This window comes from Miniopterus schreibersii, assembly GCF_964146895.1.
Source record: "Miniopterus schreibersii genome assembly, chromosome: 5".
NCBI lineage: Eukaryota > Metazoa > Chordata > Mammalia > Chiroptera > Miniopteridae > Miniopterus > Miniopterus schreibersii.
Genome location: NC_138106.1, coordinates 86,096,597 through 86,240,775, shown reverse-complemented (window position 1 = coordinate 86,240,775; position 144,179 = coordinate 86,096,597). Strand labels below are relative to the sequence as shown.

At 41.9% G+C, this 144,179-nt stretch overlaps 1 protein-coding gene, 1 long non-coding RNA gene and 1 pseudogene across 4 annotated transcripts; 1 reads left to right on the top strand and 2 right to left on the bottom strand.

Annotated features, from left to right (window-relative positions):
* Positions 1–30,967: 30,967 nt before the first annotated feature.
* On the bottom strand, positions 30,968–71,896 carry PLSCR4 (phospholipid scramblase 4). 2 transcript variants are annotated; one of them, XM_081139042.1, is made up of 10 exons: positions 71,803–71,853; positions 71,664–71,749; positions 55,651–55,682; positions 51,518–51,628; positions 42,457–42,692; positions 39,456–39,498; positions 38,181–38,407; positions 35,510–35,671; positions 34,035–34,193; positions 30,968–33,191 (listed from the first exon to the last, which is right to left on the bottom strand). In XM_081139042.1, exons 3-10 carry the CDS (start codon positions 55,655–55,657, stop codon positions 33,147–33,149), a joined length of 990 nt encoding a protein of 329 aa, XP_080995168.1. In that variant the 5' UTR covers positions 55,658–55,682; positions 71,664–71,749; positions 71,803–71,853; the 3' UTR covers positions 30,968–33,146. The 2 variants fall into 2 exon arrangements, with proteins under 2 accessions (XP_080995168.1, XP_080995169.1); XM_081139043.1 differs by having other exon boundaries at positions 71,696–71,896.
* On the bottom strand, positions 53,376–54,906 carry LOC308557661 (sentrin-specific protease 2 pseudogene; annotated as a pseudogene). The gene has a single exon. The product of its transcript is annotated as a sentrin-specific protease 2 pseudogene (transcript).
* Positions 71,897–71,953: 57 nt separating the features above from the next.
* On the top strand, positions 71,954–90,489 carry LOC308558021. The gene is made up of 3 exons (XR_013998928.1): positions 71,954–72,082; positions 88,901–89,087; positions 89,618–90,489. It is a non-coding gene; the product is annotated as an uncharacterized lncRNA (long non-coding RNA).
* Positions 90,490–144,179: the final 53,690 nt, after the last annotated feature.

Genomic DNA, 144,179 nt, shown 5'->3' with positions numbered 1-144,179 from the left:
AAAGCTAAAACAGGGAGTATAAAATAATAGAAAATCCTAAAGCTTTAGCCTGAGTGAAATGGATGTTATTCAGATATATGCCATAATAAGTACTAGTACTATTTTGAATTCAACATTCTTAAAATCTGGAAAATAAATTCTGTGACATACACTGAAGGGAATATGTTTACAATTTAACCAAAAGGAAGGAGAACTTACTTTAAAGGGTGTGCCAGTAGAGAAAAGCAGGGCATTGCCAGCCAGCCATGGCATGTCCAGTCTGCGTGCAGCACACAGAATTATAAGTGGTGTCTTCTTGAGAGCATTTTCCATTACAGGTTTCCAAAATGGATGGTTTGCAACAGATATAATTTTCTGTACTATAGAGACATCACAATGCACAGAGCCTCTCCGTGCTTTTTGAAGCTAGCCATAATGATCATGTAGCCCACTTGCTGACTGCTTGCAGGGCTCTTTGTATCAGGTGGGAAACGTTCAGTGAACTTCCTGCAGGCATCGTGTTTTGCAGAGTCCCTGACATCATAAGACCACTCTGGTATCTGAAGGTAGCCATTTGGTGACTGCTCTCTAATTTCTTTAACTTCAATCACAGTGTTTTTCTTAATTACTGCTCCGGTGTTACTTTGCTAATGTGTGGCCTTCTTATTTTTTCCCCAGTTAATATGATTCTTAAAAATCACAATTAGAGATAATTAACACTAATTTTAGCCAAAAGTAAAAACACTATTTAGGTGCAAAAGATTATTACTATTTTAAAAAAAACAAAAAGTGTTAGGTCCAGACAGTAAAAGGCAAATAATTATTTAAAAAACAAGCTTTTAAACAAGAATTGCTCTTTTTCCCTTAAAATTTTAAAAATCTCTCAAAATGAGAAATATTATCAAATCAACTACTTTTGTCATTATAAGACTCTGTAGAGAATTTTATAAAAATTTATTTAAGGCAAAAAGATATACCTGGAAACAAGATCTCAACAGAGTGAGATAAATGCTCTGGATAAAAACAGTTATGTAGTTTCTTTTATGTGTTTGAAATTAAGGAGGGAATATAAGGAAGATTACGTGGAAGTGGGAGAAAGCAAGGAAGGACTGGATTACAGGATAGTTAATAAGATTATGTGCTCTCTTGAGGGTGGGTACTGTTTATTTCAAAAGTGTGTTAACCTTGATGCATAGAAACAATGAACAGGGTTTGCTTAAAAACTTTTCACTAGCCCTGCCCGTGTGGCTCAGTGGCTGAGCATCATCCATGCACCAAGAGGTCACTGGTTCGATTCCCAGCCTGGGCACATGCCCGGGTTTTGGGCTCAGTTCCCAGTAGAGGGCGTACAGGAAGCAGCCGATCAATGTTTCTCTGTCATCAATGTTTCTGTCTCTCTCTCCCTCTCCCTTCCTCTGTCTAAAAATCAATAAAAAAACATATATTTAAAAAAACCAAAAACAATAAAAACCCTTTCACTAAGTAAGTTGTATGCCTCGGGTGTGACTACCCACCCTGACCTGCCCAGTTAGGAATTTATTACCAAGTCAGCCTGTGGGATTACTTCCCTTAGAACCTCTTTTTTCCTTCATACCTCCCTTTGAATTCTTTAGGTTTTCAATAATTATAATTTTTTAAATTATGTTTGTATTGGTTTTAGAGAGAGAGGAAAGAAGAGGGAGAGAGAGCTAGAAACATCGTTGAGAGAAACATGGATCGGCTGCCTCCTGCACGGCCCCTACTGCGGATCGAGCCCACAGCCCGGGCATGTGCCCTGAACAGGTACCAAACCAGCAAGCTCTTGGTGCCACACTGGCCAGGCTCAATAATTATAATTTATTGCCTAAATCAAAGCAAAGATTACTAGTATTCACATAGCAATATTGCCCCAAATCAATTACAAAAGTAGAAAATCCCTTTTTCTCTTTATACCCCATGGTTTCCGTAAAGTGGGTGCACAGTGTTCACTCACTGTCAGCACATGGTCGATGTGTAAGTACCAAGTTCCAGATACTGTCTTGTCTTCAAGATTCCAAGACAGCCCAGCTCAGCAGCGGAGCATCGACCTAGGATCCAGGAGATCGCTGTTTGATTCCCGCTCAGGGCACAGGCCCGGGCTGCGGGCTCGATCCCCAGTCGGGGGCGAGCAGGAGGCAGCGGATCAGTGACTCTCATCATTGATGTTTCTCTCTCTCCCTCTCCCTTCCTCTCTCTGAAATCAATAAAGACATTCAAAAAAAAAGATTCTAAGATAAATGAGACACTTCTCTCACTTTGAATACCTCCATGGGTGTTTAAATCATTGTTCTAAAAAATAAACTAAACTCCACATATTTCTTTAGACTACAATGTATCTAAATAAAAATTTGTTAAAGAAAAATAAATGTTGGATACTAGATTAATTTGGATATATCTTAACATCCCAAATAAAACAACCTGAATTATCCTCTCAAGATAATGTATTTTGTCACTTATTGTTTTATAAGGATAAGGTATCTTTGATTTTGACACATACTTAAATAATAGGAATATGAACTATTATGTGCTTTCACGTCTCTTATTTTGTTTTTGTCTATGTCAATTCTCATTATCAGTCTTTCTGGAAAGTCCAGTGCAGTCCAAGGAAATATGTTTTTTTAATCCTTACCCCAAGATATGTTTATTGATTTTGGAGAAAGGAAGAGGGATTGAGAGAGAGAGACAGAGAGAGAAAAAGAGAGAGAGAGAGAGAGGGAGAGGGAGGGAGGGAGAGAGAAACATGGATGTGAGAGAGAAACATTGATCTGTGCCCCAACCGGGGACCAGACCTGAAACCTAGGCATCTGCCCTAACAGGGAATCACACCTGGGACCTTTCCGTTTACGGGACAACACTCCAACCAAACTGAGTTACACCAGCCAGGGCAGGAAATAATTTCGATACTTCAGTTGCCTTAAAAAAAATGGCCAAAATATGCCTTTATTTTTATTTTAAAAATAAAACAATGAAAGGTAAGTTATTAGGGTTTAATGTGGTCCTTACCTTTGACAAATAAGGCATGTCACCTAACTTTCATATGCTCTAAATTCTCTCTCCGTCACAAAATTGATTTCCATTTTTAAAGTATACTCTGAAGATAATTCAGCAATGGCAATATAGCATTATGTTTGTTTCAAATCTTTGACTCAGGCCAACCTGGGTTCCAGTCCTAAATCTACCTCTTAATATCTGTGAGTCCTTCGCTTGGTTTCTTAACCTCTTGAACTGGCTGAGATTCTAAGAAATTTACTGTTGCCCATCTGAAGGTGTCTAGAAGCAGGAGGCCCCAGACTTGGGGTGTTAGGAGCCTGGCTCTATTTCTTTCTGATGCTCTTGACTTTCCCTACTCTGCAGAGTTCTTGGATAGGTACTAACAAGTGTGCAGTAGTCCTGCGCATTATATTAACACGAAGATATCCAGGGAGAAAAAACGGAACTTCCTTTTTGCATATCTTTGCCCAGAAGCTGCTTGAAAACCCTCGAAAGTCGTCCCCTTATGTCATTGGCCAGATTAGGTGACACGGTCAATCCTAAACCAATAAAAGGTCAGAGAAAGGGCTTGGCAATCACAGTTAGTGGTCTGACCCTTTCCCTGGAGCCCTGCATAGAGTCAGCTTTCTTTGAGTCACATGGCAGGGAGGGAGTCTGTTTTAGAAAGTAAACAAAATTGAGATTCTGCCCTGACCAGGTAGGCCGGTGGGTTAGAGCGTCGTCCGGATATGCCAAGGTTGCGGGTATGATCCCTGGGAGGGCACATGCAAGACCCAACCAATTCACAGACCGCAGTGCAGCGAAGGCCTGCGCGGGGGCAGGAGTGAGGTGAAGAGGGTCAGTGGAGGAAACAAGGGGGATATCTGTAATACTTTCAACTATAAGGATACATTAAAAAAAATAGAAATAAATAAAAGAATCAACCAATGAATTCATAAATAAGTGGAACTGTTGTAGGCTGTGGGAACCGCACCAGGTGTTACATGGGTGGGGCCAGACTGGACCTGAGTTCCGCAACCTTGGTACTTGGGTTCTGGCTAGGAAAGAATTCAGAGCCAAGACTCCAACTATAAAAGAAAACTTATTTGGTAAGTCAGAGAGGTAGAAAAAAGTAATTCCTAGAAGAAATAGGCTTAGGAAACAAGTTATAGAGCTTGGGAATGAGGAATCTAAAGGTATTGCACCTGGGGGATGGGGAAGAGAAAGGTGCGAGGGGAAGGGGGGGCTCTTCAGGAGGGAGACCGCACTGGATCCTCTACCCTAAGAGTTTTAAGGGTGGAGATTCTAGGGGAGGTCCCAGGGGAAGATCCAATAGAATATTCAGCAGTCTTCCAGGTGTGTCCTGTCAGGGTTGTGGTCCCCACTAATTGATTGGTGTGCACCAGGGCAAGGGGTCATTATTCAATGCAGCTAGCCCTGAGGTCAGCCATGGGTCACTGGTCTGGTTTTGCTGCTTTTCTGGGCCTGCCGCTGAAATACAACTGAGGCCTAGATGTTACCTCTAGGGGGGAAAGGTCATGACCAGCAACATGCTAGCAGAGGAAAGGTCACCTTTGGGATGAGGTCCCACCCTGCAGTTGTCCTTTGCTAGGCACCTGGGACTTTCTACCTTTTGTACCTGGCCCATCGCCCTTGCCCCCTCCTGTCTGTCTAACTGATTACCACAGAACAGCAAAAAATTGATGTTTTGTGGGGGTTTTTTCTCTCTCTCTACCTTCCTCTCTTTCTAAGATCAATTTTTCAAAAAGTTGACATTCCATTAGGAAGTGAGTAAATATGCCTTTACTCACTTTCATTGCCTTTCTTCTATGATTCCTGCTTTTCCTGGAATTAATAAGTAGTTTTTAAAAGTTAATTGTCATGTTTTCATTGTGGTATCCTGTGTCATATTCATGTGATATGGGACTCTGAGTCCACGCCCCTCTGTTCCATATTCTGCAGAGAATAAATCGCCATGCTATTGGGAGGGAGGCAAGGGGGAGATCAAGAGAGGGGTAGTTTTCTGGCCATGCCAGGTGAGGCAGGGGATCTGAGGCCTGCATACTTCCTATTCAGACCTTAAATAACTCCTTTTGTTTTAGCCCTACCACTTAAACTTTCATTCCAAAGTATTTGGTAGCTCCAAATTATGAACCTTTCTCTACCAAGAATTTTTTATTTCTTCGTGTAATCCCTGTCTGCAGGCATGCAGGGTTTAGCTTCCTCTAACCTGCTAAGAGAGTTAACAAGGCTCTATCTGCTTTATGTGTTCCCATAATTTACTGATACTATCTACTCCCATCTTATTTCACCTTTTAGGTTTACCTATTTGGATTCTAACCCTTCACCTACATTTTAGCAGGATCTCTGGACAAAGTACACATGCATAAATGCTTGCATTTAATCTGCTAAGTTTAACTAGATACCTGTTTCTTGACTGCATTAAGCTTGCGGTTCCCTATCAATAAAATGAGAATGTTAATAGTACCTATCTCATGGTATAGTTGATGGGTTAAAGGAGTGAAGCATTAAAATTGCTAGTATAGCCCGGCCGGGCGTGGCTCAGCGGTTGAGCGTCGACCTAGGATCCAGGCGATCAGGGTTCGATCCCTGGTCAGGGCACATGCCTGGGTTGCGGGCTGCAGCCGATCAATGGTTCTCTCATCATTGATGTTTCTACCTCTCTCTCTTCCTCTCTCTGAAATCAATAAAGATATATTTTTTAAAAAAATTGCTAGTATATTGCCTAAGAAACATAAAGTAAGCACCAACTTTTTTTTTTTTTAATATATCTTTATTGATTTCAGAGAGAGGGAGAGGGAGAGAGAGAGGTAGAAACATCAATGATGAGAGAGTCATTGATTGAGCCCGCAACCCGGGCATGTGCCCTGACCGGGAATTGAACCCTGATCGCCTGGATCCCAGGTCGACGCTCAACCGCTGAGCCACGCCCGGCCGGGAAGTAAGCACCAACTTAATGCTAGTTATTGCTATTATTATTGTTATTAAAGTTATACAACAAATATAAATACTACATTTATATCCGACAAATGATGCATAGGAAAATATATTTAATTCTGTTTTATATTAAAAAGTCCATAAGAATAAAAATATTGTCTGTTTTATTATTGATTAATATAGATTTTTCTAATTAAATGGAATTGAATTTTTAATACTTGCATTACAAGATCCTGCTAGTTTAGTAAAGAAAACACCTCTGCTATTAAAAGCATGTATTTCACAGATACAGACCTGTTGGCCTCTTGGGCTAAAACCATAATGGGAGCTTAGAGACCCTTCTGTAATTGGTAAACACTGATGACTTCCCTCTCCCCACCTCCCAGCAAATAATTGTCTCTTGGTTTTAAACAATTATATTTTTATAATCATTTTCTAAGGGGAAACTATTGGTTTTAGTAAAATAATTTGTAGTAGAAGGTGAATAATGTGACTTGAAAAGATTTATAAATATTTCTAAGGCAGTTGGATGGAAGTGGGTAAAGTTTGGGGAACTGGGGGACATCTGTAATAGTGTCAACAATAAATAAAAAAATACAAAAACTGGATTTTAAAAATTCTAAAATTTTTTTCCAATATTTCTAATTCCAAAACTAATTTATCAGAAATGAAGGGACTTCCATAGTCTTGTCTGATAGAAACCATCATCACTAAAGGGTACATAAAGTCCAAATGATCAACAAATTATTAAAGGCATATTTTTTAAAAACTGTATCATCAAGATGAACTGAGCCACTAAGGAATACATTTAGTAGAGCCTGGACTTGCCATAAAAAAGGGGAAGCAGTTAATCATTTTATCAGTAAAGAATGTCTCTGATCCCTGCAGCTGCTAGTGCTCCCTCACTCTCTGGCCGGCCTGCATTTCTTCTGCATCCCTTTATCACGCTTGCTATCTCAGAGTGTTTTTATACTTCTGCACACATGGTTGTATGTTCCTTTGAGGCAGGGCTGTGCCTGGTTCATGTTTGTGTTCCCCAGAGCCTTGGCAGATGCTTTAAAAATGGCAGGCATGCAACAAATATCAGATGAGTGGATGCGTTTACTACCCTCCCCCGCCCTTTCTGTCATATATAAAGACCCAATTCATTGATTCCTTTTGTCTAACCAGGGTTTTAATAATTGATATACACTTATTTTACTTACTATACTGAGATTAATAAAACAGGATATTGACTCTTATTACGTAATTTAAACCACTCTCCTCTCACTTCTTATCTAAAAACTATTATAATTATACTTTCCTGGTTTTAATTGTTTTTCTCTTCTGCATCATTATATCTGAATCTCCATTTATTTTTTTCACTTTTATTTATATGTATATTTTTTATTGTTCAAAATATTACAGATGTCCCTTTTTCTCTCCATTGACCCCTTCCAACCCGTTCCCACCCCTTCCCCAGTCCCTCACCACACTATTGTCTGTGTCCTTCGGTTATGCATATATGCATATAAATTCTTTGGTTAATCTCTCCCCATCCACTTATTTTTGTTCAGCTGCTACAAAGCTAGTGTTAAGCCTGTTATGTGGTATCATTTTGGGGAGAGTGACTGACTATTGGACTTTGTACCTTTTCAGTCCAATGTGGGCTGTTCGGTTGAGCTACAATTTTTTTCCTGGCAAATTCTAAATTTTTGTTATAAATGCAAAATGGTGTTAATTTGTAGTCTTTATTGTGACTTATTGTGAATCTTATCAGAATGCTAGCATTAGAAGTCATTTAAAACCACATATAATGTATTGAAATAATAACACATAAGAACCTATGGGAGTGTCTCTGCCATTTGCTAAGAGACATCAATAGGAACACATGAGGCAATGTACAGACAACTTTACAAAACTGCAACTGTTTGATAAATTCCTTTTCTGACTTTGATAAAATATGTATCAGTACATTTTAAAGTCAGTCAGTCTTGCCCAGCTGGGCGTGGCTCAGCGGTTAAGCATCGACCTGGGATCCAGGCGATCGGGGTTCGATTCCCTGTCAGGGCACAGGCCGGGGTTTCGGGCTTGATCAATGACTCTCTCCTCATTGATGTTTCTATCTCTCTCTCTCCCTCTCCTTTCCTCTCTCTGAAATCAATAAAGATATTAAAAATAAAAAAAATAAAAAAACCAAAAAAAATAAAATACAATAAAAAATAAAGTCAGTCAGTCTTGACTGGGCATCATTAATAACATGATGTCATGATGAATTTCTCAGAAGACATTCATTTTTATATCAACTATTTACTATAAAATATTTGTCATTTCTCCAAAGTTTTGAATTATGAATTTTTTAAGAACAATAGGTGGTATGTATGTTGAGGGACTAAATAAAGTTGAATTTATGTATTTCGTAGGAATTTATTTAAACATATGCCTCCTTTCCTATTGTGTAGATGAATGGGTTTTGGGTGTGCCTTTAGCAATCATTACATATTTGATGATATAATTAATTGCAATCATGGGACTAGAAATTTCAAAAAATGAGTGTAGTTCGTTGGATTAAATTTAAAAGAGTAAAAAAGTATTTGAAGAAATAATATTAAATTAACAATATCTCTTATATTTTTAAGATAATTTTTCCCCAAGTATATGTCTCCAAAGCCTTTGGTCTTAGCGGCAGAGCAAATCCTACCGGCAAATGGTGGTGGCCAAAGCCGTGCTGCAGAAAGCATTTAAAACATGGTTGTCTGTAGAAATGTAATCGTAGTGTGTGCTCTTTTGGGTCTGGCTTCTTTCAAGATTCGTCCACGTGACTGACTTTATCGGGTGTTCCTTCCCTTGTGTTGCATAGTAACAGTGCGCTGGGCACAGAAGTCAGAACAGGGGTTGTTACTGGGACATCAGGGGACCGATTGGAAGGTGGCAGGAGAGAATGCTCTGCGGCAATGGAAATGCTCTGTATCTTAACAGGTGTGCTCTTTACGTAAGGTTATATATTTGATAACACGCAAGATTTGTGCATTTGACTGTATCTATGTAATTATACTTCAATAAAATTTAAACTTGATCTAAAGGAAACAAAGTGATCTGCAGAGAAGTTTTTTTGGTTTTGTTTTTTTAAATCCGCACTGGAGGATGCTTTTTCTGTTGCTTTTCAGAGAGAGTAGAAGGGAAGGAGAGAGAGAGAGAGAGGGAGGGAGAAAGAGAGAGAGAGAGAGACATTGACATGAGAGAGACACATCGATTGGTTGCCTCCTGCATGTGCCCTGGCCCCAGACTCAGGGATCAAGCCTGCGATAGAGGTATGTGCCCTCGGCTGGAATTGAACGCGGGCCCCTTCAGTCCACGGGTGGACGCTCTGACCACTCAGCCAGACCAGCTAGGGCTGTCGAGAAGTTTTTGAGAAGTTTTTGTAGATAGCATGTACTTGTTTATCTGTCAATAGAAACCTATTTTTGTTGGCCCAACTAAACTGCCCTACTTTAATCATGTTTCCTCTTGAACAAATAAAGTTTGCTAAAAGTGTTTTAAAGGTGTGGCTCAAAGGGCCTACATGAAAACATCTTTTATTAAAACCATTTTGACACTTTATTCAATAGCAAATGTATTCATTAATTTGCAAAGCTTTCGTCATTGTGTGTACCCTGAGCCCTGGGGTTGGAGTGTGTTGAACTGAACAGACCCATTCCCGGTCCTCCTGGAACAGAAGGAATCACAAGCACGGTCACTGTCACGAAGGGCAATGCACAACGTGGCTGGAGGTGTGTGAGTGGAGGGCTGACCTGCCAGGAAAGGTTCTGATGAGAAAATGTTTAAGCAGACTTGAAGGGGCGATGGGATTTCACTAGATGAAGGAGTTAGGAGAGGGTATTCTGGGGACGTGAAGGTTACGGGCAGGAGAGCAAGTACAGATTGTTGACCATGAGTGAGCAAGGGGCTCGTGGGATGGGGTTTGAGAGGGAGAGCGGAGTTCAGGGTGGAGGGGCGTCGCTCTGGCGAGGGTACCACGCAGAGCACTGAAGGCTGGGCAAGACTTGGCCTTTGGCCACCATCAAGGCGATCCAAGTCGATACTGTACCCTTCTTGTCAATTGTTGCTGAGGCTTTCATATGTGCATTTATAAAAGGATTCTATGTTGCTGTATCATTTGAAGAGAATTTGTTTTAGTCTCACGATAGTGTGAAGCGGTTGTCTTTGAAATGAGACGTAGGTTCCACATTTTTCTGAACCATCACAAGCATCTTCTGATACAATTTGACATCGTGGAAGATCCCACTTTGTGCAGTTCAGTAACAAGACATTTGGACTCAGAGGATGTAGCTAATTGTAAAAAGAAGGATGATTTCATAATACTGTGCAAGGTCACCTTTTGTCCTTGGGATCCTTTGCTTCTCCAGTGAATTCTCCCCAGAAATTGCCTTCTCTCACCTCCAGGCCCTGACACACGGAAGGTCCAGAGTTACAGGGAGGCTTTGCACCTGCCTTGCAGCCTGAACTCTGACTCCCAACCATCTTCCCCCATGAAAACACATAGTAGTTCTGAAATATGAATTAAGTTGATATTGCATTTAGAAAATTTTTATAGAATGGCTTGATAGATAAGTTGTTTTGGGTTGTGACAAAAACAAGAGCCCACCACCTATTTTTAAAGGTATATCAATGCAATTTTGTTTTCGGAAACTTTGGATGCTGGTTCCCGGGAGAGATTATTTTAATCAAGTGTGAATTTTCACCTTGCTCTATGTTTTTAAGCTAAAAATTTGGGATAGTAACAATGATTTTTTGCTAGAGTGGACATGCAGGGGGAATATGGACATTAATTTTTCTAAAAGAGAAAACAAACTTTAATTTACTGTTCAGTTTCACAAGATGTCTAACTTCAAGATGCTAGTATCATTTTTATAAGAATCATTTTTTCATTGTTTGCTTTTCTCATGAGTTAAGGACAATATGAATGAATGATATTCAATAATGACAAATATATTAAGCTCTTCTATGGAAAGTTTCAGGAGTCCAAAATTTCATCTTTGATTGCTGATATAAGGCTACATGCTCCTGGGAAGCTTCCCTCCTATGCCTGTAATAGTTTATAGAGATCTTTACTTCTTTGTTCAAATCCAACTCACAATCTTAATCTCAAAAGAACCCTTTGTCTCGTAGTTAATAGAAAAGTAGAAGCTCTAACTGTACCTGTGCCGCCTTCATTCATTGCCGTCAATGATCCCCCACCTGAGCTCTCGGTCAAGTCACTTCAACCTACTCACATCCTGAACCCGATGGTCTTCTCTCCTACACCTCCAACACCACCTCTCTCACTTTGCACTTGTGTACACCACAGATTCTATTATAATAAAATCAAAACACCCACTTTGGCCTTACATATCCATCCACCAAATTCTGAGCTAGAGATTCTTAAACTTTTTAGAATACTTTACATCTTTAAAAATTGTTAAAGGTCCTGCTGCATAGACTGAATGTTTACCCCTCCCCCTTCCCACCCAATTTATTTGTCCGTGTGCAAGAGCCCTAACCCCCAAAGTGATGGCATTTGGAGATGCAGCCTCAGGTAGGTAATTAGGTTTAGATGACGCCATGAGGGTGGAACCTTCATGATGGGATTAGTGCCCTATAAGGAGACCTCTCTTATCCTCGGTCAAGTGAGGATACAACAAAAAGGCAGCCATCTGAAAACCAGCAAGGGCCTTCATCAGAAACTGAGTCTGTCAGCACCTTGATCTTGGACTTCCCAGCTTTCAAAACTGAGATAAATAAATATTCACTGCTTAAGCCACCCAGTCTAAGATATTTTGTTATAGCAACATGAACTGCCTAAAACAGGCCTCTCTTTGTTTATGTGAGTCATATTCATTGATATTTATCATATTTAAAATCAAAACATATTTTTTATTAATATGTATCCATTCATTTTAAAGTACAAGTGAAAAGCTCACTGCATTTTAACATAAATATTTTGTGAAAAATAACTTTTTCATAACAAAAAAATTTAATAAGAGTGGCAGATTTCTTTAATATTTGGCTTAACTGAAAGCAGCTGGATTCTCAAGCCTTCTTTTGCATTCTATCTGTTGTGATGTTTTTGCTTTTAGGTTGAAGTATATGCAGAATATCTAGTCTCAGACAAATATGTCATCCAAGGAGGCAGGATTGTGGTAAAAACCATTTCAGACCATTGCGGGTATTCTTTGAGGCCACGCCCCAACCTGAAGCATGCTAGTTTCTGAAAGGTTAGTTGCAAAGTGAAATCTGAAACCATGTCAATGAACATTTGCTCTTCTGTTACACTAAAACCCGCTGGTGTAATTTGCAGTTTGAATGTATTTTTTACCAATGTATGATGTTGACGTTGCACTGCATTTTTTTAAAAAACCTATCAGCTCACTGAGTTATGCAGACCTTCCAAATATACAGCAGAAAACTCCACACACACTCATGAGACAATGAGTGAAAAAGTCAAATAAACTCTATTATTACTATGAAAATAGTTTTGACTATTTCTAGATAGTAAGGTCCAGTGGTTAATCGAGCAGGACCTGGTGTGAGACTCCTGGGTATGACTAACAGCTCTACCACCTTGGGAAAACTCTGCATCCATCTATTATGTCAACAATAAAGATACCTTCACCGTTAGCACTGCCGTTATGTTAAAATGACGCAATACATGTAACATACTGGCCAACAGTAAATAACTGAGAACGATAGTTCTTTTTACATTTCCTTTAGTTCCTCATTTTCTCTTGTATTTTTAATTTCTATCCGTGTTCTTTACTTTTATCTTTTCTGCTCTCCTGATCTCTCCAACCGGGGTATATGGGGCCTTCCTTGGTTTAAGCCTGAAGAAAATTTTCAGAGATTACAATCTTTTTAAAATATATATGTTTTTATTGATTTTGAGAGAGGGAGGGAGAGGAAGAGGGATAGAAACATCAGTGATGAGAGAGAGTCATTGATCTGCTGCCTCCTGTATGGCCCCTACTGGGGATGGAGCCCGCAACCCGGGCATGTGCCCTGACTGGGAATTGAACTGTGACCTCTTGGTTCATAGGTTTGGTGCTCAACTGCTGAGCCACACCGCTGGGCAGATATTATAGCCTTAAGCTAAATCCAAATTGGAGAGCCAAGAGACAGGCTCATGCATGCTTTTTCGAAAGTGATAAGATTTCTAGAACTTGGAAGACAAAGAAAATGAGTCCCTTAAATCCCAAGGATCCAAAAGTTTCACAGGTGAAGGATACGATTTATTAAGGATATTTTCTTATTAAGGACAGGCTATGACTCATTAAGAGGAGTGTATTCCCAGAGCCTCCTTGGGCACTCTGGAATGGAAAGCAAAATTTCTCCTGCAGGATGCTTGGGTTGATGAACACTTGGGAGAGCATTGTGTCAGCCTGAGGAGACTGGCTGCATCTGGCTCCCGGGCCGTAGAGCACACTGATTTCCAGCTGTTTGTCAGGAGTCTTACTCAAGTTGTGTGTGAGTTTCCAGTTTTGCTGCTTCTGCTGTGTAACAAATTACCCCTCAAATTTGGCAGGCGGTGCAATTTAAAAGAAGTGTTTCCTTAAGTTCCCAGGTTCCCCCATCAGAACATCAGACAGAGCACAGTACACAGAGCCTGACTCTGCTTCTCCGTGTCTGGGGCCTTAGCTCAGAAGATTGGAAGGCTGTGGAAACCCTGCAGAGCAGAAGTCACCTGAAGGCTGGCTCCCTCTCATTGTTGGGTTCAGCACCCACGTTGGTCTTTCTGTGAGGCTGAGGCTAACTCACAACATGACAGCCTGAGGTCATCAGACTTTACGTGGAGCTCAGGGCTCCCAGTGTGAGTTCTCCAGGGAACGAGTTGGAAAGGGCACTGCCTTTCACGACCCAGCTTCATAAGTCACATAGTATCTCTCCAGCACCCTGACCGGGTTGAGACGGTGTCTCAGGACGACCTGCACTCAAGGGGAGAGAACACAGATTCCACCACTCGGTAAGAATGGTGTCAAAGAATTGTGTGGTCATGTATTAAAGCCACCTGAGTTCCAGACAAGGAAGCTATTCTCTGGAGCTTAAGGCAAAGAATAGTCTAACCCTGGATGTCGGGCTGGGGGATGCAGAATAAAGGGGAGAAGCCACAGAGGCTTTCAAGGCCCGGGCGCCATGGGCTGGCCAGCGTGGGGCCAGCTGGACGGGGCTTGAGAAGGGCCGAGGCTTCTCTAGTCGCAGAGCTGGGTGTGAGAGACTGAGCGAGGAAGCCTGGCTAGGAAACTGGGGAAATGAAGTAGAAATAATGAAAATAAAGTCACTTGTACCCCAAGCACTCAGGAGTAAGCAGAGCTTACACACCGATGGGCGTGTTCTTTCAGGGCTGCCTGCGCGTGTGCGTGAGAAGGCCCGCATGAGCGTGCGTGTGCTGCGGGGCACATGCGAGGCGACACTGCGGTCACACGCGGTTCCCGGTCCTGTCTTTCCAGCCCAGGATCGAGCTGCTTCTCATCGGCATCTTGCTCTGAGTCGATCTGAGCTCCAGCTTTATTCAAGGCTGCTAATTCAGCTGTTATTCTTGGTGGCGTTCCCTCTGTTTAAGTTTCTGTGCCCAGTGCCTGCCACTGAGTTTTGTTGTTGTTGTTTAATTATTTATCAATTCGAAGAAGCCTTTCCAAGCTAGAAATGAACAAAGCGACTAATTACTCCTGTCCAGGAACGTAAGGGCCAAGGCTCAGATACAATGGAGTTTCTGCCCTATGATCCAGACCCTGCTGTGTCCTGTTAATACGACATTCCTGGTCCAACAGCAAAGACAGGAAAAAGCGGCTGCTAACAAGCATCGCTCGTCCCTTCCAGCAGTTCCTGGCACGGCCACAGCTTGACCATTTAACCCCCTGAGGTCTCCTGTAACAAAGGTCCAAAACAACGTAGTAAACTCCTTTCTCCTCTGCTGGTAGCTTCATCTCCCAACGACCAGTTTTTCTGAGATAGAAAAGAGTCCAACTAGCAGCTCCCAGGCTACTAATTCCTGGATTCCTAACCTCAGCCACCAGATAGGCCCGAGGCAGAAAAGCTTTCCACGGAGCAAACTGCTGAGGAGAAATTATTTCCAGATTTGTATCCCAGGAAAAAAACCTAGAGCCAGAAATAAATATCTCTCGCCCAAAGGCTGAGAAGGACCTAAGAGCAGGGAATCAAGCTAAATATATATAATGTGCTATATTTTTTTTAAATTGATTTTAGAGAGAGAGGAAAGGAGAGAGAAGCATCGATTTGTCGTTCCACTTATTTGTGCATTCACCGGTTGATTCTTGCATGTGCCCTGAGCAAGGACTGAACCTGCAACCTTGGCGAATCAGGACGACGCTCTGGCCAACTGAGCTACTTGCCCAGGGCTGATGTGTTGTATTTTTAAACAAAAAAAATTTTTTTTTTATGGCAAATGGGTATTTTCTTCTTCAAAATAGCCATGATGACTAGGCACACAATTATTCTAAGGATTCTAATTCCACTTTTGAAATTACCTTTATAGAGGCCATCTTAATTATTTTGCCTACATTCAATGGCATTTATTCAACATTTATTTAGTTTGTGCTTCTAGTTAGTCACTGATATATGCAGTGAGGATATAGTGGTAAACATGACACACAAAACCCCTGCCTTCTCAGAAATTATTATAAACAAACAAGCAAACAATATTTCTGATGGTGCTAAGTGCTGACAAGAAGTAGAGAGTAATTTGCGGGACTGGAAAAATGTTAGGTAGAGGAAGTCGGGGCACGCCCTTCTGAGGAGGTGAACTGTGAGAAAGGGAGGAAGCCGCCTTAGGACCTGGGAAGAGCGACCTAGACCCTGAGGAGAAACAAAGTTTGTGTTATGATAATGGGTGGACAGAGAGCTACCAGGGCATGTGCAGAAGGGAGCAAGTTATTCGGGTAAATCACTGAGAGTGGACTTGAGTTAAGTGGAAGAATGTGGTGATTCAACTCAGTCATAGAGTTTATGGTGCAAACTGAGTTTTATAATTCAGGGAGTCATTTTTAAAGTATGATTTCCCAAACTGTTTTAGCAACAGCAACCCTAGGAGGGTCCCCACATTGGCCTCGCCCAAACTAAGTCTTTACAAAGAGCAAATATCTCATTAGCAATGGGAAAAAAGGGGACATCTATAATTCTTTCAACAATAAAGATACATTTTTAAAAAGACACACACGAAACAACGCATGTATGTATGAGGGCAATTAAATTTGTAAAGAATTTAGTGTGTCTAAGAACTGAACATAAATTATACGTAGGCAGATGATATGGTTACTTACATTGCTTTTCTCTTCTTTTTGGGCGGGTTACATATGCTGTTTGATTTTTAAAAATTCTTCATGGAAACTGTAATAGTAGACTTGAGGCTAGAGCCTGACTGAGTGACCACATGTTCAACTCAGAGGAGCCTGATGTAATGCAGTCTCCTTGAGCTCTGAAACCAGAAATGGGTTCTGGCTCATAAGGGAACTTAAACTAGCTAATCTACCTAGACATATGGAAACACAGCATCTGGACATTTTTTCCATTTCATTTACTTTACCACTCAGACTTGGGGGATCTTCCTGTAAATTTGTCTGTGACTCATCCTTGGGTCGATGACTTAATCTAACCAAGGGAAGGGAACATGATTATTCAACAAATCCACGAGTTCCAGTTAGGGAGCCAGGAACCTCTAAGGGGGCTAATCTTGTGGCTTGGCACATTTCATTTCTTCTTTTTCCTTAAAAAGAAAATAATCAGTGCTTACAGTTGCCTGCTAACTCATATTTCTTTTATCCATTGCGGGTATTTCTGGGTTCGTTTGCTTTGCTAGCTCGCTCACACGGGAGCCTGGCTCAGTTTCTTCTACAGAGCAAATCAAGTCCTATTCCTGCTGCTATTCCTTCTTTTCTTACACACAGTAAAAACATAAATTATCTCATTGGATTTCTCACAATAACGCTGTTATCAAAATAAGCCAGGCATTATGGTTTAATTTTACAGAAGCAGAGTGGAGGAGAGGAAGCTTCATTTCTAGCCTCAAGTCACTTAATTAGGGAGGGTGGCTGCGGGCCCCAGGAAGTGGGGTGCACTCTGAAGATCACATGTCTCCGCAGAGAACACCCAATACTTGCTGATACCTGCGTCCCACCCTACTGCCTCTGAGAGCGGCCACAGTCTGAGCCGCCGTTGTTCTCCTATCTACGTGCTATCTGTGGTGGTGACTGGTGCAGTTAATGGAAAAGTCTAGACCGCAGTTTACACACTGGCAGAGATAACAGTCCTTTCTCTTCAATAGGCCCTTTGCTGAAAGAGACTGCGGTTTATGTTTGAAACAGACTCTGAAAGCAGCAGCTAGGAGATAAATTTACCCAATTCCTGGGTTAGCACTGACAGGCTGTACCCTGAGGCTTGCGTTTCCACAGGAACAAAAGCAGGATAATCCCTGAAGGAAGGGCGCACATAGTCCTGCGTGTCCGTGCACACACTCACACATTCACTCTCACACACTCACACTCTCATACATTCACACACACTCACAGTCACACCCACTCTCACACAGTCACACACAAACACACACACACTCACATACACTCCCACAAACACACACACACAGTCACATACACTCACATACTCACGCACACACTAAGTCACACACACTCACACACACTGGCCAACCCATCTGTGCATTTTCTTGCTTTAGACATTTCCTGTGTGGTGCAGAAAAAAAGATTAGCAAAATCTGAAAGTAGGTTGGTTAGTTGGTTGAAAGGAGGAAGGGTTGAGGGTGGTGGGAGTAATAGGAGCAGAGATTGGCAGTTATTGGTTTATTTGTTGAGTTGGGTGGAGGAATTCAGCCAAGAAACTGAGCCAGTTGATATAAAGCCCAGGACTATTAGGGAAGCGAGATAAATCAAGACGACTTTTCGGGCGTTTTTCGGGCATTAGCACAGTGATCTCTCTTTGCTTCCTCCTTAAGTATCCAGTCTCCTAAAGCTCTTTTTCATGCACAGATCTTTACTACTTTTCAGTGATTTTTGGGAGACTATTTGTTTGGTTTGTAGGGTTGCCAGATATCACAAATAAAAAGACAGGAAGCTCAGTTAAATGTATTTTCACATAAGCAATAAACAATTGATTTGTATTCAAGTCTCAAATATTGCATAGGGCAATCTTTTACTATAAACTGATATCTGCAATTTGAATTTAACCAGGCAGGCTCTATTTCATTTAGAAACCCTATTCGTTGGGTTAAGACACGGATAAAAACAAGGACATTTGTTTTATCGGCTTTAATGCAAATTGGAGGAAAATTTATTGGGGCTTCGGGCAATAACTTCTGTTACCAAACTTGGCAACATGTTAGAATCACCTGAGGAACCCCGAATTCTGGTGTGGCTCGGGCACCCAGCCAGGGAGTGGGGTTTTATACAGCATTCCAGGTGATGCTCATGTGTGACAAGGAGAAGTCGGGCGATGGGTGTCCAGTGGTTCTCATTCTGCACTATACAAATAAAAGACCTAAGGGATTTATTTTTAAGTACCTATAACTAGACCCCACCCCAGAGCATTTAAATCAGTATCTGGGGGTACCCCCCTCCATTGCAATTAAGGAAAAGCTCTCAGATGCGAGGGGAAGATGGCTACACTCTGACAAGAAGCAGAGGGCCCTTGCTCCCAGCCACAGACTGGATTTACAGCTAAATTACTGTGTAGCCAGCTTGGGAAAACAAGAGAAATATACCTAATTGGACACATTTCAAGTAAGGAGCACTGAAGAAACATCAGAGAGTCTGGTAAGAGGGGGAGCATAGAAAGGAGGAATGCACCCTAAAGACTCTCTTCAGAAGACTCTGGAGAAAGACCAGGCATTCACAAGGGGGAGGCAAATAGCCAACAGGAGGTGGTCCACAGAGAGCCTGGGACCAGCCAGCTACATGAGGACACCAGAGCCGATCCTAGACAGGCCCTGACACTGGTTAACACACAAGTACCTCCCAGGAAACCCAAAATCAGCACACAAAACAGCGAGCCTCAGACAACATAAGCTGCCCAGATGAAACTCACCTGGTTGACTTTTTTAGAAAACAGAGGAAAAAAATTTTTTTTAATTTATAAATTTTTACTTTTTTAATTAAGTAATTAATTGTTTCATCTTGGTTTGCTTGTTGTTTTGTTTTGTTTTATTTTTTGTTGTATTTTCTAGATTTTCTTGATAATGTCTGCTTTATTGCTTGGATATTATCATTATGATCAATAAATTCATTGCTTTTCTCTATTGTTTCCTCCATATCTCTTATTGCCCTTGCTTTACATCTCTCTCTCTTCTTGTACCATTGGCATAACTTTTATTTTTGTTTTTCTCCCCCTTTTATTCTCTGTCATCCTGTCTTTTTGTTTGTTTGTGTATCTCTTTTAATTTTTTTTTCTTGTTCAACCATTTTCCTATTCCTACTCTCTACCCTTATTTTTGTTTTCTCACCTTTCTCTCAGAATCTTTTCTTTGCCCTTTTAATCTCCCAGTAGCTTCTCTATTTTTCACTTTTTATTTTATTTATTTTATTATTTTTTTTTACTAGCAAGAATATCCTTTTCTCTCTCTCTCTTTTACTTTAATATCTGTGTTCTTGCTTCACTCTCCCAATTCTACTTTCTCTTGGGTTGTTTTCATTGTGATTGTCAGGATATTTTATAAGTCCTACTTATTTCCTGGCAGTTTGGTTGTGTTTTGTTTTGCCTGTCAGCACCTGTACAACAGCTTATATGACGTGGTTATGGCTGAGGCTCACACTTAGCCAATCTGAGAGGAGAGTCCTCCCATGACTGGGTTGACAACAATCTAGAACCAATCACAATAGGAGAGTCCAAAGAACCCACAAAATGGACACCCACAGAGGGACATGCCTAGAGCAAAGAGCTCAGAAGTATAAGGAAAACACACCTCTGGATCCTACTGGACATACACTACCAAAATCCACCCCATGAGACTGGGAGATAGCAAATATAGGTAATATACAGATACAAACACAAAGAGTCACTAAAATGAGGAGTCAAAGAAACAATCCCAAACTAAAGGAAAAGAAAAAATTGCCAGAAAAAAACCTTGATGAGATAAGGGTAAGAAAGTTATCAGAAATATAGTTCAGAGTAATGGTTATAAAGATGCTCAAGGAAATTAATGAAAACCACAAGACACTTAATGGGAAGGTCCAGGAACTTAGTGAAAGCATGACAAAAAATATAAATATGATAAATAAGAATGAGGCAGAAATGAATATTATATCTGATATCAAGATTATGCTGGAAGGAATTAAAAGCAGGCTCAATGAAACAGAGGATAGAATAAATGGGTTAGAAGATAAGGTAGAAAAAAACATTCAGTCAGAGCAACAAAAAGAAAAAAAAAATTAAAAAGCATGAGGACAGTTTAAGGGAAATTTGGGACAACATAAAGCAAAGCAACATTCACATCATAGGGTTACCAGAGGGGGAGGAAAGTGAGCAAGAGATAGAGAACCTGGTGGAAGAGATAATGACAGAAAACCTCCCTAAGCTTGTGAATGAGAAAACCACACAAGTTCAGGAAGCACAGAGGGTTCTAAACAAGAGGAACCCAAAGAGACCCCCCCCAAGACACATCACAATTAAAATGGCAAATGTGAAGGACAAGGAGAGAATATTAAGGGCTGCAAGAGAGAAACAAGGAGTTACCCACAAGAGAGCCCCCACAAGGCTGAGAGCAGACTTCTCAACAGAAACACTTCAGGCCAGAAGGGAGTGGCATGAAGTTCTCAAAGTAATGAAAAGCAAAAACCTACAACCAAGACTGCTTTACACAGAAAGGTTATCATTTAAAATTGAAGGTGAAATAAAGAGCTTCCCAGACAAAAGAAGGCTACAGGAGTTCAGTACCAACAAACTAGCATTGCAAGAAATGCTAAAAGGACTGCTTTAAGAAGAAGGAATATTGAGAGAAAGGTATATCAGCATAAAGGGGACAAGTGGCATTAAATAAGTGTATATCAATAATAACCTTAAATGTAAACAGAATAAATGCTCCAATCAAAAGACATAGGGTGGCTGAATGGATAAGAAAACAGGACCCATATATGTGCTGTCTACAATGGACCCACCTGAAAGCAAAAATTCACACAGGCTAAAAGTGAAGGGATGGAAAAAAATATTCCATGCAAATGGAAACAAAAAAACCCTGGAGTAGCAATACTTATTCCTGACAAAAGAGACTTCAAAATAAAGACCATAACAAGAGACAAAAAATGTCACTATATAATACTAAAGAGATCGATCCAACAGGAGGAAATAACCATTATAAACATTTATGAACCCGATATAGGAGCACCTAAATATACATAAAATTTCTTGGAGGACTTTAAGGGGAAGATTGACAGCAACACAATCATAGTGGGGGACTTTAACACCCCACTGTCAGCACTGGACAGGTCATCAAGACAAAATATCAACAGGGAAACACAGACCTTAAATAACACACTGGATCTAATGGATTTAATTGACATTTACAGAACATTTATCCCAAAGCAGCAGAATATACATTCTTCTCAAGTGCACATGCAGTATTCTCAAATATAGACCACATGTTAGGGCACAAAATAAGTCTCTTCTAAGTTCAAGATGATTAAAATCATATCAAGCAGATTCTCCAACCACAATGGCATGAAACTAGAAATCAACCACTATAAAAAGACTCAAAAATATTCAAACACATGGAGGCTAAATAGCATGTTATTTAACAATAATGGGTTACCAAAGAGATTAAAATACCAACAGTATACTTCACAGAACTAGAATAAATATTCCAAAAATTTATATGGAACCAAAAAAGACCCCAAATAGCCACAGCCAGTTTGGGAAAGAAGAACAGAGTTGGAGGGATGACTATATTTGATATCAAGCTATACTACAAAGCTGTTGTAATCAAAACAGCCTAGTATTGGTACAACAACAGGCATATAGATCAATGGAACTAAACAGAGAACACAGGAATTGACTCACACCATTGTGGTCAATTAATATTTGACAAAGGAGGCAAGAGCATACAATGGAGTAAAGACAGTCTCTTCAATAAATGGTGTTGGAAAAATTGGACAGATACATGCAAAAAAATCAAACTAGACCACCAACTTACTCCATACACAAGAATAAATTCAAAATCGATAAAAGACTTAAATGTAAGTCACAAAACCATCAAAATCCTGGAAGAAAACACAGGCAGTAAAGTCACAAACATCCCACGTAATTGAATTTTCACGGATACATCTCCTAGGGCAAGAGAAACAAAAGAAAAAATAAACAAATGGGATTACATCAAACTAAAAAGCTTCTGCACAGCAAAAGAAATCATCCTCAAAATACAAAAGAACTCCATGGTTTGGGAAAACATATTTGCCAAGGATGTATCTGATAACGGGCTAATTTCCAAAGTGTACAAAGAACTCATACAACTCAAGAAGAGGAAGACAAACAATCCAATTAAAAAATGGGCAAAGGACTTGAATAGACTCTTCTCCAAAGAGGACATGCAGATGGCCTAGAGACACATGAGAAAATGCTCAAGGACGTTAATCATCAGAGAGATGCAAATTAAAACCACAATGAGGTATCACTTCACACCTGTCAGAATGGCTCCATCAACAAATCAACAAATGACATGTGCTGGCGAGGGTGTGGAGAAAGGGGACCCTGGTACACTGCTGGTGAGACTGCAGACTGGTGCAGCCACTGTGGAAAACAGTATGGAGTTTCCTCAAAATATTAAAAATGGAGCTGCCATTTGACCCAGTGATCCCTCTTCTAGGAATATATCCTAAGAATCCTGAAACACTAATCAGAAAGAATATATGCACCCCCATGTTCATAGCAGCGCAGTTTACAATAGCTAAGATCTGGAAACAGCCCAAGTGCCCATCAGTAGATGAGTGGATGAAAAAGCTGTGGGACATTCGCACCATGGAATACTATGCAGCTGTAAAGAAGAAGGATCTCTGACCCTTTGGGTCAGTGTGAATGGACCTGGAGAATATTATGCCAAGCAAAATAAGCCAGTCAGAGAAAGACAAATATCACATAATCTCACCTATATGTGGAATCTAAACAACATAATAAAGTGAGGAACAAAATAGGTTCAGTGACATAGAAGCACGGAACAGACTGATAAATCTCAGAGGGAAGGCAGGGGTGGGTGGGTAGGAGAGATTAACCAAAGGATTTATATGCATATATTCATAACCCATGAACACAGAACGCCTGGGACAGGGGGCGGGTGCAGGGTAGAAGGAGTCAATGGGGAAAAAAGGAAACATCTGTAAACTTTCAACAATAAAGATAATTTTTTTTTTAAAAAAAGGAAAATCTGTCAGTAAATTGTAATGTTCCTTCAAGGTTAGGAAGCCCTAAATTATAGTAAAAAATATGACATTCTAGGGAGGACCAGTTACAGGAAACTTAAAAATTTTATCTTGAATTTTTAAGTTATGAAATTAATATTTATTATAGTGAATTCAAACAATAAAGAAGCATCTAAAATAAAGATGAACTGGGGCCCTGACTAGGTAGCTCAGTTTTTTAGAGCATTCTCCTGATACACCAAGTTTAAGTGTTCAATTTCCCGTCAAGGCATATACAAGAAACACCCAATGAACACATAAATAATGGAACAATAAATCTATGTTTCTCTCTATCTCCCAATCCGCTCTCTCTCTAAAATTCAATAAAATAAAAATTTTAAAAAAATAAAGAAGAACTTCCCTAATTCTACTTTTCAGAGGTATTCACTGTTCCCTGTTAAAAGCTAGATCTGTTTTTCCCATGACAAGAATACAGGGAGGAAGAATCAATGAGAGGCAAATGATATATGTCAGTTATCCTTTGTTTAAAAGATTTTTTTATTGATTTTTAGAGAGGAAAAGGGAGAGGGAATGAGAGAGAGAAACATCAATGTGAGAGCAAAGCATTGACAGGCTGCCCCCTACCAAGAATTGAGCCCACAACCCAGGTGCCTGGACCTGGAATTGAACCAGTAACCTTTCGGTGCGCAGGACAACACACAACCCACTGAGCCACAGGGGCCAGGACTGACGTTCCCACGTAATGGCAATGGCATTGGAAACCGCTCCTGGCCATTCTCCATCCTCTCATGTATTTGCTTCAGGGGCAAGGATAACTTACCCAGCTAGTGAGTTTGAGAGAAGGAACTGGGCATAAGTAAGTTCAGTCCCTTCTTTTTGTCTCTTTGGAGAGGCAGCCTGTCTGCAGGGAGCGCACATTCACAGCTCCTCCACCCAGTCAGTTTTATATGGGCCAGCCTGTACCAGGGCCCCTTCCAGTTTTCTACCTCTGCTTGAGACATGGAGGGAAACTCTGATTCTATATTATCTGTAAACCCATTGTTGGCAAAGAATACCACATGTTCTTTTTTTTTTTTAAGCTTAAATTTAGTAATTAACACTTCAATAGTGTTTGGAGTATTGAGTTATGGTTAGTGGATGAGAGTAAGTTCATTAGCGTGAATCAAGGGTGGACAGGAAAATCCCATTTAATTTTAATTTTTTTTTTTCCAGAGAGGAAGGGAGGGGGAGAGATAAAAACATTTGGCCAGGGGTTTGTTGATATTATTAATCTTTTCAAAGAATCAGATCTTTGTTGTATTAATTTTTTGTATAGTCTTTTTGTTCTCTATTTCAATCTATTAATCTAATTTTTATTGTTTCCTTTTTTCTGCTGACTTTGGGTTGCTTTTGTTCTTTTTCTATTAAGATGTAAAGTTAGGTTGTTTACCTGAGATTTTTTCCTGTTTCTTCAGATAGGCCTGTAACAATATAAACTTCTCTCTTAGTACTGCTTTCACTGCATCCCAAAATTTTTGATATGTCATATTGTCGTTCTCATTTGTCTCTATATAACAGTCATCTTTTTAAATCCTTACCTGGGGAGTAAGGATATTTTTTCTTTTTTTTCTTTTTTTAGAGTGAGAGTGGAAGAGAGGGGAGACAAGGAGAGAGAGGGGAGGGTTTGGGAAGTTCTCATCCACTATTTGTTTGAATAGACTCTCTGTTCCCTTCTCCCTCTCTTCTTCTTCTGGATGCCTATTATTCTAATATTTTTTTTTTTTTTTTTTATGGAGTCAGATAGTTCTCATAGAGCTCTTTCATTTTTCTTTATGCTCAGGCCTCTCTCTTCTTCCCTCTGCATCATTTCTAGATTCCTACCTTCTATATCACTAATTCTTTCCTCCATCTGGTTGGCTGTGTTTTCTATGCTCAGTAGCTCATTCCTAATCTCCTTAATTGCATGCTTCATTTCCAGGATTTCTGATTGGTTCTTTTTTAAAGTTTTAATCTCTTTGGTAAAGTACTCATTTTGTTCATTGATTTGTTTTCTGAGTGCACTGAATTGCCTGTGTGTATTTTCTCACATCTTGTTGAGTATTTTTAGAGCTGCAATCTTGAAACCTCTGTCATTTATATCACATATTTCCATTTGTTCTAGCTTGCTTTCTGGGAATTTTTCAATTTCTTTTTGATCATCCTCATTACTGTGGTTGTTCATGGTATTTGCTCTTCTCCTTCATCTAGGCATAAATTTTCCTTCTATAGCAATGTTCTCTGAAGAGGTCTTTCTACTATTTTCCAGTAGATGGTGCTGAATCACAAAATTTTTTACCTTCTGTGATCTCCCGGACTTGACTTTCATGAGCTTCCATAGGACAGGACAGCCAAACTGCGTGGGGCTGGGGTTTGTTTCGCCTTCACCATAACGGCTGCCCCAACCTCCATGGGGTCCTGCCCCAAGCACCAAACCCGGGGATCAGTCACAGAAGGAAACAGCGGTTCCACTCCATTAGCTCTTAGTTTACAGATAAAATGTTCCTTAACCTGACAGCAGGGGCACCATGAGGCCAGTTTGGGGATCCCAAGGGGCGGCAGGGCTCTCTGGTTCCATTTCTTTGTCAGAAGCACCCCCACCCAACAGTGGACAGCCATGCAGCAGAATCTCGCACTCTGTCAGGCGTCTGCTGGCTCAGTCACTGTTCTCTCCGCTCACCCTGCTGGACTGTCCCCCGCAGCTCTCTGTTCCTCTCTGCTGCAGGGCTGTGCCTGAGGGCTTTCTGAGCTCTCCTCCCTTCTCACCTCCACTTATTCCCAGTTGCCCACCTTTAGATGTTTCAGTGTGCGGGTCTCTCAGGCATGCCTCTGTGTTGAGTAGGGAATTTTTTGTTGAGTTGTAGTTGTAATTTGTTGAAGTTTCAGGGGGAAGGCCAAGGGGATCTCTCATGCTGCCATTGCTCTGACATCAGTCCTGCTCATAATTTCTATTTTTGAGGGATAGAGGATTACCATTTTATTTGTCTTCTTAAACATCGATCACAGTGTCATACACATATCAAAGTTTTGTTATGAATATTTGTTGAATGAATATTTCATTCATTCAACACTCCTGGGCTCTATCTACACTTACTATCCAGACTTTGCTTGATAAAATTTTGCTAAATTGATGTTCCATTTGCATTTACCATAGACCAACTTTCAGACAAGACTGTAAGATGCATCTTATTCACCTTCAGCAGTGCCAGGAAGTTTACCTGGGCATGTGATACAACCAGGCAGCCTGGGCTGTCTGATTAAGGACAGAAGTGCTGTATATTATACAGCACATGGCCTCTACCGAATGTGCCAACATCCCATTGAACACACATCCACTGCAGTCCTCAAAGATGTGTATTTTGTTTGTTTAACAGTCTGTCTCATTCATTAGCCTATGAACCCCAGAAAATAGCAGTTATGTATTTTTCACCTTTGCATTTCCCTCTGTCTTCAGAAATAGTTCAGTGCCTGAATTTAGTGGATGCTCAATAAAGTAATTATTGATAAGATGAAATGGTGGAGAGAATGGTAAAACTGATGCTATTGTAATTAACTTAGCTATTAATTAATTAACAGGAAAGGAGCAAAGGGAAGGCCAGATCATTTAGGCATGACATTTGGGTCAGAAAGCTACAGTTTAACACTCTCCAGGTCTGTTCTCCACCGATCCTGGGGGGAAGGACTAGACAAAGAAAAATAGAGGCATGCCCAATAAGGTCTAAGTGACGTAGGAAAGGTGATTACCTGTCAGTCACACCTGGGAGCCGGTCATTGCCTAGAATGGAGTGGCCACTGCAAGGGGTGAAAGCTGATACATAGGCTCCTGAACAAGGGGAGTTCCCTCCCTTGGGAACTCTCTTGCGCTCCTGGCTCTCTTGTTGTAGGGGGCACACTCCCCTGCTTTCCCCCACATGGCCCACAACCATGTGGACCCCTCACACAATGGACTGATGGACTGGAATTAGCCTGATGCTCTGCTGGACTGTGCTCCACCATGGAACAGAAACTCTGGACACTGGCTTTGCTTTTAACACTGCTGAATCCCCCACTGCACCTTTTCCAGGACTGGGTTAAAGGACATGGGACTTTGAAAACCAGGGGATATAATTCCATGCGAGTAAAACTTTCTACCACATCTCATCCTCCTATGGGGGCCTCTGGAAATTCTTATTCCAGCGACGCCCCCCAAACCCCACACCCACTAGCAATGGAGAAATTCTACTTGAATAATTTTCTGATAACAAAATTTTTGACTGGCTACTATAACAAATTTTTCAAAAATATCTCCATAGGATGTAGTTATTCATTAGGCAGATACTGAGTGAACGAATGCCTGCTCTGTGATTTTATTAACCATGCAAAGTGTCATCATGTAGTGTACACACTGTGCTGCCTCACCTTGGCTGTGCTTGGAATGGAGCATTCTGCTTTTCTCTTTCCTGGGATTTACTATTTAAGAGGCCTAGGGACAAATGGGAAATGCATTCTGCGTAAGTCAACCAAGTTATGGGAAAAGATCCATTTAGAACATTAGCTATCACGAGCCAAAAAGCTGAATGTGGTATTTGTTTAATAAATCCAGACTTATGGGTTTCCCAAACTTGAATCTTTCAATATAAATTAAATTAAACCTTGAACACTTGCGGGGTGGGGCGTACTGAAAAGTAGCCAGCTGCCCCAACACCTGTCGGATGCTATTTCCTGGAACTACTGCTTATTCTATACTTGAACTTAAAATTAACATCTAGTTTGTTAAAAATTCAGCTAGTAAATTAGGCTGGTAACCAGCTCTTTGTATAATTTCTGTGAAATCTGGTCATTAAGAAATCGTTTTAAAATGCATCCTTCACTGACATTACAAATTCTAGCAGCTTTCCTCCATGATATACTTGCTCTGAAATCATAATTAAAATTTAAATGTGTTCTAAATAAGTGGGTTAGAAATAGGCATTTATAAATAACATTTATATATGAATGCTAGTTACTACTATGCCATACTACAGAAATGAATTTATTTTATTAAACTTATATAAGAAAGCAAGAACCCTAAATGAACCTGATATAATAAAAGACAGTTCAAAAGTCCCTTTGAAAAAAATATTCAAAGACTGTCTTAGTGCATTTTTGCTTTTATGACTGGGGGTTATAAACAATGGAAATTTATTTCTAAGAGCTCTGATAGTCCAAGATCCAGACCCTGGCGGATTCCTGGTTCATAGACGGCTGTCTCCTCAGTGTGTCCTCACATGGCAGAGGGCAGAGGGGGCTTCCTGGGTTCTCTTTGACAAGGGCCCTAATTGCTTCCACAGGGACTCCAATCTCATGATGTAATCACCACCTAACGGCCTCACCATCAAATACCCATCACATTGAGGGTAGATTTCAACATATGAATTTGGGTAGGACACACATTCAGTCTATAGTATTCCACTCCGGCTCAGGGCAAAACTCATGCTCTTCTCACATGTGAGAGACACTCATTTCATCTGTGGATGAAAAGGGGACTGCAAACTAAACCTGACAAGCTCAGAGGAGCCCTGCGTGGTGGCCTTACACTCAGAGACATAAAGTAACCACATAGGATGGTCTGAAATGAAAACTTCTTTAAAAAAAGCAGTTTATGGCAGGCAGTCATGTCCTAGGCCAAAATCTTAAAATGTAATGCATAAAACACGGTGCAGATCGGGCCATTTTCCAGAGCATTTTCTCAATTCATCAAGGTTTTGCTTCCTGGCAGTTGTCGGCAGTTTGGCTCAAATAAACTCGTAAAAATTCTCTAAAGGTTTGAATGTTTCTTATGTTGACACATTTTAACAGTCAAAAAGTACAGTAACTTGTTTTAGTAACAACTCAAAAGTCTGTCCAAAGTCTCATATATAGGGCATCCCAAAAAAATGTATACACACACTTTGCATAATTATAAAGGCGGTGTTTATTAAAATACATTTAATTTTAAAATTGAGCTAACAGGTGTGTCTAGATCTTTGGGGACACCCTGTATATCATCTAAATCAGACATGGGTGAGACTCAAGGTATGACTCATCCTAAGGCAAATTGCTCTCTAGCTGTGAACCTGTGAAACCAAACAAATGAGGTGTTTCCAAAATACAAGGGTGGGACAGGCAAAGAACAGACATTCTCATTCCAAAAGGGAAAAATAGGAAAGGAGTGAAAGGTCCCAGGTAAATCCAAGACCAAACAGGACAAGCAAGATTAAATCTCAAGGCTGAAGAACAATCTTTGCCTTCTAGGCCCACTAGGCGGCCATATCACCCACAGGGCTGGGCAGAACGACCCCCACAGACTCTAAGCCTAGACCCTGGGCTCTCCAGGGCTGGGGCTCTGAGCGTGAGGCTCTCCCATATCCCTGTCCTTTGAAATCCAGGTAGACACAGCCATAACCACGTGGCCCGTGCACTCTGCACTCCAGTGGAGAACGGGCCACAAGAACACAGCCCAAGTTTGCTGCTCGCGCCCTCTGGAGGGGTGGCCGCTGAAGCCTGTGCCACACCGGGGCCCAGCAGAGCCGCATCTGGGGTGCGGAAGGGCATGCAGCAGAGTGCAGGGAGCAGAGCCGCCCCCTGAGGAGCACCAGCAGCATGCAGGGGGCCCCTGGGTGCTGGCGGCCTGTTTGAACTGCCCGCTGCCAGGCCTTTGAACTGGGGACTATTGAGGGCGGCAGCTCTGTTGATCACTAAACCGCCTTGGGGCATTCTTCCATTGTCTTGGAGAACAGCCCGGCTTCCCGAGAATGCAGATCCACATTAATCTTCTTGGCCACACCCTCGGTGTTGTCATGATTTACAATAAATAGGCCAAGAATTTTCTAAATCTTTAAATCCTGCTTCTTTTTGTTTAACAACTCCTGTCTTTCAGTCATTTCTCTCCGCTCGCGTTTTACTACATTCAGTCAGGGGGAGCCAAGCGGCCCCTTCACCGTTTAGAACTTGCTTCAGCTAAATACCCAGTTTCATTGCTTGCAAGTTCTACCTTCCACAAAATAATACACACACAGTTCAGCCAGGTTCTTTGCTGCTTTATAACAAGGATTGTCCCTCCTCCAGTTTCCAACAATCTGTTTCTCATTTCCACCTACCTCATCAAATGGCCTTCACCACCCATATTTCTAGCCACATTCTGTTCAGGATCACCGCGGTGTTCTCTAAGATTGAGGCTTTAGCTACAGCTCTCCTCTCTTAGCTCTCACCAGAATCATCTTTGAAATTCTGATCACGGTGATCTAGGCTTTTTCTAGAATGCACCTCAGGGCTCCTCCAGTCTCCTCCTGTAACCCATTTTCACATTTTTAGGTATTTGTTACAGCAGCACCTCTCTTCTCAGTACTGATTCCTATCTTAACCCACTTGGGCTGCTGTAACAAAAATACCATAGACTGATGGCTTCAACAACAAACTGTTATTTCTCACAGTTCTGGAGGCTGGTAAGTCCAAGATCAAGATGCTGGCAGATTCTAAGGGCACTAATCGAATTCACGAGGGCTCCACCCACATGACCTATCCCTCCCCCAAAGGGCCTACCTCCAAATTCCATCACACTGGGTAATTCATAAATTTTGGAGGGAATACAAACATTCAGTGTATAGCAAAGGCTCAATCACAAGTCAAAAAATAAAACAGTATTTTATTATAAGCCATACTTTATTTAAAATCCAAAAACAATATGAAGCAAGAAAATGAACATTTTAGAGAATACTTTTAAAAATGAATCTGACCTATTTAGCACAATGAAATAGCATTAAGAAATATAGAAAATATGAACTGTAGTATAAAAATATAAGATGCATGGTATCGTGTTAAAGAAAGAGGAATTATAACTATAAAAGACATTTTAATACCACAAAAACTTTAAACAAAAATTTTAAATGTCATATGCTAAAAATAATTTTTTTTTTTTTAGTATTATGCAGCAGGTCATTTTTAAAAAATTATTTTATTGATTTTTTTTAAGGGAGAGAAAGGGGGGAGAAAGAGGAAGAGAGAGAGAAACGATGTGAGAAAGAAACACCGATCAGTGGCCACCTGCAACCCACAATGAAGGTATGTGCCCCGACCGGGAATTGGACCCACCACCTTTCGGTGTACAGGACAGCGCTCCAACCAACTGGGCCACCTGGCCAGGGCATGCAGCAGGTCTCGATGTAGGCAAGTAAAAATGTAGATAAATTTTCTGAATATACTGAATATTCTGATTTTCTATAGAAAATGTTAGGCCTTATTACAAAGAATAGTATATATATCTAAGAGAACTGCATTTCAAATACAAGGTAATTAGTATTTTAGAAAGCAGCAGCTTTTACATTTTTTTAAAAAGCTAGTAGTCATGCATAAAAATGAAAGTTACAAGAAACTGAGTTGACAATTTTTGCCATGAAAAGATGAATATAATTAAAAAGTGAGGCAGCCTTCTTTCACTTCAACAAGAACTGTGGGTGAAAGCCCTTGTCTCAGAACCACCAAATCTAAGGACACTCAGCTGGCTGTTTAATAAGGAGAAGAACACATTCCACTCTATGCACTGACTGTGTTAAAAAACACACAGTCCAGGTCCAGGCAGGAAGCTAGAGTGCACTAGAAGCAAGTGGGTTTATCAGAGTGTAGTCACTGACACACGGTGCTGTTAGTTAATACAAACAAGTACAATCTATACCTTATGTTGATCTTATATAATCTGTACTGATCCTATGTAATCTGTAGAATGCTTACTATTTTCTTATCTTTGCATAGATACAGATTTATCTATTATTTAAAAAGCAGCAAAACAAAATAGTAAGCAGAGTCAGAATTCATAGTTCTTGCTTTTACAAAGTGCTACACAGACTGTCACATTTTAAAATTTGAAAACAAAACTCCAACTCCTGCCAATAAAACAGCACAGTGATTATCAGGGATCTTTTTTTTTTTTTTTTTTAATTTATCTTTATTGTTGAAAGTATTATAGATGCCTCCCCCTTTTTATAGGGATCTTCTAAAAAGAAAAAAACTTGTATCTTCTGTGTTACATCAAAGGAGACACAAAGGTTCAATAAGCAATCTTAGAAATTTGGACAAAAATATTTTATATATAAGGCATCTGTGACCAAGAGTGGTTAGATGTATTAAACGCAAGCTTTTATAAGGGCACTGATGCCTCTAAGTTGCTAAGAGCTCGAGAGTGGCTGTGGCCCTGGTCCCGTTCTTTCCCGAGTGTCCGACCTGGTCTTCATATGTATGACAGCTGCTGACTGTCCATGCAAACGAGGGAACGGGCATGGAAAACATAAACCTTACGACAAAAATTTTTATAATAAAATCAAATTTTCCATTGAAACATCTGTAAATTTTGCAAAATGAGGCTTTGATACATGTGCACAAGTAAAGTGTTCCTTGTACAGTAAGATAAAATATTTCTGTCTGCCTTTCTTTTTCTTTTTAAAGATGAAGAGTGTCATCCTTTCCACCTCGGATCAAAGTTGTCTTTGGTGAGAGGACATGCTGATGAACAGTATTACCTATTAATGTGAGGGCTCTGGGGTTCACTTCCCCCATCTCATATTAAAGTGTTTTCAAGCTCCTCATATATACATTTACTTGGTTAATGAGTCATAGCTTTTTCAGGATGAATTCGTCTAACACACAGATGAGACAGATACTCAATTGAAACACACATCAGATTGTGTTCTTACACTCTCAGGCTACCTGTCAAGGCTAACACCAAATAAAAGCAGTCTGCAAAAGCAGATAAATACATCTGCAAATAATTGAGGGTTGACTCTAACTCCAACCCAGCTTTTCTACATTTTTTTAAAAACCGTAAGTGCTGATTTGCTGTGTCTATCTTCTATTTTGGTGTGGAGATCTTTCAAAATACATGAAGTCCTGAAAAAGAGAGAGAGAGAAAATTATATATATATACATATATATATATATATGTATATATATATAAATAATTTGATGTAATGCATAAAATATCATCCTTTATAATTTATCTGGCAATCTTCCCAAGCCAGTTAAGAAATAAATCTAATAAATCTTTATAAAGAGGACCGAATATAAAAAGCAGCAATTACATACTTAAAATTGTTGGTAGCCAATATGTTTTCCATTTGGGATACTAATTAGCTAAATTTTTATTGTTAAAGGGAAAAAAACTTGATAATCAATATTAAATATGTCAAATATACCAACTGCAATATGTTAGTGAGCTCTTTAGGGTAAATATTATCAATTTTATTTCTATGCTTTACTTACGACTATTAACCACTAGTCAGAAATACAGCAAGTGGATTGCACCTGCTAGATCTAAGGATGGTATAGCGCCAAGAAGCTCACTGGAGAGGCAGGAAGGTGGAGGAGAGGGATATCCGTTTTAGAGTTATTTTATTTCATTAAAAAGTCACAGGACAGGATTTTTTAAGTAGTAAAAATAATCCATAACATGCAATAACGACCCCATTGGATGCCTAATATCTTTCAAGCACTCTCCTGCCCCTTTATTCATATGGTAGCTAGCATTTATAACCCTGAAAATATCAGTATTTTATCTCCATTTTACACATGAGGAGACTGAGGCTTGCAAGTGCTAAACACTTTACAAAACATGTAACCAGTAAGTGGTAGAGACAGAAACTGGTCTAGTTTCAAAGCTATTGCCTTTCTACTACACTGCTTCTCATCAGAAATAATAATTCTCTCAAGATAACGCAAAAGCAAAAGGCTTACAATGAGGAAGCAAGCTCCAAAAATCATAGCTTTCATCTTCACATCCAGGTCCAAGGGGAAGCGAATGTCGAAGTGGTCAGCCTGGCCCATGGCTGACATCAAACCGTTCCACTTCCTAATGATGCTGCCGACGCTGGAGGCACCGTCCAGGGACGTCACCTAGGAGGATAAGAGGCTGCCTTTATGAAAACGGGAAAATATTGTAAGACATGTTTTATTCTTCTACGCAGAAGCAGCTTCACTGAGCTTAAATACAGTGCAGGAGATGAATAAAATGTTAATAAATAACAATTTCAAATAGGAAATTATGGCCAAGAGGATTCAGTGCCTTGTAACCGGTTGATAACTGAGCTGGAATGCTGTGTATCTTACACTTCTCAGCCAGTGCTCTGGCTTCGTCCTCAAGGGAGTTATTAGGGAGGCTGTTTTTTTGAGGGTCTTCTCCACATAGCAAAGGGTGGGAATTGGGGGCTAGAAGGGAATTTCTTCCAGCCTAGGGAAACACATAAGCAGTGATGCATGGTTCCATGCCCATCACAAACTCCATATAATCGCCGAAGCTTCTGTGTGCCAAACAAATCGACCCTGTCTCCTTAAATTATGCCAGGATCCCAAAGGACTTCTGCTTCAGAAAGGGGAACCCTGGCACTTGCTAGAGGGAAACCACTCAGATACTGACTCTAGGTGATCAGAATGGTCCCACGCATCCTGCCCCTAAAATCTGGCTTATCTATATTTTCTCTTTCTATATATGGTCTTTCAAAAAATGAGCAATGCTTACCGACATGGTGACAGAAACTGAGAACTAAGGAAGTTTACTGGGCGTCACAGGCAACGCTGGGAAGAGCACTTTAGACGAGTCTGCTGAATTGCAAGGTGCTCGGGAAAGGCTCTAAGAAGCTCAGGGAGTATTTCTAGGAATCTCCTTTGTCAGATTCAGAGGATTATAAGCAAGCATTTTTATTCACTGAGATAAAGGCAGAACAAAAGGATTTTTCTTTTGCCTGAGAAAATGTTATAACTATGAGTTTGATTCATGTTATCAGCATTGCCCTATGTCCTGAGGACACAGACTTCTATCCTGCAAAAGAGCAATGTGCTCAGCTCAGGGGTGCCACACGTTCTGTGGTAAGGTGGGCACTTCCCTTACTCAGGGTGTATTTTCTGATCCTGGAAATCTTTGGTAAAAAGCAATTAACTAAATACAACCAAGACTACTTACTCTCAGGATTAATGTTTTAATGGTTTCTCTTATCTTTACCAAACACTAAAATCATAAAAAAAAAACTAAAAAAAAAAGCTCACATTTTGGAAAACATTAAGCGACCCACTAGCCATAATCTAAAAATCATATAGCATCAACCGGTCAACCGCTCACACCAATTTACTGGTTCTCAAGAGAATGATCTAAACCCCAGTCACTGTGAAGCCTGCTGGAGGCAGGGAGGAGGGAAGCGGTCCTCGGAGCTGCGCACCTGGAACACGGAGTCCGAGCCGCAGCCGTAGGTGGAGCAGGGCCCCCGCACCCGCAGCGCGGCCTCCCTCCTCGCGTCCTGGATGCTGTAGACGGCGCGGCACAGGTTCCAGTGGTCGCGGACGAAGCCGATGGTCACGCCGGGGGGACACTGCACCTCCAGCTGCGGACGAAGCATGACGGGGGACGTTACACACACACAGGTGCACAGCCCAGGTGTGCTCCGGCCAGCCGAGGACGGGCTGCTCCCGGGACGGTCCCGGTCTACCCGCGCTACTTCTCAGGCTCGGATTTCAGCGAGCAGCCGGGAGAGAGGAGGCCACGCTTCCCTTCGGGACGAAGTTCCCCAAGCTCCGTGTCCTCGTGGCATACGCAGCCTCTCTGGGCTCCCCGAGTCGGCCCGTGGAGCTGGGGGCCAAGGGGACCTGCATGAACAGGCCCAGGCTCCTGCGGCCTTCTGCGCCGCCACGAAGGCGGCTGTGCATGCGGGTGTCCTACATCTTCTGGCACAATCCACAAAAACAGTGACAAGCTAACGTCCTCGGTTTAAATCTCAGACGTGACAATTGTAATAGAAAACAAAACAGAAAAGAAGTATTCTGGACACTGTGCTGGGAAAACAACAGAATGTGTTATAGGTATATAAAGCCATTTTTAAAAGTTTTAAAATGTCCAATACTCTCTTACAGCTAATTATCTTTACAATGCTCCTTTGGGAAGAACCAAGATCTTCATATTTAATAATAACAAGAGTCATTAAATTATTTGGTAAAAGACCAAAATAAAAATTCTACTGACGATGTTCCTGGTGTTATATATAATTTCCTAAGAATTTTGTGTCCCCTGCATCTCATCATAGGGCAAGACTACACACTTCATGAATTGTGAAATCGATATTATTGTTCACTCAGCTGGCGTGGCTCAGTGGTTGAGCATCGACCTATCATCCCAGAGACCGCGGTTTGAGTCCTGGTCAGGGCACATGCCCGGGTTGCGGGTTCGATCCCCAGCAGGGGACGTGCAGGAGGCGGCTGATCAATGACTCTCATCATTGATGTTTCTATCTCTCTCTCTCCCCCTCTTTCTTCCTCTCTCCAAAATCAATAAAGACCTATTTTTTTAAAAAGATATTAGTTTATATATATACAATCACACACATATACAAACATAAATATTATAGCTTCCTAGGACTGAGATTTCATGTAAGTTTAGGTTTGAGATAAAAAAATCAAAACTGTATACAAATAAGTTTTAAAAGAATCCATATCATTCAGTTATAAAAAGGAATGAACTGTTGATACATGTCACAATTTGTATGAATCTGTTTCTACGACATTCTTGAAATGACAGTTCTAGAGACAGAGAACAGATTAGCGGTTGCTAGGGGTTAGGAATGAAGAGAAGGGAGGGAGGTGTGGTTCTAGAAGAGTTTTTTGGAGTAATAAAGCTGTTTGGTATTTGAATTGTGGTGGTGGATACAGGAATCTACATAGCTGATAAAACTGAATGGAACTCACACACACACACACACACACACACACACACACACACGGGAATGATAAAGAAAAAGGTATCTGACAGCACTAGCTAACATCCAGCAAGCACTGTGCTTGCCAGGCACTGTGCTAAGAAGTTGACTCTCATTTATTACTTAATCCTCACAACAGTCACCCCATGAGATAGGTATTATTAGCATCTCCATTTTACAGGAAATAAATCAAGGAGCAGAAGGGCTGTACAGAAATTACTAGAGTAAATGCTGGACTTATCATTTAAATATCCTAGTAATTGAGGGGCTATTTTTCTGCCCAGTGCACAACACTGAGGATCAAAGTTAAATTATCCAAATTTAAGCAGGTGGCATACCTGAAGTTCAAGTCCTCTTGGACCTCTCTAAAACTGCTTTACTTTTCCCTGTAGCAAACAACTTTCCTAGGACGAAACAGGTTGTAAACAGTCACCAAACCAACCCAGAACGTCTCTTTTCCGGTTCGACCACGGCCGTCTACCACGTATAACGCCATCAGCAGGCACATCAGCAGGTGTAGGTTGTGGTAGGAAGAGTAAAAGTATTTAAAGTCCCTTCCATTTCTAAAAGTATATGGTTACATTCCACATACCTTATCTGGGGACATTTATTTTTTTATATCTTTTTACTGATTTCAGAGAGAGGAAGGGAGAGGGAGAGAGAAACATCAATGAGAGTCACTGATCGGCTGCCCCCTGCACGCCCCCTGCTGGGGATCGAGCCGGCAACCTGGGCATGTGCCCTGACCGGCAATCGAGCCGTGACCTCCTGGTTCATGGGCGGACACTCAACCACTGAGCCACGCCAGCCGGGCTTATATGGGGACATTTAAATAAATGTGTGTGACTCCTGTTCTAGGTGACAGGTAAACTTCTAATACAGTGGACACAACTCATAGAACTGTGGTCACTGAATAAATAATTTTGCTTGATCCAGCCATTAGCACTGAAGAGCATAAACCACAAGCAAAAGGCCTTTTTGACTTTCCTTCCTCAGGCGAGGCCACGTGGCCTCCTCCCTCCCCACTGTCCTGCTGCACGCTGAGGGGCGCAGCCGGGGAACACCCGTCCCGTGCGGCCGGGAAGGCGCACAGCCTGTGCGAAGGGCGCGGCCGGGAGGAACGGGGCCAGGCTTCCTCTCTGACCTCCTGCCGGGTGGAGGGGCAGCAGAGGCAACAGCAGGTGCATCTGAAGGGCCTGTGCAGCGTCATGATCTCTCGGCCCGCACAGTCAGCGACCCGGAGCACAAAGGGCCGCAGCGTCCGGTACGCGTTCCTGATGAAGTCGCCGGTGTCTTCAGTCACCGTGTAAACCATCTGGTCCAGGCTGTTTTTAATATCATATTTATTATTACATTCAAAACGTGTTATCACTAAAACGTAAAACAGGAAAACCATCTTAAGTTAGAAGTAAAGGGGCCTCAAAAAGGGGAATAAGAGATATAAACCTCCAATTACTAAAAGCAAAAAAAGTCACGGGGACGTAACATACGGCACAGGGAACAGTCAATCATAGTGTAATGACTCTGTATGGTGACAGGAGGACTTATTCTGGTGATCACATCATTAGAAATATAAATGTCGAATCACTATGTTGTACAGTTGAAACTAATATAATATTGTATGTCAACTACACTTCAGTAAAAAAATAAAAATAGGGGCTTAAAGCAAAATAGCTTTTATAAAATTTCAGGTAAAATATATATAATGGATTAGAATATTAAAATAATTTGTAAGTAATTTTTAAAGTTTTAAACATTTCTATTATGAAGTTCAGGGTAAAATGATTTTTAAAACTTTTCCACATAAAAGCAAAGATTGAAACAGTATTCCTAGAGTACCTGAATTCAGAAAACGACTATACAACCATATATATGAAATTATATATAACAGACCATAAACTAATTAGCTCATGGAATATGCTGAGATGATCAGGGTCAATACTAGCTGCAAATAAGAAAATGAACCATGAAAGTCAAAGGCCCATGTGGTGGTCAAAGGGATGTGCAGAGCTGGTCCAGGGAGGGTCAGTGACCTTGTGAGAATGGCCTGAGAGCACACAGGCACCACCACTGATTTCTTCTTACTTCCCAAAGGGGGCACCGGGCTGGAGCCCAGCAGACCGCTGACTGCGGTGCCCGGGCTGACTAACGAGACGGTGACATGGAGGGGCGGGGACGGGCGCTGGCCAGGGCAGCTGGCCAGGTGAAATGTGAATCTCTGTCCAGTCTCAGAGCTTACGTGTGATGTATGAATAGAGAGTTATACAAAATCTTTCCTTTCATTACTTTCCTGAAAAGAGGAACTCCTTTTCTCCTTGAATCACTAGAAAGTGATCAACATAAATGAGGAACCAGGTACTGGATAATGCGAATTGCCACCTGGTTCAAATACTACTGAACACTACTGAATTATACATACTTTCCAGAGGTTCAAAATGCTGAAGAACATGTATGTTGTCCAGCTGTTGGGAGAGAACAAAGCAATTAGGATAGAAATAACAGAATTAAATCAAATCAGCATTAGAAAAGAAACTGATGAGATAGGTATCAAAATTCATCTCTTACTACCAAAACATATTTTTGAAATTGAGTGAAATACAACAAATTTTGATCAAGTGGAATTAGCCTATCTGCACCTGATTAGATGGTTATTAGTAGAGCTGTTGAGATAGGAAAACACTTTCCTCCTGTTCCACTGTAAAAGATTAAAACATTTGTCTAAAATATCAGAAAATCACCTCCCACCACAGTAACGGCACCTGGAAGCAGCTGGGTTGACACAGGGTGTCCCTAGCTCAGTTTCTACGCACTGGTCTCTGACGTGTCACTCACACACCGGAGATGCCCAGGCAGGCACGGACAGGTCGTTTTAGCATGGACCAGCCAGAGTTAAAGCAATTTTCTCAGTGGCTTAGGGAGAGCGAATCAGCCAGGGTGGATTCCACTCCACACAGGACTGTCCGATCTTCTATCATTTGCCAGGTACTTCTGAGAGATTAACATACTGACTTCCGCTCACTGGAGCTACTAAACACCAAGACGTCCCCTAGGTACACACTTAAATAACGGGAGGGTCTGAGAGGGCAGGAAGCATGTGAACATGATGAGGACAAAGGGGAAGAAACTTCAGAGGTGGGATCCCTTCAAAAGGGAGACTGGGAATATCATTAAGTACACTTCTCACTTTACTTAGGAATCACTCTAACGGGAGACGGTTTAATGGGTCCATTATGTTATCCTCGGGAACATGCTAGCAGAAGAGAAAACCCTCCTTGCAGACACACTGATCATTTCTACACAATTTTAGATGATATAGATTAGATCATTCCTAATCCCTGAGCCCATGCCTGAAATGCCATATTTCACCCAATATTGTTGAATACATTAACTAATGAAAAATGCACAAATGTGATAATAAAGAAAATTTAAAATTACAACTTATGTGAATGTTTTGTGGTGTGACTGAGTATCGGAGGGTAGAGAGAGCACATAATCCTTCCTCCAATCAAAACTTTTCTTGTATGAAAACACAACCAGGTGAGAAGTCTAAACATGTAAAAAGTATCCAAAGTGGCCACTAAGGTGGGTTACAACCCCTTAAAAAATCTAGAATGTTAAAATCTAGGCTTAAGAAGTAAAAATATTCACTGCATGTAAAAGCATCTACTGCTGAACAAAATTTTCTAAGGACATGACGCCCATTAGCGTGGTTCTGAGAAGTCTGCCCAATGAGATACTATGGCTGTTAAGAAGCAGATTTCTAACAAACTGGTGGAGGCACTGGCCAAACCAATACTCTATAAATGATTGAACTCTGCTACTTCGGATGCTACAACCTTGAGAGTCCTGATAAAGATCCGTGTGATCGCACAGGAGACGGCAAAAAGGCCAGGCTAAAGAAAATGATGAAGGTGACGGGCTGGGCTCCACGACTTCTGCTCACATACAAGGGGTTTTAAGTATAAATCCACACAGCTTTCCTCTGTGGGTGGGCCCTGTGTGCCAAAAATGTTAGGTACATTACAAGCCTTATTCAAGGCTGTACCGTAAAGGGGCAGCAGGGCTAGAATTAAACACCAGGTTTGCCTGGCTCCAAACATGTTTCGTTTCTTTTTCATTTTTTTTCTCCCCCAACTCAAAACAGTCAAGAAACGGAAAAGAGAATCCATGAAATGTTCATGCAACATTAGTCAGAATAATAGAAGAAACTGAGAAACTGTTTTTTTTATATTAAAATAAACAATATTTAAGCTATACATTTTCAAAAGAGAAATGACTCCAGATCTTGGATTTCCAAGGACAATTTCAGTTATTTATCGAGTACAAAAAAGGCCTCCTAAACTTGATTAACTTGTAAACATTTCATAAGCTTCTAAAGCAATACAGGGGTCTATTCTAGCACTTTACCTGAATGGCTGGCTTTGTATTTTGTCATTTTGACAAAACAATTTAATAAAAACTTTGGCTCATGTAAAATCCCAATTTTCCTCATGCAGCTGTACCGACTTCCAGGCACCCACACCGTGACACTGCACCAGTGGCTTCAATGCAGAGGACTGTCAGGGTCCCTATCTTTATACAAAATTGAAAACATACCAGCTTCAAGGAGTATTTGGTTGACTACATGGGAAGACGCGGATTGAACTATCAAGTCCCTTACTTGTCATGTATTTCAACACTTCCTTTTTCTAAAAGCGAAACATGACCCAGCAGTTTCTAAGGGATTTCCGACACCAGCTTTATCTTCTTTTCCTTACGCAATCTTTTTCAGTTTCTGGCGTGGGTTTTGAAACATACCGTTTGGTCCACCACCCTGGCATACCGCCATTTCTGACCTGGACGTCCTGGCAGCTCCAGCATGTCGACACAGATGGAAATCAGAGTTGCTGTGCTACGGGGAGGGGTTCTCTGGAACTTGGACTGCAGGACTATCTTTGGGAGGTCCCCTATTTTTATTTGCATTGCATGTTTTGGGGGGTGAGAGGCGTGGATGATGAAAGCTATGGTTGGTGAGAAAAGGCAACAGGCTAAGGCACTCAGTGACTCACTCGCTGTCTGCTCTTCTGTTACTTTTTTACGTTGCTTTTCTTCATGTTAACTCTACTTCTAAGCAAAGAGCACCCTGACAGGCATCTTTGAGAGTTTCTTATATTCATATTCCTGTATTTTAAACTGCCTTCGACAGAGCATCATGAATATCAACATATATCCTTTACAAAAGCCACACTCATCACACCAGAAACATGCCTATACTCTGTCACCTCCTTTCACATTCCTAAAATTAGTCCCATCACTCAATCTCACAAACCAGACATCTGTCATCACTAACCCATGTTATCCACTCACTTCAACCTTCTGTCTCCTGTTGGATCCCCAGCCATGCTTCATTAGGAAATATAAACTGGACTTGGGTGAAGTACCTGGGTTAAGTATTCCAGACCAGGAGGGCAGTTGGGCACAAGAGTTGTCCCTGGCATCCATGTTATTGGCGCAGGCTGACTTGACACTGGATATTTGCCAGGCTGGTACTGGATGGGATGGGTATGACAGATTGGCTGGCAGTAGGGGAAGGCCCTGGGCTGCTGCAGACCATAATATGCCATAGGCAAGCCTCCTGGGTAGCCTGCAAGTGGAGGGACAGCTACCCCAGGGGGTCCTGTGTGAAAAAACAAATGCGAGTATTATATATCATTAACACTGCAATACACTGGAAGTTAGCATGACTTTTTACGTGGTGATGATATGGACCACATGACATTCACTTACAAATAACACGATGTTCCAATTCTTAGTGTGTGCCATGTACCAACACTGTACTAATGGTGTTACACGCCAACTCACTTAATCCTTAAACTTTATGAGATGATTATGCCCGTTTCAGAGGCGTAGAAAGAAGGCTGAGCCATGAATAGGTTAAACTCGCTATGCACGAGGATTGTTCCGCTCGTGAAGAAAGAATATACCTACTTCATTAGGCTTCAGTGGGATGACCACAGGCTCGCACATAATTAGCACTGTAAACTTCTGTTACACATCACAGAGAGTAAGGCCTACCTAACTTTAGAGGAGTGCTGTAATGACTGCTACCTGATTCCAGAAGTTTCATCATCCATACCCATTAGCAGTCTTTCCCCGCCCCCCGCCCCTTCCACAATTCCTGGAAACTGTCCCTACAGACCTGCCTAATCTAGGTATTTCACAGAAATGGAACCAAACCATACAACATGCAGGCTTTGTGTCTGTTTTCTTTCACTTAGAATGTTTCCAAGGTTCATCCATGTTGTAGCATTCCTTTTTACTCTTTTTATCTTACTCTTTTTTAATATTCAATTAAGTTTGGATTTATTGTAATGCTTTTTTTGTTTATTAAGAAATAATTTACATACAATACACGTAACCCTTTCTTGGAGTACAGTTGATAAATTTTCACAAACTTACAGAGTCAGGCAATTACATCCACAATCAAGATACAGAACTTTTCCAGGATCCCAAAAGTTTCCTTCAAACCCCTCTCCAGGTCATTCCTTTAAAAAAACTTGTTTTTTACTGATTTCAGAGAAGAAAGGAGAGGGAGAGAAACATCAATGAGAAACACCAATCGGCTGCCTCCTACACTGGGGACCAGCCCACAATCCGGGCATGTGCCCTGACTGGGAACTGAACCGTCAACCTTCTGGTGCGTGGGATGACACTCGACCAACTGAGCCACACTGGCTGGGCACTTTTTCCCCCCCAATTCTTTTTGTTGCTTTACTTTTTATGGGCAACTAACATTCCACTGTATGGATATATCATATTTTATGTATCCATTAGTCAGTTGATGGACATTTGGATTGTTTCTACTTTCTGGCTATTCTAAGAAACACTGCAGCGAACACTGGTGTAGCAGCTTAGGTGTAGATATATACTGGAGCTGGCAAATGATAACTCCATGTTCTGCTTTTTGAGGAATTGCCAAACTATTTTCCAAGTAGCTTCATCATTTCACGCTCCCACCAGAAGTGTATGAAGGTTCTAATTTCTCCACATGAACACCAATACTGTCTTTCATTTTAGTTATTTTACTGAGTGTGAAGTGGTAACTTAGTGCGGTTTTGATTTGCATTTTTCTGATCACTAATGATGTTGAGCATCATTTCATGGACTTATTGGACATCTGTGTATCTTCTTTGGAGAAATGTCTATTCAAATACTTAGCCCACTTTAAAACGGGATCTTTTGCCTTTTTGTTGTAGCATTTTAAGTACTGTTTGCATATTTAGGATAAAAACCTCTTGCCAGATAATTTACCAATATTATTCATTCTGTTGATGGTCTTTTCTCTTAGTATTAGTCTTTGACACATAAAAGTTTTTAATTTTTTTGAAATTCAATTTATCTATTTTTCTTTGGTTAATTGTGCTTTAGGTCTCATACCTCAGAAACTTGCTTAGTCCAAGGTTATGAATACTTATACCTGTATTTTATTCTAAAAGTTTTATAGTTATCATTCTTATATGTAGGTCTTTGACCCATTTTTAGTTTGTCGGGGGTTTTTTTGTATGCAGTATAATACAGGGGTTCAAATTCATTCTTTTTATATTGACATTCAGTTATCTCAGTACTATTTGTTGAAAAGACTATTCTTTCCCCAAGGAATTGTTTTGGCACCTTTGTTGAAATCAGTTGGTCACAGATGTTTGGGTTTGTTTCTAGACTTTCAATTCTATCCTGTTGGTCTACATGACAGTTGTTATGCCAGCACCACATGGTCTTGACTATGGTAGCTTTGTAGTAAATCTGGAAATTGGGAAGTGTGAGTCTTCCAAATTTGTCTTTTCCCCCCAAGATTGCTTGGGCTATCCTGAGTGGTTTGTATATCTGTATGTATTTGAAGATTAGCTTACCAATTTCTTCAAAAAAACCTACTGGGAAATTGTTAAGAATTGTGTTGAAACTGTAGATCAATTTGAGGAGTATTGCCAATTAAAAATATTTACTTTACCCAGCTCAGTGGATAAGTATCGACCTATGATCCAGGAGATCAAGGTTCGATTCCCAGTCAGGGCACATGCCTGGGTTGCAGGCTTGATCCCCAGTAGGGGGCGTGCAGGAGGCAGCCGATCAATGACTCTTTCATCACTGATGTTTCTCTCTCCCCCTCTCCCTTCTTCTCTTTGAAATCAGTAAAGATATATTTTAAAAAATAAAAATATTTACTTTACAAATTTATTACTATGGGCTATCTTTCCATTTGTCTTCTTTAATTTCAACAGTATTTTCAGTGTACAAATCTTACACTTCTATTACATTTATTCTATGTATTTTATTCTTTTTGATGTTATTATATGTAGAATTGCACTATTACTTTCTTTTGGCTTGTTCATTGCTCATGCATAGATATAACGGATTTTTGTCTTGTATCTTAGTACACTGGTGAACGCATTTATCAGTGCTATGTGCATTTCTTAGGATTTTCTGTATACAAGATCATCTCATCTGCAAAGAAAGATAGTTCACTTCTGTATTTCCAAAATCCGGATGACTTTTACTTCTTTTTCTTGCTTAATTACCCTGGCTAGAACCTCTAATACAATGTTGAATAGAAGCGGCATGAGAAGACATCCTCTATTGTTCTCAATTTTAGGGGGAACACGTTCTACTTTTATTAAGTATAGTGTCAGCTGTGGGATTTTTCATAGACGCCTTTTATCAGGTTGGGGAAGTTCCTTCTCATTTCTAGTTTGTTGAGTGTTTTTATTATGAAGGATGTTTCATTTGGTCAAATGCCTTTTCTGTATTCACTGATGTAATAATGTGGTTTTTGTCCTATACTCTATTAATATAGTATATACATCAACTAATTTTTTTAATTAAATTTATTGGGGTAACAAAAGTCGGTAACGTTTTGTAAGTTTTAGGTGTACGACTTTATAGTACATCACCTGTATCTTCCATTGTCAGTTCATAGCCCAAAGACTAGTCTCCTTGCTTTCACCATATGTGACCCGTTACCCTCTTCATCTTCCCCCACCCACTTCCCTCCTTATAACCACCAAAATTTTGTCTGTGTCTATGAGTTTATTTCGTTTGTTCATTTGTTTTTTGTTTTAGATCCCACATATGAATGAAATCATAGAGTTCTTGTCCTTTTATGTCTGCCTTATTTCACTTGTATCAATTAAATTTCAGATGACAGACCAACCTTTCACTCTTGGGATAAATCCCACTTGACCATGGTGTAAAGCCCTTGTTATATATTGCTGAATTTGGTTTGCCAGTATTTTATTGAGCATTTTTACATCTATATTTAAAAGGGAAATTAGTCTGTAGTTTTCATTTCTTGTGATGTCTTTGTCTGATTTTGCTAATAGGATAATACTCGCCTCAGAGAATAAGTGGGAAAGTATTCACTATTCTTTTTTTTTTTTTTTTAAAGAGTTTGCAAAGGATTGGTATTAAAATGTTCATTGAGCATTTGGTAGAATTCCCTAAGGAGGCCATCTGACCTTGGCTTTACTTAGTCAGAAATTTCAAATTACTAATTCAGTCTCTTTACTTGTTATATATATCTATTTGGGTTTTCCATTTCCTCTTGAGTCTGTTTGAGTTGTTTGTGTCTTTCCAGAAATTTGTCTATTTCATCCAGGTTTTCTAATTTGTTGGCATACAGTTGTTCACAGTATTCCCTTACAGTAGTCTTTAATTTCTGTAAAGTTGTTAGCAATGTTCCCATTTTCATTCCTGATTTTAATAATTTGTGTATTATTTTCTTGGTCAGTTTGGCCTAAGTTTTTTCAATGTTGTTGCTCTCTTCAAAGAACCAATTTTTAATTCTGTTGACTTTATTGCTTTTCTTTTCTCTATTTCATTTACTTTCAATCTAATCTTTAAGGTTTCCTCCTGTTTGTCTTGGGTTTGGTTTATTTCTAAGGTGAAAAGTTGGATTACTTATTTGAGATTTCTTATATTTTAATGTAGACGTTTATAGCTATAAATTTTCCTCTAGGTACTGTGTTAGCTGCACAACATAAGCTTTGGTATACTGTGTTTGTTTTTTCATCTCAAAGTGTTTTCTAATTTTTCTTGTGATTCTTTTGCCCCTTTGATTACTTAGGCGTGTGCTGTTTAATTTCCTCATATTTGTAATTTCCCTCTATTGCTATTGATTTCTAATTTTACTTAATTGTGGTAGAATATACTTTCAATGATTTCGGTTGTTTTAAATTTATTGAAGCTTGTTTCATGGCCTAACCAGGAGGTGTAGCCTGGAGAATGTCCTATGTGCACTTGAGAAAAATATATATCTGCTGTTGTTTGGTAGAGTGCTGTATACATCCATGTTTGTTTTATAGTGCTGTTCATGGCTTTTACTTCCTTTCTGATCATCTGCTTAGTTATTCTACCCATTATTGTAAGTGAGGAATTATAGTCCCCAGTTATTATTTATTGAATTGTCTATTCTGCCCTCTAGTTCTTTCAGGTTTTGCCTCATGTTTTTTGGAGCTCTGTTTTAAGTGTATTTAATTGTTACACACTCTTGATGGAGTGACATTTTCACTATTATAAAATGCCCTTTATGTTTAGTAACACTTTTTTTAATCCTTACCGAAGGATATATTTATTGATTTTAGAGAGAGAGGAAGGGAGAGAGATTCCCCTACCATCCCTTCCTCCCTGTGGTTTTTTAACAGCTCGAGAAATCCAAATCAGAGTTTCTAGTTAGTGGAAAGTACCATTCCCCCTCCATTTCAAGCCCAAGCCTCTCCCTTTTGAACTCTTTGTAACTTTTACTCTGAGTGTTTTACAACCATGTGAAAATGATGGTAACATGACCTCCCTAGGACATCTGCCGGACTATCTCCTGGAAAGCAAACAAACTGCAACTTCTCAAAACAACCTCCGGAATCTGGAAAACTCCAAGGCAATCCCCCAAGTCCTCTTCCCTACTTTTTTCAATTTGTCCCAGCTGTGTTTACTCCCTCGTGCACTAATAAAAGAACCACCATAGAGATAAATAAAAAAAAAAAGAACAATCCACCCTATCCTAGGTGCCTTGTGCCACCAAACAGCACCTAGCCCTTTCACCCTCGGCCCAGGGAAAGTATAATAAACTCTCTTTTTGCATCTATCTCTTCTCTCAGTGTGAGTTCTTTCACAGCCCGTGCTGGCCAAACCCTAACAGTATGTGGGAGGTACCATTATTATCCTTAATTCACAGAGAAGGAAAACTGAGGTATAAGGAGGTTAAGTAACTTGTTAATAGCTAATACATGGCAGAGTCAGAATTAAAACTCAAGCATTTTGACTGCAGAGGCCGCACTGACTAAATTATGACAATGCTTCTCCCTAGATCAGAGGCGAGGAAGATGAACTCCCAAAATGGGATTCTGTGGAGAGCCTGGAACTATAGACTGAAAGAGCAGCTCTAGCTAGCAGCTATTTCAGGTCCTTAAGTCCTTGGGTTCTGCACTCTCCCACTGCCCACAGAATACCGCAGTGCAAGGAAAAAACAGCTCAGCTGGCAGAAAGATGGTCTCAGGACAGTACAGGGCGACCAGCATAGAGACAGAGCGTGATCTGCAGTCAGCTAATGCTGGGAAAGCCAGCCACCACCAGGAAGGGACATGGCCCGAAAAGTACTTTCGAATGAGAAATAAAACAATCCCTATAAGGCAATTGGACAGAGGCTCAGGTTCCGCTAATTTGGGCATTAAAGGGAAGTGTAGCTTTTGAAGCTGATGAAGTCTGGGAGATTTTGGTTACTCATGAAAGTCATGAATTGTAAAACCATTTCTCTTAATACTGAGAGCAAGGCCATGGAATGAATCAACATTCCTTTATCTCGGAAACAATCCTCAAGCCCATTTCAAGAACCAGGTGCTGTGCTTACTGCCAGAAACAGAAAGGTGCACAAAGACATGTCTGTCTTCAGGACATCCAGTTCTATGGAGAATTCACAAACTGATAAGAAAAAATGAGTGGCCATTATGAAGCGAGAGACTGCTGTAATCAGAGGCAGACGCACAGTGTGACAAGATGAGAGAGGAGGGGGCAGCTGACCCAGGCACAGGAGGCACCGCAGAGGTAAGTGCTGACACTCAGCCCTCACCAGCGACTCCACCAGGGGGAAAGGTTTCACAGGGGGAAAAGATGCAGACAAGGGGAGGCTCAGCACTGCGGAGGGGAATGGCCACAAATGGAGGGGGACTCCGCAGGTGAGGTAGAAAGGAAGGTGGGGAAGGAGTGAAACTTACGAAAGATCTGTACTCTGCACAAAGAACTTGAACTTTATGCCAACCAAATGGAAAGTGGAGTGAACAGTTTTACATTTAGAAGCTTTATGAATGAGGTTCGCTTAGGCAGGGGGTGCCTGCAGCAGTCCAGATGGAAGGCGGTGAAGTTTGATTGTGATGAAAGGAGCAAAAAGTGCAGAAATAATAACCAACATTTAAGAACAGTATTGTCTTAGTAACAGATAGGATGCCAGGAATGATTCTCGAGGTTCTGCCTTGGGTCCCTGTAGGGGACAGAGTAGAGAAAGAATAGAGGCTATGTGTTCAGGAACAAGGTACCAGAATTGGATTGAGAAGCACCAAGTTTGATATCCAGGAAAAATGAATATGTTCTGAGCATGGTGACTACAGTTAATAATCCTGTACCATATACTTGAAATTTGCTGAGAGTAGATCTGAAGTATTCTTAGCATTAAAAAATTAAAAGGTAACTATGTGGGGGGGAAAAAGAAGTCTGTTATGGAGCATTTTCCCGCCAATACTAGTGTGAGAAATACTGCCTTGTGGGGTTTGTGTTTTCTTATTTTGAATACTATTATCCTTTTTTATTTCAAGAAATTATGTCATTTTCTCTGTATAGGCTACATATAACAAAGGTTTATTAAGTATTCTTTTAAATATATTTTGGACAAAATCATTCTGGGGAAGAATACATACCCAGTACTATAATGCAAATGGAAATTGTATAACTGAATTTAAAGAAATTAATTAAAGCCAAATATTTCAAGTATAATATTTCAAGTTCCTTAATGTGAATGTCACCATAAGAAAGTACATAGTTCAGCCACTAGGTGGCGGTCACAGAAAATTTTTGTTACTATTTCATAACAAAATTCATTAGTTGTATGCTCTGCATCATCGTATTTTTCAACTTATCTAGTCATTTAATTTGAAGGATGTCTCCTACACTCTTCTTAATTTTTTTTATATATTGAGGAATAAACGCTTTCTCAGATGACCAGAATATGACTGAAAACCAGTGTTTATGTCTTAGAAATAGTGGAACTTCTGTTCTAATAGAATCTAGGTACCTGGATAGAGTGACTGGTAAAAATAAGACAGATTATGTAGATTGTGTTGATAGTCACTGAAATAAAATATAATGAAATGATCAGATACACTAAGATTATAATTTTGGATTGTCAAAATCTTCGATTTAGCTGGGCCAAGCCAGTTATGGGGGTTATACTGGATCAGAGCCACACAATATGCATGTACATGAGGGAAAGGGGAAAAATAAGCCCTGCTGTTTCCAGAAAACACTGCAGGGCAAAGGCTACCTGAGCTCCATGGATCATACATTTAGGGCTAAAACAATACACATCTCTGGCATCTCCTGTGGATATCAGGGTTTCTTCTGCCCTTTCACAGCCTAACTCAATGATTCCACCTCTAAATGTACATAAATATATGTTTGAAGAAATACTGCTACAACCTTATCTCTCATTTTCTAAATCATTAAAATGTATTTGAATACAATCCAGATGAAAACTATTTCCTTAGAAGTATATTTTTAATTTTAAAGATTTTATTCCTTGCAAAATCACTTTCTAAAAAGACTGTACCTCAGATTTCCATTAGCAGTATGTGTATCCATTTTCCTCAGTCACCACCAGCGAGCACTGAGACTGGAACACCTGCAGAACTACGAGCTCCTGAATGAGCAGGCAGGGCCTCTCACCTCCATGTCCCTTGCCGTTTGTGCCCTGCATGCTTCACACCAGACCTTCATGACCTATGCTTTCGGATACATTGCTCTTTCAGCCACCCATGGTCCCTGCCCCCTCCCTTTTGTTTGAGAACCTATTGTGCCAGCACAAAATGATCTCCTCAGTCAGGGATCCCCTCAGATCTCTGGTAGTCAGTTACTGTCACCTGTGCCCCTACAACGTTCTCCTCACATTTCCATAACCGAGCAGAGAGAGTGGCATCGATGTCTGCACAGCTTCCTTCCCCAGTAGCCTACACAGCCTATGAAGGTAAGAGTATGTTCTTGATTGACACCTAGTAAAGCACTTGGCAGCCTGTAGGTACTTAATATTTATTGAACTACTCAATTAATTTATTTTATTTTTTCCATCACCATTTATCCTCTCTATGCCTCCTTTCATCTCTACTCACCCCCCTAATTATTTTTAAAAGCAACCTTAACTATTAGTATCATTGTCTGGAGAGAGGAAAGAGCCTTTCTGAATATGTAATGTACCTTGCACAAAATGGGAATCGTAGTCAGGAGGGGCATCAGGCCTTGGATCGGGTGACTTTAATTCCTTTTCCATTTCGTCTGCCTGTTGCTCAGGGGCTGTGGGGCCTAAACCTTAGGGGAGAGACAGGGGACATGATTTACAACAGAAATGATAATATAACAGAATGCATTCATTTTTTTCTTGTTGGCATGCACCAATTCATGTAACCAATATAAAATACACTTATATTTCATATAAAAACATAACTCATATGTACAATAGACATCAACCTATTAATATATTTGATGAATTTCCAGGCTGAAGATGGGTTTAAAAAGAAAATATTAAACCACCATGCTATGATCAAAGCAACGAGCTTTCATGCTACTAGCTGGCGGATGCTGATTCCTACCTACATAAATTCCTTTCACAGTGTCAAAAATCCTTTTTACTAATATGTACAGTTGGATATACAGTAAATCAGATTTTTCCTGAATTCACTTTGGAAAATGGCTGTTTAAATAAATTCAAAACGTAACACAATACTCGGTAAATTCAAAACAGAGCATGATGAATACTAAATGGTTTAAAAGCCGGCGGTGCCACACACAGGTCAATGAGAGGCGGCTCCAGGGACTCACACTTCCACCCTATTCTTCCCAAAAGACCTAAGTCACTGTAATTACTTCAAGGCAGTACTGAAGCCACTTTTCTTTTTCTTTTTTTTTTCACTGTAAAGTTTTTAATGAACAAAAAAAGTTAAATACAAACTTACATATGCAAAATAGATTATTGTATAACTGGTAACCTCAGAGCCAAGTACTAAATTTTCTTCCACAAATTTCAGTAGGGGTGGAATGGGGGGGAGGGTGTGTAAATCCTAATGAATACAAAACGTAATTTCAGCTTTCTATATATATATATATATATATATATACATATATATATATATATATATATATATATATAAAAAAAACTTTGAGGAAAAATAGCTTTAAATTGAATCGTATCTTTTGAAATAAACAGCGGAGGCCAGCCTTTACAATTCTGAGGTTTATACTCAACCAGATCTGGGACGAAAATGAAGATTTAGGGTTTAGTTACTTCAAATCCAGTTTCAAGAGTAGCAGTCACCTCATTTCCAGAAAGGAAAGTCTCTTTAGATGACCAGGACACTCTTCCGAAGATGCCTGGGTAGCCAGAGTTCCTCGGCCACAGTTCCACTCTTCCACACCATGCCGATGCCGGAGTGTCGGGCTTCCTCTGACAGGCAATCGGAGCCCTAACCCCAGCGCTTCTCCTGGCATTTTCAAGCCTCAAAAAAATAGACCTCCAGCTTCAAGTGGGCAGTTCCCGCTCCAGCGTTAGAGATGTTAATTAACACCACCCCCCCACCCCACCCCACTTCCCTCCCTCCACATCAGCAGGGAGTGGCAGCTTGATTAACATTCTTTTCAGAAATAAACAGTTCAAACAAGTAATTCAAAGTTAACTCTAAAAGGGCAGCCACGCCCGGCCCGTTATGCCTGCAGATGAGTGAGCGAACAAATACACGTGACAAACACGGAAAACAACTACTCATAGGATAAATCCTGCATTTTCCACATTCGCAGGGAAAAAATCTTTTAAAAAAGTATTAATTAGCGTTTGTTCCTGTGTGGGTTGAACAGTCCAGGGCTCTGGGCAGGCACAGTCTTACAAACAGCCCTCCGCATACCAAGTCAGGACACTGGGTGCAGGGCCTTCACGCATGTCTGACAGCTCAGTGCCTGAGAGAGCAGGTGACGCAGGGGCTTTCTAACCCACAGTGCACGAGGTATATGAAAATGTTCGTCCATGAAAGAATCAGCAGCAGCTACGGGACTGGGCAGGGCATGCTCACAGCAACTGCTGATGAAGGATTTCCCACACCATCTTCTTCCGGAAGAGGCATCTGGTGCTGAGTAAATGTGATAGACATAGAATCTGCGTATTTACAAGTAAACATTCCACAATCACTCCCATTCAACTGTTGAGGAATCTCGTGGGGCTTCATGCTGTAGTGGGTCCACTCTAAAAGACTCAGGTCAACGTTCCTTTTGGTCTTACTTTCATCCTGTAAATGCTGAAGGAGAATCTCACAGATCCTGTTGCCCTTTTGTCCTATAGAATCCAGGTATTTAAGACTCTTTTTTCGTAGGTCTATCACCACCAAGCTCCAACGTACCTTCCGATGAATAGGTACCAGAATTAGTTCCTGTTCAAAGAGATTGACCCCTTTGGTCCATCTTTTCACTGCTTGGTAACCCCCAGACTTTAATTTGGGATAGAAGAAAGTACTGAATGCATGGAGTGCTGGATAGCCTTGCTTTTTATTTCTTTCCACCAGAAGATTCATGTAAAAATTAATGACTTCATCATTGAGCCAGTGAAAGTTCCTCAAGGTCTGGATATCTCCTGGAGTGATTCGCAATTTGAAAGCGCTACTTAGGACCTCATCCTGTGGGCCATGGCCTAGGGCGTTACTGATTTCCTTTTCCATGTCCTCTGTAAGTTCAAGAAGATCATCCGTTCTTTTCTCCCGCTCTTTGCCTGAGCAATTTTTTTCTTTCGTCTCAAGTATTGACACTTTCCTCCTGAATAAGCCATTGCTTCCACTGCCCAGGCAGAGTCGGGCTGACACTTCTTCAGACAGGTCAGGTTCCAGCTGGTGTCCTCTCCTACCTTCATTTTCAAGTCTGATTCCAACTGTCTTCTCTATATCCAAAATTGTCCCCTTTGAACATCTCTTTTCACTCCTCACTGGGCATAGAGGTCCCCTTGTTTCAGCAGCTCTATATTGTTTTGGAACAAACTGAGTTGTTCTGACTCCATGACTTTGCTCTTCCCCCCAGCCTTTGGTCTTTAATGTATCCACGTGACATCTTTGAGAACTGTGATGAGTTGAAGCTACAGGAGGAACAGAGTTTCCATGAACACCTTCTTTGAGTCTCTCCAATAACCTTCAGTACTTCTCTCTTTCCTCTTTTTGAACACTCTCCTCCACCGTACAATGGGGACGCCTCAGACCCTTGCCACCCTCTTCAGTAATCATCTCTGTTACAACCTGAGCCTGAGGTTTCCACGTTAAGGAACTCTCTGGATTGCTTTTGCTATGACGGCGGCCACCTGGTCTTCTATCATAGCCTTCTGGGTTCAAAGTAAAACTGAAGGAAGGCAGGACTCTGCGAGGCTGATCTCGAGTTACTGTCACTCTGACCTTTGGATAGTCACTTATTCCATTAGGAGATTTATTACCCAGTTCCAGCATGTTGTTCCAGGATCCAGAACCTGTCAGTCCACAAGATGAAGAGTTCGAAAATACCTCTCCTGAAGGGGCTGCGTTCCGCGTTCCGTTACAAGCAGAAGCTACCATGGGCTTCGTGGTCAGCTGGAATGGGGACCCGAACAAGCTGGCAGCATTGCAGAGACTGGTTTTCACTTGGTGAATAAAGCAATCTAATCTTGGTCTTTTGGCCGGTATTTCATCAGTGTCCACTGCAGAAAACAGAGTGCAAGCCGGAGCAGCGGCGGCCGACACCCCCCGAGACACACACCCCAGAGCTGTGGCCGCCGCTTCGCCGCCTCAGCCACCACGGCCCTGAAGCCACTTTTCATGTTAAAACCTGTCCTCTTATTGAAATCAGAGAACCTTCTCCTTGGACTCACTATGAACCTCTTAACTAATAGACTTTTACCTAAAAACACACACACACACACATCCCGTAAACGCGGTGTTTCTCTCCTTACGTTACCCTTATGGTGCTTGAAAATGCAGGCGCTACTTTTGAGCCCCCCTCTGTGAACGCGGCTGCCACCCAGGCTTTTATTACTACTACCTCTCTTTGCAGACTTACTTTCCTACCCGTATTTTTCCTTTACCCAAATTTCCCCACACACTTTAGAGGTCTTTTAGTACATATGTGCTAATATAATTCCCTTTTAATCCTTTTTGTCAAAGATAGAAAAAAAATGTTCACATGTATAAATGAGTCTATATACATGAACATACCCTCTCCAAATACTAAATAATAAAAAACTTCAAAATGAAATAAACTCCTATTTTTAAGGAAAGCAATCACACAATTCACATGTGAAAACAAAGCATATTAAAACTTTATTCACAAACACTTACCTGACATTTAATCCAATTAATTCCAATTAATCCTGAAAAATAAAAATATTACATACATTATAAAAAGTTACTATTACTTAGTGATACATGTAACTAGTTCTATGAATCTTTTAGCCTCCAATTACCTTCCACTCATTCCTTCGTTAATTCAACAAATATTTACTGAGTACCTATTATGTACCAGGCACTATTACAGATGATGAACATATAGCAGTAAACCAGATGGACATGCTGCTGGACACTATATTCTAGTGGAATCAGATTTAAAAACATAACAAATGTTTGAAATTAAACGTAGTACAGTTACGCAGAAAGTGAAAAGTTTAAGGAAAACATGAAGGGAGGGTAACCCTCTCTCAGGTGACCTTTAAACTATTTGAACTAGGGAGACACTACACCAAAAATGTGGGAAGAGTTCCAGAAAGAGAAGTAAGGACAAAGGGCCTGGTGTGGCACTGAGCTTGGAATACTCAAGGGAGAGAAAGAAGTCAGGTGTGGCCGGGACACAGCGAATAAAAACCCGAGGAAACAAAAGGAGACAGAGGTCCGGTCATTCTTAAAGGCCGCGGCAAAATGTTTGGAATCTGTTGCAGTTGCAGTGGAATGATCAGATCTGACCCATCCATTGTCTTTTTTAGTTTTCCCATCACCTTCCATCTCCTCCATGCCCTCCTCCACCTCGAGTGGTCCACACAGCAGTCACCACGCCTGTCCAGGTCCCTGAGTTCTGTTTTCTTCTTCTGCTCAACCCCCCCAACCCCGTTCTCCCGCCCCGAGCTCCCAGCCTGCTCTCTACCTGCGTCTGTCTCTATTTTGCGCCGTAGCTCAGTTCGTTCATTAGATTCCACAGATGAGGGAGATCCCGTGGTACTTGTCTCTCTCCGACCGGCTTGTTTCACTTGGCATGATGTCTCCAGGTCCCTCCATGCTGTCCCAAAGGGTAAGAGATCCTTCCCTTTTACAGCAGAGTTGCATTCCACGGTGTGACTGTCCCACAGCTGTTTTATCCACCCATCTACTGATGGGCACCTGGGCTGCTTCCAGATCATGGCGATTGTGAATAACGCTGCTACGAGCACAGGGGTACATATTTTCGTTTAAGTTAGTGTTTCAAGTTTCTTTGGATAAATTCCCAGAAGAGGAACCACTGGATCATAGGGCAGTTCCATTTTAATTTTATTTTTTGAGGTAACCCCATACTGCTTTCCACAGTGGCTGCACCCATCTGCATTCCCACCAATACTGCAAAGAGGGTTCCCCTCTCTCCACACCCTCGCCAACACTTGTTGGCCTAGTGACAGTCATTCTGACAGGTGTCAGGTGATATCTCACTGTGCTTTTAACTTTAATCTCTCTGAGGACTACTGACGTTGAACCACCTTTCATAGGTCTACTGGCCATCTGTACGTCTTCTGGAGATATGCCTATTCATGTCTTCTGGCCCCAATTTAACAGAATTCTTTCAGTGTTTGTGTGTGTGTGTGTGTGTGTGTGTGCGTGTGTCTTGAGTTTTATAAATTCTTTATAAATTTTCAGTATTAACCCCTAATCATATGTATCATTGGCAAATAAGTTCTATTCAGGGGGTTGTCTTTTCTTCTTGTTGATGGTTTCCTTTGCTGTGCAAAAACTCTTTAGTTTGATGTAGTTCCATTTGTCTAATTTTTCTTTTATTTGCCTTGCCCGAGGAGATATATCAGAAAAAACATTGCTACAAGAAATGTCCGCGATTTTACTGCCTATGTTTTCTTCAAGGATTTTTACGGTACTGAGTCTAAAATTTAAGACCTTTAATCCATTTTGAGTTTATACTTGTGTGTGATGTAAGAAGGTGGTCTAATTTTTTTTTTAAAAAAAATACCTTTACTGATTTAAGAGAGATAAAGAAGGGAGAGGGAGAGAGAGAGATAGAAACATCAATGATGAGAGAGTCGTTATTGATCAGCTGCCTCCTGCACGCCCTCAACTGGGGATCGAGCCCCCAACCCTGGGCATGTGCCCTGACTGAGAATCAAACTGCGACCTCCTGGACCCTAGTTTGATGCTCAACTTCTGGGTCACGCCCAGCTGGGCTAATTTCATTTTTTAGCACATCTCTCTCCAGTTTTCCCAACACCATTTATTGAAGACTACCTTTAGTCCATCCTATGTTTTTACCTCCTTTGTTAAATTTAATTAACTATAAAGGCATGGACTTATTTCTGGGCTTTCCATTCTTTTCCATTGTTCTGTATGTCTGTGGGGTTTTTTTGTTTTGTTTTTTTGTTTCCGAGAGCGGAAGGGAGAGCAAGAGAGATAGAAACATCAATAATGAAAGAGATGCACCGATTGGCTCCCTCTTGCACACCCTCTACTGGGGATAGAGCCCAGAACCTGGACATGTGCCCTGACTGGGAATCCGTGACCTCCTGGTTCATGGGTGACACTCAACAATTGAGCCACACCAGCCAGTACCACGCTGTTTTGATTACTATGGCCTTGTAATATAATTTGATATCAGGTAGGGTGATTCCTCCAACTCTTGTTCTTTCTCAAGACTGCTGTTGCTATTTGGGGTCTTTTGTGGTTCCATACAAATTTTTGAAACATTTGTCCTAAGTTCTGTGAAATACGCCACTGGTATCTTAATAGGAATTGCATTTAACCTGTAGACAGCTCTGGGTCATATGGACATTTTAATGCTATTAATTCTTCCTATCCACCAACATGGAACATGGTATATGCTTCCACTTATTTGTGTCTTCCTCAAATTCTTCTGTGTCTTACAGTCTTCTGAGTACAGGTCTTTTACATCCTTGGTTAAATTTATTCCCAGATATTTTATTCTTGTTGAAGCAATTGTGAAAAGGATTTTTTTTAGTTTTCCTTTCTGATAGTTCATTATTGGTGTATAAAAATGCAATGAATTTCTGGATATTTATTTTGTATCCTGACTGCCAACTGAATTCATTTATCAGTTCTAGTAGTTTTTTAGTGGAATCTTTAGGGTTCTCTATATACAGTATCATGTCATCTGCAAATGATGACAGTTTTACTTCTTCCATTCCAATTTTGGATGCCTTTTATTTCTACTTCTTGTCTGACTTCTATGGCTAAAACTTCCACCACTATGTTCAGTAAGAGTGGTGACAGTGGACACCTCTGTCTTCCCTGATCTTAAGGGAAACACTTTTAGTTACTGCCCAATGAGTAAGACATTGGCTGTGGGTCTCTCACACATCCTTTATTACGTTGAGATACGTCCCCTCTATTCCCACTGCTGAGAGTTATCATAAATGGGTGCTAGATTTTATCAAATGCTTTTTCTGCATCTATTGATATAATCATGCTATTTTCATCCTTCCGTTTATACGATGTATCACATTTGTTGATTTGCAGCTATTGTACCAATCTTGCTTCCCCAGAATAAAGCCCACTTGATTGGTATATGATCTTTTTAATGTATTGCTAGATCTGGATTGCTAATGTTTTGTTGAGGATTTTACTATCTGTCAGGGATACTGGCCTATAATTCTCTTTCTCTGTAGTGTCCTTATCTGGTTTTGGAATTAGGATAATGCACACCTCATAAGATGAGCTTGGGAGTTTTCCTTCTTCTTGAATTTTTTTGAATAGTTTGAGAAGGACAGGTGTGAGTTCTTCTTTCAGTTTGGTAAAATTTACCTGTGATGCCATCAGGTCCAGGACTTTTTGTTTGTTGGTAGTTTTTGATTACTACTTCAATTTCATTAGTTATAATCAGTCTTAACAGATTTCTGATTCTCTGAGTCTTCCTGATTCAGTTTTGGAAGACTGGATGTTTCTAGGAATTTTTTTCTTCCAGATTGTCCAATTTGTTGGCATAGAGTTTTTCATAATATTTTCTGTCAATCCCTTGTATTTCTATGGAGTCAGTTGTTAATTCTCCTGTTTCATTTCTGATTTTATTTATTTGGGTCCTCTCTCAATTTTTTTTTTTTTTTAAATATATCTTTGATTTCAGAGAGAGGAAAGGAGAGGGAGAGAGATAGAAACATCAATGATGAGAGAGTCACTGATTAAGTCCGCAACCGGGCATGTGCCCTGACCGGGAATCGAACCCCGATCACCTGGATCCTAGGTCGACGCTCAACTGCTGAGCCATGCCCGGCCGGGCTCAATTTTTTTTCTTGATGAATCTGGTTAAAGGTTTGTCAATCTTGTTTATCTTTTCCAATAACCATCTCTTGGTTTCATTGATCTTTTGCACTTTTTTTTTAGATGCCATCCCATTTATTTGTGCTCTGATCTTTATTATTTCCCGCCTTCTACTCATGTTGAGCTTTGTTTTTCTTTCTCTAGTTGCTTTAAGTATAAAGTTAGACTGTTTGTGATTTTTCTTGTTTCTTGAGGTAGAACTGTAATGCTATGAATTTCCCTCTTAGTACTGCTTTCACTGTGTCCCATAGATTTGGGGCTGTTTTCATTTTCATTTATTTCAAGGAATCTTTTGATTTCTTCCTTGATCTCATTGTTAACCCATTCATTGTTTAGTGAAATCTTACTTAGCCTCCAAGTCTTTGTGTTTTTCAGTTTTTATCTTGTGATTGATATCTAGTTTCATACTATTATGGTCAGTGAAGATACTTGATATGATTTCAATATTCTTAAATTTATTGAGACTTGTTTTGTCCAAACATGTGGCCTATCCTAGAAAATGTTCCATGTGCACTTTAAAAGAATGTATATTCTGTTGTTTTGGGGTGAAATGCTCTGAAGACATCAACTAAATCCATTTGATCCAGTGTGTCATTTTAGGCCACTCATTTGTGAAAATGTCTTGATGTTGACTACATTTCAGTTTACATAATTTTAATGGCTGCACCACAACTTATAAAACTGGCTGCTTAGTGATGAAAATTTAAATAGTTTCTGAATGTATACTATTAAACAAACAATGCTGAATTAAACTAATATATTTCTTTGGGTGCCTGTGTACTAAATTCTTGGGACCAGAAATGCTGGATCAAAGTTTTATGCATTTTTATTTTGACATGTTGTCTAACTGTACTACGAAATATTTAAATCAATTCACATACTAGAGAAATGTGTTACATTACTAATGTGACATTTTTTTCCAATCTTTTCTCACTAATCTGAAATGTAAATACATTTTAGTTTTATTTTCCATATTTTAAATGAAAAAAAGGGAACTTTTATTATGTGTTTAAGTCATTTTTCCACCCAAGCTTCACCCCCATATTTGAAATCTGCCCCACCAGGCCCTGGAGACCAGGCAGGACTCGAGCCCAGGAGGCAGGGCTGTCACAGAAAGGAGCATGATTTTAGTCTAGGGAGACTCTGCTCCCTTGGCAGTAGAGGTAAATTCCCAAAGATAATTTATTCTTCAGAAATCTTCAGACTCTCAACTTCTGCTCACTTCTAAGTTATGCCAGAGGAATGACAGCGTGAGAGATCCCCTTGGTTTCTCCCCTTGAAGTTTCAATAATTTAAAAAGCTGTAATTCAATGCACAAACATACCTGAGAGATCCATGCACTGAGATATCTAAAGGTGGACAAGTGGGAATGACCTTGAGGTGAGAATGGAGAAACACTGAGATAGCCACAGATGCAGCCCTGCAGCCAGGGGCTCAAGGTGGGGCTGAGTCCAATGAGGGTAGGAATCATGCTGTGGCTGGCAATCTCGAGTCAGGAAGAACACAGAAATTAAGTGAGCATTCTTGCAGAAGTGAGCACAAGCTATGGCTGAGCCCAGTGACCTAGGCTGGAACACAGCACAGAGGTGTGGCCATGATTATCTGGCGGTGGGCACTGCAGACAGAGAAACAAAGCCACAAAGCCTGGCTACCCCTTAACCTCCCAGATCTCATCTCCCTTCACCCCCGGTGTTGTGTTGGAATAGCACAAAATCTGCAAACCTGAGAACTGGTGCTATAGAATCATTTTTACACTGAGCAAAGGGCAGTTCTGTGACTGCTCCCAGGAGAGTGGCACAGGGGGACTTAGGGGAGGGCTTAGATTGCAATACAGGACGGGGGTGCAAAGTGACTTAGAAGGTGGCCAGGTTACCCTAACCTACCCCACCACCACACATTGTGGCTACAATGATGGCAGCATCTTGCTGCAAGGGACAGCACTGGGATTTCACAGATATGGAGCTCCATCACCCACTGTGTTCCCCTGCAGGGTTGCTCCCCAGGGACTGAGGCGACCAGGTCACAGAAGAGACATTCATCTTCCCATTTTCCACTACCCCACGGAGATAAAAAAAAGTCAGAGAAAAGCAACAGAACTAAAAACCTTATGATTCAGCACCACATACTAAAATAATAGAATTCTTCATGTCAATCTACTAGAGAAATGCCACTCATACACAGATGCCTAGACAGAGGAGCCCATAAAATACCATAAATAACCAAGGTAGTTTGGCAGCTCACAGAAAAAAATTAAAAATCGCCAGTAAACAAACAAAGATATGGAAATATATTATTTAAATGGCAGAGAATTCAAGACTGCAGTCCTGAAAAAATTCAGTGAGATGCAAGAAAATATAGATAGGCAGTTTAATGAGCTCAGAAAACAAATCAACAAACAAAATGAGTACTTTATCAAAGAGACTGAAACTTTAAAAAACAATCAAATTGAATTTGTGGAAATGAATAACTTAATTAAAAAGATCGAGAATGAACTAGCAAGCATAAGAATAGAGTGAGTCATATGGAGGAAAGGATATTAGTAATATAGAAACTAGAAATCTAGAAATGACACAGAGGAAAGAAGAGAAACTTGAGCAATAAAAAAATTGAGAGAACTCTATGAGAAATATCTGACTTTATCAGAAAAAGCGATATAAGAATAATAGGCATACCAGAAGAAGAAGAGGGAAAGAAGGGAACAAATGCCTATTAAAGTAGTTGATGAGAACATCCCAAAACTATGGAAAGAGCTATACCCTCAGATCCAAGAAGGAAACAGAACACCTAACTACTTCAATCCAAAAAGGCCTTCTCGCCTGGCTGGCATGGCTCAGCAGTTGAGCAGAGACCTATGATCTTGGTTTGATTCCATCAGGGCACATGCCCAGGTTGCAGGCTCCATCCTAGTAGGGGGCATGCAGGAGGCAGCTGATCAATGACTCTCATAATTGATGTTTCTCTCTCTCTTTCCCTCTCCCTTCTTCTCTCTAAAATCAATGAAGACATTTATAACCAAACAAAACACAAAAACCAAAAAGGCCTTCTCTAATACACATTGTATAAAAACTGTCAAAAATTAATGACAAAGAGGAAGAGATTAACCAAAGAACTTATATGCATATATACATAACCCATGGCCTCAGACAACAGTGCAGTAGATCTGGGGTGGGGGGACAGGTGCAGGGTGGAGGGGGGTCAATGGGGAAAAAAGGGGCAACATCTGCAATACTTCCAAAAATAAAGGTAATTTTTTTTTTAAATATATATATTTTTTATTGACTTTAGAGAGAGGAGAGGAGGAGAGAGAGAGAAACATCAATGATGAGAGAGTCATTGATCGACTGCCTAGCCCGCAACCCAGGCATGTGCCCCGACTGGGAATCGAACCCTGATCGCCTGGATCCCAGGTTGACGCTCAACTGCTGAGCCACGCCCGGCCAGGCAAAGATAAATTTTAATAAAATTAATGACAGAGAAAGAATTCTCAAGGCAGCCAGGGAAGAGAAAGCTGCCTATAAAGGAAAGCCCATTAGATTATCACCAGACTTCTCAGCACAACCTCTACAAGCTAGAAGAGAGTAGAACCAAATATTCAAACTATAGAGGGAAATTACCAGCCAAGAATAAAATATCCAGCAAAGTTATCCTTTAGATATGAAGGGGAAATAAAGACTTTTTCAGATACACAAAAGCTGAAGGAATTTGTCACCAGAAGACCTCCAATGCAAGAAATACTCAAGGGGGCTATTTTACCTGAAACAAAGAACAAAAGGTCACAAAACTGCGAGTAAGATCACCAACAAACTTACGGCATAAACAAGGACAATTTGTGAACAACAAAAACATAAAAGGGAGAGTAAAAGTCAGAATTTGAAAAGAAGGATGGAGAGCAGACGCATTCAAAATAAAAAGGACTATAGTATATATGAAACTTTCTTTTTCATAAACCCAATGGTTAACACACACACACGCACAGCAACCCCAAAATTGAGACACGTAATTTAAAAACAGGAGAAACAGAGAAAAGAGGTATGGAATACAACCAAACGGAAGCAACAGACAGAAACACAAAAGATAAAATGGCTATAGGAAATCCTCATAATCAATAGTCACCCTAAATGAAAATGGTCTGAATTCACCAATAAAGAGGCACAGAGTAATAGAGTGGGTCAAAAAACAAAATCCAACCATATGCTGCCTTCAGGAGACACGTCTTAGCTGCAAAGGCAAAGAAAGACTAAAAGTAAAAGGGTGGGAAATGGTTCTCCAAAAACTAGCACCCACAGAAAAGCAGGTGTAGCCATACTTATATCTGACAAAACAGATTTCAAGACAACAAAGGTCATAAGAGACAAAAATGGACAGTTTAGTCCTGGTTGGGCGGCTCAGTCGGTTGGCGTATCATCCCTTAACCAAAAGGTTGCCGTTTTGAGTCCGTCAGGGCACATGCCTAGGCTGTGGGCTCCATCCCTGGCCAGGAGCATGTACAGGAGGCAAGTGACTGACGTTTCTACCCCACTGCTATTTCTCTCTCTCTCTGTAATCCCCTTCCTCTCTCTCTCAAAATCAATAAAAACATATCCTCGGGTGAGGATTAAATTCAACCAATCAATAAAATGGAAATTTTATAATGATAAAGGGACCCGACATCAAGAAAACTTAACACCTCAATATATATGTACCCAATCCAGGAGCACCAAGATATATAAAGAAACTACAAACAGAAATGAAGGGAGAAACTGACAAAAACACAATCACAGTGGGTGACCTAAATACTCCATTGACAACTCTAAACAGTTCATAAAAACAGAAAATCGATAAAGAAATATTGGCTCTAAATGACACAGTAAACAAAATGGACATAATTGACATTTACAGAGCCTTTCATTCCAGAACATCAGCTTATACTCTCCTCCAGGGCACATGGAACCTTCTCAAGGAAGGACCATATGTTGGTTCACAGAACTGGCATCAACAAACTCACGAAGATTGGAATCATACTAAGCACATTCTCTGACAATGCTTTGAAATTAGAAACCAACTGCCAAAAGGAAGTAAAGAAACCCACAAATACATGGACATTAAACAACATACTATTAAAAAATGGGTCCAAGAAGAAATAAAAAGATCAAAAGATATATAGCCCTGGCGGGCATGGCTCAGTGGTTAGAAAGTCAGCCTGCACCCTGGAGGGCTGCAAGTTCACTTTCCAGTCAAGGGCACATACCTGGGTTGCAGGTTTGATCCCCACCCCCAGTTGGGGTGTGTGTGGGAGTCAACCAGTCAATGTCTCTCTCTCACATCAATGCTTTGTCTCTCCCCTCTCTCTCCGTATCCCCTCTCTTCCACTCTCACTCTAAAAAAAAGAAGAAAAAAAAAAATCAACAGAAAAAATATCCTTACTCCTCAGGTAAGGATTTAAAAAGATGATTATATAGAGACAAATGAGAAAAATATGATATATCAAAAATTTTGGGATGCAGTGAAAGCAGTATTAAGAGGGAAGTTTATATCATTACAGGCCTATCTGAAGAAACAGGAAAAATCTCAAGTAACAACCTAATTTTACATCTTAATAGAAAAAGAACAAAAGCAACCCAAAGTCAGCAGAAAAAAGGAAACAAAAATTAGAATAGATTTGAAATAGAGAAAAAGACTATACAAAAAATCAATACAACAAAGATCTGATTCTTTGAAAAGATTAATAATATCAACAAAATCAGAAATGAAAGAGAAGTTACCAGAGACATTACAGAAATACAAACGATTATGCTAGAATACTATGAATGACTATGCCACCGAATTCAATAACCTAGAAAAAATGGCTAAGTTCCGAGAAATATATAACCTTCCTAGACTAAATCATGAAGTATTGTAAAATCTAAATAGACTGATCAACAGTGAGGAAATTGAAACAACCATCAAACTTCCCAAAATATAAAAGTCCAGAACCAGATGTCTTCACTAGTGAATTCTACCAGACATTCAAAGGTTTGATACCTGTCCTTCTCAAACTCAGAAAATTAAAGAGGCAATACCTCCTAACACATTTTATGAGGACAACATAACCCTGATACCAAAACCTGGCAAGGATAACACAAAAAAGAAAACTACAGACCAATGTCTCTGATGAATACAGATGTAAAAATCCTAAACAAAACACTAGCAAATTAAATAAAACAACACATCATAAAAATAATACATCACGATCATGTGGGGTTTATTCCAGGGGCTCAAGGATGGTTCAACATATACAAATCGATCAGTAACAAAACGAATGAAAAAAATCATATGATCTTATCAACAGATGCACAAAAAGCATTTGACAAGAAACAACATCCATTTATGACTGTCACACTCAATAAAATGGGTATAAAGTACCTCAATAAAATAAAGGCCATATATGACAAACTCTCAGCCAATATCATCCTCAATGGTGAAAAACTGAAAGCTTTTCCTCTAAAATCAGGACCAAAGGATGCCCACTCTCACCACTCTTATTCAATATAGTTCTGGAAGTCCGAGGCAGAGCAATCAGGCAAGAGAAAGAAATAAAAGGCATCCAAATCAGGAAGGAAGAAGTGTCACTTTTTGCAGAAGATATGATTCTGTATATGAAAAACCCTAAAGACTCCACCAAAAAAAACTATTACAAACAATAAGCAAATATAGTCAAGTTGCAGGATACAAAATCAATGTACAAAAAATCCACTTCTCTCTTGTACACTAACAAAGAAATATGAGGGGAAAAAAAATCAAAAAATTCCTTTTGCAATTGCAACCAAAAGAATAAAATATCCTATACTTAGGAATAAACTTAACAAAGGATGTGAAGGACCTATCTACATAATGAAAGCTACAAAGCATTATTAAAAGAGGCTAAAAAAGACACAATGAAATGGAAAGACATTGTGTGTTCATACATTGGTAGAATCAAGTGTTAATATGGCCATATTATCCAAAGCAATATACGGATTTAATGCAATCGATATCAAAATCCCAATGACATTTTTTAAAGATATAGAACAGAAAAATCATCAGATTTTTATGGAACCAGAAAAGACCTCAAACAGCAAAAGCAATCCTGATAAAAAAGAACAAAGCCAGAGGTATCACACTACCTGACTTCAAATTATACTATAAACCTATGATAATCAAAACAGCATGGTACTGGCAGAAAAACAGACACAAAGACCAATGAACAGAATTGAGAGCCCAGAAATAAAACCACATGTGGTTGACAAAGGAGCCAAAAACACACAATGGAGAAAAGAAAGCCTCTTCAATAAATGGTGCTGAGAAAACTAGAAAACCACATGCAAAAGAATGAAATTGGATCACAGTTTGTCCCCATTTACAAAAATTAATTCAAAATGGATCAAAGACCTAAATATAAGACCAGAAACAACAAAACACATAGAAAACATAGGTACTAAACTTATGGACCTTGGTCCTTAGAAAACATTTTATGAATTTGACCTTAGGGGCAAAGGAAATAAAGGCAAAAATAAATAAATAGAGCTGTATCAAACTATGAAGCTTGTGCACAGCAAAAGAAACCACCAGCACAACAAAAAGGCAACCAACCAAATGGGATATGATATTGGCAAACAACAGCTCTGACAAGGTGTTAATATTCAAAATATATAAAGAACTCATAAAACTCAACACCAAACAAACAATCCAATTAGAAAGTGGGCAGAGAACCTGAATAGACACACTTCTCCCAAGAAGACATACGAATGGTCAACAGGTAAGTGAAAAGATGTTCAACTTCACTACTTATTAGGGAAATACAAATCAAAACTACAATGAGATCCCACCTCACACCTGTTAAGAGTGGCTGTTATCAACAAGACAAGTAATAACAAGTGTTGGAGAGGTTGTGGAGAAAAGGAACCCTCCTTCACTGCTGGTGGGAATGTAGACTGGGACAGCCACTGTGGAAAACAGTGTGGTAGTTCCTCAAAATATTAATAGAGCTACCATACGACCCAGCAATCCCTCTTTTGGGTATCTACCTGAAAAACCTGAAAACATTTATTCGCAAAGATATACGCACCCCTATGTTCACTGCAGCATTATTCACAGTGGCCAAGACATGGAGACAACCAAAGTGCCCTGCGATAGAGGGCTGGATAAAGAAGATGTGGAACATGTACACAATGGAATACTACTCAGCCATGAGAAAGGATGGAATATTGTCATTCGAAACAACACGGATGGACCCTGAGAATATTATGCTAAGTGAAATAAGTCCATCAGAAAAAGCTAAGAACCATGTGATTTCATTCATATGTGGGATGTAAAACTGAAACTCAGAGACTCAGACAAAAGTATGGTAGATACGAGGAAAGGGGAGAGGGGAACAGTACAGGGTAAAGGGGGCCAAATATATGGTGATGGAAAATCTGACTTTGGTTGGTGGGCGCGCAATGCATATACAGATCATATATCACAGAGATATACACTTGAAACCTATATGATCTTATTAAACGTCACCCCAATACATTTAAAAATGTCCTTTGCATCTTCATTTCTGAGAATTAACTGTCATTTGTTCGCTTTTGTTTGCTAGATTTTTAAAACTTTTCTTTTGTGTTGTCTATATGAATGGTGTAAGAACTTTATAAAGGATAGTCTCTCTCTCACCCTGAAGAATGAATACTTTTAAGGTGAATTTTAGTACAACGCTGCTAAAATATATATGGAATATGAGCAGTCCTGCATTTCCTGTTTGTAAAGAAGCTAACGGGCCCTGGTTGGGTAGCTCAGTTGGTTAGAGGGTCATCCTGATAGGCCAAGGTTGCGGGTTTGATTCCTGGTCAGGGCACATACAAGAATCAACCAATGATGCATAAAGAAGTGGGACAGTAAATCGATGCTTCTCTCTCTCTCTTAAAAAAAAAAAAAAAAAAGGTAATATTGTGAAACCTCTCAGGCAAACCTTTTTAACTATGTGCCTACAAGAAACATCATCGCAATCAGTATTAAGGAAGGAGAGAAAGAAGGGATTTTCAGAGGAGGAAGTGGGAAGAGGAGAGAGAAAGAGAAAAGAACACGGACGCTCTGAGAAGGAAACACGTGTCTCCTACAGCGAGCAACAGCTGGATTATTATCCAGAAAAGAATGATTCGGCGCAAATTGTAAATCACATTCTCGGGATCTTTATTATGCAGTGTTTCATTATTTTTCCCATTATAACATCATTTTCCTTATAAACATGCATATATTGAACATGAATATATGTAATTCAGTCTTTATTTACAGAAGTGTTGCTACTGTACACACACACACATTTCCCACGTTTCAGTTTATTTTAATTTTGTGTGTTTAACTTAAATACTTTGGACATATTTCCAAATCAGAATATATAGAGCTTTCGAATGTTTTACAATATATTATCCCACCTTTGAATGTACTACAAATTATGTAACCACATCCCAATCAATAGTCATACAATTGCTTCCAAGTTTACCATCTTACCAATCAGCCTTTGACATAGATTTTTATTTGTACACTTAGCATGATAAATTCCAATAAGTGAATATTTGAAAAATTTGTTATCACCATATAAATGTTTTACCAACACATTCCACTGAGAGTCTGTAAGAGTGTATTTCTCTCATCACATTATCAAAAATACTGAGTGTTATCTGACTTCTTTTTTTTTTTTTTAAATATATCTTTATTGATTTCAGAGAGAGGAAAGGAGAGGGAAAGATAGAAACATCAATGATGAGACAGAGTCACTGATCGGCTGCCTCCTGCAGGCCCCGTACTGGGAATCGAGCCCACAACCCGGGCATGTGCCCTGACAGGAATCAAACCCTGATCGCCTGGATCCTAGGTCAACGCTCAACCGCTGAGCCACGCCTGGCCAGGCCTGGCTTTCCAAATCAGTAAAACAGGCAAAAACTGTCTTACTTTAATTAATTGTATTTTTCTAACATTTAGCGTGGCTGGGAGTTTTCATACTGCTCATTTGCATTGAGTTGATTCTTTTAATCTTCAAAATGGATTAATTTTAAAAGTCAGTGTTATAGGTATATTCATAAAATTAGCTTTTTCTATTTTATATCTTTTTTTTTTAATTTGCTTGCAAATGTTAGTAACAATCATGTTCCTAAGAGGGCTTTAGGTTTTGGTATCAACCTCATAAATGCTTTCCCCACAAGCCATGTTCACAAATATTCATTCAGGTTTTCTTCTTCTATTTTTTGGTTTAATTAACTTAGATTTAAATTTGTAAGTCACCTGCCCTGGGTGGTGTTGCTCAGTAGTTAGGTTGACGTGCCTCTCTCACATTGATGTTTCTCTCCCCACCCCCACTCTCTCCCTTCCCCCCTCTGAAAAGCAATGCAAAAAGTATCCTCAGGTGAAAATTAACAAACAAACAAAAAAACAAAGAAATTTAAGTCATCTAGATGACATTTGTGTTAAGAGTGAGGGAAAGTTCCAATTTTTAGTTTTCCCAGATACCTGATTGTCCAACAAGATCAATTAAATGTTATTTCACTTCTACCCCAGATTTAAAATATATACTTATGAAACATCAGCTTTACTTTTATTCTTAAATCTGTCTCTTCAGTTTCATTGATTTACCCATAAGTCTACTCCCTCTTCCATTGCTTTTTAATCAATACAGCTTCACAATACCTTTTATTATGTAGTAAAGTCTCTACATATATGTACATTTTTCTTTTAATCGAAATCTTCCTGACAAGTATTTGTTTTTCCACATGAGCTAAATAGTTGCTTTAAAACAAACAAAAATTTCGGTTAGGAATTTAATTTATACACCTTTAGAGAAATACTACTTTTATGTATAAAGATGTATTTTACTGTATTAGTACCTATATACTTCATCTATACACTTTATGTACATCTAGATTTTTATCTCTTTAAATAGGTTTTTCAATATTGTGTTAGTTCATGCCAAATTGGATGGTTTATTTGCTCTATTGTATTTTCCCGTTTATAAACATCACACCTACTGAAAGCTTTAAGTTACAGTGAGATGCAACTGGACACCGGTTACCAAATTCTTTTATTTTTTGAGATTTTCAGTTGTTTCCTGTAGACATTCAAGGAATACAACCACATTACGTGTAAAAATAATCGTCCTCTTTGCTAATCAGAATGTTAATATGCTCTTCTGCCCAATGTCACTGGCCTGAAAAATTCACAGCACTGTCCTGTGAGCTGTGGCCCTCCCACGCGTCACGGCGGGGACGCCGCGGCCCAGGGCCACCGGGGAGGGGTTCCCCGTGCGCTCCCCCGTCCCGGCGCCCAGCTCAGTCTTCAGTCCACCCTCCGGGTGGGTGGGAATCGCCCTTGCTGCACTATGTAGTGTTAGTGGCTACGCTTCGAATGTACAATGATTAAAAATTCGACTAAGTTGTACATCCTAAGAGGAGATAAACAAAACCAGAAAATAAATGAAAGGAAAATCTAAGTCTTGACATGTGTATTTTTATTTTATAGAAACAAAGACTGTACAGCGGAAGGAGTCAATCGCCCCGTCTGCCCGCACTGCTGACCTGAGACGGGGGTCTCTGCCGCAAGCCCGACCCTCCGCAGCCCGCCGCGCGGGTGGCCCGGCGGCCCCGCGCCCTCCTCCCGGGGGACGCCGGGCGCGCAGCCAGCTCCCCGGAGCGCGTTCCCCCCGGGCCCGCCGGGCTTCCCGGCAGACAGCATGGGTCCCGGGGTCCCGACCCCCCCCCCCGCCCCGGCTGGACTCGGCTCGCGGCGGGCGCCCCGGAACTTCGCCGCCACCTGAGGATGCGGGAGCGCGCCCGCCCCGGGCTCGGGTCGCCACCCCCGGCCCCACTCACCGCTCCGCACCGCGCCGCAGGCCGGGTCCCACCTTCCCCGCGGAGGAAAGAGCCAGGAGGGGCCGCGCCGCAGGCCGGGGTCCCACCTTCTCCGCCCGGGAAGAGCCAGGAGGGGCCGCGCCGCAGGCCGGGGTCCCACCTTCTCCGCGGAGGAAAGAGCCAGGAGGGGCCGCGCCGCAGGCCGGGTCCCACCTTCTCCGCCCGGGAAGAGCGAGGAGGGGCGGGGAAAGCGAGAGGAAGGGGAGGTGTTTCCAACAAAAACAACCTGGAGCGCGCAGGGGAGGGGGCGCGGGGCGCGGAGGCGGCGCCTGCTCCAGCGCCGGACACACCCGCGAACCACACACCCCGGCTGGCCCGCACCCCCTCTGCTCTGCGCCCGGCTCGGACCCCGGCCCGCAGTGTGCGCCCCGCGGCCAGAGGTCCGGGGGCGGGGGGGTGACCGGGGCGGCGGCCGAGCACGAGGCCAGGGGCTGGGGAAGGGAAGACAAACTCCAGTCGCTCCCTGGGACGCGCGGCCGTGGGCAGCGGCGAGCGAGGCCGGGCGGCTCCGGCCCCGGGGGACGGGCGCGGGGGGGACGCGGAGAGGCCGCCCCCGCCCCCTCCCTCCCGGCTCCACCCCCCGCGGCGGGAGCGGGCCTGGGCCCCGCGGGGCTGGGCTGGAGGCGCGGGCGCGGGGCCGGGATCCCCCCCTTTCCCGCGGGGCTGAGGGCGGCCCGGGAGGGGGCTGGGCGGCTGCGCCCCCACGCCCTGGGTAACGCCCTTCGCAGTCGCCCCCTGAGGCCCCAGCCTCTCCCAAACCGGGGGCAGGTCCGCGGGGGTCCTGGCGGGGCGCGGCGGGACCTGGGGGGGGCCGATGTCGGGCCTCAGAAACAATCCCAACCGGACGGAAGGAAAAGAGATGAAGCTCCGAGGAGCTCGGCGGGCCCCCGGGGAGGTTGGGCCGCGGGGCTCGGGACGGGCCGCTGTCCTCCGCGTGCGTGCCGGTGCGGGCCCGCCTGTGAGGAGGGTTATAAGCTCATACGGAATTGCTCAGTGATAACTGCACAGGGCATTACCCAGGTGTTTTATTGAAAGCATAAAACAAGTTGGTGTCAAAGCTACCGCAAAATACCACTTATTAGCTTTGTTTTAATTTCGTAAGAGTGATCAAGAATTTGAGCGCATGAATCCAAACATCTACAACGTTCACATGAAAGATAAAAAATTCAAGAGCAAAATATGTTTTGTGAAACATATTGCTGTGAGAGATAAATAATTGAAAGTATGTCATATGCCCCAAATCGTAAGTTTTGAGAGGGGGTAGAATGATTGAAACCCACGTGTCTTTTTGAAATTCCTGATCTGATATCACTTCAACTTGAATACTTAAGGGGATGACAAATTCACTACTTTTGTACCAGTTCTATTTTTCATTGTTTTCTTGCTCCTTACTTATATCTCTTTGCATTTCTTTTTACTGGTTTTTCTTACATTACCACCGTCAGCTTAGATTTAATATTGTATATCTTTATATAAAATTATAAATTTGCAACAGCAAACTTCAGTTCCTCACTCATATGTACCTTTGCCATTGCTACTATGTTTTACATGCATACAAATTATAAACTACGTGATAAAATGTCATTTTGCTAAAGCAGTCAGCTATCTTTTACTGATATGAAGAGAAGGAAAATAGAGCTTTTATGTTTGCCCACGTGTATACAATTATATGCGCTCTTTTTTTTTCTTGTAGATAAAGTTTTATCTCTTGCTGCATCCCTTCAGGTTTGGAGAATTTCCTTCAGTATTTTTTGTACTGGATTTCAGCTGAAAAAAATTCTCTCAGCTTCACATATATCTGAAAATACTTTCTTTATTTTGTATGAATTTTTAAAATGGTGTCTTCACTAGGTATAGAATTTTGAGTGGACAGATTTTTATTTTTTTTACTGTAAGTGCTGAGTTCCATTTTTTTTATGGGATTCATAGTATTGGTTTTAAGATTAACTTTTTTATTTCTGCTTTTGTGTATTTAGGCATGTTTTTTTCTGTTTTTTGTTTGTTTTGTTTTGTTCTATATTTGGAGTTCTCTGAGCATTATAGATGTATAACTTAGTATTTTTTCACCAAATTTGGGAAACTTTCAACTATTATTTCTTTAAGTTACCATCCTAATCCACTCTCTATCTTTTCCTTCTGTGAATTCAACTAAATATATGTTAAACCACATAATGTTCCCTCAAAAGTCATCAAGACTTTGTTTACTTTTTCCCATTTTTTAATCTTTACATTGAATAATTTTTATGGGTCATTCTTCAAAATTTACTGGCCTTATTTCAATCTTCTATTAAGCCATTACAGATCTTACTTTTCAGCTCTAGTATTTCTACTTGTTTCTTTTCACAGCTTCCGTGCCTCTGCTCAGATTCAGCATGTTCATTCATTATAACCATCATTTTCTTTAAATTCTTGAACATATTTTAATACCTATTCTACTCTATTCCAGTGTTTGTTTCACCTTGGAATCTGTTTCTACAGACTGAGGCTTTTTTTGTTTGTTGGTTTTTTTGGTTTGGTTTTTTTTTTTTTTTTTTGACGATGAGCCACAAATCTGTTTCTTAGGATCTATATTGATTCTTTAAAAAAAAAAAAATTATCTTTATTGTTGAAAGTATTATAGATGTCCCCATTTCCCCCCGAATGATCCCCTCCACACCACATCCCACCCCCCACCCCCACCTCCCGGCCTTCACCACACTATTGTCTGTGTCCAGGGGTTATGCATATATGCATATAAATTCTTTGATTAATCTCTCCCCACCCCCACCTTCCCTCTGAGATTTGGCAGTCTGTTCTATGTTTCTGTGTCTCTGGATCCATCTTGTTTATCAGTTTATTTTGTTCATTAGATTCCACATATGAACAAGATCATGTAAAAGTGAATCGGGAAGAATCAGAAAATCTGAATAGGCAAATAACTGATGAAATTGAAGCAGCAATAAAAAAACTCCCAGCAAACAAAAACCCTGGTCCAGACACTTAACAGGGGAGCTTTCTAATTCTTTAAGTTGTAGGGTTATATAGTTTATTAAAAAATTTCTTGCTTTTTGAGATAGGCCTGTAGTGCTATAAACTTTCCTCTCAGGACTGCTTTCACTGTGTCCCATAGATTTGGGGTGGTTGTGTGTTCATTTTCATTTGTTTCCAGGATGTTTTAGATTTCTTTTTTGATCTCATTGGTAACCCATTCATTGTTTAATGACATGCTATTTAGCCTCCATGTATTTTTATTATAGTTGATTTCTAATTTCATGCCATTGTGATACAAGGAGATGCTTGATATGATTTCAATTTTCTTGAGCTTGTAGAGACTTGTTTTGTCTCCTAACATGTGGTCTATCTTTGAGAATGTCCCATGTGCACTTGAGAGGAATGTATATTCTGCAGTTTTGGGGTGAAAGATTCTGTAAATATCAATTAAATCCATTATATCTAGTGTGTCATTTAGAGTCACTATTTTCTTGTTGATTTTATTGTTTGAAAGATCTATCCAGTAAAGTCATTGGGGTGTTAAATTCCCCTGCTATGACTGTATTGCTGTCAATCTCTCCCTTAAAGTCCTCCAGAAATTTTTTTTTGTATATATATTTAGGTGCTCCTATATTGTGTGCATATATGTTTTCCAGGGTTATATTATCTTGTTGGATTGATCCCTTTAGGATTATGTAGTGACCTTTCTTGTCTCTTGTATGGCCTTCATTTTGAAATCTATTTTGTCAGATATGAGTATTGCTACCCTAGCTTTTTGTTTGTTTGTTTAAATTTACATGGAGATTTTTTCCCCACCTCTTCACTCTCATTCTGTGTGACTCTCTTGTTCTGAGTTGGGTCTCTTGTAGACAGCATATATTTGGGCCATGTTTTCTAATCCACACAGCTACCCTATGCCTTTTCATTGGAGTATTTAATCCATTTACATTTAAGGTTATTATTGATAGGTACTTATCTACTGCCATTTTAATTCTTTTTACCTATGTTTCTCTATATATACACTTCTTCTTACTAAAGCAGTTCCTTTAACATTTCCTGCAATGCTGGTTTGGTGTTGATAAACTCCTTTAGCCTTTTTTGAGGGTCTGGGAAGCTCTTCATTTCACCATCTATTTTGAATGATAGCCTTGCTGGATAGAATATTCTTGGTTTCAGATCCATACTTTTCATTACCTTGAATACTTCATGCCATTCCCTTCTGGCCTGTGGAGTTTCTGATGAGAAGTCAGCTGACAGCCTTATGGGAGCTCCTTTGTAGGTAACAGCTTGCTTTTCTCTTGCTGCCATTATGATTCTCTTTTTGTCTTTAATTTTTCGCATTTTGATTATGATGTGTCTGGGTGTGGGCCTCTTTGGATTCTTACTGTTTGGGACTCTCTGTGCTTCCTGAACTTGTGTGACTTTTTCCGTCACCAGGTTTGGGAAGTTTCCTGCCATTAGTTCTTCAAACAGATTCTCTAACCCTTGCTTACTTTCTTCACCTTCTGGCATTCCTATAATATGAATATTGTTAAATTTTATGTTGTCCCACACCACAGCTCCCTTAAACTGTTCTCCTGTTTTTTCATTGTTTTTTTCCATTTGGTTTTCTGATTGAGTGATTTTTTTCTACCCTGTCTTCTAATTCATTGATTGAATCCTCAGCTTCCTGTAATCTGCTGTTTACCCCATCCAAAGTATTCTTTATTTCTGCTATGTCATTCTTAATTTCTTTCATAGTTTCCATATCTTTTCTCAAGCTGTTGATCATCCTTACAATCATTATTCTGAACTCTATATCTGATAGATTTCTTATCTCCATTTCATTTATCTCTTCTTCTGGAGAATTCTTTTTCTTTCACTTGGGGCTTTTTCCTCTTTTTGTCTCCCCATTTTGGCTGTCCATTTGTGTTTGTTTCTATATATTAGTTAGATCTTCTAGGACTCCCAGTCTTTTTGGATATCCGTTGAGGGAGATCAATGTCAGGCACTGTTTGTAAGTGGCCTTGAGTATCACAGCTTCTGGTTCCCTCTGCTGGGGCTAGGTGCATTTGGAAAGGACTTAGCTGTGCACCAAGGTCTTCTTTTCCTTGCCCCAGGTCCAGAAACAAGTTAGGCAAAGTTTCAAAGCATCTGGAAATCCACCTTTGCCTGCAGGCTGATTATTAGTCTCTTAATGAGCCTCAGGCTATTGACCACAGCAAGGCATTAACACCACAGGGTTGGAAAAGAGGTTTTCCAACAAGGTGGGATAATTGCTTCCCCCCAGGTAAAAGCTGCCTAGATAGCATAGGTCTGCCTGACAAAGATGTCCTCTGCCATATGGGGGAATCGCTCAGCCCTGGAATCTAAGCTCTATCCCCAGAGCCAGCAACCCTAGATTCTCCTCACACTGCTCTAATCCACTCTGCCCTCGCTCACTGGAACCAAGTTGAGTAGCTGTACACAAAACTTTGTGCCTTGGCCCTTTAAGAGGGTGCCTGCATTCCCAGCCATCTCTCCCTGGCAGATAGAAACCTGGCTGCTTTTCACAGCCAGATGTTATGTGGGCGCTTTTCTCAATTCTGTTGCTCTGGGCTGGGGAGCTCAACTCGGGGTTTAGACTCCAGACTTCTCAGTGGGACCCCCCCCCCCCAGCTGAGATATCCCTCAGGACCTTCAGCTGCTGCCTGTGGGATCCCAGCCAGCCCTGTCTCACCTCTACACTTCCTACCAGTCTCTATGTGGTCTCCACTTTACTTCCTTGGTTATGAGAATGTGCTCCAGCTAGTCTTCAGCTAAATATTCAGGATGGTTTTTCTATATTTTAGTTGTAATTCCAGTTTGATCCTGGAGAGTATCAATGTATCTCCACTTAATCTGCCGTGGTCTTGGAATCTCCCTATGTTGATTTTTTATTGCATACAGGATGTTAGATAATATATTGTAGAGATTCTGATTCTGTCTTCATTGTTTGAAAATGGTTAATTATTCTCTGGCAAACAGTTGAAGACTGATCGTATTTAACTTCTGGAGCCTTTGATTTATACTCTTTTAAGGCTAGTCTATCAAATGCCTTAAAGTTTTACCAAGTCCCTCTAATACTCAAATTCCAAACTCTACTTTTTTGCAGTGCACAGTAACTGAAATCTCTTTCCACTACTTTCAACAGCTACTTCCTGCTGGCATCACTGGAGTCACCCCCACACATGTACAGTTCAACCATCAATTATGGATTTGAGGGCTGTTTATAGGTAGATATCAATATTCTTCCCTCTGTGTCATTCTACTTTCTGAGATTGCCCTCAATGTACAGCCACTTTGGTGGCCTGAAAACTCTTCACTGTCATCATGCGTCAACAAGACGGAAGCACTTTGCCTGAAATCTACCTGCCCTGTCCCTGAAGCCCAGAGAATGCCAGCAGGGGAAAGAAAAAGCTGTATAAACAGAGATTTTAGTTAGTTATTATAATTCATTTCTTTAACTGGTCAATTCTCCTACAGTTTCTGTCTGCTTTTGACTGTTCTCCAATGTCTTCAAATAGTTCTTTTCATATATATATTTTTTAAGGTTTATTATTGTTATCTATGGGAGAGTTATTCCAATACAAGCTAAACAATCTTTATTGGAACTCTTAATTCTCACAAACTCATAACATTTTAAAGCATTCATTGCTAGAGAGGCCAAACTGTTAGAAAGCTCTTTTTATTAAGCAAAACCTACATCCACAAGACATCCTTTGTTGTTTCTTGATTTTATTCTTTGTTCCAAAAAGAATATATTTTACTTTAATTCAGTTACCCTTAAAGTTTTTGTAAGTAGCTGTACACTTTTCCTTAAATATTTTCTTAGATGAAACACCCTTCTTTCCTTTTTGGTATTTCTATTTGTCATGATTACAGATTCCTTACATTGAGATTACCTTACAGTTATTAATTGCCTTTTAATATTTGGTCTGATACATGCATAATATAATAAAACATCAATATTGTCAGGAACCAGCCTGAAAGATGAACAAACCTGAGTTCGAGCGGTGGGAATGAAAGAGACAAAGTTATACGATCAGGAGGACTGCCTTCCAACGAAGTGCAGCACCAAATGGCTTCAATGCCTTTATTATATAGTGAGTAACAAACAACTGGTAATGAGATGAGGGTGATACAAAGTAGTTCTTTCAAGGCTGCACAAACACCCTTTCAGAGTAGACATCCTGCCTCCTGCATGAGCCCAGACCTTGGTAATTATCTTAATTTCTGCTTCTCACAGGAACTTGTGGGGAGGGTTGAGTCCTTGGCTGCAGGCCCTCAGGCTATGTGGACCATGTCCAGACACGTAGTGGGCTCTCAATATCAAGGGTCATTGTGGGGAGGGTCGAGTCCCTGACTCCAGACCCTCAGGTGGAGTGGACCATGTCCAGACACGTCACCGGTTCCCAACAAATATGACTATTAATGAGGCTTAATTGCATTAGCTTTATTGGCATATTGATTAGTTTATTGATTTTCTTTTTTTAGAGGGAAAGAAGAAGCGAGAGAGAAGGAGAGAGAGGAACATCAATTTGTTGTTCCACTTATTTACGCATTCATTAGTTGCTTCTTGTATGTGCCCTGATTGGTGCTCAAACCCACAACCTTGGCATATTGGGACAACTGAGCCACCTGGCCACAGCTGGCATATTAATTACTTACAGTATATTTTGGTAATTAAACCTCAACTTTAGTTACCCTGAAGTCCGTCTTTTCATTTTATACTAGGTAAATTATTATAATATTAGTATTTGGTAGATGACCTTTTATTTCCTGACCTTAGTTCTTTAGTCTAGTAAGGTCTGTATGTAAGAGATAAGGGAAATGGAACCCAAAGAACTGTAGCAAACACAAGTAGGAAATGAGAGCAGGCTGAAGTTGGGTGTGGTGGAAGATCAACATGGTGGACAGAGCCTCTTTCCAGGAACTTAAATTAAGCTTTCAATGCCAATCCTCTTTTCTGCCCTCAACATTTTTGGAGTTAAAGTACTCCAGGGCTTCCACTATGTTCATACATTTTAAGACGATAAACTTCCAACTAATCAGTGTGGGAAATATCTGCATGTGTGTGAAGCATTAGATAAGAACGAGATACCAGCAATAAGCTTCAGAGTGAAGTCTCCTGTCAGATTCCTCCTTAGGGATGGATTTAACAGAAATGTTTTTATGTTTCAAACTAACTTCTCTGGCACATGATCAAGGAATAGTCAGTAAAAACAGGAAGTCTTGCCGTGAAATTATTGCTTTTCACGGCACCTATCGTGGAAGTTTTTTGTTCTCTTTAAAACCTTACCTGCTTACTTAGGGCTATTTTTTAGGGAGGTCTCACCCAGAAACTCATTCAATGGCAATTTAAGAACACAATCTGATTACCATGTTGACCTCAAATCAGCTCTTTAAAGCCATAGATACAGTATCTATATGGGCAACTGATTTTTTATTTTAGAAACAGAAACTCACATTTTGCCTATGTAATTTTATTTTCTTTATTAAAGTGTCTCAGCCTTATGACTAGAGTTAGATGTAGCCTATTGAGGATAATTGGAGTTTGTATTCTGTTAACCTATCTTGTTAGCTTTTTTCTTAGATTTTGTCATACAAAATTTGACAAGTCTGCTTTTTTATGATATATTCATGTCATTGAGACAAGTATTGGGACAAATAAAGAATCCAGTAGGTCACTGCTAGAAACTAATCTCTGGGATGACAGAAATTCAATAATCAATACTTTCTCTCATTGTTCAGCCAGCTAAAAATCCACTTAGATTATCCTGTTTTGTAATCTATTTTTTCTTTCTTGCCCACATAAATGAAAATGAAAATTTCTGCTAAGTGTATATAAAAAAAACAATGTTTATCAAGTGTTCTCATGATTTTTCTACAATAACAATCAGGAAAGGGAAATGTGTCCATTTGATGAGATTTGACATTTGAGAACACAAGATGGTTAATGTTCACCACTCATTTGCTAAATACTCTCATACTATTATTTTTAAAAATTAAACTATAAATTTGCCTGAAATTGATGATGCCATGTATTGGATATTAAATCATTTTTTCCCAAAAGATCACTTGAAACCTGTGCATGTGGCCTTGTTTGTAAATAGAGCCTGTGTCATCAAGTTCAGATGGGACCGTACTACATTCGGCCTCACCCAGGGACCGGTGTCCTTATAGGAGAGAAACCTGGACACGGACAGATACACAAGAGAATCATGACGGTGGAGGCAGAGATTGGAGTGAGGCGCCTACCAGCCAGGGAACGCCGAGCATTAGCAGCAGCCGCCACGAGCTAGGAGAGAGGCCTGGGAGTGATTATTCCTTTGGGTCCCCAAGAATGAATCGACCCTGCTCAGATCTTTTTTTCTTTATATTCCAGAACTGTGACAGAATAGAATTCTGTTGTCTAAAGTGATCTGGTTTGTGATAATTTGTTAAGAAAATGAATACAAAATGATACAAATGTTGATACACCTGAAGTTGTGCCAGAGGCTTCTTACATTAGCCTCATTTTGGGGGGTACTTTTTTCTTTTTGTTGTTCTGATTGTGTGGTTTTTGCTTCCTTATTTTCCAAATCTCTGACTTGATTCTTGGCTTCTTTTACTCTTCTGTTAATTCCCTGTAATTTATTCTTTATTTCAGTTAGTGTAAGCTTTCATTTCTGACTGGTTCTTTATGGTTTCCATGTCCTTTCTTGTGCTTTTGAAGTTCTCACTAAGATTCTTGAACATCCTTATGACCATTATTTTGAACCCTTTATCTGGTAATTTGCTTGCCTCCATTTCATTTATCTCCTTTTCTGGAGATTTCTTCTATTCCTTCATTTGGGACCTGTTTCTTTGTCTCCTCATTTTGGCTGTTTCCCTGTGTTTGTTTCTATGTATTAGGTAGAACTGATACATCTCCAGGACTTGGTAGAGTGGCCTTATTAGTAGGTGCCCTGTAGAGCCCAGTGGCACAGACTCACCAATCACCTGAGCAGGGTACTCTAGGTGCGCCCCCTGTGTGGTCTCTGTGCACCCTTCTGCCATAGTTGAGCCTTTATAGCTGTTGGCACATTACAGGGAGGAACTGACCCCCAGGCAGCTCGGCTGCAACTACAACGGAGGAGCTGCTGTGCAGCCGCTCACCCCATAGAGGAAGACACTTCAGTGGGCTGGTGCCTGCCAAGTCTGCCCCTTGAGTGTGTCGCTCATGGCGGTGGTTGGGTTGTAATCTGAAGCTGTCCACTGGATGCACTGGCTCTGGAGCCTCCTGAGAGAGTCTGTGCCCCTTCTGGGGCCACCCAACATGAGCTACAGAGAGATCTGTACGTAGATGGCTGCTGCTTGTGGTGGGCTTGACGTTCCTGGGAGAGCCAAGCTTTGAGCCCAGGCCGGCTGCCTCTAGTGCAAGGCCTGGTACCGCTTAGCAAGAGGTCAGATGCTGCTTGTTTGAGAGCTTTTATTAAAGTCTGAAGCATAAGCCAAGAGAGGCCATTTCTATGGAAAAGCCACTGGAAATGGCTTGGGTGGGGCTGAAAGTTGGGTGGGGTGGGGTTTCATGGAATGACGAGAGCAGGGTGTATGGTGTTAGGCAGATTGCTGGAGGCTCAGATATGGCTCCTGGCTGCCAGGGGAGGGCTCAGCAAAGGGACAATGGCCTCTGCCAGCACTTCTGTTGGAGAAAGCCGCCTTTGCAGCCCTCATCCTGATGCCTGACACTTCAGTTCCTCCCGCGTGTCTCTGGTTCCTTTTAAGCTGCCCCAGTGCTGGAGCTCACAGGGCGTGAGTCTGAGTAAGTCCATGTGCAGGCCCTTTAAGAGGAACTGCCTGGGACTCCAGCAGCCCTCAGTCTCACTCAGCCACAATTTCCGCTGGTTTTTACAGACAGAAGTTATGGGGTCTTCTCTTCCCGGCCCTGCATCCTTGGGCTGGGGCTTCTCAGGGTGTAGCCAAGATATCCATCTGGATTTTTAACCGCCATATGTGGGTGTGGGGCCAGCCTCTTCTGAGTCTCCATAGCTCCTACCATTCTCAGTGTGACTTCTTCATATCCTCAGTCGTAAGACTTCTTCTAAGCTGGGTTTCAGGTGGCTCTGAATGATGGTTGTTCTGTAGTTCAGCTGTAATTCTGATGTTGCTGTGGGAGGTTCTGAGTGTCGTGTTTACCTACGTCACTGTCTTGACAGGAAGCCCCACCTTTCCCTAGTTTTCTGAATCTTCACACGTTCCATGATGTTGAAAATATGATTGGCAGTGATTTTGAAAATGCATTTTCATGTTATTTTGTGCTCATGGGTGTAGTTTATATTTTAAGAGCTTGAACTCATGTACACATTACTATCTGGATCAGATCATCTTTGAAACATGGCTTGGGAAGCGAGTTGCATCTCTCAGAATGTGGCAGGAAAGAACGTGAAAGGGCAAGCGGAGTGTTTGGGGAACACATGGAACCCCAATGAAAATGATTTTAATACCACCTCAAGCAGGAGCAGATGGAAATGACTGATTCAAAAGAAAGAGAGGCCTTCGATATTTCTGAGGTAAAATTGTACCAAAAAAATGGGGTGATTTATTTTGTTGAAAAGCAATACTCCCATATACACGGATAAATATGGACACAGATATATAACATGCGCATATGTGTGAGTATATTGCATAGGCTTCCATGTGATTATGTGAGCACGGGACAGATTGTACTCACCAATCAGTTACACACACAGGATGCCTGAGACCTGGCAGCTGTCCAATGGTGGAAGGAGGGGAGACCTGTGGCTTCCAGAGAGTAAAGTAATTGGACTCAGAAGGTGATAGGACTGAGACCTGAATCACTGCTGGTCTTGAATCTAAAGACTATTGTCATCAACTTTGTTCTAAATGTCATGATAATTCAGTGTGAAAGGGACAGTGTTCTGCTCCTTCAATTTAATTATGTTTTCTTCTTCTTCTTTCTCAGAACACACTAGCTTTTCTGTTCGCTCACAGGTACATTTAAATCATTCTTCATTATCAAACGGCTTTCTAAAATCTTTGGTTCCTGTGAGACTGATTAATACGTATGTGCTGGTCTATGAAAATGCATAAAAATATTTTTGAGTCAGTCTGTGCTTTCTTTGCAGTTGGCTAGGCTATGAGACCAGCACACATTTGTGCATTTTTGCAAAATCCCCAAATTTAATGCAGTTCAATCAAAATTTTAGAAACTAGGAAATTTTAGAGGTCAGCAAAGAGGAGAAAAGGAAACATTTCTGGACATCAGACAAGAAATTTATATGTTGAGAGATGACCATTTCGAATTTGATTTTTATGCATGGCAGTCCCAAATTCCCCAAACCACACAATTGTTATGACATCAAGGTGGTCAATTCAGTGGTATAATTGTTTATGTTGTGATTGGACACCTAAGAGTTGGCCATTGTCCTTAAATGTGAATAAACAGTTAACTCGTTAACAGAGCCTCTTTTCATATGCAAAGTGAATTATTAGCTGATTTAAAGATTATGGGCTGAATCAGAGCTACTGATATTTTATGAATATATTCAGGAATGTGAATTTGTGGGGTAAGTTGCAGAGCTTTTTTTTTAGAGCAGTTCTCTCAACAAAGCTGAGAGAAGGCACAGGGATTTCCCCTGTACCCCTCCCGACGCATGCACAGCCTCCCCACAATCAACATCACTCACCAGAACGGAACATTTTCATCGAAGAGGAGCAACCTAGACTGACACATCATAATCACCCAGAGTCCACAGATTAGGGCTCACTCTTGATGGTGTACATTCTGTGGGTTTGGACAAATGTATAATGACATAGATCCACCATTATAATATCATACCGAGTAGTTTCACTGACCTAAAAATCCTCCGCGCTCTGCCTGTTCATCCCTTGCCCACAACTGCAACCCTCATCTTTTTTCACACTCTCCACTGTTTTGCCCTTTCCAGAATGTTGGTCTAGGAAAATGCATAAAAATATTTTTTAGTCAGTCTGTGCTTTCTTTGCAGTTGGCTAGGCCATGTGACCAGCACACATTTATGCATTTTTGCAAAATCCCCAAATTTAATGCAGTTCAATCAAAATTTTAGAAACTAGGAAATTTTAGAGGTCAGCAAAGAGGAGAAAAGGAAACGTTTCATATGTAGTTGAAATCATGCAGTGTGTAGCCTTTTCAGAACAGCTTCTTTCACTTGCCCATATGCATTTAAGGTTCTTCTCTGTGTTTTTATGGCCTGATATCCCATTTCTTTTTATCACTGAATAATTCCTTGTCTGAATGTAGAAGTTTATTTATCCATTCCCCTACTAAAGGACTTCTTGGTTACTTCCAAGTTTGGATAATTTTGAATAAAGCCATTATAAACACTGAGGAGCAGGTTTTAGTAAGGACATAATTTTTCAGCTCCTTTGGGTGAAAACCAAGGAGTGTGATTCCTGGACTATATGGTAAAAATATGTTTAGTTTTACAAGCAACTGCTAAATTGTTTTTCCAAACTCACATTCCCACTGGAAATGTATGAGCGTTCCCGTTGCCCTTCACCCTCACCAGCATTTGGTGGTGTCAGTGTTCTGGATTTCGGCCATTCTTAGAACTACGTCGTGGAATCTCGCTGCTGTTTCACTTTGCGTGCCCCAGTGACCTGTACTGTGGAGGGTGTTTTCATGTGCTGTGCTCATCTGCCATCCGGTAGATCTTCTTTGTTGAGGTGTCTGTTAAGGTCTTTGGGCTGTTGATAAATTGTGGTGATTCTTTTCTTGTTGAGTTTTATGAGTTCTTTGTATGTTTTGCATGACAGTCCTTTGTCAGATGTGCCTTTTGCAAATATTTTCTCCCAGTCTGTGGCTTGACTTCTCATTCTCTTGACATTGTCTTTCACAGAGCAGAAAACTTTAAGTTTAATGAAGTCCGGCTTATTAATGATTTTTTCCATGGATGATGTCTGTGGCGTTGTATCTAAAAAGGCATCACTATACCAAGATCATCTAGGTTTCCTCTTATGTTATCATCTAGGTGTTTGATAGTTTTGCATTTACATTTAAGTCTGTGGTTCCTCTTTACCCACAAATTGTTGATATAAGAAATTTCAAAACAATGTGGTATAAATTTCTCTTTGAACCAAATGATCAAAATGTAACAGCATTAAAATGGAATATATTTGCTTTTTTTTTTTTTAATAGTTTGCTTTACCATGTCTCTGGGTGGCACTTGTAACATATTCTAAAACACTGGCAGACAAAGTATATTTACTAATTATTTTTTGAACAGATACTATATTATCTTCCAAGCTCCACATTATAGATGAATTTGGGTCTCAGCAATTGTCTAAAACATGATTCTCAAAGCTGGCTGCTCCATAGGCAAACCTGACTAGATTTTTAATACCAGTGCTTGGGCTTTATCCAGAGAGATTCTGACTTACTGTTATGGTGTGAGACCCAGAAACTAAGGACTAGGTCTAGTTCTAATATTTTGAGGGAAACAAGTAAATAAATTACCTTTCTCCGTTTCTTGTTTCTCTATATTACATTTTTTATTGTTTTTGTTTATTAGTATTTTTATATTAAAACCTGGCTTTCTTTCCTTTGAGTTCACACGACAGAAAAATGGTCTCTGAGTCAATCATTTGTGGGGATAGTTATTTTGTAAAACCATGGATACTTCTCTAGTAACTTATAAGATAAAGATGTAGAGTATTATAGATGACCACTTAAAAAAAAAGCCCAAAGCAATATAATAGTAGGTAATATAATAGTGTCTAGTTAGACAGAAATTATCTTGAATCTCTAACTTTCTTCCCTGTGTTGACATGTGAAGTAGGACATTTCAGCAAAATCCCTGTAACTACATTTTAAAAAATAAAAAAGTATTTTCAATTTCATAGGTAAACTGAATTTTTACTAATGAAGTAATTATGTTTTCTTTAAGCTGACTAGGTTCTCTTCATTAGCTTTTATTAATCCACTGTGTCTTTCCCTGTGTGGACTCAGCCACCAGGCAGTGGAGGCCGGCAAGTTCCTGGGCTTTGGTTTGCTAATGGAGGGGCCGTGAGGAAGGGGAGGAAGGGTGAATAGGGAACGTGGGAGTGTTAGGTGATAATGAAGAGATGGGATAGTTCTTTTTTGACTACCTAGTAAGGACAGCCCAACGCTCTTCTAAATCTGAGAGCAGATCCGCTAATCTTTAAGCAAGACTTTTGTCGTCTTTGTTACTGTTGCTGTCTCTCAGACTATAAGTATAATCCCTTCTCTCCTTATGTTCTTGAAACTAGTCCTCTCTTACGTTTTACCCATCATCAGAAAAGTGTTCGTGTTTGGTTTTTCAAAGCTTTGAAGCTGCAACTTGTCCAGTTAGAAAAAAACATAACCTGGTTTTCTTTACTCTCCCGGATGCTTTAGCCTACACATACTGCGTTCATCGCTCCACCGATGGGCTTTGGCGAAGGAGGGAGGCTTTCGCCAGCGTCCCTCACACCATCACAGATTTTCACGAACATTAGAAAAGTGCTCGTCTTGGAGACCTTGACCAATAAGCCTAATAATCGTAACTTGACGCAACTGTGACAAACCGAGACAATCACCCATTGCTCCCTCCCCTCCCCTTTGCTTAAGCAGCTTGAACTAGATTTGAAGCATTTCTTTTTGAAAAATCAGGTGACCATCTTTTTCCACAAATCAGGGTAATTTATCTCTGCTCCAGCTGAGGTGGAAATAAGTGATGCTATCATTACACTTCTCAAAAGAGCAGTTTACTTCTTGAAGAGCAAGACGCCAGCTACTTAAGCTCCAACCATTTTTGCTTATGTATCTTTTAATATAATTGTAACCCTGTCTCTTGTCAAAGTCTCTTAGCAAAGAAATAGTTGGGTAAAACTCACTTGATAGAATGAAAAGAATTAATGAAAATGCTCTCATCTCAAGTTTTAGAAAACAATAGTTATTGATGACATAGGTCTCTACAAACTCCTTTTGAAATACAGTGGAACCTCGGTTTTCAAATGTACTGTGCTCCGCAAGGCCGTTCGAGTTCTGAAACATTCAGAAACCGAGGGATCCACAGCCGCAGCGAGGCCTCAGGACCTTGCCCTCGGGGGCAGCCGGGTGGCGTGTTCCACTCCTGAGGTGTGTTCGAGAACCGAAGCATTTGCTGCCGGGTTTACGGCGTTCATAAACCTAAATGTTCGTCAATGGAGACGTTCGAAAACCGAGGCACCGCTGTGCTTTAATCTCTGTCAAGCCTGTTCAAAGATGAGAAAACTTAAACTGTGAGAGGTTAAATAATAATTTGTGCGTTTTCTCTGTGTCTTTGAATGAGTTCATGAATGTTGCTGCAGGGATTCAATCCAGATACTCCGACTTGAGTCCAAAGCCCTTTTCACTATATCATGTGACACCCACTTAAAAACCCCCACACAATTAGGAAGCTGTCAACATTCATATAAAATAAACCAAAATCTGCATGACTCAGTAGACTGTGCTCAGTACGATTCAGCCATCTCATGTGGCTGATTCAAACCTAACCTACATTAGTAGATGTCCAGCGTCCAAGCAAGGAATGTCACATACGTTTTACTGTATTGCGCAATGCTAAGAATGTGTGAGAAATTTTGATATTTTGCTCCTGGAGCTTTATCTCAAATAGGGTTGAGGAACTGAAGATGTCTTAAAGAAGAGTTATCAGAATGAGAGTACATCAGATATAGCTTTTTTTTTTTTGAAAAGCAGCTAAAACTGGGAATATTTAGTCCAGAAAAATGAAGATTAGGAAGGAGAAAGAGTAGGCTGGTTGTCTTGAAGTATTTGAACTATTTAGAAAACTTTGCATCTCAATGTGTTTCAGCTGAAAAGAAGGAATAAATTTTTTAGGGGAGGACAGCAGGTTTTCATTTAATATGTCACTTCTAATCATTACAGCTCTCCAGAAGCTTCAAAGGGCCATCTCACGAGCAGTCCCAGACATTGTACGGAGGATGCCCGAGCCGTGTGGCTCCAATCCAGCCCCTCGCTGGAAGACTGGGAACCTGAGAAAGGAAGATTGGGGGGGGTCACTTTTTAGTTCAAGAGGTCATATCATACCCAGTACTTTGACCATGAAAAGCGTTTGTCTGCAAATACTGATAATGATGATAATAACAGTGAATTATACTATTCATCTCTTTTCACATTTGAGAGGCTGAATACAGTACGTGCACTCTCTTGGTCTTTATCACTCTGTTTCTAAAGCAATAAAATACCCTTTTGTTTTCAGTGAATGCCCTCAATTTAGAAGCAGCGTCTTCGCAAGAGAGAGCATCCTGGAACTGAAAGCGAAACTCTTGGCCCGCAGTGCGCTGGCCGGGGCCAGAGCAGACAGCTGTGCCCCACGACTCTCCCGGAGAGCTTTGTCATGCTCACTAAAACACGTCTTGAACTTCTCTGCCTCGCTATCTCAACAGGTCAGCTAGAAATCGGATCTTGTCACATAGTTTTATGTCTTTGCAAATGTTCTGTATCCTTTGGGTACTTCCACCCATATGGGTGGTTTTGTAAACAGCAAGACTGCTGGATTTGGAGTCATTTGTGCCCTATACCTGTCCTCCTCTGTAACAGTAAAATACCAGTAATGCTCACCACACGATTGAGGTAACCATATGTGTAACGAATTTAGCATAATACATAGCAAATCATAAGTGCTGAAAATATTATTAGTTGGTTTGATTATATTCACACACATTGTTTCAATCAAGTGTGATCCACAGTCATGGACAGCTCTGTGAAGGACCCGCTACAGCTTCACTATACCAGCTAAAACTTTTGGGTGTTGGTTTGTCAGTCGTCTAAAATAAAGTGTGGTTTGTTGAACAATATCATCTGTGACACAAAATTCATTGTAAAAATATCAAATAAATACTTGTAATAAATGCTATCTTTCATTGGAATAAAGCAATAACTTTATTTTAATCTGTGAGTTTTTCTTTTCTTTAAGATATGGGAAGGTGAGAATGAAGAGACATTGTGGAATTGGATCAAGATAAATAAAGTTTTGGATTCTGGAGCAAAAATTATGGAAGGTGATGACTAGAAGACAGCTGCCTGTCTCCACCACCAACTCCCACGTGTGTGTTCCTCCCGAGTCCAATGGGTGCCGATGCCACCAGTCTGTGCCACTGAGGTCTGTGTTCCATGGAATGGACACCAGGTGCGGAACCGTGAACTCTGGGGCTGGATGAGACTGGAAGTCAGGGTTCACAGAAAAAGCCAAGATAATACTGAGTCGTGCACAGATCCCTCCTGCTCTGTGTAGAGAAAGCAGGAGGACACTGGGTCATCAGGAGGTTTTCTTGAGGTGCCTCAGTCAAGAGCAATGGACTCCTCTGCTTTCTTTCTACCAGTCTTCTCAGAGCAGAAACAAAGTCCTCATAAAGACCTACATGATCCGGCAGCTCTGACCTCACGCCCCGCTGCGGTTGCTTTTACTCAGGTCGCTGGCATCTTTCTGATTCGTGATAACTGGAGTCATACTCCCACTTCAGGATATTTGCAATTGTTCACCCTCTGTCTTTTCCAAATACTATACATATGCTTATTTAAAATTCTTATATTAATGAATGCATTTTTAAAATTTATTTTCTGCCTCTCCCAGGAAAGAGTTAAAAACATTCCATGCACAATAGAGACAACTTTGGAACTTAAGAATAAACTTAACAAGAAATGGATAGAACCTTCACAAAGAAGACTGAAATTTAATGAAAGTTGTAAAATACATTGTAAATGTAAGCAATGCTTTTGAACAGGAAGAGTCAATATTTTAAAAATCAGTACATTCAAAATTAATATAACAGTACACAAAAATTCACTTAAAAAAAAAACTGGCTAAAATGACCTTTAAATAAATGGGGAGGGGGGAATAAATGCCCAAGACTATCCACAAAAAATGTTAAAAGTGCAATTTGATTACATAGTTCCCAGTAACAGGGCCATTGAATATTTTTTAACAATGAATCAAGGCAAAAGTTACAAAAAGACATGTATTGTCTCCCCTTCTCCGTATACCCACCATGGAGGCTCTTTTCTCCTCTCTCAACTGAAAAGCGTTTGTACTATCTTATTGCCCATTAATTTCTCAACTCCTTGCAATCCGTCTTGTTTCCTTAGTTCCCCATGGAAATGATTTTGGCACAGGCACCAATGACCTCTGTTTTCCAAATTCAGCAGGAACAATTCCTCTTTTATTTACCGCCCGCTGTGCCTCCGCCCCCGACGTCGCGCCCCGGTTCTCACCCTTCCGCAGTCCTTGGGCTCTTCCACACTCGGGTCGTATTTTCTACGTGACCCTTAAGTATCCACGTTCCCCGGGACACACAATTTGGCAAATCCTTTAGAATAATCTCATTTTTTCAAATGTTTCCAATGATTGCCTATGTATTCAAAATCCCCAAGCCTCTAGTTGCCAGAAATCTGTCCTCAAAGAGAGACTCCCAGCCCGGCCGCCCGCTGGACGCGTGGTCTGGGCCTCACCACGTCCAGCAGGCTCCGGACGCAGCCCCTCACCCGAGCGCACCTGTGTCCGTCCCCTGCTGTCACCGGCAGCGCCACAGCCCACTTTCGTAGGAACCAGGAGCTGTCCCCAAAGTTTCTGTCTCTGGCCCGCCTCTCACAGGTCCCGCCTCCCAGATGTTTCTCCAGGGATTCTTTTTATTCCGTAACGCGCCTCACGCATTCCACCTCTCTCCATCCCGTGCGCGGCCACAGCGACGCAGCCCAGAGCGGGCGCACACAGCCACGGCCCGTCCCAGTCCGCGGCGACCCCCAACGCGGGGATGCGCCGCCTCCCGCCGCCCCGCGCCCCCGCCGCCCCCGCCGCCCCCGCCGCCCCCGCCGCCCCGCCGCCCCCGCCGCCCCCGCCGCCCCGCGCCCCCGCCGCCCCCGCCGCCCCCGCCGCCCCGCGCCCCCGCCGCCCCCGCCGCCCCGCGCCCCCGCCGCCCCCGCCGCCCCGCGCCCCCGCGCCCCCGCCGCCCCGCGCCCCCGCCGCCCCGCGCCCCCGCGCCCCCGCCGCCCCGCGCCCCCGCGCCCCCGCCGCCCCCGCCGCCCCGCCGCCCCCGCGCCCCCGCCGCCCCCGCCGCCCCGCCGCCCCCGCCGCCCCCGCCGCCCCGCCGCCCCCGCCGCCCCCGCCGCCCCGCCGCCCCCGCCGCCCCCGCTGCCCGGCTGGCCCCGCTGCCCCGCTGCCCCCGCTGCCCCGCCGCCCCGCGCCCGGCTGCCCGTCCCGCGGCGACCTCGCGCGGGGTGAAGCCCAACCCCTGAGCCACACCAGCCAGGGCTCATTTTATTTTATTTTTATGCCAAAACACAGGTTCAGAGAGTGTTTTGATAACAATTCTTTCATCAGCTGGTTGAAAAGCAATAAATTCTTTTTTTCTTCCCCAATAACCAAAAGGGGAAATTCCACCCTGGGCGTAAACAGCGTTCGCGCGCTGTCATCAACAAGGCACAGGCCCCGCAAATTACCCACGTTGTCATTACCCGTGTTATAAATGTGATTCTTACAGAAGGATTTGTAACCATACGTTTTAAAGGTGGCAATGAGTTTTCATCAAGAGGCTCACTGTAATGTGTTCACTTGGCCGTAATGAAATGTTGGCTCGGACCGCGGCCTCCCCGTGCGCCCCGCGGTCAGAGGTCCGGGAGGGGCCGCGCCGGGCGGCTGCGGAGCGCGGGACCGGGCGGGGGAGGAAGACGGTCGCCGGTCCCGCCGCTGGGACGCGCGGCCTCTGGCGGCGGCGAGCGAGAACCCGAGGCTCCAGCCCCGCGGGGAGGGCTGGAGGCGCGGGCGCGGGGCCCGGATCCCCCCTTTTCCCGGGGGCTGAGGGCGGCCCGGGAGGGGGCAGGGCGGCTGCGCCCCGACGCCCCGGGGAAAGCCCCTCGCAGTCGCCCCCTTGGCCCCAGCCTCTGCCACACCAGGGGTCAGGTCCTCGTGGTCCTAGCGGGGCGGGCGGGGCGGGACCTGGGGGGGGCAGACGTCCCGGCCTCAGAAACAATCCCAGCCGGACGGAAGGAAACGAGATGAAGCTCCGAGGAGCTTGGGGGGCCCCCGGGGAGGTTGGGCCGCAGGGCAGAGGGCGCGGGGCTCGGGACGGGCCGCTGTCCGCGTGTGTGCCGGTGCGGGGCCCGCCTGTGAGAGGAGATTTATAAGCTCAATTATATTTTTCATTAGCAATTGCACAGGATGTTTCTCAAGTGTAGAAATACTTTGTTAAAATATAAAACAAAGAAACAGGCACCAAAGCAATGGCCATCCATCCACATTTAAGACTTTCTTAAAGTAACGGTCTGGTGATGGTCCAAATAAGTAAAGTGGTAACAGTATTACTTACTTGTTTTTCTAAGTATTTGATTTTACTTGTCCTGATGCTTTCCTGCTACATCTTTTCATATTTTATGATGTTTAGCTGTTTGCATTTACTTTTCCACAGTCCACTTAGTAAATATTATCTCAGTACAAAATTAAGAAATTTGCAACAGTACATTTCAATTCTTCAATTCTTTATGCCACTGTTGTAACATATTTTACTTCCAGGTGAGATGTAAAATCCATGTACATTGTTATAATTTTGTCTTAAAGAGTCAATTGTCTTTTACAGAAATTAAGAAAATGGGGGAAAAAAGATAGCTTTTATAGTTACCACATACACACAATTCCATGTGTACCTGATCCTTCCTTGGACATTCCCGTTTGATATAGTGTCACTTACCTTCAAACTGATGAATTTCCTTTCAGATGCTTTAAAGTGCAGATATGCTGGCAATATATTCTCTAAGCTTTTATTAATCTGAAATACATTTACTTTCCTTCATTTTTGAAGGTCATCTTTACTGAACGTAGAGTTGTAGATTGGCAGTGCTTTACTTTATTCCCCAACACTTTGAAGACATCACCACTTTGATGTCCATTTTTATCTGTTGGCAAGAGGGCTCTCATTGCTTTAAGATAGGCTTTCATCTTTGGTTTTCTACAGTTAGTCAACAATATGTGGTTTTCTTCATATTTTTCCTGCTTGAGGTCCTCTGAGCTTCATGGATATGTCAGTTGATACTTTCCCCCAAATTTGGTTACATTTCACCCATTTATCTTTATTTTATTTTTATGTTTTAATTTAACTTTATTATTGAAAGTATTACAAATGTCCCCTTTTTACCTCCATTGACCCCCTCCACCCTGCACCCCGCCCCGCACCTCAGGCATTCACTACACTATTGTCTGTGTCCATGGGTTATGAATATATACATATAAATTCTTAGGTTAATCACTCCCCACCCACCCAGCCACCCCCACCTTCTCTCTGAGATTCCTCAATCTGTTCCAGGCCTCCACGTCTCTGGGTCTATTTTGTTCATCAGTCCACCTTGTTCATAAGATTCCACAAACGAGTAAGATCACGTGATACTTGTCTTTCTCTGCTTTTTCCTGCATCAGATTAGGGACATTTAATGCCATTATTTCTTCAAACAGGTTCTCTAACGCTTGATTACTTTCTACATCTGGCACTCCTATGATGTGAATATTGTTTCATGTCATCCCACAGCTCCCTTAAACTGTCCTCCTGTTTTTTAATTGTTTTTTTCTTTTTGGATCTCTGAGTGATTTTTTTTCTACCCTGTCTTCTAATTGACTGATCTGATCATCACCTTCCCTTCATCTACTGTTTATTCCTCCAATGTTTATTTTATTTCTACTATGTCATTCTTAATTTCCTTCAGAGTTTCCATTTCTTTTCTCATGCCGTTGAGCATCCTTATCAGTGTTCTGAACTCTATATCTGATAGATTGCTTTTCTCCATTTCACTTATCTCTTCTTCTGGAGAATTCTTTTGTTCTTTCATATGGGGCTTGTTTTTTTGTCTCCCCATTTTGGCTGCCTGTTTGGATTTGTTTTTATGTATTAGGTGGATCTGCTAGGACTCCCAGTCTTTTGGATGGTCTCTGGGGCAGGCCAATGTCGGATGCTGTTTGTGACTGGCCTTGAGTACCCTGTTTGAAGCTTTCTGCCCTCCACAGCTTGTGGTTCTCTCTGCCGGAACTGGGTGCATTTGGGAAGGACCAAGATGTGCACCAAGGTCTACTTTTCCAAGCCTCGAGTACAGAAGCAAATCAGGCAAAGACTCAAAGCACCCAGAGGCTGATTGTTATTTAGTCTCTTAATGAGCCTCAAGCTGTAGAAACTCCACAGGATGGGACAAGATGTTTTCCAATAGGGCGGGGCAATTCCCCTCTCCCCCCCCACCCCGGTAAAAGCTGTTTGGATGGTAAATGACTGTGTGTGAAAGATGTTCTCTGCCATGTGGGGGAATGACCCAGCACCAGAGTTCAGATGGGTGCCCTCTAACCTCTATTCCCCACCCTCCCAATTCTCCTCATACAGCTCTTGTCCACTCTGCCCTCCCTCCACCAGACCCCAAGGTGAGTGGCTACACACAGAACTTTGTGTGTTGACTCTTTAAGAGGGTGCCTATTTTTCCAGCTGTCTCTCCCTGGCAGACAGAAACTTCGCTGCTTTTCATAGCCAGATGTTATGCGGGCACCTTTCTCAGTTCTGGTGCTCTGGGCTGGGAAGCCCAGCCTGGGGTTTAGGCCCTGGAGTCCTCAGTGGGAACCCCCACAGCTGAGATAACCCTCGGGACCTTCAGCTGATGCCTGTGGGAGCTCAGCCAGCCCTCTCATGTCCTCACTTCCTACCAGTCTCTACGTGGTCTCCCCTTTATGTACTTGGTTATGAGGATGCTCTCCAGCTAGTCTTCAGTTGGTTTTCAGGATGTTTTTTCTATATTTTAGTTGTAAATCCAGTTTGGTCCTGGGAGAGTGTCAGTGTGGCTTCCACTCAGTCCACCCCATCTTGGAATCCACATTTCAGCAATTTCTAAAACAATTGTTCTCTGCTTTCGTGTCCTTATTTTTAGGAATATAACAGAATATATGCTAGAACTCTAGATACTGTCCCCCAGATCTTTGTTCCACAGAGGTTTTGTTTTTGTTTTCATTGTTTTACCCTGTTCTTAGTACTGAATGGTTTCTGCGGATCCTTCTTCATGTTTTTGACTTGTTTTCCAGTCTTCCATTAGGGCTGCCCAGTGATTTTCCTGTTTCAGATGCTGTGCTTTTCAGGTCTAGTATCACTTTGGTTCTTTATGGCCTCTGTCATGTCTCTGATGAGGTTCCCCGTATTTAGTTATTATGTCCACCTTTTTTCTTAGTTCTGGAATATATTTATGAAAACTTACAATCTTTATCTGCTTATTCCACATTTAACTCATCTTGAATTTATTTCTATGGATCTCTTGTTATGTTTCTAGATGTCAGGTTATAATTTCCTGTTACTTTTGAGGTATAATTGAGCCATCTATATGATGAAATATTGTTTAGCACAGAGAAAGTTTATATGTACTGATAGGGAACAATTTCCAGCCTCCCCTCTTGTTGCCAACACCCCCCCACCCCCCAAAAAGAAAGACAACTGTAGGTAAAGGAACAGGAAGCTTCAATAGATAATTGCATACACAAGTGACAGAGCAATAAATACTTACCTATGCACTGATGTATTTACTAGACTATATAATAAACTAAATAACCGACTCTAAGGCAATCACTAGGAATGGAAGGGTACTTTTTACTCTATGCTGTTTATGTTATGTATTATTTATTTTTGTGTGTCTAATGTATATCTTTTATGTTTGTAAAATGTATATTATTTTATGTGCATCTGTTTTATTTATTTTTATTGAATTTATTGGGGTGAAGCTGGTTAACAAAATTATACAGGTTTCAGGTGCATGATTCTACAACACATCATCTGTACACTGTATTGTGTATTCACCACCCCAAGTCTCCATCTGTCACCATTTTCCACCCCCCTATACCCCCTCCACCCCCACCCCCCAGCAACCTCCACATTGTAGTTCCTGTCCATGAGTTCTTTTTCTTTTTTTGCTCAATCCTGCCCTCAGTTCCCCTCCCCGCAACTAACAGCTTTATTGAGATATAACTCATTCATTTAAAAATACAATTCAGTTCCATTGCTTTTAGTACATTAGCAGGGTTGTACGAACAACACTAGGGCATTTCATTATCCTCAAAAGAAACCTCTACTCCTTACTTTTCACCTTGATCTCTCACCTATTTACTCCACTGTCCATCCCTAGGCAACTTTAAGTCTACTTTCTAGACTTTTCATATAAATGGGATCATATAATATGTGGTCCTTTGTGACTGGTTTCTTTCACTTAGTAGGATTTTCAGGTTTATTCCTGTTGTATCATGTATCAATACTTAATTTATTTTTATTGCTGCATATTTCATTGTATGGGTATATCACATTTATTTAACCACTCATAAATGGATAGACTTAAATAATTTTTCTACTATTTGTATGTATTATCTTTCAAAAAATAATAAGACTTTATTGAAACACAAATAGTGTAAGGGCTTTTTAAATTGTATTTTAAAGTCAATGAATTTAAATGTCTAACATATGGAAGTCTGCAAGCTTTTAAATATTAAGAGCTGGATGCTGCAATGAACATTTGTATACAGATATATTTCATCAAGTGCATGAGTATGGTGGTTAATTTTATGGGCTATGGGGAGCCCAGATTAAATATTATTTCTGGGGGTGTCTGTGAGAGTGTTTGCAGACAAGGCTAGCATTGGTGGACTCAGTAAAGAAAACTGCCCAGTGTTGGTGGGTGTCATCTAATGTGTTGAGGGCTCAAATAGAACAAAAGGTGGAGGAAGGAGAACTTTGCTCCTTTTTTCCTTCCTCACTGGGGACAGCTAACCTCACATTCTCCTGCCCACCAATTCAGATTTATACCATGTGTCCCTGGTTCTTGGGCCTTTGGACTCAGACTGAATTACACCACAGGCTTTCCTGGGTTTCCAGCTTGTAGACAGCAGAGATCCAGGAGCTTCTCAATATTCAAAATCATGTGACTCATAACCTCCTCCTCCCTCTCCCCTCCCCTCCCCTCCCCTCCCCTCCCCTCCCCTCCCCTCCCCTCCCCTCCCCTCCCCTCCCCTCCCCTCCCCCCCTCCCCGTCCTCCCCTCCCCTCCCCCCTCCTCTCCCCTCCCCTCCCCCCCTCCCCTCCCCTCCCCTCCCCTCCCCTCCCCTCCCCTCCCCTCTCCTCCCCTCCCCTCCCCTCCTCTGTATATATACATTTACACACATGTACTATTGGTTCTGTTTCTCTGTAAAACCCTGACTAATAAAATATGTATGGAATAAGTTTCTGATAGTTAAATGAAATGCAGTATATTGACTTACAATTTAATGTATCTTTCATTCATTCATATATCCATATAATGGCAACTATATACATCAGAAGTGATTTTTAACATGTATCTCTATTAGCTTAAGACAGTTTTATCATTACTAGATTCATCTAGGGGCAGATATGAAGGCAGCCCAATAAGCTAAAATCTTGACCTTTCTTCAAAGTAACGTGCTTCAAATATATTCCAGCACTTTTTAGTGGGATTGGGTGGACACTGATTTTAAATTACTTCTAATTTACATTCTGAACACTTTTAAAACAGTGTAGTGTGAAGAAAATTGCAGAAACATTTTTTCACTGTTTAACAGTTCTCATTCTCCCTTTTGTTTGTTTACATTTCTTGAACCAAAAAATTTCTTGGAAGTCATACTGGAAGACTTACAACTTTAATTATATAGTAAATCACTGATTCCCTGCAAAGTATGCACCATGTCTTACTTGGTTTTGGTATTTCCACCAGACCGTAACTGTATCAAATAACAGAAAGTTACCAGCGATTAGTTGTCACAAGCAAACACTGTACTTCACTGTAATTGTGCTCTACTTTCTCACTACTTTATTGTTCATTTGACAAATCCATTTCATTTGCAAGTTTTCTCCAGGCAACTTTCTGACTAGCCCCTTTCTTAATCCCGTGTTTACCCTCAGAGTAGAGTGTGGGCTTAGCTATTTCTAAAATGATATTCTGTTCAGCAGATCGTTTTTCTAGTATGGTCTTTATCATTAGATTTTGAATTTAGCCTGCAATTCTTTATCTTGTACACATTGTATATTTCACCTATGTATGTTACGCTGTATACAATATGAACAGATTACCCTGTAGCAGGGGACAAGGTAACGATTGTTTCAACTGAGTATGTAGGGAATTTTGCTAAGATGAAGAGTCCAGAACAAGAAAACTAACAAAATTGTAGAAGATTGAGAACTAAATTTATACAACTAAGACTATCAGCTAGATCTCAGAATTTGGAAAGTTAATAAATCCAGCCTTTAGATAAGTACTAATGGAACAAGGAAATGGAATTGAATAAAATACCTATTCTGATATCATTTCATCAACCAGTTACTTTTAAGTGTCTACTATTTGGGTTTCTTGTACATCGAAATGTGGGTGGATAGTGAAATAACATTTCCTTTCAAAAAGTACAAACTTAAAAAAAATTTTTTGAATCTGTGATAAAACAAATAACAAAATTGACTTAGTAGCATATCATCTCTGTCTTACCCCTGGGAAGGCCTGGGTTGTGGAGGCTCTGGACTGGGTACAAGTGTCACATACTCTATAAGAGTAACTGCTGCCCACCTCCCTGATAGCTGCCACCTGCTCTCACTGTTAGAGGCACAAAGGCAGGACGCCAGTTAAAATGGTAAGATCAGATTGTAATTAGTAATATACTATCGCATTAAGGAAAACAGTTAGTGTAACCTTAACTTCAGTTTCTGTAGGCCTGACTTGGTGTCTTCAAGGGAGTACGAGAGAATAGAGAGGGCAGGTTAGTGAGGACTCCACAGAGACAGGAGCGTGAAGAACTAGGGGAAGCAGGAAGGGGTGACTGGGCTTCGTGAAGCCTCTCTGGGTTTGGTAACCTGCGCTTTTTGAAATTAGGCTCCCTCCCTCCCTTCCAGAGGCTGGAAGACAGGATCCTATCTTAGGGTGTTGGCAGTAAATCCTTTAAGCGGCCTTGAGTTTTCCCAGGCAGGCACTATAAGGAGAGTCAAAGTCATCGTAGGAATATGGCCGTGAGCTGCTGGAAACCATGTTAGCATTTGGTTCACGTCTTTATGGGGCAAGGCTGAGGTATAGTCAAGGTGAGGACTCGGAGGACCCTGGCTAGCGCTGGGCCAAGGCCAGCATCTTTGTCGCCTTGGTGCTCCAGCATCTTTTCGCTGTCAGATCAGTTCCCAGTTTCACGTCTCCTCTCTTAATACTTTCCCAACTACATACCTAGCTGTAGGAATACACCACATCTAGAAACAAAAATATTAAAAAATTCTTGACACGTGAAAGGAAAAAATAAGGGAATTGTGGTTATTGTTACCTTCCATTTTTCAACTGCACCTCAATCTAGTCGTGCATCGGGGGTAGAGAAGAAAGGGAGATGGCCAGGGATTGGAGAAGCAGCAACCTTAAGACAAAGTGGCTTGAAAATATTAAAGTTCATCTGAAAATGTACAGTTGTTGTGTGTCCGCAAGACCCATGGCAAGGCAGTCAGTGCTTAGAGAGCATTCTGATGAGTAAATCTAATCCTTTCTTTATGAATCTTAAAATGTTTTTGAAGCTGAATACATAATTCAGTTCATAAATTTTGAAGCTGAATACATAATTCAGTTCATAAAAATGTAAACATGGAACTCAATTTCATGGAAATGTCTCAAGTTGGCATTTTGACGTATTGATTACATTGCAGGAAAGAGATTTTGGAGTGGATCATAAACCATTTTACAGTAAAGAGGAGATGATACATTTAAATTGGGCCAAAGAATGGAGATAGCATCTAATACATGAGAAGTGGGTTGGTAATGCCATGGAAACAGGAACTCTGCAGCTTCGTAAAGGTCAACCCGACCGAGCTCAGGACATTCGGCACTGTTGGGGGAAATGTCACTGCCTGATGCACCAAGAGGTGGAAACGGGAGGGAGGGAGACGAATATCCTAGTGGGTTCTAGAAAGTCTGTGCTGGCTCTTCCATTATCTTGGAAGAAGCTGGAGTGAAGCAAAACACAGGATACGATACGTATCTGGCACTAAACTATTTGTGGACTGAGGAGTGGATCCGACTGGGAACAACGGGTGTCTTTCCTGGAGAAGAAGTTGCTTCAAGAACAGCAACCATGTTACATTAATTCAGACTATAAATTATCCAAGTAAAAACAACCAAAGCAAATGGTTTCATTTCTTTTATTTTCTTTATTTAGTCTTGGTATTTTTATATCAAGATTTAAAAAAAAAAAAAGGATCAGTAAAATTGCATTTTTATGCATTGAAAAAAAAAGGCCTGAAAAAGAATATGAAGATTTAAGTTCCACTTTTACTCTAAACATGCACTGAATCTTCATTCTTTCCTATTATTGACGTCATAATGCCAACCCTCGTGTTTCACAGAATCTCTGTGAAGATTAAGGAGAAAAGGCCGTGAGCCCCACGCTGACAGCGTCTCCAGGCCTGTGGCCGGGGCCAGTACAGCCCTGGCACAGGAGGTGATTGAAAAGAACTTGCTGAATATTTCATAATCGACTGGTTATTGAAATGAAGGTTGTGCAACGTAGCATCGGAAAGAACACTGCTCTTTTGGGTCTCTCTAGTTTGCCAGTTCGATTACTCCCACCCTCCCCCAGTTTGGTTATTTTTGTGTTTCACTTGTTTAAATTACCAGGTTGCCATTTCTGAGCTGATAGAAGCAACTTCTACAAAATTTTTGAACACAATACGTTTCCTCCAATGGAATAAATAGTAATTAAAACCTTCCTTGTCTACCAATCGTAGGTAAGTTCTAGGCTGTTTGAAACAGCGAATCTCTCCATCTGTAAGAAGATGAAGGAAATGTCAATCTGTCAAGGTTTATTTCTCTAGTTCTTGGAAAATAACAAAGTTTTGCAGAAACCCATAAACTTTTTGACAGTTAAAACTGTATTAGCCCTGGTTGGTTTGGCTTAATGGTTAGAACATCAGCCCGCGGACTGAAGTGTCTCGGGTTTGACTCCAGTCAAGGGCACGCACGTACCTGGGTTGCAGGCTCCATCCCAGCCCTGGTCAGGGCACGTGCGGGAGGCAACCAGTCTATGTGTCTCTCTCACATCGATGTTTCTCTCTCTCCCTTCCACTCTCTCTGAAAAGCAATGGAAAAAATATCTTCTGGTGAAAAATAAAAAAAAAAACTGTACAAAAGGGAAAGTTCAACTCTTGGAAAATCAGGACAGATTTCCCAGAGAGGGGAAAAGTGGAAGTAATGCTGGAGTATAGACTGTTAGAATGTAGCAAGGAAAAAATAATAGAAAGACTAAAAAGCTAAGGTGGCCTAGCTACAGAATTTTTCACCCGGAAAGTAAAATGGCCCCTGACGCCACTGTTGAGTCTAAACAATCTTGAGAACTGAGAGAACAGCTTTCCTTGGCTGCTTTATCATTGTTGTTGTTTTTTATGGCAGATTCAGGAGAACTGAAATGTAGTGTTTAAAAAACCCACCAGCCCTGGCTGGTTTCTCAGTGGTTAGAGCGTCGGCCTGCGGACTGAAGACTGAAGGGCCCGGGTTTGATTTGGGCCGAGGGCCGGTGCCTGGGCTGCAGGCTCGACCCCGGCCCGCGGCAGGGCGTGCGGGAGGCAACCGATGGATGATGTCTCTCACATCGATGTCTCTCCCCCTTCCACTTTCTCTGAGAAGCAATGGAAAAAATACCCTCAGTGAGGATTAAAAAAAACAAAAAGAAAAATACCCCACCAACCAAACAAAATGTGCAGCAGTCACATTTCTTTTCTTTTCTTTTTTTTCTTTTACAACAGTTGTATTTCAAGAAAGAACCAACCGTGATGACAAATTTCAGGTACAGCATGTTTGTAGCGAAAGTCGTTAGGTGACAAGAATGAACAGACACAGGGCCAGAGGGGACCTTGAAAGAGAAAGCTCCTGGTTTCTGGGTTAGCGTCAGAAAAAGGAACCAGCTCCTCAAAGAGGGAGGCCTTGTGATGTTTGCTGTCACCTGGATGAAGGGAATGCTGGTTTGGCTGGGACAGTATGGTTGTCTTCACGACCAGGCACCCCGGTGGACTGTCCTTCCTCACAGGTGACAGGAAAGGAACCACGTAACAAACCAGGACGCAGCCCCAGCCTCTCCCCCCGATGCACAGGATTCTCAAGAGAGTCACAGATCGTAAAAATATGCTGAAAAAAAAGTGTGTCAAAACTGCTTAAATCCTCTACTGTATATCAAATGCTAGAGAAATTGCCAGGAGAAAAAAAAAAAAATCTGAAAAGCTCATCAAAGAACAAACAAGATAAAAATTGAGCCTGAGGCTTGAAAGGGAAAAGAGAAGCCGAAAGAGATTTTCAACCAAATCTGACAAAATAACAAAATCAACACTTGGAAGATGTTTCTTTCCAGGAAAAAATAAAGGTAAATTTCAAAATGGTTTTCATTTTCCATGTCAGAGTTTACGTGGTGTCCACATACAGGGCAGGCAAAGTGGAGGAAAACGTCGCTTTCATCAACGTCGGGAAAACTAATCATGCTCAGGAAGCAACTGCTGGCCTTGGCCCCGTGGCGGAGCAATTAATTCTTACCGTGGAGGAGGAAGGAGAAGTCCATTGTCAGAGGAAGAGTCTGGAAGTCTCTCAACTATGTTGAAAGTCCGTAGGGACAGATGCTCTGACACAATGAGGAAAAATATTCAAAGCTGAACAATAACTAGACAAGGAGAAGCAGGTTTGGAAACCCACGTATCAAATGCACTTAAATGAACAGGTGAAGTAACATGCATGCGTGTATTTTGGAAATACGTGGAACCTAGACAAATTTGGACTCCACACAATAATCCGAAACGGAATCCTCTGCTGAGCTAATAAGGACACAGAGAACGTTTATGTTCTTCTTTTATTCCCATCTTGATTCTTTCTCACTTCTTTGAACATGAACATGAACATGAACATGAACATGAACATGAACATGAACATGAACATGAACATGAACATGAGGAGAGTCAATTTGAAAAGCAGATAAAAATGCAGGTTAAAAATAATATGGCACTTCCCCAACTACTTACTCGCTGTAACAGCCAAGTATGTAGAAAGGGTTTTGGTTAGGACTCTGCCATTAACTTACGCTCTGAACTCAAGCAAGCTTTTGATAGAATGAGGTTTACCTTGGGCCTGAAACTCAGATTCCTACTAAACCAATTTAATTGTATATATTTTGTATGTTCATCTAGAACTACAAGGTCTTTTCCTTTGTGGTTTAAAACCTCTGGTCAAAAGAATGACACTGTAGGTATATGGCAAATTTATTTTGAATTAACTATTAAAATGTAACATTGTATTAAATGGCATATATTTGCTGTTTGGCTTGCTATCTCTCTCTGCAGCACTCTAAATTTTTGGTAGATACCCTATATTAATTCAGAGTAATAAATTGGATGGATACTGGGGTATCTTTCAAGCTCCACGTGGGAGATGCATTTGAGCCTTAGCATTTGCCTAGAAACATGATTCTCAGACCTGACTACTCTTTAGTCTGGAGAAATTTTTAAAATTCCAGTCTTTACCTGCAGAAACTCTAACTTCATTGTTCTGATGTAGGGTCCAGAAATCAAGTACTGCTTCTAGCAGTGGCATTTTAGTGGAGCCAATATGTCTTGTCTCTCTGTCTCTTTCCTCCACCTCTCTATGTTACATTTATTTTCTAATTGCCGGCTGACTTTTTCTGCTTCTGTGGTCGCATGGCAGAAAATGGTCCCTGAACCAATTGACTATGAAGAGAGGAGATGGTCATCACGTAAAAGCTTGGTTGCTTCTGTAGTAGCCTCTGTATAAAATGTGGTCCATGGCAGATGTCCCGTTTCCAGAAAAAGAGGGGCAGAGCTGTGATATAATAGTGCCCAGTTATAGAGTGACTACCTGGAGCCTTTACTTCTCTTTCCCATGCTGAAATGTGAAATAGGACATTTCAACAGAACTTCTCTTTATTTATTTGTTTTTAATTGATTTTGAGAGAGAGAGAGAGAGAGTGAAACATTGATATGATAGCGAGACATGGATTGGTTGCCTCCTGCATGCCCCACACTGGGCATCGAGCACGTAACCGGGCATGTGGCCTGATCGGGAATGGAGCCGGCAACCCTGAGGGGCATGGGATGTCACCCAACCAACTGAGCCACACCAGCTAGGGCTCTAACTACATTTTTAAATGATTTTTTTTTGGACTGAAGTATTTTCACTTTGATAGGTAAAGTTAATTTTTAATAATGAGATTATTTTTCCTTTAAACTGACTCAGTTCTGTGTTTGTTAGATTTCTTGAACAGACTTAATTTCTGCTGAGCGGATGTATCTGCCACCTGATGGCAGCCATCATGTTCTTGAGCCTTCGTGTATCTGATGGAGGGGTAGGGGAGGGGGAGAGGGAGCTCTGAGGCTCCTTCATACATTCTATGCTTCTTTGTTGGATATGTAGTTTGCAAATATCTTCTCCCCGTCTGCAGCTTGTCTTTTTATCTTCTTCCTTCCTTGTGCTTGCATTGGGCTTATTTTGCTTCTCTTTAATTTCTTGTGGTAAAAATTTAGAGTGTTGAGTTGAGACCTTTCCTCTTTTGTAATGTAAGGATGTAATGCTATAACATTTCCTCTCAGCCCTGCTTTAGCTGCATCTCACATATTTTAATATATTGTATTTTTATTTTTATTCATTTCTTTGTATTCTTTTTATGTCTTCTTTCACTGATGTATTGCTTAGAAGTGTGTTATTTAATTTCTAAGTGTCTAGAGATTTTCTTCTTCTTTCAGTTTTTTGATTTCTAGTTGACTCCATTATGATCAAAGCACACATTCTGTATGATTTCTACTCTTTTTAATTGGCTGAGATTTATTTTTTGATCAAAGATATGGTCTACCTTGGTGCATATTCCATGGACACTTAAAAAATGTGTATTTTGCCCTGCTGGGCATGGCTCAGCGGTTGAGCGTTGACCTAGGATCCAGGCGATCGGGGTTCGATTCTTGGTCAGGGCACATGTCCAGGTTGCGGGCTCAATCAACGACTCTCTCTCATCATTGATGTTTCTGTCTCTCTCTCTCCCTCTCCTTTCCTCTCTCTGAAATCAATAAAGATATATTTAAAAAAAAAAAGTGTATTTTGCTGTTGTTTGCTGGAGTGTTCTTTACATATTAGTTATTCCTTATTGGTTGTGTTCTTCTGATCATCTACACCCTTGCAGATTTTCTGTGTAGCAATTCTCTCAGCTGCTTGTTGAAGAATGTGGGACTCTGGATCTTACTAAAATTTTTTATGTTTAGCAGAGAATCACACTGTTTAGTTTTAGCAAGTAGATCACAATCACCCTGTTTAGTTTTAGCAGTAGATCACAATCACCCTGTTTAGTTTTAGCAAGTAGATCACAATCACCCTGTTTAGTTTTAGCAAGTAGATTCTGGTCTACTTTTTGGACTGTGGTTCTAATACCCATTTAATTTTCAGAGCTTTTGTGGTGCTAATTTTGTCTGCTTCATTAATCTGGTGCTGACGAAGCCATCACCAGTCCTTGTTCACTCTGCCTGAAGATGAGGTAGTATCTCCAGGCTGGCCTGCTGGCCTGCCAGGTGTCACCCAGTGGGAGAAGGGAGTCTCAGACCAGCAGGGTCAAGAGGTTTCTGGGGCCAGGCTTCTTGTGGCTGAGTCCCAGTTACCAGTTCTGCCTGTCCGCCTTGCCATCTCCCAGTTGGGGAGGTGAGTCCCAGGTCCACAGGATCAACAAGATATGTAATATTTTAATATCAACACTTTATTGCTGTTCTCACTTGCTACCATAATCACTAACTTGGAGCTCATTGGATAATTTGACGAGAGCCTTACCTTTCCTCCTAGCCCAAATCTATCACCACTTCATGAACAGGAGCATGAACATGATGGTTAGTTGTTTTTATTTTGTTTGTTTTTTTAAATATAAACACACAGAGGGACAAAAAGGAAAAAAATAGCACATCCATATATGTGATTTTTATAACATTGACTCTACCAATCAGTAAATGTGACCCAAATGGTGCTTTGAAATCAGCAAATCAAATTAGCAACCCCTGGATGTGGTGTGACAGGATGATCAGGAAGATGTGTGACATATGGCAGTGGTTTCCTTCTTCTTACCGAAGATGTCCAGTTAAATTCAAGCGAACACATATGTAAAGCATGAACTTGTCTACACATTGCGTATGGAGGTATTGGGTACTGCAGTGTGCCAGGTGCTTTGCATTTATATCATTTAATCCTCAAAACAAACATATGATGTAGACCTTATTATTCCAATTTTATTGATCAGGAAGCCAAAGCTTGGAAAGGACAAACTTTCCCAGGATTAAGCAGAGAGCCAGCCAGCTACTTACATTTCATTATATTATACAATGTTTAAGACCTCTGATGAGAATGTGGTGGGAGTATCGTGTTTCGTTCTTGACATCTCATTTCAAATGGGGTTATGGAAGGTGAGGATACCTTTAACAACAGCCATCAGAGTGAGAGAGCACCAGAACATGGCTGCTTTTGAAAAACAGCTAAAACCAAGAACTTTTAGCCCAGAAAAAAAGGAGAGTTTAAGGTAGACAATGAATAGGATCATTGTCCTGAAGCACTTGAAAAATATTTTAACTTTTTAAAAAAAATTATGATTTTATTGATTTCAGATAGAGGAAAAGAGAGGGAGAGATAGAAACATCTATGATGCGAGAGAATCTTTGATAAGCTGCCTCCTGCACACCCCCTACTGAGGATCAAGCCCACAACCCAGGCATGTGCCCTGATCGGGAATCAAACTGTGACCTCCAGATCCAAGGGTCGATGCTCAACCACTGAGCCACATAGTCAGGGCTGAAAAATATTTTAGAAATGTCTTTGCATCTCAATGCGTTAGAACTGAAAACAAAACAAAAAAGACAACACATTTTACTTGGTGTATGTTGTCACTTTCTAATCATTATAAAACTTTAAAGAGCTACCGCATGCACATTCACAAATGCCCACCTGGCAAGTATACTACACAGAGAATTCTAGTCATGCATGTTTTCTGTGAAGCCCTCAGCAGTTTAACCTGAAAAGGGAAGATCAGAGAGATTCACTTTTTAGTGTGAGAGGCCATACACAATATTTAATCACGGCAAGAGCTTGTCTACAAAGATGATGATGATGATGACGATGATAACGATGGTGATGACATTAATTATGCAGAACTAAGTAGTCACAGGACTCACAGGATAGCGAATAATAACTTGACCTTCATGGCCTTATGTTTAGGAGAGCTTCAGGAGATTTGGGTGTTCAGGCAGTCTTCCTCCAACTGCCTCAGAAAAAGACAGATGACTTGCCTACTTTTATCCAACCAGTTCACTCAAAATATACACACAGTTTGTATAATGACCTGTACGATCTGACATTTTGATCTCACCTCCTTGCTTTTACTCAAGAACACTGGCCTCTTCCTATTTTTGGAAAATCGAAGGCACAGTCCCACCTTAGGCTCTTTGCAAATGCTGCAGCCTCTGACTGGAAAGCTCTTCCCCAGAAAGCCACAAGTTTTGCTCTCTGACTCCCTCAAATCTTTCCTTAAATATGAAGTTTTTTCCTGATAGTTCTATTTAAAATTGTGACCTCACAATATACTTTCTATCCCAGTTCTATGATCTTTTTTAATATACTTATTACTTTTTCAAATTTTTGTAATTATTGTTCTGTCACATAATATAAATTTTACTTATTTACAATTTGTTTTATATACTTTAGTTATTTATATTTTTTTTAGCTTATGAATGTATTCACTAAATTTACATTCTGCTTCCCCCAAGGAATATGAGCTTCAATAGTTTTAGAGAAGCAAAAAAATTTTAAAAATCATATACAATACAGAAAAATTTAGAAAATAAGAATAAATTTAGAACAATCAGCCACCTCACCCTGTGGAGTTTCTACAGCCTGAGGCTCCTTAAGACACTGAATAACAATCAACCTCTGGGTGCTTTGAGTCTTTGTCTGATTTGCTTCTGGACCCAGGGCTTGGAAAAGCAGACCTTGGTGCACATCTTGGTCCTTTCCAAACACACCCAGCCCCAGCAGAGGGAGCCACAAGCTGTGATGCGCAGAAAGTTTCAAATAGCATACTCAAGGCCAGTTACAAACAGCGTTTGACATTGGCTTGCATCAGAGACCATCCAAAAGACTGGGAGTCCTAACAGATCTACCTAATACATAGAAACAAATCCAAACAGCCAGCCAAAAAGGGGAGACAAAAAACCAAACCCCAAATGAAAGAACAAAAGTATTCTCCAGGAGAAGAAGTAAGTAAAATGGAGATAAGCAATCTATCAAATATAGAGTTCATAATACTGGTCATAAGGATGCTCAACAGCATGAGAAAAGAAATAGAAACTATGAAGGAAATTAAGAATGACATACTAGAAATAAATAAAAACTTTGGAAGCAATAAATAGCAGATTAGGTGAAGCTGAGGATCAGATCAGCAAACTAGAACAGGATAGGAAAAAAAATCACTCAGAGAACCAAAAAGAAAAAAAACAATTAAAAAACAGGAGGATTCACATCATAGGAGTACTGGAAGATGTAGAAAGTAAGCAAGGTTTAGAGAACCTCTTTGAAGAAATAATGGCAGACAACTTCCCTAACCTGGTCAACAAAAAAGTCACACAAGTTCAGGAGGCACATAGAGTCCCAAGCAAGAAGAACCCAAAAGCCCAAGCCCAGTCACATCATAATTAAAATGCCAAAAATTCAAGAGAAAGAGAGGATCTTAAAGGTAGAAAGAGAAAAGCAATCTGCTACCTACAAAGGAGCTCCCATAAGGCTGTCAGCTGATTGCTCATGAGAAACTCTACAGGCAGAAGGGAATGACATGAAGTATTCAAGGTAATGCAAAACAAGGATCTGAAACCAAAAATACCCTATCCAGCAAGGCCATCATTCAAAATAGATGGTGAAATAGAGCTTCACAGACAATAAAAAGGCTAAAGGAGGTTATCACCACCAAGCCAGTATTGCAAGAAATGTTAAAGGGACTGCTGTAATTAGAAGTAGAAATAGAAGCATTGTAAGAAATGTTAAAGGGACTGCTGTAATCATAAGAAATATATATATAGAGAGAAACATAGGCGTAAAGGATAAAATGACAATAGATAAGTGCCTATCAATAATAACCTTAAATATAAATGGATTAAATGCTCCAATCAAAACATAGGCCAGCTGAAAAGATAAGAAAGATGACCCAAATATATGCTGAGACCCACCTTAGAACAAAAGACTCACACAAGCTGAAAACACACACACAAAACTTCTGGAGAATTTTAAAGGAGAAATTGACAGCAATAAAGTCATAGTAGGGGACTTTAACACCCCTCTGACTATACTGGCTAGATCTTCCAGACAAACAGTCAACAAGGAAACATTTACTCTAAGTGACACACTAGATCAGATGGATTTAATTGACATTTACAGAACATTCCACCCCAAAGCTGCAGAATATGCATTCTTCTCAAGTGCACATGGGACATTTTGAAAGAAGGACCACATGTTAGGAAAAAAAACGAGTCTCTACAAGTTCAAGAAGATTGAAATCACATCAAGCATGCTCTCAGACATTTACACCATGGAATACTATGCAGCTGTAAAAAAGAAGGATCCCTTACCCGTTGAGACAGCATGGTGGGGCCTGGAGAGTATTATAAGCAAAATAAACTAGTCAGAGAAAGACAGGTATCACATGATCTTACTTGTATGTGGAATCTAATGAACAAGGTGGACTGATGTACAAAATAGACATGGAGGCCTGGAACAGATCTCAAAGGGAAGGCAGGGGTGGGAGAAGTGGGTGGGGAGAGAATAACCTAAGAACTTTATGCATATATGCATAACCCATGGACAGAGACAATAGTGTGGTGAATGCCTAGGGTCACTAGGAAAAACAGTCTGGCGATTCCTCAAACATTAAGAATAGAGTTACCATATGGCCCAGCAATCCCTCTCCTGGGTATCTCCACTGGAAATTTGAAAACATTTATTTATAAAGATATATGTACCCCTGTGTTCACTGCAGCATTATTCATGGTGGCCAGACAACCAAAGTGTCCTTTGATAGATAATTGGTAAAGAAGATGTACATATGTACACTGGAATACTGCTCAGCCATAAGAAAAGATAAAATACTGCTATTTGTGGCAACATGGATAGACCTTAAGAATATTATACTAAATAAAATATCAGATGGAAAAGTTAAAAATTATTTCCCTCATATGTGTTATGATATAAAACTGAACAACAAATGAACAAACAAACAAACAAACAAGAACTCATAGACAAAGACATCAGTATGGTGGTTGCCAGAGGAAAAGGGGGTTAGGGTGGTGGTCGAACAGGGTAAAGAGGGACAAATGTACGGTGACAGAGGGAGATTTGACTTGGGGTGGTGAACACATAAGGTAGTATACAGATGATGTATTACAGAATTGCACACTAGAAACCTATATAATTTTATTAATAATTGTCACCCAAGTAAATTTAATAAAATTTAAAAACTAATAAATTAAAAAAGAAAGGTATAAGTATTCATGAGAAGGGCTATGAAATTTTAATGAATGTTGACAAATTTAGGAAATGCCCTTAGATGGGATAACTTAAGATAAAAAAGTCAATTAATCCAAGATTAATGTATTACTTTAATACACAAATAAGTCACAAGATTTTTAAAAATTTTCTAAAATTATGGAGAAAATAAGTGCCCCCAAATAGGCAAGAAAAGTGCTGCAAATAGCCCTGGCCATTTTGGCTCAGAGGTTAGAGCGTTGGCCTGTGAACCAAAGGGCCCTGGGTTCGATTCCAGCCAAGGGCACATACCTCGGTTGCAGGCTCAGCCTCAATTGGGGCGCAAGCAGGAGGTAACCACTCGATGTGTCTCTCTCACATCGATCTTTCTCTATTTCTCTCCCTCTCTCTCCCACTTTCTCTGAAAAAGCAATGGAAAAAATATCCTCAGGTGAGGATGAAAAAAAAGTGCTGGAAATATAATTTAAAAGATAGTTTAAAGTAATGGGATCATTGAACATTTTCTACAAGAGTGTTTCCTCACAAGAAATTATTTTGTTCTAAACAATCCTTTCAAGGGGGATTATCATAGTGAACAGCCTTAGAAGATAGAGATAGCATCTCCTTCCAGGGAAAAAGGCAGATTTCTTTATTGTCCAGTATAATAAAGATAATATCTCCCTCTAGGGCAAAGTTTGGGCAGGCTTGCTCATAGCCTATTATAAAATATTTGGGCTCCCTTAGCTCAAGGTTCCTCTGCTATAATGCAACATTTTGCATGTGCAAGCATCTACTGGGCAGGGCAGGGACCCAGTAGAGGACACCAAGTGATGGGAGTATTGGCCAGGGGTCAGGAAAAACTGCCCTGTGAATGGTTTTGGCAGGGCCTCCCCTTGGGGGTGGGGCTGCAGGACTTGACCCTGACAGCTCAGAGGAACTGAAGGCTGCATATATCCGGGAGGGGAGGGCATGTAAGGCAATGCTTATAGCATAGCAAGAGGGAAAACCAGCTGCACAAACACTGGAAGCTAAAGCATAAAAGGACACCGTAAACACAGGGAAGGCACCAGCCATCGGGTAAAAAGACGTGACCCACAGGAGAGGGCTGGGGATCCTCCAAGGCAGAAGGCAGACAGCCCATAGGAAAGGGAGGGAGGCACAACACTGGGACCGCCAGGAAACACTCCGTAGCAATTGAGGTATCAAATCCAGCAGCTATCAACAGGGACAAGAGGGAAACTGGCAGCTGCGGCCATGGGCAGAGGGAGCAGGTGTCAGTGTCCAGGACACTGCAGCATTGTCCCTCAGGGGTGACAAACTGAGAGCAGAGGCACCGGGCAGCCCTGTGGTTTAATCCCCTAGGGTGGGCCTTTGGTAAGACAGTCTCTGACCCACGTGGGTAACTCTCCCAAGCCAGGCCCAGCAGGCCTGGCTCACATGCACTTCCCAGACAAGAGCCTGTCGTTCCTCTGATGACACACAAGCTTGGTGGAATAGCTTAATTTCTGAAATCTACTATATAATCAGTTAATGTGCAACCTGAGAGGGCAGGTGAATGGGACATATAACTTTTTGCTATAGAGATTTTTCCTGTTATCTTAATAAATCTTTGTATACATGATCCCTGTAATCGCAGCAGACGATGGCCCCCTCTTTAAGATCTGATCAGTGTTCTAAGGAAGGTGGGCCCTCCGGCTGGCCAGTGAGTAAGGGACATGAGGGACTGGTTACTCAGAGGAGTCCCGGAGGGTCTGGGGGGCACAGGAGACAGCCCCACAGGCCCCAGCCCTACTACCTGGAAAGTGACCAGCTCCAGCAGTCAGCCCTGGCCATGGGATTAGACGCAGTGACAGACAGGCAGGGCTCTGAGTTCGTGTGGGCTAGCATGTGGCTATTTCCATCTTTCCAAGGTGGCTACTTAGAGGGGACAGGCCTCATTTTCACAGGAAAATGTGAAAGGGTTAGGGCAGAGTTCCAGGCCAGGGAGAGGCAGGGGCTTCCTGAAAAAATCAAGGGCCCAGTGGGACCCAGGGTCCAGCTACGGCGACATGGGTGCAGAGGCCAGTGGCCACGTGGAAAGGGCAGAGGAGGCCGGGGGAACGGAGGTGAGCAGCCTGGGACCAGCTCTGACCGGCGCCAGCTCCGGGGGTCCTCAGGTGGACGAGCGGGGTGGTGACAGAGCTCGGAAGGGCACCCTGACTATGCGCTTCATCAACCAACAGCCTCCGAGTTTCTCTATTTTATTTTATGGAGAAGGAAATAGCAAAAGCTGGAGAAGGAAAGCACTAGGGCTGGAGCCCGTCCTGCCTCATCCTCCTACCACCACGATCGCTTGCTGGTCAGATTTCAGCAAGATCCTCTGTCCTGGCTGCGTAAAGGAAACTTCCTTCAGTCATCTCTTTAGGCAAAGAGCTGCTGAGTCTCCTGGAAGCAGGTGCCAGGCAGGTGGGCACACTCTCGCCCCCTGCACGCCTCCCTCAGAGGCCCGCTGACAGAGCGGCCACTGTCACTCTTTAACTGGCCTGGTTAATAAGTGAGAGTCAGGCTCCTCAGTGCTCCCTAAGGGACTGGGGACAGGACCCAGGATACCACCTGGCCGCCTAACCTCAGCCCCAGCTGCTTCCCCGGCCAGGCGGCACCCCCGCCCACTATGCCCGTGTCCACAGGCCCGTCCTGCCCGCACCAAGCCCACATGCTGCTTCCGCGTGAAGTTCCTGTCAGGGCCCAGGAGGTAGGGGTGACGAAGCTCTCCCCGGGCCGTATCTGGGCCATGAAGCCATAGAAGCAGAGGCAGGACACCAGCAACCGCCAGGACTGAAGCTTGTGGCCTGGTCCAGGCTCCAGCCCGGCCTCTGGCTGGGCTTCCAGGGACACCGGCTTCTTCACCACCTGGCTAGAGTGTGCCATGCTGCCCCTGGAGGGAAGAGCAGAGTCAGGGAACTCAGCAGCCCGCAGACACCTCCCATCCTCCCCAGAACTTGGCTGAAGGGCCGTCTCCCCCTTCTCACTAAGTCAGGGTCCCACATCCACATGGAGTTGGGGAGAGGGGCCCATAGGCCCCAGCCCCATGCTCTCAACCTGGATGGGGCTCATCTGGATGCCACATCCACCCAGACCAAGCTATCACCCCTTCCAGGGAGCCTTCAGGGCTTCCTGGTCCCATATGGTAACAACTAGCCTTGTGGGGACCCTTAAATGTTAACTAAAAGTAAGTGCAATTTAAAATCCAGTTTCCCAAACACACCACTCGTCAAGTGCTCATAGCAGGTGGCTGTGGCTGCTGGGCTGGGCACAAGTCCCTCCCCAGGAGAGGTCTCAGGGACAGCCTGCTCTCGCTGTCCCACTGGCCTCTGGGAGGACTCCATGCGCAAGACTGGACAGATGGGGTTTGGAGGTAAAGCCCAGAGCAGGTGGGGAGGCAAAGGGAGAAGCAGGAGCCAGAGAGGGGTACAATCTGAAGGGAAGGGGCCACAGGGGACAGACAGAGCTCCAGACCACTGTGAGCTGAGGGAGGGTGGTCTCGCCCAGGGGCAATTTGGGTGGCACCTCAATTTGGTCAGGGGTGACGGCACCGTTCCCATGTTAACCAATCGCCCTTTATAGCCAGATAGGCAGATAGTCATGTCTAGTTATCTGAATACAAAGTTATCTGCTGTCTATTTTTATTGCTACTTCTCTCTATGCTACATGATAGTTTTCCATTAAGGCACTCAAACAAACTTCACTTTTAAGTGAGAGTCAAAAAGCGAGCTGCCATGAAAACTATCAGGAGAAGTAGGGTGCCCAGGCCAAGCAGACGCAATGAGAATGAGCCAGTGGCCACCTGCTCGCTGGCTCAGGAGGGGCGAGGGGGCCCTGGGGATGTGCAGGAGGGCTGGGCTGAGATAGCTGGGACAGCTCTGTGCCCCTTACTGCACAACCTATTCTGGAACGGTGACTGTAGAGGGCCTGCATTTGGGGAGAAATCCCCTTCAATCCCCAAGCAGTGGACACAAAAAGTTCTCAGAATGTAGGACCTGGTGCACTGGAAAAGCCACCAGGTTCTGGGCACTTGTTCCCCGTGGGCTCGGCCAGCATGCTGCTCAGAGACCATCCAAGCAGGAAGTGTCCCCACACTCTTCCCTGGATGAGGTCCCGGAAAGCCAGGTGACCGTAGAGACCCCCAGGCACCACCAAGGGCAGACAGAGACCTCTCACCAGATCTCTGATTACTCTGCGAAGGCCTAAAGCCTCAGCAAAGGCAACTGTGGTCAGATGACTGAGATTCCTTGTCTTCTAAGCCCCAGTGCTTATCTCCTGACTCAGGGAAAATAAGGTGGGGAGAGGGCAGTGAAATACTTCAAGAAGCTGGGCGTGGTGGGTTTGTGGGGCCACAAAGAAGGGCAGGGCATAGGCAAGGGGCAGCTTCCAGAATTACAGAGAATTTCAAAGGGAAGGGGCGATGGGGGCAACAGTGGTCTGGGAGTTGCAGAGTCCTGGGACAGCTGCCCCCAACCATTTCAAGGAGCCAAATGAGACAATCAGCCAGGCAGGGGAGCTTGAACTTGGTCCCCTCCCCCAGCACCCAGGAAAGAACACACAGGCCATGCTTTTCCAATGCCTCTGGAGCTTGCATGAACAGCGGGGAGGGCCTTGGCCCCTTCAATGGAGAGGGCAGCCCAGGTCACAGGGTGTACCACAGGCAGAGTGGCCCACCTCGGGTACACCACCAGGGACCCCATTCCAGCTCCAGGACACCCCTCAGTTCACTTTCCCACTCCTAGTGCACTGCTCCCTGAACACCAGAGCAGCCACACACTCACCCACCTGAGCAGCAGGCATGGGGAAAGCAGCCAAGAATTTAACTAAGCCCAGGGTCCCCAGGAATGGGACCCCCACCTTTCCTATCCCCCAGGGTCCCCAGGAGCCCTGTACTTGGCCCTCCAGAAGAGATGGGAACTTTCCTTACCTGGTGTCCCCAGATTCTGGGGCAATAGCATAGGTCTCAGACACCAGTACCAAGCACACTTGGTTTCATTTCTACATCCTGCATGCCACACCAACAGCTTTCAAAACCCCCATCTTGCAGTGCTTCTTAAACTACAAGAAGAGCTCCTCAGAACAAAGCTCTGAGCCCTGCCCCACATGGCCATCTGAAGGTCTGGGCCTAGCCTAGGACTCTGCACCTTAACATGCCTCACAGGCATGCCTGTGGGTGACCAAGTGATCAAGCCCAGGAGACACTGCCTCAGAATTCCTAGCTGGTCTAGACAAGATCACCCCCTGGACATCCAGTATCCAGGCTTCAGGGCAACGCCACCCCTGACCACCCAGTCCTCCAGGATCACAGCACAGGTGAACCAGTCACATTTCCCAGAAGGATGGACATGCAAGGAGCCACCCCAGGTGATGGTCAGGGAGCCCCCAATATGGGTGGAGTTCACTGAGTGGATGGAGTGTTTGCAGACACGCAGGGTCTAGGGCAGAGTAATCAGATGGGGTTCACATGTGCCTCTTCTTGTGGTACCCGAAGCTGCCTCCTCAGTCCTACAAACTCTACTCCTTCCCTCCCAGCCCACCCTCAAGGCTGACCCATTAAGCACCTGACCTCACAGCTGCCCCTCTAGCTCCATTCTTGCAATCTGGGGACACTGCCCAGGGCAGGGCTCAACCTGCTGGATCACATAAGTACCATAGTCTCCCCCCTTCCTGCTGAGTTACATAACAGGAGCCAGCACAGCAGACCAAGGCAAGACCAGCTAAAGGACGGTCCCAGGACTGAGGCTTGTGTCCCCTGTGGAATGTGCCTCTCTCCTCTGCATTTCCCAGACTATGTTCCATACAGTTGTACACACACTTGCAAAATCTTGTGGAAAAGGTGAGGGCTGGATGACAGGATAACTGCAAAGTGAGCTGGGCAGGACAGGGTCATGGGGAGAAGCTTGGCCCCATCCCAGGAGCAGGGGCCAAAATTACAGGGTCTTATTTGAAATCTATTTTTAACTATGGAAGAAGTGTGGGACACCACAGGGCCACTATAGAAAAAAGGTGGAGCACCACAGGGCCACTATAGAAAAAAGGTGGAGCACCACAGGGGCAAAGCATGTTTACAAAGCAGATTCCCAGTCCAGGACACAGTGGGCATCTTGGCCATTACTCCGCATCTCCAAGAAGAAAGGCCACCAGTATAGGGACTGAGGTTCAAAGAGCAGACTCAGAAGCCAGGGTCCGCAGCCACCAAGGCTGGGCCCCACTGTCCAGGGTGGGGTTCACCTGCCTTAAGTCTTATTCTGTCAGTTTACTCAGCTCACATGAGCATAATCACCAACACTGGCAGGCAGGTAGCATCCCCAGACAAGACTCAAAGTCCTCAGCCTGGAAAGCGCAGACTGCTCTTCACACAGGCCCAGCCCAGCCTTGGGCTCCAGGAAGATGAGGGAAGGGACACAGCATAGAAATGGGCACAGAAGGCAAGCAAGGTACTGAAACTCAGGGCCAGTGGGCAGCAAGCCAGGCCTGGACCCCACTTGTCCTGACCCCACCACCCAGCCCAGCCCAGCCCAGCCCAGCCCAGCCCAGCCCAGCCCAGCCCAGCCCAGCCCAGCCCATTGCAACCTTCAGGCCTCTTCAGGGCCATCCAGAGGATCATGGGGCGGCCTCCCCATGGACCTGTATGCCTGCCTTCAGGAGAAGACTTGCAGTTCTCTCTCGGACGCTTTCTGCACCTGTCCTGGGGGGAGTGTGGAGCACCCCCTTTGTCTTCCCAGTGCCTAGCAAGTTTGGAGACCCAAAAGCAAAACAAAAGCGAACACCACCTCTCACTTTGTGTTTTAAACCAGCTACTACTGGCCCTGGCTGGTGTGGCTCAGTTGGTTGGAGCATCGTCCCAAGCACCAGAAGGTCTCAGGTTCAAGCACCAGAAGGTCTCAGGTTCGAGCACCAGAAGGTCTCAGGTTTGATCCCCAGTTGGGGCACATACCAGAGGCAACCAATTGATGTTTTTTTCCTCTCTCTCTCCCCCTTTTTCCCTCTCTAAGAAAATCAATTTAAAAAAAATTAAACCAGCTACTACTCTCCCAAGTTACCCAGGGAAGTTTCTTACATTTTAAAAACAACTGTTGATAAAAAAAAGAAAAAATTTTGCACCCCCCAGGTCACATGACAGAGTTCTGTGTTCCAACGAGTAAAATTAAACCCACTGACCACCACTGCTATAGACACCCAACTCAGTTTAAAACACCCTGCAGGTGTTGGTCACCTTTGCCCAGCACAGATAACTGTAGTATTTGGGGTTATGAAATCCACCAAGGCGCCCTCTGAGAGAGCAATCAGCAGTGCCAGCAAGAGGACAAAGGGCGGAGGGATGCAGTGCAACAGAGGCAGCAGGCTGACCGAACCGTCTGGGATCCCTGGGCCTGGGTACAGGCCTCCCAGACAGACCTACAGAGAGAGGCAATTCTGCTGGGCCAGAGGTTCCTGGTTCTGCAGATTCCATCTGGACTGCAGGGGCCTTCCAGTCTCCCTTAGGGCCAAGGGACACCTGGTCTCTTCTTGGCAGAGCGCCCAAAACGCAGCCGCATGAATTTTGTTCCTCCTGCACTTTGGGCAGCCTGGAAAATAGCTTCATCTAGATGCATTCTGGATTTCTGAACTGGCCCACATTCTAACCTGAATCCTGAGACCAGCAGGCTGGGGCTGGGCACCCTGCTGCATGACCACACAGTGTGCCCCTGGGCCACTACGCTGGATTCTCCAGGGCAATTGTTTCAGGCGAGGAAGTAGCCAGGATCCTCGGGATCCTAGGGACCAAAGCAGAGCACCGCCTAGGCTCTCCTCTATTGTTTCTTCTACCCTAATTTCATCCTTTGTTTCTTTGTCCCCAGCAGTAATAGACATATTCTCAAACCCATCTGGACCTGTGTTGTGAAATCTTTCCTATATGAAGCCAAGGACCCACACACTATAGGCCGGCCTGAGGCAGATCTGCTCCAGGCAGACCCTGTCCGGTAACACCCCCACCCGGGCTGCAGCCCCCACTGGACTGCTCCTCCCAGAGCACTCAAGCACCCACTGGACAGCTTCCTTCAGAGTCCCTACTGCACCCCCCCCCTCCCCAGGCTGCAGCCTCTACTGGACCCCCCCACCTCGCCTCCACTCCTCTGGCCATAGTCCTTACTGGGCCACCTCTCACAGAGTCCCCTCCTGAGCCCCCTCACGCATACCCACATGGTGCCCTGGTCACAACTTGAGGACAGCCTGGAGCCTGGAGCCATCTCCTGCCCATCGGGAGGGAGGCCTTCCCCGTGTCCACTCCAGCTGTGACCAGCACCTGGAGAATGCCGGCCCCCTGACCCCTGCCGTGGCCCTGCCCCGCCTGCCATCCTGAGCAAGAAGTTCATGTGCTTTTCTCTTTTAGGCTCATTTTAAAACTTTCCATTCCTGGCTTACCCCCAGGCTCAAGCCAGAGACATGGGTCATTGTGCCAGGCAGGACAGGACTGTTGGGGCTCGATGAGTTCTCCCTCCCCCGTGCAGCAGCGTGTGCCGTCCACCCTGACCCACGTTTGGTTTGGTGGCTGCCTCGGGACTTCAGCCAGGCACAGACACCTGCTCTGGGGCCACAAACAGCAAGCCCCCCCCCCCCCAGCCCAGCTGGTGCTTCCCTGTGTTCCCTCACTGCCCCCTCAGGACTGAGCATGAACCAGTCAGCCTCTGTGCAGGGCAATAGGAAGCTGGGGGACCAGAGGGGAAGGGGGTGAGGGCGGGGGGCCCAGATGTGGCCCAGGGTTATCCACACCCCTCCCATCTCTCAGCAAAGAAAGTTACTTGGGAGAGAAGCAGCTGCAGGTCCCAGGCTGCACTACTCAGTAGGTAGCCCGCGGCTGGAGGACAGGTGCAGGGAGGGCAGCCGGAGGGAAGAGGGGCCCGCTGGCCTGGCCACCAGCTATTCTAGAGGGGCCCTGGAGGAAAAACTCAGACGTCAGTGCAGCTCGCAGTTGTGTGATGGCCAATCGGCATAGGACCCAGACCTCACCCATTGGGAGGGACATAAACAGTCCGGGGGGGGGGACAAAGACAAAGGGGGCCTGGTGACCCAGGTGGCCACCCTGTTGAATTCCCCTGGAAGGGAACAGCAGGTCCCATGTGAGGACGCCCGAAGTCTCTCTGCCGGTGCCCCTCCCTACTCCCCACAGTCAGCTCACCCCTCTGGACTGGGCCTGTATGTAGTGCAGTGAGGCCTGTAACACATGAGGGACACTGGCTTCCAGGTCACTGGGCAACGAGCTCCACCCTCCAGGCTGCCTGCAGGTTGGGGCATGATCAGGGAGGTTGGGGGTGCCCAGGCTGTGACCCTCAGGCTTGAGGAATCGTGAGGAGCCCTCGGATGTCCCCACTACTCTTCCCTTTTCTCTGCTGGGAGGGGAAGTATCAGGAGCCTGGCCTCACAACCTCAGAAGCGTCCACTATGCCTGCATGCTGCCCAAAACACAGGTGCCCGGCCCCAGAGGGTCATCTTTGCCCACAGTCCAACCACAGCAGGGAATTGAGGTCTGGGTCACCTTCTCTCCAGAGGATGGTGGGAGTTCTGCTCAGCAGACTCATTAAGGCTGTGCGAGGGTCTCCTAGTGTGTGGGTGCCTGTCCAAGCCCCCCAGGAACCTGGCCCTGGACCTTGTACATGAGTGGCCACCTGCTGCTCCAGCCTGGCCAGTAGAGAGGCCTTCAAAAGGGCTTCTAAGTGAGGCCTGGGGTGGCTCTTGGGAGGTAAGGAGAGCTGAAGAGGGAGCACGTTCCCTGGCTGAACCCTCTTCCATGTTCCCCTCTGAGTGGGCTGGCTCCTCTACTCTGGACTTCTCTGCAGGCCCCACTCAGCAAACTGAATTCTCTCTTCTTGCCTGTGTATGGGTCCCACCTGAGGTATCTGGCCCATGGACCTGGGGACCAGCTGGGGGATGGCCCAGACCAGCAGTGCAGCCCATAGAGGAAGGGAGGGGCTGCTACTAGAAAGGGGGGGGCAAGACAACCAGCACAAGGGAATGGGGAAGCATGGGCCACTGACCCTCATGAGGGCTCAGTGAGAAGGAGCCTGCCCATAGGAGCAGGGCGATGGGCTGGATGGGCTGGCTTGGAACAGGAAGGGTGCCCACAGCAAGCACAGGAGTGCACAGATGCCCAGAGAGCAGTGTTTCCCCGACCCCCTGACCCAGCAATGAGGACCTGAGGACCCATGGCTTCCCCCCTCCTATCTCTCCACTGGTGGTCTCTCCCTGGCATGTGTGGAGCCAGAGAAAATTCTGGCTGGACCACGCCTTTCTCCAATCCCCCAGCTGACTGAAGCTGCTGTGCCAGGTAGGGCTTCTAGAAGTTTCCTGGCCACATAAGGCCCAGGGTTCCTACAGGAGCTGTGTGCTTGGGGACCAAAGGTGGAGGGGCCTTGGTCACCACCGCTTCCCTCTCCAATGGAAGAGTGGGTGGCCCTGGGTGGCTCCTGGGGGATGAAGGGCTTGGTGTGATGCTTGCTGTCAGGAGCAGCCACAGGAGGCAGGGTGTTGGCTTCAAGAGTCTCCCAGGGTGTGGCTGGTAATATAATTGCCAAACTGAGAGATGTACAGAAACTGATGCTTTGAGGTGAGCATCACTTTGGGGACTGGATCCTGTGTTTTAGTCACTGCAGCTTTAAGTGTTTCTTTGTGCTTAATAATCTATTCCTCAGACATGTAAAGACTGGCTGTGAAGGGTGGTGGTAGCTGTGAGGATCATGGAGGGAGGAAGAGCTGGTCCCTGGGTTGACCAGAGGGGTCCAGGATGACCCAGCAATACTAACCCCCAACCTCCCCACCCATGGGCTCCAGTCACACCTGCTCACAGAGTGCCTAGGGTCTGTCTGCAGGCCCACAGAGACCTCATCCCCTCCCGAAGGGGCTCTGCCATTGTACTGTGCACCAGCACTCAGCCCAACCCGGGCCCACCCAGCCTTGATTCCCCCTGCCCCTAAGAGGTGCTCCCAACTCACTACCTCCTGGAACCCCTCCCAGAGTGTCTCCCATGCCCCCAACACCCCTTCCTTCCTGGACACTAGGTAGAGACTGACAACCCACAGTCCCCGTCAAGACAGCAAGGAGCCAACCCTCCAAGCTGGGCTCTCTTGGGCCCTCCCAGAAGGACTGAAAGGGGACCTTGTCCTTGAGTGTCAGTGGGCACTGAAGTCAGGAGCTTGGCCATGGGGCAGCAAGAGCAGGGATGTCCAGTCCAGCACCAACTGAGTGTGCACAGAGCACCCTGAGCACAGTTTGAAACAAGGGTCCTGGAGGTGAGCCATGGTCACCTGAGGGTGCAGTTCCTGCATGTTTCCAGCCCAGCCCACCCCTCAAAGCCTGAAACTTGGCCTTCCCTAAGCAGGGACGGTGGACGGAAGGTGGTGTGGCTCACCCCTTCTTGGAGGACATCACCTGCACCTAGTTTGAACACAGCCTCATGGGGAGGCTCATGCAGGTCACCCACACCCCAGCTCTCCCAGGCTCCCGGGAAGCCAGCGGTAGACTCCCCTTCCCGGCAGCCAGCTGCTGCCCAGGCCTCTCAGATGCTGTAAGGAGTACCGGCCTCTAACACAGGGAGAGAGCCCATCCCCAACCCCCAAAAGGAGGGACCAAGGGATGAGGTTTGGGGAGGTGTCCTTGAGCTGCACTTAGGAGAGAGTGGGAAGGGACGTGATTGTCTCACAAAGCTGAGGAGTAGACTGTCCTCTTTTGCAAAATGCCCACTGTTGGGTGGTGAGGGCGGGAGTCACTCTCACCTCTGATTTCTGCTGAATGAGACTGAACTGAGAACCTGGGGGTGAGGGCAGGGGATGGAGAGAAGAAGGGAGCAAGACAGAAAGAAGGAGAGACAGACAAAAAAAGACAGAGAGGGAGACAGAGAAGACAGGGAGAGACAAAGAGGGGGAGGAAGGCTAGGACAAGCGGGCCTGTGCTCAGCACTATAAGGACAGGGGGTCATGTGCTGACCTGACACACCTTGGCTATGGCAGTGGTCAGACCCGATGGACCTTGCCTTACCCACAGCCTCAGCTGCCCGTGACATGTGTTGGCTATAGAAGCAGGGACACAGCAGGGCCAAATGCTAACACACACACATGCACACACACAAGTGCTGCAGGTACCTCAAAAGCATTTTCTGGAAAAGGTTCCCACCAAGGACACCAGCGCCCTGCAGTGTCCGGCCAAGAATAGCCTCTTCCAAGAAGAGGGCTGGCCATTAGCTCTCTCCTTGGTGCTGGTCAGGGTGGAGGGAGCCTGACAGTCTTTCTGCCCCATTCATCCTTCGCCGTGGAAGTGCATTCTGGCCCCTGGTGCCTGGAAGACTTCAGTGAGGATGTTCGAAGGGTCCAGGCAACCACCCAGGAAGAGAGGCCTCTGGGTCTGGCTCTTCAGAGGCTAAGTGCCCCCAGGGAGGCCCACAGCCTGTGCCTCAGCATTCTACTAAGAGTTTAAGGCAGAGGGGACCAGGAATTCAGGGAGGATGTCTTGTCCTTCCACAGGGATACAACATACATTCGAGAGCTGTACCACCTTCCGTCTACCGTCCCTGGTCAGAGAAGGCCACGTTTCAGGCTTTGGGAGGTGGGCCAGGCTGAGGACATGCAGGACCTGCACCCTCAGGTGATCTGGCTCACCCCCAGGACTCTTCTGTTTCAAATTGTGCTCTGGCTACTCTTTGCACACCCAATTGGGGCTGGGCTGGAAACCCCTCCCCATTCTTGCTGTCCCACAGCCAAGCTCCTAACCTCTGTGCCCACTGACAAGGTCCCCTCAAGGGTCCAGGAGCCCTTGGCCAGCAACCGGGTTACGTCATCTCAGGACAGGAGAAAACAAGGGGAGACGTGTAAGCTAAGACAGGCACCCAGGGCTGTTGGAAGCAGGGTCCACTTGGAAGGTGCAGCCCACTGAGCACCCAGTTCCATATCCCTCCCCCAACCCACTATGTCATGGACTGTAACCCACGCCCCACCAGGGCCTCAGGGTGGCAGAATCACTTCCCCCCTTATCTCTGGCCCTTGGATGCTAGCAGATAAGGGGGAGGGGTGAAATGTGCCCTGAGGTGGGACTTGCCTTGTCCACTCCAGCTTCTCACCCTAAAGGTGAACTGGTGGTCACTGGTCCAAGGAGGACCAGAGCCTTGAGAGAGGAGTAGGACCCCCTGAAGCCCAGGGCCCACCTAGACAGGCTGACCCCCAGGCCACCCACTGCTCTGTGGGTGGGAAAGAATGTTTTCTTCCTACAGCTCCTGAGTCTGGACTGTCTGTGACACAGCACTGTAGTGATAACAGCTGGCTGTGACGTGGGGAAGGAGTTGAGACCAGTCAATAAAAGTTTTGACAATTTAAATGATTGTATATAAACATTTTACCTGGATACAGCAATAAAGCAGAATAAACTGCTCTTCACTGCATAGTCAGACTTGTTTACATCTGGGTAGCTATTCCTTTAATTATATAATTCATCAGCCTTATACATCTTTTAATTAATTTATTTTAAAATAAGTATAGATCCTTATGGAGTTGTAATAAATAACAGAGAGAACCCATGTTCCCTTCACCCTGTTTTACCAATTGATGACATTTTGCAAAGTTACAGAGCAAAACCACAGCCAGAACATTATCAGCCTTGAATTTAAAGGGGGAAAGACCCTGCTAAGAAGAAAATGAGCCTGCAGATATCCTCTCTGAACTTGAAGAAATGGGTGTGGGTCAGCCCTCAGTGCAGCCCACCAGGCTTCTGACGGCCTGTTCCTGCCTATAGCAGGTCAGCTGGTTGGGTAGCCTTCCCCCAAGAGGGCCCTTGGGTCTCCCTAACACTGGACCAGCCTCCCCAAGGTGGGCCTTGGCCAGCCAGGTGCTGGTTCTAGCCAGCGGTCAGGGGGCGCCATGCAGGGCTGGCACAGCAATCAGACCTGCCATCTTGGGCCTGGCTGCTCTGATCTATCATTCCCCCATCCCCCAGGGTCATCAAGGCTCCTTCTGCGGAAGCCACTGGTACCCCGCCCAGCCTGCCTCATGGAGTGACCTGGGCAAGTGCTGCCTGGGACCAAGGTCAGGAGCTCAGAGAGGACTGCTTTTGGGCAGACAAGCAAAACCTGTGAGGGACACACCAGTAACAACGGGACGAGGAACTGTGCGAGTGAGGGGATGAAAAGCGCAGCCCAGAAATGTGTGGGACATGGTGTTAATACCAGAGAAAGCAGAATTCAAGGTAAAGAGTGAAATGGATAAGGGAGTGCACCTTACATGGATGAGACATGCACATGCATGGGGATGTGGGAATTAAGTCTGTGGCATGAGAGGAGAGCACGGCCACATCTAGTCATAGGGGAGCTGGAGTCTGGGACAAATGCCATAGATCACATAGAAAATGCAAAATGAGGGTGTTAAAGACAAATACTACTATTGGTGACTTGATTTTATTTTTTGTGTAAAATTCACTGTGCATAGAGAGAATAAACATTTTTTTCCAAAATCCCATGAAAAAGTTTAAAGGATCTCAAACCAGCTGCAAATCAAAGCTCAAAACAATTTCAAAAACTGAAAAAAAACCACTTAGGCCACGTTCTCTGAACTTAACTCTTATAACAAAATATTAATGAAACAAAAGATGTAATAAAACGTAACTAGATGAAATTTTTCAATTATTCTTCCAAATGAGTCCTGCGTCAAAGAGGAAATCAAAATTAACATGGTTTCACTTTACAGACTCAGGATAAGCATACGTCACAAACATCTGCAGGACCTGGCCAGAGAGCCTCAGAGGAGAATTCACTGCACAATGATTTTTGTATTATTTCAGAATTGATTTGTTCCACTTATTTATGCATTCATTGGTTGATTCTTGTATGTGCCCTGACTGGAGATCAAACCCGAAACCTTAGCATATTAGGAATGATGCTCTAATCAACTGAACTATCCAGCCAGAGCTCAAATGAACACTTATGACTTTTCTTAGGCAGAACATTCTCTCCTCAACAATCCACATAACCTTCTCCTCAACCAGATCTTTGAGATTCACCGCTGCCCACCCACCTGTCAAAACTTGTCAGAGGAGCTCGGGGGGGGGGGGGGGCTTCTCACTGACCAAGGGTAGGGCAGCTCTCTACTATTTTTATTTTATTTATTTTTTATTTTTATTTTTGTTTAAAATATTACAGATCATGTGATGTTTGTCTTTCTCTGCCTGGCTTATTTTACTTAGCATAATATTCTCCAGGTCCTTCCATACTGTTGCAAATGGTATGAAAACCTTCTTCTTTATAGCTGCATAGTATTCCATGGTGTGAATGTCCCACAGCTTTTATCCACTCAGCTACTGATGGGCACTAGGTCTGTTTCCAGATCTTAGCTATTGTAAATTGCGCTGCTCTGAACATAGGGGTGCATATATTCTTTCTGATTAGTGTTTCAGGATTCTTAAGATATATTCCTAGAAGTGGGATCACTGGGTCAAAAGGCAGCTCCATTTTTAATTTTTTGAGGAAGCTCCACACTGTTTTCCACAACGGCTGCCCCAGTCTGCATTCCCACCAGCAGTGAACTAGGGTCCCCTTTCCCCACACCCTCGCCAGCACATGTCGTTTGTTGATTTGTTGATGGAGCCATTCTGACAGGTGTGAGGGGATACCTCATTGTGGTTTTAATTTGCATCTCTCTGATGATTAGTGACCTTGAGCATTTTCTCATATATCTCTTGGCCATCTCTGTGTCCTCTTTGGAGAAGTGTCTATTCAGGTCCTTTGCCCATTTTTTAATTGGGTTGTTTGTCTTCCTCTTGCTGAGTTTTATGAGTTCTTTGTACACTTTGGAAATTAACCCCTTATCAGATACATCCTTGGCAAATATGTTTTCCCAGACAGTGGGGTTCCTTTGTATTTTGAGGCTGTTTTCTTTTGCTGTGCAGAAGCTTTTTAGTTTGATGTAGTCACCTATGTTTAGTTTTTCTTTTGTTTCTCTTGCCCTAGGAGGTGTATCAGTGAAAATTCCACTACGTGAGATGACTGTGACTTTACTGCCTATGTTTCCTTCCAGGGTTTTTATAGTTTCATGACTTACATTTAAGTCTTATCCATTTTAAGTTTATTTTTGTGTATGGTGGTCTAGTTTAATTTTTTTCCATGTACCTGTCCAATTTTCCCAGCATCACTTATTGAAAAGACTTCAATGGCTGTCTTTACTCCATTGTATGCTATTCCCTCCTTTGTCAAATATTAACTGACCATAATGACATGGGTCTATTTCTGGGGTCTCTGTTCTGTTCCACTGATCTATATGTCTGTTCTTGTGCCAGTATCAGGCTGTTTTGATTACAGTGGCTTTGTAGGATAACTTGGTATCTGGTATTCTGATCCTTCCAACTTTGTTCTTCTTTCTCAAGATTGCTGTGGCTATTTGGGGTCTTTTTTGGTTCCATATAAATTTTTGAAATGTTTGTTCTAGATCTGTGAAATATACTATTGGTATTTTAGTAGAAATTGCATTGAATTTATAAATTGCTTTGGTTAGTATGGATATTTTAATAATATTAATTCTTCCAATCCATGAGCATGGTATATTCTTCCACTTGTTTATATCTTCTTCTATTTATTTTTTCAGTGACCTGTAGTTTTCTGAGTACAGGTTGTTTACATCCTTGGTTAAGTTTATTCCTAGGTATCTTATTTTTTTAGTTGCAATGGTAAATGGGATTGTTTTTTTAGTTTCCCTCTCTGAAAGTTCATTATTGGTGTATAAGAATGCCATTGATTTCTGGATGTTGATTTTGTTTCCAGCTACCTTGCCAAATTCATTTATCAAATCTAGTAGTACTTTGATGGAGTCTTTAGGGTTTTCTATGTACAATATCATGTCATCTGCAAATAATGACGGTTTTACTTCCTCCTTTCCAGTTTGGATGCCTTTTATGTTTCTTCCTGTCTGATGGCTGTGGCAAGGACTTCCAGTACTATGTTGAATAAGAGTGGTGAAAGTGGACATCCCAGTCTTGTTCCTGTTTTTAAGGGAAATGGTTTTTGTTTTTGACCATTGAGTAAGATGTTGGCTGTAGGTTTGACATATATGGCCTTTATTATGTTGAGGTATGATCCCTCTATTCCCATTTTGCTGGCAGTTTTTATAAAAAATGGGTGTTGGATTTTATCGCATGCTTTTTCTGCATCTATTGATATGATCACGTCAATTTTTGTCTTTCAATTTGTTTATGTGATGTATCACGCTTATTGATATGTGAATATTGTACCAGCCTTGCATCCCTGAAATAAATCTCACTTGGTCATGGTCTATGATCTTTTTAATATGTTACTGGATCAGATTTGCTAATATTTCGTTGAGGATTTTAGTATCTACGTTCATCAGGGATATTAGCCTGTAATTCTGTTTCTTTGTAGTGTCTTTATCTGGTTTTGGAATAAGGCAAATGCTGGCTTCGTAAGAAGAGCTTGGAAGTGTTTCTTCTTTCTGGATTTTTTGAAATAGTTTGGGGAAGGTAGGTGTTAGCTCTTCTTTGAATGTTTGTTAATACTCCCCTGTGAAGCCATCTGGGCCAGGGCTTTTGTGTACTTGGAGCTCTTTTATCACTGCTTCAACTTCATCAGTAGTTATTGGCCTATTTAGGTTTTCTGACTCTTCCTGATTGAGTTTTGGCAGGTTGTATTTTTCTAGGAATTTGTCCATTTCATCCAGGTTGTCCTGCTTGGGGGTGTATAGTTGTTCATAGTATTTTCTTATAATCCTTTGTATTTCTGTTAGGTCAGTTGTTATTTCACCTCTTTCATTTCTGATTTTGTTTATTTGGGTTCTCTCTCTTTGTTCCTTGATGAGTCTGGCTAAAGGTTCATCAATCCTGTTTATCTTTTCAAAGAACCAGCTCTTGGTCATAGATCTTTTATATTGTTTTTTAAGTCTCTATGTAATTTATTTCTGCTCTGATCTTTATTATTTCCTTCCTACTACTTACTCTGAGCTTTTCTTGTTGTTCTCTTTCTAAGTTTTTAAGTTGCAGGGTTACAGAGTCCATTAGAAGTTTTTCTTGTTTTTAGAGGTAGGCTTGTAGTGCTATGAAAATCCCTCTCAGGACTGCTTTATTGTGTCCCATAGATTGGGAGTTGTTGTGTGTTCATTTTCATTTGTTTCCAGGATGTTTTTGGTTTCTTTGTTGATCTTATTGGTAACCCATTCATTGTTTAAAAACATGTTATTTAGCTTCCATGAGTTTGAATGTTTTTTAGCGTTTTTATTGTAGTTGATTTCTAATTTCATGCCACTGTGGTCTGAGAAGATGCTTGATATGATTTCAATCTTCTTGAACTTGTAGACTTGTTTTGTGTCCTAACATGTGGTCTATCTTTGAGAGTGTCCCATGTGCCCTTGAGAAGATGTATATTCTTCAGTTTTGGGGTAGAATGTTCTGTAAATGTCAATTAAATCCATCTGAACTAGAGTGTCAGTTAGGGTTACTGTTTCCTTGTTGATTTTTTGTCTGGAAGACCTATCCAGTGAAGTCAGTGGGCTGTTAAAGTCCCTAGTATGACTGTATTGCTGTCAATCTCTCCCTTAAAGTTCTCTAGAAGTTTTTTATAAATTTAGGTGCTCCTATATTGGGTACATATATGTTTATCAGGGTTCTATCCTCTTATTGGATTGATCCCTTTAGTATTATGTAATGACTATTCTTGTCTCTCATTATGGTCTTCATTTTGAAGTCTATTTTGTCATATGTGTATATTGCTACCCCAGCTTTTTTTTCATTTCCATTTGCATGGAAAATATTTTTCCATCCCTTCACTCTCATCCTGTGTGAGTCTTTTGTTTTGAGGTGGGTCTCTTGTAGACAGTATATTCATGGGTCATATTTTCTTATCCATTCAGCCACCCTATATCTTTTTATTGGGGCATTTAATACAGTTACATGTAAAGTTATTATTGATAGATACTTATCTATTGCCATTTTAATTCTTTATGCCTATGTTTCTCTCGCTCTATTTCTACTTCTAATTACAGTTGTTCCTTTAACATTTCCCATAATGCTGATTTGGTGGTGATAAACTCCTTTAGCTTTTTTTTTTTTGTCCAGGAAGGTCTTTTTTTCACCATTTATCTTGAATGATAATCTTGCTGCATAGAGTAGTCTTGGTTTCAGATCCTTGTTTGCATTTCCTTGAATACTTCATGCCATTCCCTTGTAGCCTGTAGACTTTCTGATGAGAAGTCAGCTGACAGCCTTATGGGAGCTCCTTTGTAGGTAGCAGATTGCTTTTTTCTTTCTGCCTTTAAGATCCTCTCTTTCTCTTGTACTTTTGGCATTTTAATTATGATGCGACTAGGCATGGAACTTTGGGTTCTTCTTGCTTGGAACTCTCTGTGCTTCCTGAAATTGTGTGACTTTTTCCTTGACCAGGTTAGGGAAGTTGTCTGCCATTATTTCTTCAAGTGGTTCGCTAACCCTTGCTTACTTTTGACCTCCTCTGGCACTCCTATAATGGGAATATTGTTACGTTTCATGTTGTCCCACAGCTCCCTTAGACTGTCCTGTTTTTAATTTTTTTTTTTTTTTTTGGTTCTCTGGTTGAGTGATTTTTTTTCTACCCTGTCCTCTAATTTGCTGATCTGATCCTCAGCTTCTCCTAATCTGTTGTTTCTTTTTTCCAATGTATTCTTTATTTCTGGTATGTCATCCTTCATCTCCTTTATAGTTTCCATATCTTTTTTCACACTATCGAGCATCCTTACAATCAGTATTCTGAATTATAAGCCTGATAGATTGCTTATCTCTATTTGATTTAGCTGTTTTTCTGGAGACTTCTCTTATTCTTTCATTTGGGGCTTGTTTTTTTTGTTTCCCCATTTTGGCTGGCTATTTGAGTTCATGTCTATGTATTATGTAGGTCTGGTAGGACTCTCAGTCTTTTTGGAGGGTCTCTGGTGCAGGCCCTGAGTACCCTGTTTGGAACTATCAACAACCCTCAGCTTGAGGTCCCCCCAGCTGGGGCTGGGTGCATTTGAACAGGACCAAGATGCACACCAATGTCTGCTTTTCCAAGGCCTGGTTCCAGAGGCAGATCAAGCAAAGACTCAAAGAACTCTGAGGTCTTTCTCTGCCTGTAGGCTGATTAATCTGGTTCTCTTAATGAGCCTCAGACGTTAGAAGCTCCACAGGGTGGGACGGCTGGTTGTTGTCAGTCTCCTAAGAAGCCTCAGGCTGTAGTAACTCCTCTGGGTAAGGCTAGAGGTTTTCCAGCAGGATGGGGCAAGTGCTTCCCACCTCAGGCAAAAGCCTCAAGCTGTCTGCCTGAGAAAGATTTCCTCTGCAGTCTGGGGGAATGACTTGGCTCAGGAATCCAGACAGGCACCCTCTGATATCAGTCTCCAGAGCCCATAGCTACAGACTCTCCCCACACAGCTCCAGTCCCCTCAGCCCTCCCTTTTCTAGATCCCAAGGTGAGTGGCTGCACATGAGACTTTGTGCTTTCGCTCTTTAAGCGGGTGCCTACTCTTATAGTTGCCTCTCCCTGCCAGACAGAAGCCCTGCTGCTTTTCACACCCAGATGTTATGTGGGCACCTTTCTCAGTTCTAGTGCTCTGGGCTGGGAAACCCATCCTGGGGTTTAGGCCCCAGAGTCCTCAGTGGGAACCCCCACAGCTGAGATATCCCTTTGGACCTTCAGCTGCTGCCTGTGGGAGCCCAGCCAGCCCTCTTGTACCTCCACACTTCCTGCTAGTCTCTATGTGGTCTCCACTTTTCCTCCTTGGTTATGAGGGTGCTCTCCAGCTAGTCTTCAGTTGGTTTTCAGGTTGTTTTTTTCTATATTTTAGTTGTAATTCCAGTTTGGTCCCAGGAAAGTGTCAGTGTAGCTTCCACTCAGTCTGCCACCATCTTTAATCTCCCCTGGGTCTTTGTTTTCTTATGTATTCATCTATCCAATGTCTTTTGGCTGGAGCATTTAACCCATTTCAAGTACTTATTTATAGATAATATTGTTATTTTATTCTTTATAACTATTTACCCCTTTTTCCTCTTCTTAAAAAAGTTCCTTTAACATTTCTTGTTATATTCTTTTGGTGCTAATGAACTCTTTTAGCTTTATCTTGTTTGGGAAGCTCTTTCCCCTTCAATTTTAAATGATAGCCTTGTTGGGTAGAGTAGTCTTAGTAGTAGGTACTTGCCTTTTGTCACTTGGAATATTTTGTGCCAATCCCTTCTGTTCTGAAATGTTTCTGTGGAGAAATGAGCTGACAGTGTTTTGGGAGCTCCCTTATAGGTAACTGCTTTTTTCTTGTTGATATTAATATTCTCTCCTTGTCTTTAACCTTTGGAATTTTAATTACGATGTATCTTGGTGTGAGAGTCTCTTTGGGATCATCTTATTTGGGACTCTCTGTGCTTCCTGGGCTTATGTGTCCTTTTCCTTCACCAGGTCAGAAAAGTTTTCATTATCTCTTCAAATAGGTTTTCAATCCCTTGATTTCTCTCTTTTCCTTCTGGTTTTCCCAAGATGGGAATATTGTTACTCTTCATGTTGTCCCACAGGTCCATTAAACTATCCTCATTAAAAAAATTTTTTTGCTGCTCCGGTTAGGTATTTTCTGCGACCTTCTGTTGCAAATTGATGATTTGATCATCTGAGTTATCTAATCTGCCATTGATTTGTTTCTTCTGGTGTATTCTTTATTTCAGTGTTTCATCCTTTCTGACTGGTTCTTTTTTATGGTTTCTATGTTTATTATGTTTACTGTTTCTTTGTTTAAGCTCTGAGTTCATCCATAACTCCCCTAAATTCCTCGAGCATCCTTATAACCAGTGTTTTGAACTCTCTGTATGGTAGATTGCATGCCTTTATTTCATTTAATTCTTTTTCTGGGGATTTTTCCTGTTCTTTCAATTGGGACATGTTTATTTGTCTCTGAATTTTCACTGCTTCTCTGCATTTGTTTCTGTGCATTAGGTAGATCTACTATGACGTATGTAGTTGGTGTCTCTTAGGGCTCAGTTGTGCAGTCTCACTGATATCCTAAGCTAGGTGCTCCAGGAATATCTCCTGTATTTGATATGTAAGCCTTCCTTTTGTAGTTGAGTCATGATTACTTTTGGTTTGTACATGGGTGGGGTTGACCCTCAGGATGGCTGACTATGAGAATTGATGTTAACCACAGCTTATGAGGTGCTGTGTGTGTGCTGGCCCCATGAAACAGATATTGTTCCAGCAGGGTCTGGTGCCTACCGAGATCTCCATTGATGTGTTGCCATGGAGCTAACTGATTGTGCTCTGATATAGTCTGAAGCTCACCACCAGGTGTGCTGGATCTGCGGTCTTTTGAAAGGAACTCGAGTACAGGTCAATGTCAAGTGCTCCCTGTGATTAAGTGTGGCTACCTGTTTGGAGGTACAAAGTGATCCACAGTTTGTAGTTGCCTCTGTTGAACCTTGGTATGCATGGGAGGAGCCAATCTGTGTAACAAGGCCCACTTCCACCAGCACTGAGCCTGAGCACAGGTCTGCAAAAGGCCCATTGCACTGCAGATCTGCCTCTGCCTGCAGGCTGCCTGTAATCTCAGTCACTGAAAGAGCCTTTGTTGGTACATAAATTGTGTCAAGTAGGTTCTCAGTGAGTCACCAGGCTGGGTTGAATAGTGTTTATCATGTTGATACAGGTTCAAACCCAGTGCTTGGTCTCACGCCACTCTGCAAAAGTGTCAGAGTACACCAATGTCAACTGTTATTCACTGGAGCCGATCAACCTTTGTGGTAAGACAGGTTGTTAGGGAGTCATTAGGGTGAGATCAACAGAGTTCATAAAATCCAAACAGACCAAGATTTGGCCATGCGAAGGGAGGGTTCTGCACAGGTATGGTGGCACCATTTGGGAATATGAAAGAAAAATGTCCCCTGCTCTATAACCACATAACTCAGTTTCTCCTTGTTTGTCTCTGCCTCCCCTCCCCAAATCTGCCCTTACCACCTTAAGAGCCTTCCTAAAAAGTCTACACCATGGGCCTAAGCTAGATGCAGCCAGCTAGCTCCATTGCACACTGGGAGCTTGGCATGGTGGGGCCACAGGGAGTTGGGAGAGTGGAGCTATTGCATTTCCCCAGGCTGAGATGGCATGATGGGGAGTGCTCAACCAGGAAAGATGGCATTTGTGGTTGGTGTGGTGGAGGGACTCAGCAGATGTATCTTGGTGGCTGTCCTTCTAGCCTTGTCCCTGAAGCCACATTACCTAGTCTCTCCTTCAGTCAGCTCAGAGGTGCCTTCATTCCCCCTGAGCCCAGGATGAGTGGGCACCAACTAGATTTTGTGCATTGTTTTTTTGAGGCCACCTAGGTTTCTAGCCAACTCTTGTCACTCCCTGGCAGACAGAATCCCCACCGACTTTCACAGCTAGATATTATGTGAGTTCCTCTTCCTGCCTCTGGTGTCCATGATGAGAAACCCAGCCTCTGGTGTCCATGATGAGAAGCCCAGCATGGGACTGAGACTCCTCACTGTTCAGGGGAACCTTTGCAGCTGAGATATCCTTTAGGATTCTTAACCACCACATTGGAGAGCAGAGTCAGCCTTTTTTGCATCTCCTCCCTTCCTACCAGCCTCTATGTGGCTTCTTCTGTAAATCCTTGGTTATAAAACTGATGTTCAGCTAATCTTATTCAGGTTGATTATTCCATAATTTAGTTGTAATTTTGGTTTGTTCTTAGGAGGAAGTAAGTATAACTTCCACTTAATCTGTCACCATCTTATATCTATTCAGAACATTTTAATTTTAATCACTTTCTCATAACATATACTTTTGTTGACTAGTATTTTATTTTTGCTTCTCTTTAAACTCCCAAATTAGACATTTGCTATAATTTTATTTTATAAACATGTAAACATTCACAAATATGTTTAGCATTTTATTTGCTCATGAATGTTGTTGAATCTCAGATGATTCTTCCCAGATCATTTTTTTTTCCCCTAAAGTGTCTCTTTTAGAAATGGTATTGTTTTATAAAACTCTGGGTTTAAAAAGTGCATATTTATTTTACTCTTATTTTTAGATATAGTCTTGAATTTAATTGAATTTAATAATTAAGTTTGTTTCTAAAAATCAGTACTTTGGGCCCAGCTGGCATGGTTCAGTGGTTGAGCATCCACCTTTGATCCAGGAGATCGTGATTTAATTACCAGTCAGGGCACATGCCCAGGTTGCAGACTCAATTCCCAGTGGGGAGTGTGCAGGAGCCAGCTGATCAATGACTCTCATCATTGATGTTTCTATCTCTCTGTCCCTCTCCCTTCCTCTCTCTCTAAAAATCAATAAAAACATATTTTTTAAAAAAATCAGTACTTTGAAGATATTTTACTGTTTTTTTGCTTACATTGTTTCTGCTGAAAAGTCAGTTGTCAGTCTAATTGTGGGTGATCTGGTGATTTGTCTATTTCTGATTAATTTTGATTCTAGAAATTTTTTAGCTGTTATCTAATATTCTCTAGGTAGTATCTGAAGCTCTTGGCTTTCATATTTCCTTATCTTCCTGTACTGCATTATGAAAAATTTCTTCAGCCACATCTCTCAGTTCATTAAGATTTTTTTCCTCAGCTATGTTCAACCTGCTATTAATAAAACTGTTTACTATTCTGTTTCTTCAAAGTCCTTTATACTACTTGAAAAGCCATGTATGACCTATTCCTGCATGCTTCTTTTCCCATTTTTGTTCATTTCATAATATTTGGAGAATAAAGGTAGTTCCTTATGTTCATTTTGCTCCTAAGACTCAATTATGATTAAAAATGACCTTTTAAAAACATTTCTACATATTTGCAGTTTCCAAATTTAAAATGTATTACTTTTCAAATAAAATGTACTGAAATCATTACAAAATTTTAAATGGTGGGAAATGACAGTAAGTTACATTGAATGAGCCACTTTGTTCCTATTTTCAGTGACTTTGTCTTATTTTTCTTCAAGGGATTTCAACATCCATAGTCACCTTTCCAAATTCTAGTTTTTACTTCCTTTACAATGTGAACACTGAATCCATCATGTGATTTGGGACTATACCAAAAAGGCATAATTTTAAATTGGTCCAGATGACTTGAGAAGATATATTAGAAAATACTTTCTTGTACACCCTGTGTCCCCATATAGCCAGGAACAGCATTAGGGTAAGGCAGTGAACAGCATTAAGGTAAGTCAGTGAACAAGTCATGAAAGTGCATAGTCAGTTTCTGTTTTAACTTAAATTTTTGGTTGTGTTTATAATGAATATTTTTGCCTTAATTTAGACAAAAAATTATATTCAAAATCATTTATTTTAATACTAAGATTTTGGTGCCCCCTTAAATTTGAACCTGAGATAAATACCTTATTTGCATCACCTTATTCTTGGGCCTGTAACTAGCTTCTCCCTTATCTGTTTCTTGTTCTTCATAGCAGATTGTCCACATTCATGCACAAGATGGCTTTCTCACAGAATCATAACCTTTTTTTTGGAGCTTACCCAAGAATGTCAGCTTTAAAATGGCTTTGCTACAAACTTAGAAGAAATAGGAAGTATTTCATGAACCTTAGAGAAAGTTCTGATACTAGAAAAAAGTAGGATTTATTATATTATAATGTGACATATAAAACAATGCACAAAAAGCATTTTTTTTTTCCCCAGTGTCATTAAAAATGAGCCAAGGTAGTTTTGGCTTCCAGAGTTTTATGCCCAGACCACTATTTTTAATTGGTTTCCAACTTGAAATAGAGAAGAGTAGGGTCCAAAATAAACATATTATTATTACAATTAATTTGCTAAGTATGTTTTACTTAATCAGTACATGCAAGTGCCAGTAAGAATCAGTATCACTAAACTGAATTGACATAATTCTAGAGAAGGATAATAATCAGGAAACATTTTACTCAGACTGTGTCAAATTTCTGACTAGACATTTAAAATATTATAAAAAATAACCAAACATATCCTTGAGGAAAGACTGAGAATCAATCTTCTCTCAAATGGAATATATTATCAAACCAAGGCAATATTCTCTGTTGCTTAGGAATCTCCAGATTTTACTAAGTGTAATGGATTGTTTAGTTTTATTAACTCTATTTAGTATATTTAGTAGTTATCTTCCCAAAGTACTATCTGAATGTTAACCATAATCTGAGAAATAAGTCAGTAAGCACACAAGATTTTAACAAAATTATATCATGCCAGTTTTAAAATTTTATAAAAATTAACATTAATATATTATCTATTATTAAAGTCAGATTATAACATTGTCCATCACAATGACATTTAATTTTCTCCTTGAATATTCCTTAAAATATTAGATACCAAACTTATTGTTTGGTAACTATATAGTTAAAATATAGCTTTAAAAGGTGCATTTTAATTTGCATAAAATTGTGGAGCTTAATTAGGCAAGGAAACTAAAAGTTAGAAATTCAATGTGAAAAGTAGGCAAATAGAGTAACACCATGAAAGCATGTGTTTATTTTTCTTTAATCATCTTTATTAATTATATGTATTAGAAAATCAAATAATTAACTCATTTCAACATGATCACCTTAAAACATATTGAATTACATTACAATTTAAATCCTTGACTACTATGACATCCAAGGACCTTCTATGTATTCTCTTCATATTTCAAGGTTTAGTTTTCCTCAGACAGAACAACTTTAATTTACAGGAGTTGGCTGAACTAAAGCAAAATCAGTTACTATTCAAGAATGCATTATCCGTGTTTTGGCACATACCTTCCAGAAGATCAAAAGGTTGACACAGAAGTAACTGATCTATCTATTAGAGCAGGAGATAAAGACAGGTGGTATGAAGTGATAAAGCTAAATTTAAAGCACATATCAGTACATTAAAGCTTACATTTAAGATATTTAAGTAATGCATCCATTATCATCTCTCATTTTTTTCAGTGAAATGCTATATATTATGCTAGTATAGTTGTAAAGTTTTAACTTTTTTTTTTTTTCTATAGAAAAAGGAAATAAAAGCACATCAGGTAGTTTAGAAAGTGTATTCTCTTCTTTATTATTGATGTACTCAATATTTTGGCTCATAAAACAATTTTAAAGACTTTTTTAAAAGTATTTTTTTAATTCAGAGAGAAATAACTACATTGTAATTTGAAGTAAAAATTTTAATGCAGTTTTAACCCATATTTTAAAATGTCTTGGAAAATTTATATCATTGTTTGTGACAAGTTTATAATTAAGCATTGCAAATGTAAACAACCTTTTTAAGAAGGAACATATACTTTTTCATTTTTAAAGAATTAAAAAATAAGATGTGGCCAATGATGAGTTATGAAATGCCAAACTTAATTATTCAGCACTATAGGAAATTAAATCAGAGTTGTAAGCATAAACTAAATAGTAATTCCATGACATTAAATCTGGTATAAAACTGAACACATTTTCTAATATCAGTGTTAATTTCACATTTGTATACCAGACTTCTAATACCTAAGCAATGAACCAAAGATTCCTGAAGTCAGTTTTTACTTACATTCTCAAAACCTAATTTCCTATTCTAAGAAATGGGTATTTATGTTAAAATGGGTTCGCCAGGAAATAAACTTGCAAATAGCAATGTTATATTATTTAAAATGTAAATTTACGACCTCAATCAAATTTTCAAATTCAAGTTAATATAAAATGCAAAAATTTTAATGTTAAAGATGTAGTATTTTAGCCTATAGTCAAAATTTTTCCTATAACACAAAATATATTTTGAAGCTAAATTTATATTATCATTGATCAACTAAGAAACTTATTACCATACCTGAATCAAATATTCTAATCCTGGTGGACAGCTGAGTATTGACCTTGAGGTTTGCAACAATTGTATCATGGGTGGTTGATAATTAAGCATTGCAAATGTAAACAACCTTTTTAAGAAGGAACATATACTTTTTCATTTTTAAAGAATTAAAAAATAAGAAAATGGCTTATGTCTTATGTCTTATGGCTTTCTGTAGAAAGCTATCATCTAGATTATATAAATGCTCGAGTATGATACATTGAAGAGATTTTTCCCTTTCCCTTTAAAATCTAACATTACAGAAACATTAACCTGTTTAGATACAGGAGTCAACTCGAACTTCAGGTTTAGTTTTTCTTTGTTTAATGGTGTATCATCATCCATACTTTATTATTAAAATAGTTTTTAACTGAAATGTTCACAATTATTTATGAAGTATATCTCTCAACTGAAACCAAAAAGAAGCATCAGGAATACAAAAATCCTATTTAATACTAGCATTATAGAAAGATCCAAGACGGTGTCACAGGTCCAAACTGATTTACAACTAATTTATAGAAAAATTCTGAATAACCATCGTAAGACTAGTGGAAGAGAAGTTCTTATAACCAAGGATTTATAAAAGAAGCCACATTGAGCCCGGCTGGGTGTGGCTCAGTGGTTGAGCATCGACCTAGGATCCAGGCGATCGGGGTTCGATTCCCTGTCAGGGCACATGCCCGGGTTGCAGGCTGCAGCCGATCAATGACTCTCTCATCATTGATGTTTCTATCTCTCTCTCTCCCTCTCCCTTCCTCTCTCTGAAATCAATAAAGATATGTTTAAAATAAAATAAAATAAATAAATAAATAAAAGAAGCCACATCGAGACTGGTAGGAAGGGTAGAGATGAGGAAAGGGCTAGCCCCACTCTCACAAGTGGTGGCTGGACTCTGCAGCCCAGAGTCCCAGAGCCAGAAATAGGTGCCCCCATAATATCTGGCTGTAAAAATCAGCGAGGATTCTGCCAGGGAGAGGTGGGAGTGTGCTAGAGACACAGGTGCACTCTTAAAAGGGCTACACACAAGATCTTGTTTGCAGCCACTCACCCTGGATTTCAGCAAAGGGAGGAGACATTTGCCTGCAAGAGAGTCCCTCCCAAAAGGCCGCAGAGCCAACACACCCAGTGGCCAGCTTCAGAAAACATCAGAGTAGAATCCAATAAGAATCACAAGCAGCATATCTAAAGGAAGATCTTGGCAGGTACCAGACCCAGCTGAGGAAAATTCTGCTTTATGTGGTCAGCAACTGCACAGCACCTTGTATGCTGTAGTCAGGCTTGAGCCTCACAGTTAGCCAGCCTGTGGGTCGATACCATGGACAAACCAACCAAGAGTAATCATGACTCGATTACAACAGGAAGGTCCACATAAACCACACAAAAAACATTCCTGGAGCACAAAGCCCAGGTGACCAAAGACTGCATCACTGGAACCCAGAGGACACCTATTACATAGGGCCGTCCCACCAAGACTGGGAGTCATAGCAGGTACATCTAATACATGAAAACAAACACAAAGAGGCAGTCAAAAAGGGGAGACAGAGACGTGCCCCAAATGAAAGAACGGGAGAAATCTCTAGCAAAATAACTAAATGAATTATTGGCAAGCTATTTATAAGATATAAAGTTCAAAGCAGTGGTTGTAAGGATGCTCAAGAGAATAAAAAATGATATAGAAACCATGAAAAGAACCAGTCAGAAGTGAAGAATACAATATCTGAAATGAAGAATACACTACAAGGAATAAACAGTAGGTTGGATGAGCAGAGGGTCAAATTGTGATTTGGAAACAAGGTAGAAACAAACACCCAATGAGACCAGCAAAAAGAAAAAAGAATAAAACAATAATTTAAAAAAATGTGCATAGTTTAATGGACCTTTGGGCTATAAGAAATGTAACAATATCTGCATCATAGGGGTAGCAAAAGGAGGAGAGAGAGAACAAGGGATTGAAAACATGTTTGAAGAAATAATGACCAAAACCTCCCTAATCTACAAGTACAGAAAATACAGAGTCCCAAACAAGAGGAACCCAGAGGCCCACACCCAGACACATCATGATGAAAACGGAAAAGGCTGAAGACAACGAGAGAATCTTCAAAGCATCAAGAGAAAGACAGTTATTTACCTACAAGGGAGCTCCCATTAAACTGACATGATTTTTCAACAGAAACATTTCAGGCCAGAAGGGACTGGCATGAATATTCAAAGTTATGGAAAAGCAAGGCCCCAAATCCAAGACTACTTTGCCCAGCAAGGCTGTCATTTAAAACTGAAGGAGAGTTAAAGAGCTTTCCAGGCAAGAAAAAGCTAAAAGAGTTTGTTACTACCCAACCAGTATTACAAGAAATGTTAAAGGGCCTGCTGGAAGAAAAAGAAATGGAAGGAGGAGGAGGTGGAGGAGAGACAGAGCAACATAGTTAGAATAATAAAATAGCAATAATATGTGCCTATCAGTAATCACTTTACACATGAGTGACTTAAATGTTGCAACCAAGAGAGATAGGGTAGATGAGCGGATAGAAAAGCTGTGGGACATTCACACCATGGAATACTGTGCAGCTGTAAAGAAGAAGGATCTCTTACCCTTTGGGGCAGCATGGAGGGACCTGGAGAATATTATGCTAAGTGACATAAGCCATGCAGAGAAAGACAAGTACCACATGATCTCACTTATATGTGGAATCTAAAGAACATAGTAAACTGATGAAAAAAATAGATTCAGTGACATAGAAGCATGGAACAGACTGAGGGATCTCAGAAGGAATGTGCGGGTGGGTGGGTGGGCAGGGAGAGGCTAACCAAAGGACTTATATGCACATATTCATAACACATGGACAGAGACAATAGTGTTCTGAAGGCTTGGGGTGGGGAGTGGATACAGGGTGGAAGGGGTCAATGGGGAAAAAAAGGGGGCATCTGTAATATTTTCAACAATAAAGATAAATTATAAAAAAGAGATATAGGGTAGCTATTGGATAAGAAAGCAAGGCCCATATATATGCTGTCTACAAGCGACCTACATCAGAATGAAAGATACACACAGACTAAATTAAAGGCATGGAAATAGATATTTTATGCAAATGCAAATAAAAAAAGCTGATAGAAATATTTATAATCAGATTTTAAAACAAAGGCTCATTTCACTTGTCATAATGTTCTCCAGGTCCATGCATGCTGTCATAAAGGATAAAATTTTCTTCCCTTATATGGCAGAGTAGTATTCTATGGAGTAAATGTACCACAGCTTTTTTATTCACTCATCTACTTATGGACACTTGGGCTCCTTCCAAATCTTGGCTCTTGTAAATAACGCTGCAATGAACTTAGGGGTACATATATTCTTTCAAATTAGTGTTTCAAGTTTCTTCGGATAAATTCCCAAAAGTGGAAGCTCTGGGTGATAAGGCAGCTCCATTTTTAATTTTTTTGTGTGTGAGGAAACTTCATACTGCTTTCCGTAGTGGCTGCACCTGTCTGTATTCCCACTAACAATGCAGGAGTGTTTCCTTTTCTCCACACCCTCGCCAACACTTGTTTGTGGATTTGTTGATGGAGCCATTCTGACAGGTGTGAGGTGATAGCTCATTGTGGTTTTAATTTGCATCTCTCTGATGATTAGTGATGTTGAGCATTTTTTCATATGTTTTTAGGCCATCTGTATGTCCTCTTTGGAGAAGTGTCTATTCAGGTCTTTTGTTCATTTTTTTTTTTATTGGATTGTTTTTTTTTGGGGAGCTGAGTTTTATAAGTTCTTCATAAATTTTGGACATTAACCCCTTATCAAATGTATTATTGGTGAATATTTTCTCCCATTCCATGGGTTGTATTTTCATCTTTTTTATGGTTTCCTTTGTACCACATGATTTCACTCATATGTGAAATTTAAAGCACAAACTGAATTACCAAGTAAAATAGAGACAGACTTATAGATAGAAAGTAAGCAGACATTTTTGGTGTTGAAGGGTGATGTTGAGAGGGGTGGAGAGATTGAGCAAAAAAGAAATAAAAGAGTACTCATGAACATGGACAACAGTGAGGTGATTGTGGAGGGGAGGGGTATTGGTGGAGGGGGCAGAGGGCTTAGAGGGGATAAATGGTGATGAAAAAGATAAAATGACATAAAGTAAAGTAAAATAAAATTAAATAAAGAAATAAAAAATAAAACAAAGGCTATAGTAAGAGACAAATAAGAACAGTACATAATGATAAAGGGAGTCCTCCTGAAGAGGATATAACCCTTGTAAATATTTATGCATCCAACATAAATATGTGAAGCAAATCTTGATGAACATGAAGGCAGAGACTGAAAGTAATACAGTAGTAGTAGAGGATTTTAACACCCTGTTGGCAGCAATTGATAGATCTTCCAGACAGAACATCAACATGAAAACAGTGGCCTTAAATGACACAATCCAATTAAACAAAAATCCAATTAAAAATTGGCAAAGAATTTGAATAGAGACTTATCTGAAGAGGACATACAGATGCCTAGTAGATATATGAAAATATGCTCAATGTCATTAATCATCAGAGAAATGCAAATTAAAACCACAATGAGATACTACCTCATACCTGTCAGAATGCCTATTATCAATAAATCTATTAACAACAAGTTTTAGCACAGATGTGGAGAAATGGGAACTCTCATGCACTGTGGGTGAGAATGTAGATTTATGCAACCACACCTGAAAATAGTATGGAGTTTCCTCAAAAAATTAAAAAAAGGAACTGCCCTAAGACCCAGCAATCCCACTTCTGGGAATATATTAGACGAAATCCAAAAAACTAATTTGAAAAAATATATGCACCCCTATGTTCACTTAAGTATTATTTTAAATAGCCAAGATTTGGAAGCAGCACAAGTGTCCATCAGTTGATGAGTGGATAAAAAAGCTGTGGGACATTTACACTTGGCTATGTAAAAGGTGAAAATCTAAACATTCGTGACAGCATGGATGGACTTGGACAACATTGTGCTAACTGAAATAAGCCAGTCAGAGAAAGACAAGTACCCTATGATTTCACTTATATGTGGAATCTAATGAACAAAATGAACTAACAAAATAGAAATAGACTCATAGATAGAGGAAAGACTGACAGCTTTTAGACAGGAGAGGGGTTGTGGGGCTGGTTGAAAAGGTGAAGG

Excerpts from the sequence above, each read along its gene's own strand:
- PLSCR4 (XM_081139043.1), bottom strand. Across the intron at positions 42,693-51,517 it reads CGATTCCCATTTTGTGCAAG|GACCCCCTGGGGTAGCTGTC; the intron begins GTACATTACATA and ends TTTTTCACACAG. Across the intron at positions 39,499-42,456 it reads GTCTGGAATACTTAACCCAG|CTGGACAACATACATGTTCT; the intron begins GTACTTCACCCA and ends CTCTCCCAACAG.